Genomic DNA, 127,231 nt, shown 5'->3' with positions numbered 1-127,231 from the left:
GCTCCGTGACCCTACATAGGACAAGCGGCTTTAGAAGATGGATGGATAGATGGATTTATATTGACAGGTATGAATCCTTGCAGTTATCAATGTTTATTAAAAATAAATATCCAGTTACGATATAAAACATTCTGAGATTTAAATGCGGATACATGGAGTATTTGGTTTTCAGAACATCCTGTGCCCCCTACAAGAATAAAACTTTGTGTCTCACCAGACACAGTCAGTGGATGACAACAATTTCTGTCTGTAGGACTGTTACCCACACAAAACTTTCGTATGAATTTAGAAAACATGATACAGTGTATAAATATTTAAGAGTATGCAATGAATATAATTTGTGCATTATTTGTGAATAAACAATGGTCTTATCTGGTTTTGGCCTTATTATTACAAAAACAACAATGGAAGAACTATATGGTAGGCTAAACTTGCATAAGTGCAAGTACAATGTAGAATGAAGGTGTTTATAGTCTGGACTTCCAATTATAATGGACAAACTATGGACAAGATTTCTCCTGTTCTAATGATGTTTATTCAACAAACTGGCCATGTCTGCCCTCAGATATTTCAAGTGATGACTTGAATAAAGAAAGCAAGATTTCAGAATAGAAGGACAATCCCAACTCAGTAAAGTGGTTTACTCATGGTTACAGTAACACTATTATAACTAGCCCTATAGAAATAAGGTGTTATTCAAATTAAATTAGTTTAGCTTGATTTCCCATAGCACCTTGAAGTAAATCATTTTGTCAAATTCTAAAGGTTCTTGGATGATAAAAACTAACTCCAATATATCCAATGTAGGTCTAAACTTAAAATGCAATTATGCATTAAAGTAATGATAATGATTTATTTATTGCAATTATGTAATAAACCAACTTTGAGCATGTGGGTGACCGTGTTCCTCAACCAACACCAAAGATAATTTTTGGACCCAAGACAAACTCTGCTTGTGCCATAGTGTATGTGCATATTTTGAAATTGTGAATGTCAGGTTAATTGGCATAAGTGAGCACAAAAAAACTGATAATTTTTTGCAATGCAGGGTTTGATTAAGTCGTGTTGTGGTGTTACAAATTAAATATAGTACTAGTGTACACACGGGATTGATTCACCCCATGTAATAAAAATTTCACTCCAAGGTTGACAACCCTGAAGTAGGTTTTGCGGGTTTCACATTCGCCCACGCCTTCTTTGCCTGCAGAAATTCGCAGTACAGTGTTCAAGATGACTGTGCCTTTGAATTCACTGTTCACAGAACAACAGGTTAACTTTACTGTGTTTATTTCGAAAGAGCTGGGTTTTTAGGCTGTTGCATGCTCTGTGTGGTGTCCTTCACTGGATAGGAAGTATTTAACACACACACACACACACACACACACACGTGTGTTTGGGCCTGCTATAGGTTTTAAACCATGCAAGAGTTTATTCATTACATGAGCTAAAAATATTGTAACTTTGAGCAAGCCACTTTAACTCAATGGTGGCTCCATGGTGACTGCCCCTGTAATAATTATGTTTTATAATTACATTTTTTCTTTCACTTAAGAATTTATTTGTATGGTTAAATTGTTTATGTAAAGAACTATGTCACTAATTCTGTGAAAGAGCTGGGTGGAAGATTAGGGCAACAATGTAAGAGAAAAACAGGAAAGACATGTGGAAAGATTTGGCTGGTAAAGAAAAAAGATGAAAGAGAAATAAGTGCAGAAATTGACTGGAAAGATACATACAGCCACTGAAGTGTATTGTGTGTATTTACTGCCCTGCAGTAAAATATAGTCAGACCCAACACCCATCAATCTGTTCTGAATTCACTTATCTCGCATACAGAACACTTAGCAATTTTTATGCAAATATGTCCTCACTGCTTTACTTTGCTGCAGCATGGAAGTGATTAGTCATAAGAAACACATTGGTTTATGCCTTAAGATTTTTATTGTTTATTTGGCACACTGTTCTCTTTCTCACACCAGTCTTGTAAATTGATTTGGGGGACTTCCCCAGCTGCAATCCTCCATTATGTTTTCATATTGTTTTTTAAGGCTTTGGACATTGAAGTGAGTGGGTGTGGATGAAGCAGTGTGCTACTCTATTTTGTGTTAACATTTGTGTCATTGCCTGTAAGCAATCATTACTTTAATTTTAAATACTTAAGGCGCAATACAAATGCATCTCTTAGACCATTGATTCTCAACCGGGATACACATACCCCAGGGGGTACAGAAGCAGGTTCCATGGGGTATGCAAAAATAATTGGATTTCGCTTTGTTTAATCTTTAAAACAAAATGTATGACTTAAAATAAAAATAAGAGGTATTATGGCTAGATAAAAAAATAGATTTTATGATTATTCTAGATTATTATTTGAATGATCTTGATTTAGCTTCTTAAAATCCCAAGACCCATCTTTTAATATGTGAGGTTCAGCACCAAGATCGTTTCATTGCATGTTGAAAGTAAAAGTTTAGTTCGACTTGTTCTGTGTAATGTGTGTCCAAAGATGAGATCCACACAATTTGTCATTGATAAAGTCTCTTTTAATACCCTTTCCAGTTCTTTACAGTCAGTTGTTGATATATATATATAAAAAAAGAAACATTTAAAGGGGCTGTAAGCGCCTAGACAGCAAAATCTGCACACACACACACACACACACACACATATATATATATATATATACAGTATATATATATACACACACATATACACACACACATACATACACTGGCGGCCAAAAGTTTGGAATAATGTACAGATTTTGCTGTTTCGGAAGGAAATTGGTACTTTAATTCACCAAATTGGCATTCAACTGATCACAAAGTATAGTCAGGACATTACTGATGTAAAAAACAGCACCATCACTATTCTGTGCACTGTAAAAAACTGTATAGAACAGAACAGTCTTACCCCAAACTACAGGGTACAGCTAAGAGAAAGGGAACATGGTAGCCAGTAGCTTTCAATGTAGAGGCACAGACCGCTGAGGTGGATTTAGTTACAGTTGCAATGTAAGCAGTGATGGATATGTTCTCATGACTGCAGGAACATGTGCAGCTTGATCTAAACAAACTGTGTAAATTTGGCTGGGCAAATCTTGCACTAGAAGGGTTTTTCCACAGGAGTGCATTTGTATTGTGTTTCTGAAAGTAGGTCAGCTGAGTGAGATCTGTACTGCATAAGGCGTGTCATTCACCACTATAGATACACAGGTGACTTTGATATTTACCAAAAGTCTTGCTGCAGATATTGCGCTCATATTTGAATTACCATTCTGTTTCTTAAAACAGTCATGAAACACTAAAACACATCTTTCAAGATATTGTTTAAGCTCTGTATTTGTTGCATGTGGATGAAGGCAGCGATTTCATTGTCCTAATTTTAATTTTATGGTAAAAGTGGTTAATTGTTCCTTTTCGTGAAACTTGTACTTTGAACGGTACTTAAACTCAAACTTCTAAAAGTGTAATTGGTCATTAGGGTAGAGTCTGTAGCGGGAGTTTGGGCTAAAGGACATAGGGCCTGCTGGTGAGTAGCCTAAAGTCCCCGATATACTTTATACAAAATCAAAGAACGATCGGATATTTAAATGCTCCTCTAAATGCCACTCACAGCGATGTGGCTGGTGTCTGAATGTTCGCAAACATTATACCATTGCTCAGCTGTTTAGAACTTCTTTTTACCCATGAATGAAGAATGAAGAAGAACTTCTCTTGAAGTATATCGGGGCCTTAAGGAGAGGCAGTGTTCAAAAACATATCATATGGTATTTCCACCTAGGACCTCTTTCTCTCCACTCTTGAAGATGTGAGGCTTTTCAAAATAAATCATCAGCTAATACACATCAGCTGTTGATAAGGGCTTATTAAAGTGTATAGCTATACTTGCTTAAAAGGATAGTTCACCAAAATATGGAAATGCTCTCATCATTTACTCACACTCATGCCATCCCAGATGACTTTATTTCTTCTACAGAACACAAAGATTTTTAAAAGAACATCTCTAATCTGTAAGTCCTCAAAATGCAAGTGAATAGGTACCAACATTTTGAGGCTCCAAAAAGGATATAAAGTCAGCATAAAAGTGATTCACATGACTCCAGTGGTTAAATCTATGTCTTCAGAAGCAATATGATAGGTGTGGGTGAGAAACAGATAAATCAAGTCTGCCCAGTTGGTGGCGATATGCACGAAGAATGCAAATTGGCAAAAACAAAAGTAGAAGAATGTGAAAGTGAAAATGAAAGTGGAGATTGATAGTAAAAAATGACTTAAATATTTATCTATTCCTCACCCGCACTTATCATATTGCTTCTGAAGATATGGATTTAACCACAAGAGTCTTTAGGATAACTTTTATGCTGCTTTTTAGACCTTCAAAATGTTGGTACCCATTGACTTGCATTGTGAGCACCTACAGAGATGAGATATTCTTCTAAAAATCTACGTTTGTGCTCAGCAGAAGAAAGAAAGTCATAAACATCTGGGATGACCTGAGAGAATATTGTTTTGGGTGAACTATCCCTTTAAAGAAGTACACTTAAAAAAGTGAATTGCCAGATCGTTATCATTAAAAGGCTTGTGCAGCCAACAAAGATACGTTTTTTTTTTTATTATTTACATTATTAATTATCATTTATTGGAGCCAAAACAACAGACAAACTAAGCTTAGTGTGTGTAGCTTTGTGCCAAAACTATTATCGTAATCAAGGCTTATGTTATAGCAGTACAGTCAGATATGAATGAATCAATAACTTTTTTATCACAGAGAACTAAATTAACTCAATAACAGAAAATAAAATACCTGTATTTTATTCATTTACACCTGTAAATGACATTTTTAGATGCAATGGATTAAGAAATTCCTGTTAAAAGCTTGGAATAAAGACTGCTTCATTAAATTTAAGAACTTCCAGTTAATGGGAGACCTCACAGACCTTTTATAATGTCAGATAGACCACATCACTGGTGTGTGGTCTATCCAACACCACATCAAACCACATAAAAACCGCAACCCTTCCAGTGTTCCAATGTGAAGGGTGAGTGAATATCCAACACAAGTTTCTGGTGAGAAAACATTATGAGAGTTCCAAGAAAATGAACACCAGGATAGGCACTGACAGTTATTTCAGCTACATAATTGTAGATACTGTGGAATTTTATAAAATTAGCCAAATCAGCCAGAAGAGAAAGATGTAGTTAGATGGAAGGTGCAGTCTTTCTTGATTTTCAGCATTTCTTCTCAGTAGACATGGCTGGCATCTCATATTGTACCTCAGTAGTTTTACAAAGCAACTTCTACAATACGGCTTCCCGCCTAGGCACAAAGAGGTCATTTGTCTTGACTTGAGGTAAAAGAATCAAACATTGCAAAAGTCACTAATGTGAAAGAGTTAGCTATTTATAAACTCCTAGTCACTAACTAAATTACTGATGACTATTCTACCTAATATACAAGATTGTTATTTAGACTCATTCAGACACACTGTGAGACTATTTAGAAAAGACACCAATGATGCTAGGAGCAAACAAGACTCTTTATTTTACATCAAAATAAAAAGTTTCAAAGAACATACAGCTCATCTCAGATTTAATATCAGCTACAGCAGCATGTTACCATAGTAACCTAAACTGTAACATCAGAACCAACCTTTTCCAGCTATTGGTGCAGCCAATCACAAGCCAGCAAAATCACCTCACTTAATCACCCCATTTGTCTACAACAGGAAGGCATGCAGGAAGGTTACTGTGAACTACAATAACCTCATGTTACACCAGCCACTCACATGCCACCACACCACAAAAAAGCAGCCCACTTTTTAGTTTCTCCTCAAACTACAACAGGAAAAGTCATCAGCATCATCGATAAGCACTCAAGTTCCTGAATGAATTTCCTAGTGACTCAAAAATGACTTCCACCATGAAATAATGAAAACAAGAATCCCTTGTTTGACAAATACATAATGTTTTGGCAAAAGTTAGAGAAAGGCAACGTTCTACTGACATTTTGCTATACATCTCTATTTTTCCAGATGTTATGTCATATCCAGGAATGTTGGTGTGAAGCAAAATCACAGAGAAAGCAACCTGGAATCTTCTAGAAACTGTGGTTAAGGGAGGGGCTGTAAAGGTGTGTTAAACCAGGAGTACATCTCATCTGTGTGAGATGTCCTTGCTGATCATGCACTCCCACTATGAATATAGGAAACTGTTCTGAGTGTTACCTCTGTCCGTGTCTTATTGAGAATCAGAGGGGAAACTTATGATTAAACTAGAAGATATGAAAGTAGTGCTGTCAAACTGAACTGCACATTCAGGATGGCAGGGCGGTTTGAAATATACTTTTAAAGGGCTGGTTTGAAACATTGCCAGGAATACAAGGAATGTGTGGCAGGACCAGTCATAGAATCTGTAATGCGGAACCGATTACATAATGTAACCAACAAAACCAATACAGTGCTGAGAAAGCTAACTGAGAAAAACAGTTGATGTCATCTTCAAAATGTAAATACCAAGACACCACCATTTCTATTGCGACTGATTAACTGACTTCCTTTTGTTTTGTGAAGGTCACCAGTTTGCTGGGAAATGCAGATAGAGATCACGAGATTTTTCATTACTGCTTCACTGTGTTTATAGCAGATAAGTGACAGCTTGGGAATCAAGAGTCCACAAGTTTGGTACTTATACATTTAAATGTAAGTTAATAATTTAGGGTTGATTTCCTACTCTTTATAGAAACTGTTTACAAAAAGATAAAGAAAAACAAAAGTGACCCATTTAGCATTCTTTACCTCCCACAACCTCTCAGGAACAAAAGGGTCCCAAGTGTGTGCTGCACGCAGCCTTAGCACTGGCAATGACACATGTATCTCTGAAGAGAGAAACCTCAACACATTAATCTTTTCTATTTTTAACCACAGCACTTTTTGCTGCAGCTTTTTCTAGGTTCTCTATAACACGTACTGAAATGAATAAAACTCTGTGAAAGTGATAACACGTGATTTTTTTTGTGTGTTTACTTGTTTGAGTGTGATATTTTGTCAAAACAGTGGTAAACTTGATATTTGTTTGTCAATGTGTGATGTTCTGTCAATCGTTTGAATCTATGGCTCTCAGTTTCTTCTAATCATTGTTTCATGGTGACAGAAAGCACATAATATTTACAAACTTTCCTTGGCAAAAAAGGCCCGCTACCCAGATAATCACAAAAATACAGCTTATGTGTATAATTTTTTTATTGTTAAAATACTTTCTTGTATCCCATCGTAATATGCAGAGTTAGTAAATCATTAGGTTGATTTCTCTGAAAGGTGTAAACACTGTGCCTCTGTGGCACTCTCAAACATTGATCAACCAACACAGCAACATTGGCTCAAAAAATGGTATGAGTTTGGGGCGGGATTATCCGTTTGTTCAGCCAATGAAAGACAAAGGGTATATTTGACAATCTGTTTGGAAACTAGGGCTGCTTCCGACCAAAGATTTTCCTAGTCGACTAGTAGTCGTTAGTTTAAGCCATTAGTCGACTAGCTCTCACACGTTTATGATATTAATTTAATTACTTAAATATATATTTTTGGGGGGGCATCAGAAAATGGTTTGAGTTCCAGGGCTGAGAAGGAATGTTATAAGTAACATTGCTAACACTGTTTTACATTACAGAGAAATACTAAACCATAATAATGAGCCTTTAAAATATAAATTTTACAAGCGCACGCATGAAGCGAGCCGCAGCGACACCGGCAAAAGTGGTAATGATTCTGAATGTGTCGTAAAAACCAGCAAGGAGACTGTCTGAACATTTTGTTAATTTATTGAGAGAAATGCACATTAAATTAAACATGCAGTAAGCGAGGTACTAATTTAGCTTCCCCACTCCCCACGAACACTAGGATAAGCCTAATAGCGCATATTTATCGAGTGAGCAGCTATGATAAGTGGCTAACTTTAGCCATATAAATGATCATGTCTGTCCGTCACTGACTGCGTGACTTCACCACTTCCTCTGGAGTTTTTTTTTTTTCTGTGACCAACCGACCAATCAAAACTTGGTCGACCAAGACTCTTCTCATCGAAACAATGCTTTTTATTATAATTTCATTTAGTGATGCTAATATTGCACTTCAGTTTTAAATAGTCTCCCTTGGCATGTCTTTGACAAGTCTGAGATCTGGAAGTAAAAATGTAATGGTGTGATGTGGAGATGAGCAAAAGATTTTGATGGAAATACTGGGTGGACTAAATTCAAACAGTTGAAGGAGGTCATGTGTGTGCTTCACACTCTCAGAGACAGGAACCTCTCCAAGCATAATATTCTACACTGCCTGGCCAAAAAAAAGTTGCATACTCTAATATTTTGCATTCGTCATGGCACTGTTTCGACAACCTTATGCAACATCAGAACATTTATTTCTGTCTAGAGTTGCATACATTTTTTGGCCGAGATCTTGTATTGATGATGATCGTATTCTCCTGCACATTCCAAAGACTTTCAATGGGGTTAAGGTCAGGACTCTGTGGTGGCCAATTCATGTGTGAAAATGATTCCTCATTATCCCTGAACCACTCTTTCACAATTTGAGCCCAAATAATCTTGGCATTGTCATCCTGGAATATGCAGTGGCGGAGCTAGGGGGTGGCCAGGGGTGGCCACAGTGGACCCCACTCGCAATTGCCGTTTTGGCCATTTTTTGTCTTGGGCACAATTTCTACACCAATATCGATATTTATAACATTGGAGAAGATTTCAACATACACATTTTGTAGACTTTCTTAAATTAAAGTAATTTACAGTTGACTGCTTAGTTTACTGTAGGTTTACAAATTTATAATCCTATGGAGCTACAGTATTTAGGTTTAATTGCTTTGGGGAGCAGAGGGCAAGATTGAAACAGGATTTTTTCTTAGGCTTATAGCTGGACCTACAGACCCTTAGCCAATAAACTTAAACAACCAAAGAGAAGTATGAAGAAAGCCAGCTGGGATTTGTAACTATAAAGTTCTCGTACAGAACTGTCAGATTTGTTTTTTGTTGGTTCACTGGCCCTATGCTAAAAACTGGTCAAGGCTTAACTCCCATCTCAAAAGGATTCTGCTATCTATTATCAAGCACACTTGTGCAGTTACTTAGAAGTTGTCCTATCAAGTATATCTGCATTTATTTGAATTTGCTCTCTGAAGGTGATTGTAGATATAATAAAAGACACATGGTCATGCTCAGGCTTTTAATAATTTTTCTTTACCCCTTTTTGTGTTACTCAGCAAACATGTTTTGGAAGGTTAGCAAAAAATATGCTTTATGTACTATAAAATCTATTTGTTTTATTAAAGAAAACTTGTGATTTAGTCGACTGAACCAACCTAATTACATTAGGTTTACACAAACGAAAGTAAATTTTAAGAGTTAGATCATGTAGAAATACATCCTTAAGGTAGCAGTTGCACTTTTTACAGCGTTGTAACAAAAGGTTCGGGTTAGGCAGATAAAGGAGCAAGCGGGAACTGGTTTCCATAGTTCACGTGAGTCCGTTTTATTCACAAATAACCAGCAACCACTGTACAACTTCACTCAAAACACAAGACGGCTTTTCAGCGTCATTCAAATACAGGTGCATCTCAATAAATTAGAATGTCATGGAAAAGTTCATTTATTTCAGTGATTAAACTCAAATTGTGAAACTCGTGTATTAAATAAATTCAATGCGCACAGACTGAAGTAGTTTAAGTCTTTGGTTCTTTTAATTGTGATGATTTTGGCTCATATTTAACAAAAACCCACCAATTCACTATCTCAAAAAATTAGAATATGGTGACATGCCAATCAGCTAATCAACTCAAAACACCTGCAAAGGTTTCCTGAGCCTTCAAAATGGTCTCTCAGTTTGGTTCACTAGGCTACACAATCATGGGGAAGACTGCTGATCTGACAGTTGTCCAGAAGACAATCATTGACACCCTTCACAAGGAGGGTAAGCCACAAACATTCATTGCCAAAGAAGCTGGCTGTTCACAGAGTGCTGTATCCAAGCATGTTAACAGAAAGTTGAGTGGAAGGAAAAAGTGTGGAAGAAAAAGATGCACAACCAACCGAGAGAACCGCAGCCTTATGAGGATTGTCAAGCAAAATTGATTCAAGAATTTGGGTGAACTTCACAAGGAATGGACTGAGGCTGGGGTCAAGGCATCAAGAGCCACCACACACAGACGTGTCAAGGAATTTGGCTACAGTTGTCATATTCCTCTGTTTAAGCCACTCCTGAACCACAGACAACGTCAGAGGCATCTTACCTGGGCTAAGGAGAAGAAGAACTGGACTGTTGCCCAGTGGTCCAAAGTCCTCTTTTCAGATGAGAGCAAGTTTTGTATTTCATTTGGAAACCAAGGTCCTAGAGTCTGGAGGAAGAGTGAAGAAGCTCATAGCCCAAGTTGCTTGAAGTCCAGTGTTAAGTTTCCACAGTCTGTGATGATTTGGGGTACAATGTCATCTGCTGGTGTTGGTCCATTGTGTTTTTTGAAAACCAAAGTCACTGCACCCGTTTACCAAGACATTTTGGAGCACTTCATGCTTCCTTCTGCTGACCAGCTTTTTAAAGATGCTGATTTCATTTTCCAGCAGGATTTGGCACCTGCCCACACTGCCAAAAGCACCAAAAGTTGGTTAAATGACCATGGTGTTGGTGTGCTTGACTGGCCAGCAAACTCACCAGACCTGAACCCCATAGAGAATCTATGGGGTATTGTCAAGAGGAAAATGAGAAACAAGAGACCAAAAAATGCAGATGAGCTGAAAGCCACTGTCAAAGAAACCTGGGCTTCCATACCACCTCAGCAGTGCCACAAACTGATCACCTCCATGCCACGCCGAATTGAGGCAGTAATTCAAGCAAAAGGAGCCCCTACCAAGTATTGAGTACATATACATTAAATGAACATACTTTCCAGAAGGCCAACAATTCACTAAAAATGTTTTTTTTTTATTTTTTTTTTTATTGGTCTTATGATGTATTCTAATTTTTTGAAATAGTTAAGTGGTGGGTTTTTGTTAAATGTGAGCCAAAATCATCACAGTTAAAAGAACCAAAGACTTAAACTACTTCAGTCTGTGTGCATTGAATTTATTTAATACACGAGTTTCACAATTTGAGTTGAATTATTGAAATAAATGAACTTTTCCACGACATTCTAATTTATTGAGATGCACCTGTAAACATACCGCTTTTCAGCTTCACACAACACAAGGCGCTCTCTCTCTCTCTCTCTCTCAGGGGACAGACACGAAGAATCTGGTCTGTCTGTCTCTCTGTGAACTGGCCGTCTTTTTTTTATTTTTATCTCTTCTGACTCTCACTGTGAACATAGCGATGGTAATTAGTCACAGTTCATCTCAGGTGGATGTCCTTACTCAACCCCCAGACGGGCGCTCGACCAAGCCCTCTCTTTCTTAGACCAGTAATATCACTGCTGGACTTCCCCTCCTGCACTCCTGCATTAGCTTCCATCTTTAGGCATTATTAGGAATGCATTGAATGCCATAGCTGTTAACTACACTTTTTGTTTACATGTGTGATTCTGTTGCTAGGGTAACAGTAGGGCTTTATTATTATTTCTACTACCAATTTGCCTGTTAATCCTACAGGGCCAGATTTTGACTATTGGCATAAAGTTAACCACCACTTCCCATTTACTGTTCAATATGTATCCAGTGAGATTTGTCTATTGGCCGTCTGACTTAGTAGGATGGTATATGGGAAAATACACCCCAAAGTAGCTGGCCCACTGACAATGTCACATTACTGGTAGGAGTATGTACAGCTAACTGCAAACTGTTGACAGACATAAAGAGTTAAAGACTTGGCCCATATTAGGGGTAAGTCATCAGTCAGTCATCACAGTGGTGCTGTTTTACAGAAACATCATATCTTAAGTTAAGATCTGATGAGTTAAATAGACGTCATATTGAAATTGCCATGGTTACATACAGATAAGATAGGATTCTAGAGGAGGTAGGATGTTAACAGTAATTCTGGACATCAAACACCATGATAAGCATTTTTGCTACACTTACCATCGACAATATTTGTAATATGATCATAAACATTGCTTAATAAAAGTAATTAAATCTGCTAGAGGAAAACAGCATTTATTAGAATTCCCACAGTTGGTTGTTTCTGACATCTAAACCATCAAGAATGATCTGAAATAATATGTTGGTAAATTCACCATGCTACTGAATTATAAAGGTGAACAGAAATGAAAATGCTGGACATCAAAATTATCTTCTATGATTTTATTCACAGAAATCAATCCAACAAGATTCCTTTTGCACCTGTATAGCAGATGCTTTCAGTGGTAAAAAAAAAATGAAGCCAGAAGTAATTAAAAGAGGTTGTACAGTATTGTTCTAAAATACAAGCTTAGCATTTATTACAAAATATCAATTATGATAGGTATAATGCTTAAATCAAACTGACTTTTTTGTTTTTACAAATTTGATAAAATCTTAACATTGTTCAACTAGCAGTGCTGATTACAATTCACAAGAATGTGGAAGCTGAAAATAAATCAAGATCCAAATGGCATTTAACACTGACCATGCTTATTATAGTATCATACTGTATTACTACACATAATATGAATTTATATTATTTCATATTTAAAATATTACAGTATCACATTATTAAATCATTTGAGTTATTTTATGCAGTATAAACTAGTTGTTACCCTCATCAACATAGTGAGAACTTTACCAACAGAAAACATGGCACATACTGTAGCTACAGTGCACAATCATTTCAATTCATTTTGTTTCTATAGCAAATTTTTACCTATGAGACCAGTTTGCAAGGGTTGCTTTCTTGATTATATCCGTTTCCCCTTTAATTAAGTTTGTTTTAACTTTCATTTATTAGGGGCCATGCACTGAGTGTCTGCAAGTTTGGTGTCTGCTAGCCCAGCAGATGAGAGGACCAGTGGTTAGAGCTATGAAATGACAAACGGAAAGTTCTGGGTTTGATCCTACCCTGAGGCACACTGTGAGTTGGTGTTACTTTGGTGTGCGTGTCATATGAGCTCTTTGGCTTGTGCTTAATGTTGTGCAGTGGTTGCCATGCTGGTCCTTGGCCCTGTAATGGCTGCTTGCGGCTATATTTTATATTTATGGTCTTTCACAAAATTTGTCAATATTTCCAGGTTGGCCTGAAACAGTGGTATACTGAGTGTATTTGACCAATAATGCATAAGATGTGTGTGCTCACTGGCACAGCATTTCATTGCATTCGCTTCCACAGCAGCAATTTAAAATACTTGCCCTGGTTGTACAGTTCGCCTCCACAGTACTTTATGCTATCACTGGCACAGAAGCTGTTGAGCTTCTCTCACTCACAATTTTCCCCCCCCACATTCAGTTCATATAAGCATATATAAGCAATATAAATACATAATAGTATATATTAGTCTATATAAAGTATATATTAGTATGTATAAAGTTATAATTATATAAACATTAGAATACAGAACATGTGCTCCCCCTATAATGAGTGCAATTGAACTTGCATTTATATCATAATTTAGCCATAAAATTCACTTTTACGATAAACATTTTCAAAACAAAATACTTCTGTGAAGTCATACCACATAAAAGTCAACAGAAGTCAGTTTTGATTAATCTCATTTGCATCTCATGCTCTTCTGTATATACAGGTGCATCTCAATAAATTAGAATGTCGTGGAAAAGTTCATTTATTTCAGTAATTCAACTCAAATTGTGAAACTCGTGTATTAAATAAATCCAGTGCACACAGACTGAAGTAGTTTAAGTCTTTGGTTCTTTTAATTATGATGATTTTGGCTCACATTTAACAAAAACCCACCAATTCACTATCTCAAAAAATTAGAATATGGTGACATGCCAATCAGCTAATCAACTCAAAACACCTGCAAAGGTTTCCTGAGCCTTCAAAATGGTCTCTCAGTTTGGTTCACTAGGCTACAACAATCATGGGGAAGACTGCTGATCTGACAGCTGTCCAGAAGACAATCATTGACACCCTTCACAAGGAGGGTAAGCCACAAACATTCATTGCCAAAGAAGCTGGCTGTTCACAGAGTGCTGTATCCAAGCATGTTAACAGAAAGTTGAGTGGAAGGAAAAAGTGTTGAAGAAAAAGATGCACAACCAACCGAGAGAACCGCAGCCTTATGATTGTCCAGCAAAATCGATTCAAGAATTTGGGTGAACTTCACAAGGAATGGACTGAGGCTGGGGTCAATGCATCAAGAGCCACCACACACAGACATGTCAAGGAATTTGGCTACAGTTGTCATATTCCTCTGTTTAAGCCACTCCTGAACCACAGACAACGTCAGAGGCGTCTTACCTGGGCTAAGGAGAAGAAGAACTGGACTGTTGCCCAGTGTTCCAAAGTCCTCTTTTCAGATGAGAGCAAGTTTTGTATTTCATTTGGAAACCAAGGTCCTAGAGTCTGGAGGAAGGGTGGAGAAGCTCATAGCCCAAGTTGCTTGAAGTCCAGTGTTAAGTTTCTACAGTCTGTGATGATTTGGGGTGCAATGTCAGCTGCTGGTGTTGGTCCACTGTGTTTTTTTGAAAAGCAAAGTCACTGCACCCGTTTACCAAGAAATTTTGGAGCACTTCATGCTTCCTTCTGCTGACCAGCTTTTTAAAGATGCTGATTTCATTTTCCAGCAGGATTTGGCACCTGCCCACACTGCCAAAAGCACCAAAAGTTGGTTAAATGACCATGGTGTTGGTGTGCTTGACTGGCCAGCAAACTCACCAGACCTGAACCCCATAGAGAATCTATGGGGTATTGTCAAGAGGAAAATGAGAAACAAGAGACCAAAAAATGCAGATGAGCTGAAGGCCACTGTCAAAGAAACCTGGGCTTCCATACCACCTCAGCAGTGCCACAAACTGATCACCTCCATGCCATGCCGAATTGAGACAGTAATTAAAGCAAAAGGAGCCCCTACCAAGTATTGAGTACATATACAGTAAATGAACATACTTTCCAGAAGGCCAACAATTCACTAAAAATGTTTTTTTTTTATTGGTCTTATGATGTATTCTAATTTTTTGAGATAGTGAATTGGTGGGTTTTTGTTAAATGTGAGCCACAATCATCACAATTAAAAGAACCAAAGACTTAAACTACTTCAGTCTGTGTGCACTGAATTTATTTAATACACGAGTTTCACAATTTGAGTTGAATTACTGAAATAAATGAACTTTTCCACGACATTCTAATTTATTGAGATGCACCTGTACTATGCTAGTATCTCTATTAGATTTCTAAGGTATTTTGTTTTAGGTGTATTAATTTATCCATCATTTGTTGTATTAATCAGTGGGATAATAAATTAAATGTACTAGCATATTTCATGAACCAACTGTGCTCATTATAGAGGAATCCATGTTGTAATTATATTGATAATGCAATTTCATTCTGGTTGATGTACAACTAAGCCATGATCACATTTGGATGTAAAAAAATAACCAAACACAAAGATAAACACAAAACCCTACAAGTTATAAAGTTTTGACATGCTGAGTGCTGCTTAAATACAAAATAATGACAGAAATAATGCTATATAGTGATGAAATGTAAAAAAAAAAAAATGCAATAAATTGACTGAATGGACTGGAGATAAAATGGTCAGGTGCAATGATGACATTTGTCCTGTGGTAAAAAGAAATAATTTCAAAAGTTACTTTTAATAAATATTATGTGGTCTGGCTATTATATTATGCTTGACATTGTAAAGGTTGAATTTAGCAAGAATTATAGTTAGTGGTCCTTAGAATCTTCTTCCATTAAGAAAGATGAAAACATCAATCTTTATGTTGAACCCACACTATAAGATTTACCATTATAGTCCAAAGCTATTTTCTTGTTCATTTCATTTCAGTTTTAAGAGATTAGTGCTTGTCCATTGAGAAAAATGTATTTTGATACTAAGTTTGCTTTTATATAGTTTGTGAATTCTACCTAACGGTAACAGCTTGGGCTTATTGAGACACATATATGTAATTCTTTGCTTTTTTTTACAAAATACCAATGAAGTTACATACCAGGGTCAAACAGTTAAATTTTCTTCATAGCTTGACCTATAAGCAAAAAATTGTTCCAAAGGTTAGCCACTTTAATAAACAAATATTAGAAGACAAATATTAAACAAACCACTATAATTTCAAACAATGCTGGTAATATGCTGTATGTGTTTAGTCTGATCATGCCAGTGCCGGATACAAACATTTTACTGTATGGCTACAACTTTGTTCGAGGAACCCACCTTAATCTATCTTTCAGACAAATCACGATGACCACTAGCACAAGCACAAGCACAATGAAAGTCACTACAGCCACACTACCAATCCTGCGGTTAGTAAAACCCACTGAAATAAACATGCACAAACACACAGAGGAGTGTTGAGAAAATAAAAGCATATCAAGACAAATCTATTAATGTAACAAGACAATCTCAATCAAAGGTAAAATGAACATGATCAAACTTTTTGAAATGTTAAGCAGTTTAGTGGTTACCATCTTTTGTGTCCTCTAGAAAGGTCTCATTTCCTGCCAGGTAGTCAAGTGTAGCTGGATATCCCAGAGCTAAATATTTAGACAAATGCAATACACAACAAGTGTGCCTTTCATTAATTACTTTGCTTGTAAAAATAGAATCTCAGCAATCTCTGTAGAGAACTCAAACTTTAATAAGGATATTCTATTCACAGGATGATATTGCCCTTGTTCCATGTGCAATTTTTTTCCCGTTTGCCAGGCTGAAGTATATTGATAATACAGTATGTCCATTAACATGAAGAAAAAGAAAAAGAAAATAGGTGTATGACCTAACATTTTGGTTTTCTGAAACAGACTACTGAATAGCTTGTTTGCCAAAGCAGATTTGACAATATATTTGCCATTACAGAAAATGTAGCAAAGTGTAATTTAGTGGTCACACTTTATGTGGACTACTATATTAGCAGATGGATACAGTTTAGCATTATATACAGTTTAAAACCTTACTTGTTGCATCTGAAGTAGCACCACTGGTATTGCCTGCAACAGAATGTTATTTTACTCTATTACATTTTTCAGGTCAGGAAAACTGGCATGAACATTTGCAGGTAAAAAGAGCATAAATCATATAGAATTCCTCTCATACAGAATATTTTGTTGCAAATTTCCTTTTAAATTCATGGTTGTAAAACTGCAAAAAAAGGTTAATGAAATACTTCCTTCCTTTGCAACACTACCCCACAACAAAAGCCATGATTCAGATGAATTAGTGCTCAGACATTATTAAGGGAATAATTTACCAAAAAAGTTCTGTGAAAATTTACTCATCCTCATGTCACTCCAAACCTGTATGAATTTCTTTCCTCAGGGGAACACAAAAGTAGTTGTGACTTTTCCACAAAATGAAAGCATACAGTGAGCATACATAGACTGCCAATTTTTTTTTAAATGATGAAAAAGCACCGTAAAAGTGTAATAAAAGTATTCCATACAACACGTGTGGTATATTTCAAGTCTTCTGGAGCCATACGATAAATGTATGAAGGACGAAGTTTAAGTCATTTATGCCAAATCTGATGTGCCACATTTCAATGTACATGGACACAAATGAGATTTGACAACTGCAGTGGAGAGGAAGACTTTTAATGAACAAAAATGTTTATTTCTGTCTGTTCCCCACACAACGCTATTGTATGGCTTGAGAAGACTTCAATTATAACACATGGGCTGTATGGACTACATTTATTGTACTTTAATGGTGCTTGTTTGTTCTTTTTGAAACTTGAGAGTCCTTCATCACTGTATGCATCATTGCATTTAAACGTTTTGTTGTATGGAAGAAAGAGGGTTGTACCAAAAATGAACTTGAATGAACTTGAGGATGAGTAAATGATGACAGAAATTTTTGGTTATTTTTGGTGAACTAACCCTTTATATAACCCTTTTTAATATATACTTGTACTGTAGACTGTGGGTTCTCAGCATAGATAAAAGCATCCTATTATGAAGATTTGGGGTCATCTTTAGACAAATTAGGTAATTAGTAAATCATTAATCAATGCAACTTACAGGAGCACAGCACCTCTTTGTGGACCTGCAATTTATAACAGAAATATACAGTCGATTTTTGAATACAAAGCAATATCAATTTAGCTATGCAAGAAAAATGTATTTGATGGTCAAACTAAAGTGAACAGCAGTATATAAAAGCAATAACATTTACATAAGAGATATAACATTGCTCTCTTACTTTACTTTCGAGGCAGATGACATTGTATTCCAGTTTATCAGGGCACACCTCCATGGTGGCTGTCTTTGCAGTAGCATTTATAATTGGGAACATGAAGCTTGTATCTTCATTGCCATCAGTAAATGCTGTCACTTGTTTCTAATTAGGAGAGGGACAGAGAGCGATTGATGAAGGGTATTAAGAATCGTGGAGTTAAGAACAAACATAATAAATATATACATTTGCTCGTTCACTAAAGCTATGTGCACAAATAATGTTAAAAGAACACTAGAAGCGATTTCAGATTTTTGATTTAGCTACTAACCATAACTTACTCTAACCATAGTCTGACAATCACAGCATATCAGTTTAGGAAAATGGGGAAGGTGTCATCCCAAGAAAAAATGGAGGACAGAAGTCTTGAACATCTTTCAGGCTTATAATATCCGTATAACATATTACATGTATTTACATACAGTACATTGTTATGATGTGTAAAATGTAAAAGCATTAAATAATCATTATTGATATACAGAGTTAAATACTTTTACATAACATTTTAACAGAGCACCTTTAACTTAATTAACAAAGTTAAATCAATAGTTAACAAAAGACAGCCAGTTATGATTTCTTTAGACACAAATATTTACATTGACAAGCCACTGAGAATCGCAGGAACTGCCATGGATGTCTTTTGACAAGCTGAAGTGGACTGTTCCATCCTTCTGTATCTTTCCTGTGCACAGCATGTCAGCTGGTGCTCCTGATGTCTGTATAACAGAAGACTGGAGCCAGGACACAGCTAAGAGGGGACATATGCATAACTATTTATTCATTTGAACGGTTACAATAAAAAAAAACCTGTTTCCAACTGGTATTAAGATGTGTCTCAGGTGATCGGATCACGTGTGGTCAGGTGAGAAACGTCGCTGTTTACACCTGGTCGCTTAAACGCATCTCCTGCGACCTCTTGTGTTCGGATTTGGAGGGGAGTGTATGAAGGTATTTTTGGAGCAAAACAACTGAGCGCCTGTGACAGTGGAATTTGTTGTTGTAGAAATTAGCCACATGTGTACCAGTAAATTTAAAGTCATGCAGAAAAATGTTTGTGAGTTGCAAACTTGTAGATTTTTTTCTCTCCCACAAACACAACACAACAGTTACACCTTCTCAAATTCTTCATTGCAGGTGCACAAATCCTATTCTATGAATCACAAATTAAGAAACTCATACACTCACCTTTTTGCTACAGTTGCTGCAGTGAATATGGTGCAAAACACATTCACACACCCGCATCAAAAGTCACGGACAAATTTTGCTCATCTGCAAATCAGTATGTGAATTCATCCAATGAGAGTTGCACACTTGTAGAATATTTTCTCACAAAAACAAATTTGTTCTTGGATATTTTTCTCACACAAACACAAGTACATAACTACAACTGCTTGAATCTGCTGCTACGAGTCTCAAACACTGTTTTTCACTTGCAAATGACAAGTTTCGCACTCTCTCCCTTTTGTACCACATATCTATGTAAAATATGGAGCAAAAGTGATTTGTGCATCTGTAGAGGCAGCGGTGGGCACTGTTCAGAGATCAGAGAATTTTGGCCAATCAGAAGAGCTAGTTATACCAATAAAGGTATGTTTTTTTTTTCTTTCTTTTTCTGAAATCACTCACCGTAATACATTTGTTTATAGTTTAAATATGCGCGCTGGTCATCTACGCTTGGTAATCAGTGTTTCTTAGTTAGATTAGCCTTTCTTGTTTCACGAAAGGTAAGCTAACGCTAGACTACCTGCACTGTTAAGTTTGCTATTCAGTCGTCTCATATTAAATAATACCCTCATATTAAATGATTTATTCCTTATATTCTCTTCTGCTTTACCTTCTAGAAAAATGACAGAACAGGGTGGGTCTTCGCAGGTGAGTATCATATCGTAAGTATGTACCTAATATAAGATTACCCTTATGAGAATTTACCATGGTCAGAAAACCATGAGTACCATGTTTTTTTTCTTTTTGTTTGTTTTGTTTTGTTTGATTTTGGTGGATAGTAATTTTTATAGGAATACCATAGAAAGGGATGTCAGAGTTTGCACTACAGTAGGCAATTTGCCAAGTAATTATTACTTCCATAGGGAAGCAGTCACGAAATTGGAAGCTGCAGTGAGACACAGAGCGGGTTAATTAACATTTTATAAAGCCTATTGGCGATTTAAAGCATGTTTTTCATCCAACGTCACTGCAAATAGGTGTTCCATATAATATAAAATCAATATTTACATAGTCTAAGAATAGTAAGTTATCTCACTCCCATGTGCTCTGCAGTGTCCCACTAAATCACATCTGCTGACCTGCAACAGAGACTTAATCAGTTGGAAACAGGTGCTTCCAGTCCCCTTAGTTTACTTGGTGAGTTTCGCTCAATTCCTGGATACCTATGGGATCAAGATTATGTTATTTATAGCTTCCAATTTCGGGACTGCTTCCCTATGGGAGTAATAATTACTGGGTAAAATGCCTACTGTAGTGCAAACTCTGACATTCCTTTACTATGGTATTCCTATAAAAACTACTATCCACCAAAAACAAACAAAACAAAACAAAATGAAAATGACCATGGTAAATTCTCATAAGGGTAATCTTATATTAGGTGCATACTTATGATATGATTCTCACCTGCGAAGACCCACCCTGTTCTGTCATTTTTCTAGAAGGTAAAGCAGAAGAGAATACAAGGAATAAATCATTTAATATGAGGGTATCATTTAGTATGAGACGACTGAATAGCAAACTTAACAGTGCAGGTAATCTAGCGTTAGCTTACCTTTTGTGAAACAAGAAAGACTAACCTAACTAAGAAACACTGCTTACTCATTTCGTTCAGCTCCCTCTGGTTTTCAATATTTAGGAATAAACGTTACACCCAATTTGTGTGATTTATTAAAAGTTAATTACACCACATTAATTACCAAAATTAGTCAGGACTTGGTCAAATCTCCCCATTTCGTTTCTGGGCAAGATTAACGTAATAAGGATGAACATCCTTCCCAGGTTGAATTTTTTTATTTCAAAGTTTGCCCTGTTATTTGACTGCTGCTTTCTTTAAAAAGTTAAATTCCATTATATCAAAATTCATCTGGAATAATAAAAAAAAGCCTAGACACAAATTTTCTAATTTACTGAAACCCAGGGAACTAGGAGGGGTCTCACTCCCTAACTTCAAGTTATATTTTTGGTCTGCCCAGATTAAGAACATGATAAATTTGTTTCTTAATAGAATGGATTCACGGAGGGTAGGGATTGAGTCCTTGAGATGTTTCCCAAATTTGTTGTGTACCTTACCATTTATTGACAGTGTACATAAAATTGAATCAGTGTCCAATATTTTTACGGTATCAAACACTCTCCTGGCATGGAAAGATGTTTTGAAGTATCTGAATATTCCATATATCTTATCTTTAAAATCTCCTATTTCATTCAACATTGGTCTTCGGTCATGGAGATTGAGGGGAGTTTTGGAGCTGGACCAAGGGCAAGGGCAGTCTGAAATCATTTCAGTTGCTAAAACAGGAATTTAATTGACCCAATAATGATTTCTACAAATTTTTGCAACTACAACATTTTCTGGAATCACTTCTAAAGGACAATAGAATACGCTTTGTTCTTTCTGACATAGAAAAACAATTGTACTCTTCATTTTCTCTCAAAAGGAAGCTTTCTGTTTTTTATACTACGTTATCTAATGTTGGCCCCTCCTCCTTTGACCCTCTGAAAATGATATGAGAGAAAGACTTCAGAACTAATCTCAGTGATGAGGAGTGGCTATCGGTCTGCTCCAGTGTCTTCTATAGAGGCGCTTCAATATTGAGTCACAAGCAAAACTTCAAGTTCATCTTCAGGACTTATTTAACACCGGTTTGTCTCCATAAGATTTTTCCTAATGTTTCCCGATTGTGTTTCAAATGTAAGTCTAATATTGGCACTGTAATGCACGTATTTTGGGACTGTGATATGATTAAGTCTTACTGGAAAGAGATGCATAAAATTGTTCACATGATCATTGGTAAATCTTTTGCTCTATCCCCGAGTATTTCTCTCTTGAACTGTAAAGCTGAATTACACCTCGACCATGATCTAGAATGTGTTACATCTTTGTACCTATTTGGTGAGAAAATGTATACTTTTGTTGTGGTCCACTCCTCATGTCCCTACCGTTAATATGTGGTTGAATCAAATTGCTATTTTCCTACCTTTAGAAAAACTAACTTGTGATTTACACCGGAGGTCTAATGATTTCTAGCGTATTTGGTCCCCTCTTTGGAATTTTCTTGAGAATGTATGTTGAATGTCTTTGTTTCTTGAATCTTGTTTATTCTGGCACTATTACCCTTCACCCGACCCTTGAACTACCAGTTGATGGATGATTGTATATACTGCCATGAGACACCTGTACCATGGTTTTGTTATTGTAAAACTATAAAAAAAAAAAAAAAAGGAAAAAAAGAAAAAGAAAAAGAAAAAAGAAACACTGATTACCAACCGTAGCTGAACAGTGCGCATATTTAAACTATAAACAAATGTAGAACGGTGAGTGATTTAAAAAAAAAAAAAAAAAAAAAAAAAAACACATACCTTTATTGGTATAACTAGCTCTTCTGATTGGCCAAAATTCTCTGATCTCTGAACAGTGCCCACCGCTGCCTCTACAGATGCACAAATCACTTTTGCTCCATATTTTACATAGATATGTGGTACAAAAGGGAGAGAGTGCGAAACTTGTCATTTGCAAGTGAAAAACAGTGTTTGAGACTCGTAGCAGCAGATTCAAGCAGTTGTAGTTATGTACTTGTGTTTGTGTGAGAAAAATATCCAAGAAAAAAAGAAAATGTTGTGAGACAAGTTCTACAAGTGTGCAACTCTCATTGGATGAATTCACATACTGATTTGTGGATGAGCATAATTTGTCCGTGACTTCACATTTTTGATGCGGGTGTGTGAATGTGTTTTGCGCCATATTCATTGCAGCAACTGTAGCAAAAATATGAGCGTATGATTTTCTTAAATTGTGATTCATAGAATAGGATTTGTGCACGTGCAATGAAGAATTTGAGAAGGTGTAACTGTTGTGTTGTTTTTGTGGGAGAGAAAAAAAATCTACAAATTTTCAACTCACAAACATTTTTCTGTGTGACTTCAAATTTACTGGTACACGTGTGGCTAATCTCTACAACAACAAATTCCACTGTCACAGGCGCTCAGTTGTTTTGCTCCAAAAATACCTTCAAAGGAGTGTCTCTGTTTCATGATGACATACATCAATCACTATGTATTTATGTTACTACATGCAACTACAGCACAACAACGTCAGAAAAGACAAAGCAGAAAAAATGCGTGTTGTTTCTCCCAGATGCGGCACAAATGCAACATGTCAAGCAGAATTATCCGTTATTTTAATGGATTACCAGAATTAAAGGAGCTTCAGGTGTTCGTGCTTCTTGTCTGTGTTTATATCAGACACACTGAAAAAGATCTGTGAAGCTCTCGTAACTATTCATGTATCTTTTTACATTTTCCGATCGGACAGTTATTTCCTTTTAAAGCCAATCGTAATCTGCAAAGTTGAAACTTTTTCTTTTTTTAGCGCAGCGGTTGATTGACAGGGGAGGGGTGGCGCTTCACTGCTGCCGAGATGCATACAGGACGGATTAGCGTTTACACCTCAAATGTAACGGTAATGTGGTCGCATGCATTTTTGACCACTTTCGTATGTGGTTTCAGCAGCGGCGTAGATTCCTTGTAATAAAACAAGCAAGTACAACCCCCCAATATTTACACCATGATCAATGAAACATGTAAACTCTTTACGCTGCAACCCCCCCAATGTTCAAGACAAATCTATGCCCTTGGGTTTCAGTGATTCAATCATAAAACGTATTAGACCCTATATAGACCTGTATTTTGCACTGACCACATGTGATCAGATCACCCGAAATGCATTTTACCAGATGGAAAGCCAAATTATATGCCTGGATTTTGCACATTAGGCATCAGCCTTTCATCTGAAAAGGTACTTAGTGAAATTGTCAAGTTTACCATGAGGGCGGCTAATCACATTTAAACAGTTTAAACACATCTGCTAAATACGGTGTTTACAGTAACAACACAAAGGGGCAAATCCTTTAATCTGAGACCAAGAAAAGGTAGCTAAGGCATGACTAATATTTCATTATTTACTTTTCATTCATCTTTGGTTTTCATTTTCATTTGCCTAAACCCAAACCATATCCAGAAGATGGCAATTCTTTCAAATCATGCCCTAACAAATACATTTCACATTTTGTTGCCGTTTGGGTATATTTCTTTGTATAAAAAGATGTATACGTCTAACAATAAGTCTGTGCTTACTCCTGATTATACCAAATTAGCTCTGGAAAACAAAGAGTTGAGGTTAGACACAAGTAAATGCAGTCGAAAGGGGACAAGAATTAATCTCAGAGCAGAGAATAATGTGCATTATTACAGAGAATAATGAAGCCCAGACAGCTTGAAGTGAAGCTATTTGTTGACCCATGGGGATATTATTATTCATGAAATAAAAACAGTCAAACAGTCAGAGTGATCATGTTTATAAAAGCTAAGAGAGAAAAAAATATTTATGCTGATACTGGAAGATATCCAGGCACTGAATAACGTCCTGGATAAATGAGGTAATGGACTCACATAATAGCAAAAAAAAAAAAAAAAAAAAATAAAATCAGACAAACAAATTGAGTAACACTTTATATTAGTGATCATATTACTGTGTATTTACACGGTGTAAGCAGTGAGAAATACTAGTGAACTGCATCTATTACTATGTAATTATTTAGTGGAGCTGCTTGTAATTACACTTATTACTAATTCATTTTATTACCATGTAATATATGTCACTCTGGCAGTGTAAGAATTTGGTATGATTTATGTAGGACATAGCCCAAAGTATGACTAATCCAAATCAACCACTTCAAATATGCTTTTATTGGGGCAAGTTGATGTAGTGTTTTGTGGGGACAACCCACTTAAACCAAAAAATCTTGTAAAAACAGCAAAGTGGTGGTGACCAATAGAGTATTGATTCCCAAATGGGAATTCAGGTTCCATGGAAACAATATTTTAGTTTTATTTGGTTAAACCTGTAAAACAGAAATTGCAACTTAATTGTGTTTAATTTAGCCTATACATAAATTTATTATTTGGTCTTTCTCGAGAAATTTTCACCATTACTTCCAGAATTGTCAAAACTTGTGATAAGCGCAGGTGTCTCATTAAATGGAAAGCTACTCGGTGAGTGTTTTTCACCCATAGTATCGATTGTTTTTAGTTTAAAAGTCTAATAATTAATGTAATAATGGCCACACCAGTGTAGTGGGTAACCAGAAATTTTTTTTTCTTTGGGGTTCTATATAGAACCATAGGGTTCTTTACTCAGCTCCAAAGAACCCTTTATGTCAAAAAGGTTCTAAATTATTTACAAAGATTTACAGAAAAAAAGAACCCTTCTTCACAGTGGCAACAAAATGATTCTGTATCTGCCCCAGTGCTAAAATGGTTTAACTGCTTTTCATAGGTCATTTGTTTTTATTTATTTTTACTCAGTTTTTTTACTTGTTTATTCATTTTACTTATGGTTATAACGTTAACTCATAATGTTAAATGATTTTTATATAAATATATTACTACTATTTAACTTTAAGCTTATTATTACAAACTTGTGAATTTATTAAGTAAATTCTCATAACTTTTGCATTATGAATTGTGTTAATTATTGCTTGTGCTGTTGTAAATACAAACCTTTAAAAATGCTTTAATAGCTGCACTATGTAAGAGTTTTTGGTTAAAAAAAATGAACAAATTGCCATTATTGGTCGAGTACATGAACAATCAGTGTTCAAAACAATGTCCTTACCTTACCCCGATTCACTACGTTAAGTCTATAAAAATTATTTGTATTTTGAGCTGTCGGGTTCGATTTGGCACGAAATCGCTGGCTTATGATGTATTGCGTCATTATGTCATGTCCGCACACGCAGGAAAGAAGTGCAGCGTGCCTCATGTTCCGACTGGAGAAACTAACTATGCTTTTTAACTCAGTTCAGTAACATTCACACAGTTCAGGACAGCATTGTTGCTGTCTAGATGGATGTCTATCTGTTATCCATTTGGCAAAGTTGTTTACCTGCTATAATGATTGGATATGTTTTCTGGTAGGGTTGTTGAAGCTTATATTGCTTGTCATGCTTTTATTAATCGAACATTGCTCGTGTGTTAACCAATCGTGATGTGTCTACGTTGTCTGGTGAAGTTACTGTGACATGTTTAATATGTATGATTTCTGAAATTGACTTCTTGTAATTGTTATATTGCATATTTAAGCATATTATTTTAACATTTTATAAAGTCTATTTTATACCCATCATTATTGAAATCCTCATCTTATGTTTTTGGTTCACGGTGTTATTGTGTGCATTGCATAGACATGCTATTGTAGTAACTGAGGCTGGACATATATATATATATATATACACACACACACACACACACACACACACACACACACACACACACACACACACACACACACACACACTGTATAAATGCATGTATTGCGAACCCACTAGGTGTCCCTGTTTGACACTTTCAAACTCTGGTCACCCTATAGAAAACGCGCTAGCCGTGTCTGAGACTTCAATTATGATACATTTGAACCTTTATTGGAAGGACTGTTTGTTGTGTTGCCAGTGCATGATGTTAAAACAAAGAGAACAGAAACAATATAATATCCAAGAATTTATTCTGACTCTCTCTCTCTCTCTCTCTCTCTCCAAATATGCATTTCCCCCAGTATGTCTCCTTCACTCTGTCATCAAGCAAAGTCCGAGAGGACAAGAAAACGGTTCTGTTGGTTCTAGGAAATGGGGTGTAACGATCCATCGATCTGGATCAATGCATCAATCCAATGACCAACGATCCAATGTTATCAATACAATGCATAAATATCGATACAGACATTTTTTTAAGATGTACCTTTATTTTAATACTTTCATGTCAGCCATGTCCGTACGCATTTCCGTCAGGCATTTTATTACGTTATTACATTCATTTGACTTTGAGCATTAAATATGCTTTTCATCTACGAGACGTCTCTATGCAGTAAAATGGCGTGTTTGTGGATTGATGCTCTTTACGTAGCAAAGACCCAGTGAATTGCTCCAAAAAGGAGATCCTTACATTCCTTCAAGAGAGGTTGGACACAGGTCTTAACCTGTCAATGCTTAAGGTTTAGGTAGTGACCATCTTGGCATTTCACGCCCCAGAGGCTGGCTCTCTCAAAGACTACACTGCTGTTGGCGCTGTATGTGGAGTGCACCCGCCAGTTTAGACGGTCAGATCTGCTCTTCGTTTGTTATGGAGGACGCACAAAAGGCATGTCCGTCTCCAAGCAAAGGATCTCTCACTGGATTGTTGATGTGATCGCCCTCGCTTATGGCTCACAGGTGTGAGATGCCCTATTAGCGTAAAAGTGCATTCAACTAGAGGCATGGCCTCTTCATGGGCATGGACAAACAGTGTATCCCTACAGAATATATGCTTTGCAGCAGGATGGTCTTCACAGAACACATTCACGTGATTTTATAACCTAGACGTAGCGTCCATCGCTTCGTGAGTCCTCCCTGTCTAGAGAGCTTACACAGCCAGTTCCAACACCCAGCGGGTGAGCCTGAGCTCCTTATTACGTGCGGGCTACCTGTTATAATTTTAATACAGCCGCCTGTGTCGGCTGCTATCCATTTTGCTCCCACTAGATGTCATAAGCACTTCCAATAAGAATAAAACCTCCCTCCCTACCTCTGGTTATGAAGGGGTTAAATTATACTGTGTGTATTATATGACTCATATAGATCATTAGATTAAGATTAACTTCCCATCTGGTTTTTACCATGTGAGGTTATTTATTTTCATACATATGAAGACATATTATAGTAAGTCACTGTCTGACAGGCCCGTGACCTCATATACATATTCTTCTAAGTGTTATACCCTGGTGCCTCTTAGGGTATGACGTTATGCAGTGTGGCGTGATGAAACTCTGTTCCCCAAATCGTTTCACAGCAATGTCGAGTGAACTAAATCAATAGGGAATGTCTCTGGTTACAGATGTAACCTCAGTTCTCTGAGATGAAGGAAACGAGACATTGTTAAACTTGGCCGCACTACTACTTCAGAGTTGAGGTACGAGTGATGCGTTCTTGTCCTTCAGTCAGAAAATTCTGAAGAAATGGTGATTTAGTGCCCACTTATATAGGGCAAATGCATGCCTAAAAGGGCGGGGCTCAAACACCATTGCCAACCATAAGATTGCCGTTATGATACAAGGGCTTCAACTAGGTAGTCGGAGAAGGAATTCCCCAAAGCGTTCACTGCAGTGCCTCATTCCCTTCATCTCAAGGAACTGAGGTTACATGTGTAACCGGAGACGTTTTCCAGTCCACCTCTCCCCTGCCCTGCCATCACCCACACTCATCAGTGAAAACTCGTGAGCCAACCCAACCCAAAGCTTTCTTGATCTGCACTGATGCAGTTTAGCAGGGGGTTTACATCAAATGAGAATATTATGACATCCATATTAGGACTTCCACAGCCATATAGGGGCCAGAAAGAAATCACCTGACTTACTCTTAATCAATGTTCATTCAATAATACTCACATAACTCCATGATTTGTTTGTTGCACTTGTTTTGAAATAATAATAAGGGACATAACAGAGCAGAAAAAATAAATATAATGACATAATGCTAAAGGTAGACTACATCGGTGTCTTAAACATAATATTTCTCAATAGATTTTCCAATAGCAAACATACTACTGCATTTCCTGCAGCCAATCAAATCAGAAAATATCACCCCACACGTTTTTCTTCTAAGATAACATCAGGAAATTACATCATCATAAAATCTCCTCGCCCAATACAAAACACAATGCACAACGGATTTACCACCTTACTGAACAAACTAGTGTGAATTCTATTAGGAAAAGATGATGTCACGTGACATGATCATCTAGTATAATAACAAACACTTTATATCAATTGTGGGAACACGGTGAAAAAGAGTTTTTTTCCTACTGCCATCTTTCGTTATGCAAATGTATTTGTTTGTGTCAGAGACAGACCCCTGGACCTGTAAACGGTTTCTTTAAACGTGTCCTAACCGGTCTCTGCACGGAGCTAAATTAACATGATTTAACAGGATTTTTGACAGGATTCGACACAAAATGTCTTAATAACATGTGCGGTCAGTGATGGACACCTCGGTTAAGCAGTGAAGGTGAAGAGTAACATTAAACGCAAAAACAATGGGCAACAATGTCACTCACACGTGAAAGTGAACGTCGATAAATGATTATGAATTAAAAAGCCGAGCGAAATCCTTTTTTTACAACAACGTAGTGTGAACCCAAAGCGGACGTAGATGCAGATAAATAATTTAGGTTTATTTCAGCGATCAATCGACGCTGTAAAACGGTGCTTGTAAAAACTTGTTCTTACTCCTTCGCCTTGTTGTAGCCACAGTAGGAGTGCAGAAAACAATAATTAGACACAAATAAATTATTTAGTAGTATTAAAAGAGCTTACCAAGAAAGACGGTAAGTGTCAGTGTTGTCATCTAGAAGAATGAAAGGAAAATTACAGCGCAAGTGTTAGCTCTTCCTGATTTCAACGTGAAGTGACAATGAAACGCGCACGGTAGTTTTATTTCAGAAAACCAGTACTGGGCGGGGCCAATGAAGTCGTGACAGATTCCACTAATCTAAACATTTTTGAAGGGAGAACAAAATTTTTCAAGAGACAAAAAAAAATTTTTTTGAAGAGAGGAAAAAAAAAATTAGAAGAGAGAAAAAAAATATTTTTGAAGAGAGAAAAAAAAATTTTGAAGACAAAAAAAAAAACATTTTGAAGAGAGAAAAAAAATTTTGAAGAGAGAAAAAGTGATTGAAGGGAATTTTTTTTTGAAGAGCAAAAAACAATTTTGAAGAGAGAAAAAAACAATTTTTGAAGAGAGAAAAAAAAAAAGATTTAGGCTTACCAAGGAACTGAGACTGTGCCGTGCTGTTCAGAGCCTCCATAATAAACCATAGATTATGTTACAGCCATGTTTTGTTATAGTCGCTGTCATAGTTTACAATTTCCATTTACTGTGCATCAAATGTAATTTCTACTGTAAATAATGTAAAAAATACTGTAAATATTCAGTCTAATTGAGTGTTCATGTGTTGCTTAAAGTGTGCCCATCATGTAATAGAAAACATTTTATGGCACCGACACTGGAGTTATTTATCTGATGACTTTATGACTGATCCTCGATCAATTATCAATCTTGTCTTACTGTAAATTAAAACAAATTTCCCTCTTAAAATAAGAATAACATGAAACCCACATAGGTTTTAGGAGAGACATTCGAGAGAGAGCGTCCGCCTTGGTGTTCTTGGACCGTGGACGATATGTAACATTGAAATGGAACTTTGTGAAGAATAGAGCCCACCAGGCCTGGTGTGGGTTCAACCACTGAGCATCTCTAAGGTACTCCCAATTGCGATGGTCTGTGATAACTTGGAGTGGATGATGGGAACTCTCAATCTAGTGGCGCCACTCCTCAAGTGTCGGCTTGATTGCAAGAAACTTCCAGTTGCCGATGTCGTAGTTTTGCTCTGCCAGGGACATCTTACGGGAGAAGAAAGCACATGGGTGCAGTTTTGTGGGATTCCCCTGCCGCTGAGAGAGAATGGCCCCAACACCAGTGGTGGAGGCACCCACTTCGACCACAAATGGTAGATCAGGGTTAGGATGTACGAGGATGGGAGTGGAGGTGAAAGCATCCTTGAGCCGTTGGAAGGTGATGGCAGTGGTTGTGGGCCAGGACAGAGACTTGGGCTTGGAACGAAGGAGTGAGGTAAAGAGTGAGGCAAGGGTGCTATAATTACGAATGAACTGGCGGTAGAAATTGGCAAATCCAAGGAAATGCTGTAATTCCTTTTCTGTGGTTGGTGGTGGTCAAGACTGATCTGCCTGGACCTTCCCTTGGTCCATCTCCACTCCCTCTGGGCCAATTTTATATCCCAGGAATTGAACAGTGGGTTGATGGAATGTGCACTTTTCTGCTTTGAGGAAAAAGCGGTGTTCACGGAGCTTCTGCATGACTAGTGTTACATGATAAATGTGTTCAGGAACTTTTTGGGAGAAGATGAGGATATCGTCTATGTATATGATTACGAAGTGCTGGAGGTATTCCCTGAAGATCTCATTCATAAGTCCTTGGAAGACGGAAGGGCCGTTGGCCAGGCCATAAGGCATTACCCTATATTCATAATGTCCAGTGGGCGTGACGAAGGCGGTCATCCACTAGTCCACCTTCTGTATTCGGATCAGGTTATACGCACTGTGCAGATCAAGTTTTGTAAACACCGTTGCTCCTCTGAGTAATTCCAGGGCGGCCAGAACCAAGGGAAGGGGATAGCGGTACTTCACTGTGATGTTGTTGAGTGCTCAGTAATCGATGCAGGGTCGTAAGCCTCTGTCCTTCTTGGCCACAAAGAAAAAGCTTGAAGCAGCAGGGGAGGTTGACGGTTGTATATACCCTTGTGTCAAAGCTTCCTCCATATACTCCTCCATGGCTTGCTGTTCTGGAAGTGAGAGGGTGTAAATGCATCCCCATGGCAGTGGGGCACCTGGTAGCAAGTCGATTGCACAGTCCCATGGCTGGTGAGGAGGAAGTTGAGTGGCAAGTTGAGGACTGAAGACATCGTGGAAGTCGCCATAGGCATGTGGAATGTCAAACTGGAGATTAGACAGTGGACTCTCGGTGGAGGTAGAGAATATATGGACAGAAGTTGACTTATTGGAGGGAATGGCGTTCCTTTGCACCCGACGATGGAGGATCAAGCATCTGTGGAAACAGTGTGCGCCCCACGATAGCACCTCTCCTGAAGCCCAGGACACCACAGGTGAATATTGTACCAGCCATGGTCGGTCAAGGATGATATCGAAGTTTGAGCCGTCTAACACGAGGCAGGAGATGTCTTCAAAATGAGTAACACCCACACTCAGGAGAACTGGAGCAGTCTGGTGGGTAATGTGTCCTTTTCCCAATGGCTGGCCTACTATGGAGTGGATCGGTGCGTATTGGGGCGAGCTATCGGCTGGAGGTGCAGCTGTCGGCAGAGTGTCCTTGAGATGAAGTTTGCGGCGGAACCAGAGTCGAGGAGGGCAGAGACTGTGAGGGAGATGGATACCGAGAAAACAGTCACGGTGGTGCATGGATGGTTGGTGAGTTGGTGACAGAACTCACCACGAGTCTGGGTGGTCTGGCTGGGCATTCGGCGATGTGGTGGCCAGCAGCCCCGCAGTACAGGCAGAGGCGGTCTTGAATGCGGTGCTGTCGCTCAGTGGGGTTTAGTTGAGACACATCTACCTGCATATGTTCCTCTGTAGGTCCAGAGTGATGGATTGGAGATATTAACTTGGGAGGTGAAACAGTTGCGGCAGCACTTTCAGCCAGACAGGACTTCATTCGGCTGGCCAGTTATGAATCGTTCTATCCCCATGGTGTCATCATTAGCTGAAAGTTGTAATCTGAGGGCCGGTTCCAGCCCTTGGCAGTATGTGGTGAGGAGAGCCGGCTCATTGGCACTGGCAGCCCCCAGGGTCCGGAACTGGAGGGCGTAATCGGAGACAGACCTTTTCCCCTGGCAGAGACTATACAACTGCATGTGAAACTGTGAGTCACCAATGGGGCGGCCGAATACCTCCTTAAAATGTGCGACGAAAGTACTGTATGACTGGATAACTGGGCCATCTTGTTCCCATACAGACGTTGCCAATGTAAAGCTCGACCAGTATGCAGAGATATATGCCACTTTAGCATGATCTGTGGTGAATCTGCCAGGCTGTATCTCCACAGAAAGTGAACATTGAAATAAAAATCCACTGCAGTCCTCTGCCGTACCAGAGAAGGGCACTGGTGTTGCCATGGGACTGGGAACATACAGTGAAGAAAAGAATGCGGAAGTAGCGGACACCGCGGCTGCAGAGGGATCGTTCTGGTCTTGCTGAGGAATTACCGGGATGTTAACTGTAGCAGCGGCGAGTAATGTCTGTCGCAGTTGATTCACCAGGGTTTCTTTCATGGGAATTCGGAGGATGCATGAGGTGTATCCTTCATGGGCACTCACAACCCACAATTCTTTGCTTCAACGGAAATATCTAAAAAAATTACACCAAATTGCCTGTAAATATGATGTTCAAACACAAGGAACGTTAATTCCCAAGTTGAAGTACCTCAGTAGATGGGAACAGAGTATATAATATGTATAATTTTATTAATATATAATTAAAATAAAGTATTAGACTAAAAGTACACCGTTAAAATCCATTTTCTTTTCTCTTTACATCATTATACAGTTGCAATCAAAATTATTCAACCCCCCCCAAGACAATAAGGATTTACAATGGTAAGCTTTTCTGATGACCCAGAATTTTTAAAGGGGAACTATTATGCAAAATTCACTTTTACATGGTGTTTGAACAAATGTGAGTCGGCAGTGTGTGTACACAACCACCCTACAATGTTAAGTCCACCCACTCCTCTCTTATATTTCTATTAATCAAACACAGTGTCTCAAAATGATCAGTTTTCATTTCTGCTCTAAAGTGATGTCACTTTAGAGCAGGCCTCGCCCACAACTGCTGACGGACTCCACCCTATTATTATAGATCCTCCCCCGAGTGTTCTACACACAGTCTGCCTTTTCTTTCCGCGCTGGAGCAGCTAGAGTGAGAAGAATAATGTCTCGTAAGCGTCATAAGTGTTCTGTTGTTGGCTGTAAAAGTGAACATAAGAGTCTTCATATACTCCCAGCATCAGAGCCACTGAAGACGCAGTGGACAAGTTTTGTTTTTGAAGCAAATGTGCCCCAAAACAAATATTTGTTTATGTTTGTTTAAATCATTTTACACCGGACTGCTTTGTGAATGAGGATCAGTATTGTGAAGGTTGCACGAGAAAGGACGAGTCGGGAAGCTCAGACACAGTCAAAGTAAGGCTTTTATTTTCTGCCCTCTGCACAGCCTGTACACTCTCTCTAATATTTTCCTGGGTTCACTCAGGTAGCTTGACCAATCACAAAAACTCTCCATAAAATTCTAAAAGACATGCAGCTTTTTGACATTCAGGACACACGCCAACACTGGACTGACGTGTCGTTCTCTCTCTGCTTCTGGCGGTGGCGTGGCTGTTTATATGCCACTCTCCCCAGCTCACTGGAATTAGAGACAGGTGTTAGACACAATATAGCATGGATTCTTTCAGGTAAGCGCCCTTACAGCTTTCTCTCTCTCCAGATGGGCGCTCGACCACGGCTCCGCTGCCACAAATATAAAGCAGGATTTTCCAAATATTTGATTCTTAAGTATGGATCAGTACCAACTGTTCGTGTTCCAGCTTTAGTATCGCACTTTATATTTTGTTAATGTTTGCAAATCGCTTTTCCGAATGTGCTTGTTAGCTGATTCCACGGCTAATGCAGCTAAAGTTGCCATTGTCTCTGACTGTATTCACGGAGAACAGAGCTATGTCGTTATTTTTAATTTTTAACCCGAAAACGCTTTGTCAGTTACCATGGTCTCTGATTGTATTCACGGAGACCAGAGCTATGTCGTTATTTTTACGCTTACTGTCTGTATAATAATGGGGGCGGGGAGCAGCAGCTCATTTGCATTTAAAGAGACACGCGTAAACAGCGCATTTTTAATTCCACCTAAAAAGAGGCATTTACAACATGGTATAATAAATGATCTGTGGGGTATTTTGAGCTGAAACTCACAGACACATTCTGGGGACACCTGAGACTTATATTACATCTTGTAAAAAGGGCAATAATAGGTCTTCTTTAAACTTTACATCTATATCAGTTGAGTGACACATTCAAAGTCATAGTGTGAATATATAACCTAATATTTCTAAATAGCTAAAAATACAGCCATGTCATAATTATTCAACCCCTATTGCATGTAGCTGTTTCTTAAATATGTAAGGCTACACAAGTAATTGTTTTAAAACAAAATTAAGTCATCAATCTGCAATGGCACTTAAGTTTTAAAATTTAAGTTTAGCATTGTAAGCAAAAATGTATTTCTATGCAAAAAATGCAATTAAAAATAAGTGGTTTCAAAAGCTAATAGAGGAGATTATTTCATTACACAAGAAAGGTCATGGCTAAAAGTACATTTCCAAGGCACTTCAATTTCCAATAGACAAAGTTGGCAGCACCATTCATAAATTTTTTAAATATGGTACAACAGCAACCTTCTTGGGGTGTGGAAGAAAGCAAAACTTCACCAAGGGAAATGTTGACTCCAGTTGACTGAATATTCAAGAAGTAATTAGGAAAGACCTGTGGAGTCTTTTATAGACATATGACACTAAACTGAAAATGAGTCTTAGACCCATGGGTCAGCAGTACGTCTGGAGTAAGATGACAAGAACGACACCATCCCCACAGTCAAGCATGGAGGTGGGTCAGTCCTGTTATGGGGGTGTTGTGCAGCTGCAGGAAATGGCTATCCTGACTATGTGACAGATTCCATGGTGTCATTCAGGTATCAGGCCATTTTGGCATGAAAAATGTGATGCCTTCAGTGTGTAAATTGAAGTTCGGTGATCACTGGACTTTCCAGCAAGACAATAACACTAAGGATACATCCAAGCTGTCCAAAATCTGGTTCAGGGATAGGTCGTGGAATGTCCTTAAATGGCCCTTTCAGTCCATCATTAAAATCCCATTGCAAACCTTTGTTGGGATTTCAAGGAAGCAGTGGCAGCACAGAAACCAAAGAACGTCAATGAGTTGGAAGCTTGTGCTCATGAGAAATGTGTAAAAATTCTAATAGAGAGGTGTCCGAAGCCTGAGAACACTTACCGGAAACATTTATTTGCTGTTATTAAGGATAAAGGATGCTCCACAAATGATAGACTTTGGGGGTTGAATATTTTTGACATGACATTTGTGGAGAGAATTAGTTATTTTTTTATTTTAAAGTTTGGGTAAACTGAACTCTTTGTTCTCAAAATCACTCAAATGTGTATTAAAAATGTACTTTGACTGTTTACTGAGGTTTTAGTTGATGTGTTTTAATTCACATCACCAGAATGTATTGCTGGTCAACGGGGTTGAATAATTTTGATTGCAACTGTAACTCTCCTAAAACGTACCTCATACAATCCCTTCCAGAGTGACTTTGTTCCCTTCTCACTCAAAGCACTCATGCTTGTTAAAGAGTGGTGTGCTGTCATAGCAACCATTTTAGGTTCCGGTTCCGTTTGTCCTACAAAGGCCATCTCGTTTAAATGAGGCTTGTTTAAAGGAGGACACGCGGTATACTGCAGCCTTCAAAGGACACGTCCTACCTAGCACGCAGCCTTCCAAACGAGACACAGCCCAAGTGTTCCTTGCAGTGAATACACAATGACTGAATGGCAGGGGTGAGTATTTATAGGGAGAATGTGATTGCATGTGAGATTAAGTTCAGGTGTGTGTGATTAATAGAGAGAAAGGTGTGTGGAATGAGTGGGGGAGTCCGGTGTAGATGTGACAATAGCGTCGAAACACGGAATTTCGCATACAGCCGTCAACGCGAGGACTCGTTGTGGGTAGACACGTAACGCCAAGAATTCCGTTGTCAAAATAAAAGTCTCATCCACTATCAATGCAAACCCTGCAATTTTATGTGTATATTCATTTATATTACTTAATATGGATAATATATAATATATTGTATCTTTTGTTAAAATGTTGTGTATTTTTCATATGTATAATATTTAATAAAAAGTGGCAACAGGCTATTGTTCACTTACGGAAATATATCTACCATATGCAATCTTTAAAAATTCTGTTTGTTGGTAAATTCAAATATAGTCAGGATAAAACTGGTTAATTTAAATGTTACGACACGAACCACGTTTTATGGGCTACTTGCCAAAAAATTTTTTTTACGTTGTGTGCACAGTGATGGTCAGAGAGGAATAAGAGAAGGCTGTAAAAGGTGTGGGAAGACGTTCTGACAAACTAACACGGCAACCACTCATTGATATAGACTATAATCTCTCCACTCCCTCAGAAGTTCATTTGCACAGTTGTCTGCAGCTATCATGACAACACTTTGCTTGTACCAGCTAGGTATAAGTATAATGTAGGCTACTGTCTTTATGTATTTTCTATTATTTATATATTCATTCATTTGATATTTTTCCATGTATTTCATATTATTTAATACTTATAATTAGATTTTAATTAAATTATTAGATTAGATATAAATTATTTGATATTATTTTGTGATATTGATTAATTCAATATGATATATATTAATTTATAAATATTTAGATTATAAATTCAATAATATATTGCATATAACTAAAAATAAAATAAAATATAAAGATTAATTTCATTAAAGTCGCACATACCTGTAGGTGTAAGCATTGTAACTGTATTATGTATAGGTGTAATTTTGTTGTTGTCCAGCAGGTGTCCTGCAGGAGTCCGTCAATTTACGGTACATCTGGCAATACCATTACTCCAGTCCAGAGCGCTTGTAGATCTATAATGATTTTCAAGAGCTAAGTTAAGATGCTTTGTGAAACGCACCCAGAGCTGAACTGTATTAAAAGATTCATTAAAAAGAGTAGACTCAAAAGAATGACTATTTCATAAATCTGACAACGTGTCTAGTCTCGTAAAGATTCCATGATTTTTAGTTAATAATAATAAGAAAACTTGGAATTAAAGGAATAGTTCACCCAAAAATGAACATTTGCTGATAATTTAATCACCCTCAGGCCATCCAAGATCTGTCTGAATTTCTTTCTTCATCAAAACAGAATTTAAGATTTTTAAGATTTCATTTCAGGCCTCCTCCTCTAAACAATGCAAATGAATGCCTGAAATGAAATCCTAAAAGTCTTAAATTCCGATGAAACTACATCTTGGATGGCCTGAGGGTGAGTAGATTATCAGCAAATTTTCATTTTTGGGTGAACTATTCCTTTTAGTCATATGACCTACAATGATACCTGCACTATGTTTGTTTGATTGTTTGTTTTGTTTTGATTTTAGACCTTGACAGCACTAGCAGGCCTACTTATTCACTTGAGTTGTATGTAAGTCAGACGATAATGAACAGGGTGAGTAAATTAATATTATTATATTTTATTATATTATATAAAATATAAAGCTAAATAGCTTCAATTTAAAATACATTTTGTATGTATAATTTGTAAATTAATGAAATTAAATATCCACACTATGGATGATTCACTAACCCTCACTGATGTGTACTTAGCTCTGTCAGTAAATGATTTGTTGTTCACCAAAATGCTTTGGAATGTGATGTTTATTGTTTAAAAATAATTTGCTTTTTTTCTGAATAGCCAACTGATGACAAAAAAGTGGTGAAAGGGATGAATTTATTATCACTCTTGGTGGTTACAGAAGGGAATCCTGCAAACCATCTCCTAAAGCAGATCACTGATGTGACATTGGTTTTCAAAGAGATATTTCTGAGTGATTTGAAGGATGTCACATATTCTTTTGCTGTACTTATGGGGCTTTTTATGCCCCAAACATCAGTTACCCAAGACGTTGAAATACACATGATTTGAGGTAATCCATTAAATTGTCATAAAGATTGCTGTTGTATAGCAATCTCAAATGTTTTGACGTTTCACTATATTTGTGGGGACATTTTCAAACATTTGGCTCTCACAAAACAAAGCCAATAGGCAATACATATATGCTTTGTGTCTTAGCCAGAGAATGCAGTAACTTATTCTGTTGTAAACTTAAAATAAACTTGAATGTTAATGTGCTCTTTTATTGTTATGATGGTTTATTTGTGTCACACCAGTCATGCAAGAATAGCTAGATAGAGGGCTTTGTCATGTTAGACGTTGACGTCACATCAGGTCGTTACATGACGTCGTCACGTAGGTCACCTACTGTGTAAGACGCTCAAAAAGCACAATACGTTCGGTCAGACGTTCGGTCAGACGTTTGGTCTGTCAGATGCTTGGGTTTTGGCACGGCGTTCCCGCCATATGTAGATAGGTACTCACCACTGCTGAACGGGAGCACCCCACAAGCCTTGCAGTTTCAGAGATGCTCTGACACAGTTGTCTGGCCATAACAATTTAGGTCTTGTCAAAGTCGCTCAGTTCTTTACTCCTGCCCATTTCTCCTGCATTCAACACGTTGACTACGAGAACTGATCGCTTACCATCTAATCTACCCAGACCTTGACATGTGGCCTTATTAGGAGATGATCAATGTTATTCTCTTCACCTGTGAGTGATCATAATATTTTGGCAAATTGGTGTAAACATTGGTGTAAACATCTGGATCTGTGTATAACAGAACATCTCCTTATGGTTCAACACGTGTCTACAAACCACATAGAATGGCAGTGACAACTAGCCAGAATGCTTTCATCTACTTTCATTCATTTCTGGCTTTTTTTCATTCATGTTCCAGGCATGGGTGAATTACTGACCGGGCCAATGGGGCCAGTACCTAGGGGCCCTTAGCTGCAAGGTCTCGCGGCCCATCAACTTTGAAAACAAATGTTTGTATATGCTTAAATACAGGTATGTGGTTCCCACATCTTATACAAGGCCCCCTCAACAGGGCCCTATGACTATGAGGGCCCTTAGCCCTCTTATGGGACCGTTTTGCCTTCCTGATTGTAATTAAATTTTTTGGGTCACTCTTTAATCTTATAACGCCACCTGGTGAAAGTTTCCATGCTTTCAATAGCAACTTTCATATTTTGTTACACTCATCTTTTTTATGTGAAATCAAATTAACAATAACGTTCATATTTTTACTGATATTTCAAAATGAGTATTTATTGAATTCAAGCAACACATGCTTTAAATTTCATTATTTTATAGAAAAATAGGTTTAAACAGGTTTAAAAATATAATTTTCTGACTATTATTTCATATGTTAGGCTTTATAGGGATAAGCTTTATTCTTTGTATAAAAGGGCTGTCAAACAAAAATGGTTATTATACTATTCATTGCTACAATTGAATGTTTTCCCTGCATTACAAAAAAATAACTTGGCTTAGGTGGTTGGGAAAAAGAAAATATTTATATTTTACTTTGTGTGTTTCAAAAGTACTGATTAAACTAGATACGTAAAGTTTGAGACAATCTATAATGTTGGTCTGATGAAAGAAAGAAATAGAGTATCTTAAAGCAGATTAAAGATATTTATTATTATAATGTTATGCAGTATATAGCTGATCCTAGACAAAAGACTGTCAGCGTCCAAAATTGGACTTCTACTGATGTCTACATTGCATTGCTTTAACAAGACTGCCAAGCTGTGTCAACAAGACTTAATTACCACATTAGGACACAAAGTAGAAAGACTTCACCATTTGAAATGGGTAGAAGTAAAAAGCTTTACTGATCTTTTTTTTATTTATTTATTTATTTTTTTTAAATTTTTTTTTTGCTATTCAAGAAATAGGCCACACAGTTGCTTATATAAGTATAGTTCTTTGGCTCTATCTGCTGGCCATTCACAACCACCCTGATTTACAGCTATATTTTGCAAACCAACTGCTGTGTAAAAATGTTAAAGCTTCAGATCAGTATGCCAAGTGAACTAAATGAGTTAAGACTGATCCAACTTGCAATAGTTTTTAATTATCACTTTGCAAAGGTCGCATTCCAAACATATGTGATATTTGTCAACACATTGTGGCCTGTTTACCTGTTGTGGATGTTTTCGTATAGCCTACTATTGCTGGTAATGTGTACTTAAGGGTTGTTTAGTAGCCTACCTGTTCCATCTGCAAATGGGAATGCCCTGAATTAAAAGTCTCACAGACTGAGTGTTTACAATTATTTGACTGACAAGGCCCCTTCTGTGAAGAGCTGGCTAAAGTGAGTTAGTACCAATGAAATATATTACATGTACTGTATATTTCACTCTAAAACATTTTTACTCATTTTTATAAAGTATGTAAACCATTTTAAAACTATTTAGAACTTTGGTATTAAAGGTATTATGTTGCATGTATTTAAATGACTGGGACTATACACACCGTCACACTGGAACCAAGTAAGATTTGGCATATCGTGTTTCTAAGAAAATGTGTGCAGTTGCTTTACAGGATATAAGAAAAAAATCTTCTGATAAACTAAAAATCCTTTAGAACTACTTTTAAAAACTTTGCTGTTCAATTAAACATAGTACGTTATTTGAAATCTATTATTTCTGGCATCTTTTGAATTTCTCACCTAAAAATTGGAATGACATGTTATCAGTACTGTGTATATTGTGTAAAAATGTGTATTGTGTATAAAATTAATTTAACTCAAAAGTTGTTGAGATACTGCTCCCATCATGCCCATGACATGTTAAAACTCACTGTGCTGAACAATGCAATTCATCTTCTCCCAGACTCTGAACTTGGAATTGTCATGATGTTTGGCCACTAATCAATAATAATCAATCAAAGATCATAGAACTTCTTTTGGATCCTTTTTTGTGCACTTGACTCTGGAATAATGCTCAAGAATCAGTCTTTAGTTTCATATACAACAGAGGAAAGTAAAGAGCTTTCCAGTGTGTGATTGAAGTTCTAAAAAGAGGCAGGTAAAGGAAAGTAAAAAAATGAAATTAAAAACTGAATTAATGTCTCTGACAGTTTTACACTAATGTATATCATCAGCATGCATCTGTGACTGACTGTGTCACACCTGTTGTGTCATAAATAGCTGAAATCTCTCTGCTTATCTCTTCACTCATCTTCTTCATCATCTCACTTTTCTGCCTCTCTTCCTCTCTCAGGGCAGCTATCCTGACTTCCTCTTCATCTACAAAAACTTGTGAAGTCTATCTAGTTTCTTCTTAATCTGCCTCTCTGTGTCTTGGGTCTGAAAGTGGAATTACAGGCGATTCACATGAATATTACTTACACAATTTGTTATATTCTAGTGTAAAAAAAATAAATAAAAAAAATGGTGCATTACAAATGTAACAGATCTGACTCACCTTAATCTGCTCTATGGTTTCTGGTATGAATGGTGGGTTTAGTTTTTTTAAAGACTAATAAAACACAGCTTATAAGCAACACCTGTTTACAAATAGGATGGTTGTAATTTACTCTTTGAGAGCTTTCCAACAACACATGGCACATGGCTATTTGATCAGTTTTGATGTTTTTACCAATTACAATAATACTGCAAAATTATTAATAAATGATGAAAATGGAACACTGCTGATTTGTCAGCGAATTTCAAAGCACTCAGTTTTGGTCATAATGCTTACATGCACTGCAAAGTACAGCTTTTAAGCTTCAAAACGATACCAATTTTGTGTTGAGCAAGACTGTAGTTATTAAAATTTTGACAATTGTTTTTTCTCAAATCCAAGCTTAAAGGGTTAATGTCTGTCCAGTGTCAGCAACTGCCAAGTCAAATTCCTTTAAATATCAATCTTACTATTAAATATCAAAAACTATTTTGATTCTGATTCAAACCAAATGTGTGTGTGTGTGTGTATATATATATATATATATATATATATATATATATATATATATATATATATATATTAATTACTGTTATTATAAATATTTTGTAGCAAGATTAAATAATGGCCAATTTGGGAAATTATATGTATGTATGTGTGAATATGTTCAAATTTGTTTAAATGCGCCAGCCAGAGGAGTATTAGCCTTCATTCTGCCTAACCATCTTGAGGAGATTTACCTTGCCATTGTCACCTTTGGCTGGTTCAGTTTGGTTTATAAGTCACTATTTCTTATACAGCTGCTTTGGAACAATATTTATTGTGAAAAGCACTGTGGAAATAAACTGAAATTGGAATAAGATACATGCATACAAGCTCTGTAGCATCTTCTGCTGGTCATACATACCACTCCCAGACATATTCATATACAAACATATTCTACAAAAAAAGCAAATATATGTTTGTCCTCCAGATAGAAAAGTTTCAATTTCTCATTGTGTATACTGCAGAACACTTCCGGTCCAACTGAAGCTTTTTAGTTCTTGTCTTTTAAGACAGACTCGCTCAGGTTCTTCAGCTCAAAGTTACAAAGGAGGTTCAGATTTAGAGGATCTTTTCTTAAAAATAGGAGACTCCTGAAATTCTTTGGTGGAACCAAATATCATTACAAAAATATTCTAAAAACAAACAATATAAACAGCAAAGCATTGTACATCATACAATGTTCAATATAATTGTACTTTTTTTAAATAAAAAGCACTAGCAGAACACTGGTACTGTCTCCCTGGAATTGAGTGGTACATTGTTACAGTGACACACATAATGATGAAAGGGATCTCAGTTATTCTCAAGTTAATGGTCACCTCTACGAAGTTGTGCACAAGGCAACTACTTCTCCCAATAGGTGATTTCCATTGTAGGTAGAATTGTCCAGGCATGTTTGCAAAAGCTTATTTACATGTAAGGCATTTTTTTAAAAGACACTCTTATTCAGAAGAACTTTGAAAAAGTGCTTTAGCTTCACATATGAGGCTGCCATTAGCAACAGAATCAAACATTATGTAGAAATTGTTATGATAGCAGTCAAAAAATATCAACAACACAACAGATCATTGTTGGCTATGATAGTTGCTTCAATAACGCTCAGCATTCTTTTTTTTCTTCTTTTCTTTTCATAAAGTAAAAGAGCAAAAGACTGAGATCCTACTTAGTCCTTGTTACTGAATCAAAGTGTATTCACTACAGAGAGGCTTTGCTTGTTTACTCGTGTCTCTTGTGTAGAAGAGCCAACAGTCCATGGCACACCCTCAGCCCCTTGAGACAGGAAATAGTCCATATTATGCAGGTGAATGCCCTCCTCTTCCTCTTGCTGAACAGGAAGAAAGTAATGCTGGCTGTGCTCGGGAGGAGACATCAGAGATTTTCCCTCCTCTGGAATTTGTTCGGAGAGTGCAGGGGGAGGATGAGGGGGAGAGGATCGAGAGATGAAAGAAAAGGGAAAAATCAGTTTTCCTTTTCTATACACGAAATGTAGCCTATGCCTGTGAAAGAGAAACAACAATGGAAAGAAAACATGGGTGCAGATGAGGGTTTTGCATGGAGGGGCAAATAATCAAAAAGAAAGAGAAAAGTTAATTGCAGATCTCAAACTTTTTAAAGCTGAAGTGTGTAACTTTGTGTGTAGTGTGTAATGATTGTTTTCAACCGGTTTTCCGAACGAACACTACTCCTGCTATTGGTCAGTTAGTCCTGCCCAAACTCACACCATTGATTGAGCCACTGTTGCTGTGCTCCAATGCCACAATGTTTACACTTTTAGGGGAACCAACCTATAACAGCTTACTTTTAGTTGTATTTGCATATTTTGCTTATTTTTAAAGGATTAGTTCACCCAACAATGAAAATTCAGTCATTGTTTACTCACCCCTGTGTTGTTATAAACCCATATGACTTTCTTTCTTTTTCTAAACACAAAGGAAGAAGTTGTGAAAATAGTTGTCATACATGATGTCATACAATGGCAGTTTATGGTGACCACCTCTTCAAGCTTCAAAAGGACACAGAAGTATAATTCAGGAGTCTAATAAATGATTGTATGTGACTCATGTCTTGTTCTCAAGGAATACGATAAGTTTTGGTGAGAAACAAACCGAAATCTAATGTGTTGTTTAGTGAAAATCTGCAACGGCTGTTGAAATCCTGTGCGCATTCATGAGACAGCGTGCATGCAAGCTTTAGAGCTCCCTGCGCGAGAGCAAAGCACTGTAGCCGCTCGTGAGCTGGGGTGTATATGCAAAAACTCATTTTGTTTCGCTTCGACAGGACCACCAGCGATATTAATAACAGAAAAACACAACATGGGTGCACACAAACCAGCGAACAGAACTTACAAACATGTCTGAACAGTTTGTAGTCGAAAAATGGATGCATTTCTATGCCCATAACAGGAGAGAATGGTGGAGGGAGCAGAAATATCTGTCACCTCTTCTCTGTTCTGAACCTGTTTGTGTGTGTGTGTGACAGACGCCTGAAGAGACCTCCACAAAAACAGTCAGTAGGTGTAACTTTCTTGGCCAAAACAAGTAGTTTTAACCAGCAAGTGAGTTGCTGGCTTCAATATAATGCTATCAGATGGATTTTGGCCAGTACATAGAGGACAGGACTCAAGGCGCGATGCCAAATATAGAAACTAAGTGATTGACGGAAATGTCCCGTCACTCGTCACAGCTGCTTAGGACAAAAACTCTGATTAACATGGAAAAGATAACTTTTATTGCTTGTCGTTTGGCGTCTGGTTAGGATACGGTATGACTATAGCTACCTTTAGCCCCATCTCTCTAGTTGATTGAGGACTCTAATTCAAACAAATAAGGCTGGTCATAGAAATGCATCGATTTTTCGACTACAAACTCTTCATTCATGTTTTGTTAGTTCTGTTCTCTGGTTTGTGTGCAGCCATGTTGTGTTTTTCTGTTGATAATATCGCTGGTGTTCCTGTCGATTGAAACAAAACGAATTTTCACTTGAACGGCCCACCTCGCAAGCAGCTGCAGCGCTCTGCCCTTGTACAAAATAGTTCTAAAGCTTACGTGCAGGCTGTCTCATGAACGCGCACAGGAGTTCAACGGTCATTGAAGATTTTCACAAAATAATACATTAAATTTCGGTTTTGTTTCTTACCAAAACTTATCGTATTCCTTCAGAACAAGACATGAGTCAAATACAATCATTTATTAGACTCCTGAATTGTACTTTGTGTCCTTTTTGAAGCTTGAAGAGGTGGTCACCATAAACTGCCATTGTATGACATCAGTGAGCACAATGTTTTTTTCACAATTTCTCTCTTTGTTTTAAGAAAAAGAAAGAAAGTCATATGGAGTTAAAACAAATCAGGGGTGAGTAAACAAGGACTTCAATTTCATTTTTGGGTGAACTATCCCTTTAAGTATTTTAACAATGAAAAAAAATACACACCTCAACTTTAAGTGCTGTATGTTTGAGACAACCGAAATCTGTAAGCTAAATGGCTAGCATTAATTACACAGCCTGCATACATCACATGCCCTCAAGTAGGTAGTTTAAAAAAATCAGAGCTAAGCAATCACTATTCACTGTACATACTGTAATAAGTTATGGAACATAAAATGAAGAGATTTACCTGAAGAAATAGACTGTGAGCATGGTGAGGGCTACAAGAAAACACAGCCCAAAAAGCCATGACACATACAGCCACACTGGAGCATATTCATCAGCAGCTCCAACAATTAACACTGTACCTTAGAGAAAGCAAGCACGTGAGGACAGAGGTGAAATGTCAGAGAAGGCACATTGTTAAGCTTCAGCAATGTTAATACCCAAGTTTCCTGTTTTGACTCTCCAATAAAGAATTTTTTCCATCTTGTTTCATTATAGAAATAACAGATGTGTAGCCTACAATACCTAAAGTAGAACAATGAGACATGGTAAGCTCATACCCACCTTATTCACTCTTACATAGACTCACCTATATCAGGGTCAACTCCATATCCACCTGAGCCTTCAGGAAACATCTCGAATGGTTCCTGAAGGAGAATTAATTTTGTTTGAACCGATAAATATGTTAAATGTGTGTTTGGATCTCTGTGCATTTGTGTAAGTGTATGGATACTGTACAGTATATATGTCAGTGTATGTTGTATTGTGTTGATATTGTATTGGCTTTACTCACCAAAGTGCTGCTTTCAGAGGCAGTCATAGTTTTAGGAGCTACAGAGAAACACAACAAATAAACTGTTTTAGGGTTAAAATTAAATAGTTTATAGACCCATTAACCTGTTGTTTTGCCTTCTACAGGGATATTGTATAAGATATTAACACTTGTTGTCAGAGATTCTATCTTGAATACAAATGTATTTTGTGTTGTTCATTTGGCAGATTTTTTTCTAAACTAAAATTTAGCTTAAAACAAAAAATATTATCTTTTATACTTAACATTATTTTCAGAACAGCTGTATACCAAGACAATTAAGTGTGTGTGTGTGTGTGTGTGTGTTCACAATTGAATTTAAGACTGAAGGGCGTTGTTAGGCTTGACATGAAGTAGAGTGACTATATTCACAATATGGCACAGCCTTGAGTGCCTTATTCCTTTTTTAAAACCACAATTATGCTGCCTTTATGTGCTTTTTGGACCTTCAAAATTTTGGTACCCATTTACTTGCATTGTTTGGACATACAGAGTAGAACTATTCTCCTAAAAATCATCATTCGTGTTCAGCAGAAGAACACATCTGAGATGGCATGTGGGTGAGAAAATGATAAGAGAATTTAAATTTTTGGGTGAACTATCCTTTAAGGGCACAAATGTTCATTAAAATTTAATTTTTTAGTACAATCATTAAATGCCATCCTTCCATTAGAAGATTATAGTCTATGACAGAACTTTGTTATGCAACAAAAATACCGGTCAGCTATGGGTGCTGTACAGTGATATATAACTTTGCGAAGAGATCATAGTTGTGCTTTATTGTGAAGAAAGCACAGCTATTGACCAGTCAGCATCCAGGACTGAAGCTATCTATTTTATAATAAAGAGTTAAACAATGATGTGTATACAAATGCGTTTATTGTTACCTGTCCAGGTGAAGGCAAAAACAGGGTCAGTCCAATCACTCCAGATGCCGTCATACTCATCCTTGGCACAAAGCTGTACCTCATACTGAGTATCTGGCAGAGTATAGAAAATCATCCAGGACAGCTGTTTTTTCAAACTTTTATCCACCAACACTGACTTGTACTAGATACAGACACACATACAAGCACAAATAAATAAAGCAGAAAACTCAAACTCAAAACCTAGAAATTTTATTGCTCGGAGATTGCTCTTTTACAAATTAGGAAACTTGAAGGTTAAAACATTATCTACGCAAGTACGTGAACGCAGACGGTTTTAGCTACACAAGCTCAATTTAGTGCGTCGCTGTGTTCCGAAATGAGTCAAACCGCAACTAATAAAACAATGCAAGTGTTGCCACAAGGGGCACTACTGCAAGATTAGTGTGAAATGTCCATTTCTATGGTGAGTTCTCTTTCAAGTTAATTAGTGTCATGGCAGAGCAGCAGTCTATGGAAGGATTTGATGGGTCCATATTTAAATCTTTGACTCTTTAAAGACATATTTAATGACTTTGTTATCTTGGCAAATCTGAACACAGTTTGAAACATTGTTTTTTGTTTTGTTTTTTTCTCCCATTTTCTCCCCAATTTGGAATGCCCAATTCCCAATGTGCTCTAAGTCCTCGTGGAGGACGAATCTCAGTTGCCTCTGCATCTGAGACCGTCAATCCGCGCATCTTATCACGTGGCTTGTTAAGTGTGTTACCGTGGAGACCTAGCATTTGTGGAGGCTCACGCTATTCTCCGCAGCATCCATGCACAACTCACCACGCGCCCCACCGAGAGCGAGAACCACATTATAGCGACCATGAGGAGGTTACCCTATATGTCTCTAGCATCAGCATCAATTCTCCCGAGCTACCCAGGCCCCCCAGTTTGAAACATTGTTGAGATCTCCTCTAAACCCTAAAGAGACACATGTGAGTCTATTTCTCAGGAAATGACACTTGGACTAAAGTCTCAGTTTTAGTCTCCATTAAATCTCATTGCTGCTTAGGAGAAACAACTGAGATATTAAAGAGTTCTCATTTATGATTTTTCTTATGGGAAGATACACCTGTGTATAAAACGCCTCGGTAACGTACGTAACCTCGGTTCCCTGAGACGAAGGGAACGAGACATTGCATTTTGCTAACGCATATTGGGAGTGTCCTTCCTCATGACTTATTTGAAACCTCTCTACAATAACGCCAATATTCTAATATTGGCTTTAGTGTTTGAGTCCTGCCCTTTTAGGTGCGAAGCTGTCTGCTATAAAAGTAGACGCGCAAACACCATTCCTCAGAATTTTCTGACTGAGGGACAAAGATCCGTTTTACGTCTAGGTTGTAAAACCTTGCGAATGTGTTTTGAGAAGACCATCCTGTTACAAAACCTATGTTTTGTAAAGACACACCTTTCGTCCATGAGCATGAGGAAGCTATGCCTCTAGTTGAGTGTGCTTTAAAACCAATTAGGCAAATCTTACCCTGCGACTCATAAGCCAGTGCAATCGCATCAATGATCCAGTGAGAAAGTCTTTGCTTGGAGACGGACGTTCCTTTCGGGAGTCCTCCATAGCACACAAAGAGCTGATCAGAGAGTCTGAACTGGTGGGCGCGCTCAACGTATATGTGTAGCGCTCACACAGGGCATAACAAATGCAAGGATTGTTCCTCATCCGAATTAAATGGAGGAGGGAAGAAGGCTTGAAGGTGAATCACCTGCACTCTGAAGGGTGTGGTTAGAACCTTTCTGGGTTTGACAGTGGCTTTTGAAAGACTGGGGCCAAACTTCAGACATGAACTGTCAGTTGATAATGCATGTAAGTCAGGCCAGAGCCAGCAGTAGTGCGGACTTATTACAGAGCATGCGCAAATCAATGAGTCCATAGGCTCGAAGGGGGGTCCTGCGAGCACTTCTAGGACCAAAGTTAGGTCCCAAGTCAGTACTGTAGCCAGCCGAGGTGGATTTAATCGTCTTGCTCCTCTAAGGAATTTTATGATTAAATAATTTTTGCCTATAGTGGTGCCGGCTTCAAGTGCATTATATGCAGATATAGTCACCACATAAACTTGAGTGACTGAGTGAGTCCTGCGTCTAATCGCTCTTGAAGAAATATGACAATTTCATGTATCAGAATCAGAATGGGGCAGTTTACTGGGTATTTGCCATGTAAAAGACACCAATCAGTGAACACATTCCATTTTAGTGAGTAGAGGCGTCTCGTGGATGGTGCTCTGGCCTGTAAAATGGTGTTCATGAATGAATGCGTCAGTTCTGGTGTGTTTAGAGTGCTCTGTTCAAAGGCCACACATGTAGGCTTTGCAGCACTGGCTGGGGATGCCAAAATGTGCCTTGTGTTTGAGAGAGAAGATTTCTTCAGCGGTATTTCCCATGGAGGCCCGTCCAGTATTTCTACCATCTCCAAAAACCAGGATTGATTGGGCCATTTCAGCACAATTAACAGAACTGTTTCCATGTCCAGTCGGACTTTGCTGATGATAGAATGAAGTAGGACACCGGGGGAAGCGCATACTTGCGTTTCACGGCCATACGTGGGCCAGTGCGTCATGGCGACATATATACGCCACTACTGTTGTGTTGTTTGAACAAATCAGAATGTGGTGACACACAATATCAGAATAAAAAGTTCTCAAAGCTAGAAAGACAGCTAGTAGCTCTAATCAGTTGACATGTCACGGCCGTTTTGCACCTGTTTCCAGGTTTCGAAAGTCAGGTGCCCATTACACACCGCGCCCCAACCTGTGTTGGATGAATTTGTGGTTAGCACTTTCTTTCTGAAAATTTGACCCAGCATAACACCCTGTTGGTAGAAGACTGGTGCTGTCCATGGTGCTAGAGCAGCCAGACAGTGGCGAGTTACCGTGATGCACATGAAAATGAAATGACTTCAGTGGTAATGTTTTTTCAGTTTGAACTGAAACAGACACCGAAGAATGGTCTGTATGCGCTCGTTCATGAGGTGCACATGCATGAACTCCTAAAAAGGAGATTTACTGGCTGGAGAAAAGTGTGCTTTTTGCCCAGTTGACATCAGACCAGTTTTTCCACATGGCAAAGCAGCAAGTCTCTGTGTTCGCTCAGTAGTGTCTCTGATTGGCTTGTAATAACCAATCACCAAGGTAATTCAAAACACACACACACCTTTCATTTTCAGTGGAGCGAGCGGCACATTGATATATTTCGTGAACGTGCAGGGAGCCAGAGACAGACTGAAATGAAGGACTTTAAATTGATACGCAGTTCCCTCGAACACAAATCTAAAAAGCCGCCTGTAACGCAGTGCAATTGGTACATGAAGTACGCGTCCTTCAGATCTATTGACGCAAATCAGTCCTGAGGACGGATGTGCGATAAGATCTGTTTCTGAGTTAACATTTTGAATGGACGTGTCGTGAGCACGCAATTCAAGTGTCTCAGAACTAGAATTGGCCAAAGCCCGCTGTCATTCTCCAAAACGAGGAAATAATGGCTGTAAATCCTGCTGTGTGTGTCGCAGTCTGTGCAGGCAACACCAACATATCGTGTGGTTGGACCACAGATTGTGCCCAATCGTTTGTAAACACTAGCTCTGACACACTCGTGAGGACTTGCCACGCATTCGCCCATCGGGACAGCAGGCTTATTAATTCATATGAAACAACCTCTATCACGTTCTTTGCTAGAAGATTGTGTATCTCGGCTTGTAACACTGGCGCGTCTTTGGACAGAACCATGGAAGACAGAACACCATTGAAACAGGGTGGCCAACGTGCAAACTGGATAATATAACCATGTTCGATCGTTTTTTAGCACCCAGTCGGAATGCCAGTAAGAGCTCGCCACACGTCCATGTAATGGGACAGAGGGCAATTTGGTATGTTCAGAACATGATATAATGCGCCATTCACCAGTGGGACATAATGTGAGGCTTTGAAGAGGGAAAGCTCTTTATTGAAAAAAGTGAGCGTCTCGTACATGTGCAACGAGTGCTGTAATCTTTTTGCAGTCTTTTTAATTCATTACAACATACAATGCACTGCTCACCATTGGGAAGCAGTTGTACAAAAATGTGGGCTTTGAAGTGGGAAAGCCCTTTATTGAAAAAGTGTGAGCATCTTGTCCGAGTGCTGTACTCTTTTTACAATCTATGTATGTTCATACATGATATAATGCACCGCTCACCATTGGGAAGCAGTTGTGCATAATGTGTGGGCTTTGGAGTTGGAAAGCTCTTATTAATAAAAGTGTGAGTGTCTCGTGCAAGCGCTGTACTCTTTTTGCAATGTTCATACATGATATAATGGGCCGCTCACCATTGGGAAGCGGTTGTGCATAATGTGCAAACTTTATTGCGTGTGATTAATGTGAGACACATAAAACAACATATTGAACAACATTTTGAACAACAATATTCCTTTCCCGACAAACAGCAGTGGGGAAGAGGGGAACAGTATTGTGTGCCAGGAGCGCTTTGGGCCACGGCTTGCGTGGCTTTACCAGCTGCTCTGCGGCGAAAATTGGTGGCGTTGAGGCAGCTGGTGTGGGGTTTTTAGCCAGGCGCTGGACCGAGACAGAGCTGGAGCAAGCCGGTTGTGATGAAGTACTGCTCTGTTTTGGCATAAAATGACTCATAGCCTGTGATTGTTGCTGAGTCGTGACATAGTTGGGCATAACCATTTTCTTCCCAATGATCCACATTAGAAAGGGTGTAGTTGCTTCGTGGCCGAGCTGAATAGGGCGCTCGCCAGGATTTTTACAGTTCGTTATGAACTTCAGGGAAGAACAGGGTAGATGTACGGGACGCGGTCGCTTGACGGCATCCGGACTGCGGGAACCATTCATCAAGGCGAGATTGTGTAGGTTCCTCTGGAGGAGACCACTCAATATTGAGCTCTTCGACCACCCTTTAAAGGACGCAAAGCGTCTCCTTGTCAGTGGTGTGTACACGCTCCTCACCCTCGCTGGAGGAAGGGGCGGTAGCGTCATCCACTGACCACTCGCCTGATGCAGCGAGAGACATGACATCATCATTATCCCCAACGTCAGAACCGCCGAGCGAGACGAGGCCATCACGCACATAATGTATCGGCATAGACGCGTTACATGGAGATTGAGGGGCTCTCATGCTGATATGAAGGCAGGATGTGCCTCTTGCACAAGGAACACCTACGGAACGACATCTTTAAAAAGACACGTACACGTAAGCAACTCTTTTATATATATATATATATATATATATATATATATATATATATATATATATATATATATATATATATATACACGCACACACAATATAACAATATACAATTGCTTGTAAGGATACACAACTCCTGGCGAAGTGCTGCGGGTAATCAGGATGCTGAAGCGGCCCGTTCACCAGCGAAGCGTCAAGCGGTGAGGTGGAGTGATGTTTGTCGGAGCACTGCAGGGGAGCGGAAAGTCTTCTCGTTGCCGTGAAGATCCCGCCCGCTGACTTGTGTAGTCGACTGCGAAGCAGTAGAGGGCTTCTAGATGAAATATGAATCGCTGTCTTGAAGGAAGAAAATTCTGAGGAATGGTGTTTGCGCACCTGCTTTTATAGTGGACAGCTTCGTGCCTAAAAGGGCGGGGCTCAAACACCTTAGCCAATATTAGAATATTGCCATTATTGTAGAGAGGTTTCAACAAGGTTGTTTGGAAGGACACTCCCCATTTGCATTAGCAGAACCCAATGTCAAGTGTACTGAGTCATAAGGGAACTATGTTTTTTGAGGCCACCGTTTCATCTAGGTATGAAAAGTCCCCACAGTTTACCTCTTGCGCCTGTTGGGGTCGATATCGCAGCTGGAATCGCAGGTAATAGAAGCCTTGCTTCCATGTACTGGGATAAGACCAGGACACTTTAAGTGTGTCCTGGCCCTCAACAGCTCTCACCACAACGTTGGTTGGGCGATCTGGCTTAACTACAGAGAAAAATAAGGTATTATTTTTACAATAAAATAGGTGGCAAGCTTTTTAAATCCTCTTATTAAATACATGAGTGCTTGTCAGATAGCCAGCTCATTGTGCCTGTCTTTGAATGATCTCATTAGATAATCAACAGCAAAAATTGATTTTAAAACGCTTCATAGCAACTGGCACAGAGAAACACAAGCACTTACTGATGTCCTGTAGCTTAAAGCTGATTGCACGGCTGGCGGTATTGCCTGCTATGTTCGTCACACACAGTTGTGCCAAATGGAGAGTTCTGTCACCTTCCTCCACAGGAAAAGCACACCAACACCGTGAATGGGAGAATGAACAAGGCACATGGGTGGCATTACCAAAAATTCTTTGGAGGTAAAGAGACAGAGGAAGAGAAGGATCAATTTAAGACAGCTGAAAAAGAACAGACTCAGAAACTGACCAGGGCTCAAGGCAGAAAATCCACTGAAAGTGACAAAAATTACCCACATATTTCGAATGTGGGGGCAAAAACTTTTCATACTTTTCAGAGTACTGTTTCCTTAAGATGAATCGCTTATGTTGTTTTATTCCTCTTTTGTAAGTCGTTTCGGATAAAAACATCTACCAAATGAATAAATGTAAATGTAAAAACATCTGTACTCTGCAATTTTATGGATTTTATAGTATCATACATACTGTGGTAATAGAAGAAATAGTATTTAGTAGAATAGGTAGATCAAATTTGCCCTCAAAAAGGTAAAAAAATGCCCCTGAAAATCAATTACACTGAGGAAATATTGCAACTTTATATGATAACTTTTGTTATCGCGTTCGCAAAGTCAATTGTGCACTTGTGCATGCGAGAACAAGGAAACACTGTGAGCATTTATGAACGTGCAACGCAGCAAGTTTACCACACAGTAACAAGCACGCAACTCTTTCCTCATGTAAATTAGATTTAATTACGGTTAAGTTTATAATAGATTTCAATACCCCACTCTTGATAAACATCTTATTATTTATGTACGTTATCCCAGGAAAGAATTATCTGTAGTAATCCAGAAATCACTTTATTTTCTGTATAGTCACACAGTACAGATGTGATGAAAAGTCAAAGCGTTTCTCCTATTGAAGTCACGCAGCAGCTCTGCTCACCCCTCGCACACACATAATATGTGAAACAGCTGATACTCTTTAGATATTTTGTTGGTTTTATGTTATTTCTGGTAAGGGAATTGGAAAATTAGTGCAATCCTCTGAGTAGCAAGCTAGCAGCTACAAGTTTGTTTACTCATGGTGGCTGCCGACTTGCGTTTCTCATTGCTTTGTGCATCATACGTGAGTGACCAATCACAGGTTGCAGCACCTTCCACAGTCCCTCTTCTCCCAAAATGTACCTACCATGCCATAGGAGCAAAAAAAGTTTCTCTAAACAGCTAAGAGGGACTATAGTTCCTCATTTGCAAAAGTGATGAAAAGTAGTCGTTCCTGTAGTGGGAAAGGGCCTCTCCAAAAAGTACCATAAAAGTAATCCAAGCGATTTGTGCACTATATTTCAAGTCCTCTGATGACATACAATAGCTTTCAAATTTGGTGTTTTTAAATATGCTGAAGCACGTTTATGATACAGGCAAAAAAACTTTGTTGGTTCTTGTATGTATGACCAATGCAGTAAAATTGAATGTGTGAGATTTGAATATCATAAGGTTTCAGACAGAGGACTTGAAATATAGCACTACATGCCATACATGGTATTTTTTTGTTGTTGACAATCCCAGTTCACATCACTTATATGTGAAAATAATAGCAAAATAACATTTGTGTTCAACGGAAGAAAACACACGAGTTTGAAACAGCACAAGGGAACCGTATTACTTATAAGTTTCTGACTCTAATCAGTCATTTGTCATGAATAAATAAATATGGAATGTTTAACCAAATTTGTTCACCGACATTGCCTTTCTTAAAATAAAGTATAGGATAGGAGGCCCCCTCAAATTTAATGCCTGTATTGTGTTGAATCAACTTCCATTGTACAGTATCAATTTCCATTTTATTGAAAAAACTTAAGACAATAAAAATTATCTTTTTATGTTCCACATAAGAAAGAGTCGAATAGATTTGGAATGACATAAGGATGAGTACATTATGACACAATTTCTATTACTTTAAGAAGTACTCTGATTACTTTTAAAAGCTTTTCAAAATAAGTGCCTAACTTTGTCATTTTTACACACTCACCCTCTTCTAAGTAGTAGGTAACACAGAGGACGTGGGATTACTGGTTGTTTGGATGTCCAAACACAGCGAACCTGGCTGGTGTGAGACTTCCTTTTGCACGAGATTGTAGGTTTTTCTGGAGGCACTGTGAAAATAACACAAGAATGTGCATTTCTTGTTTCTGTGTTGATCTGTAAATAATTCATTTATGTGGGTGGGTGTGATAGAGATTCCTCACCACCAACGCTGATTTTGATAGTTGAAATCAGTCTCTCTTCCCTGTAGCAGCTGTAATTACCACCATTTGCCAAGCTGAGATTAGGAAGTTTTAAAATCCCTCCGCTTTCCACTCCCACACGTACTTGTCGACCATTCAGAGTCCAGCGTGTTCCCTTTTTGATGCCTCTTGTCACTCTTGACCCTTCCTCTTCATAATAATCCTCATATTCATCATCCTCAGAAATGTTTTCCGGCCCCATGGTGACAGCAAATGCCTCTTTTTCCGGTCTGGCTCCATCTGATCTCTCTGACTGGGTGGGTTGATTGACAGCATGTGAAACACGCCTTGAAGTGGTTTGCTCGTTCTTTATGGATATAGGGGTTTTTACAGTGAGCTTCATGTCTTCTTTAGCTTTAGTATATTTTCTAGAATCAAATATATTTTGGTATGTTCCAGTTGTTGCAATTCTCTTGATATTGGTCTGATGTGTACTATTAACATCAGCGTATACTGTTTCTCTTTGAGTTGTCCAGCTGACAGGTATGTCTGCTTTCCACCTGTTTCTGTCTCTTTTATTCATTACAGTGGCCGAAGCCAATGGCACATCATCCACAGTGACATCACCCCTGCAGCCAAGCACAACATTGCTTCCCAACTTCAATACCAAAACTCCAGGAGGGGGCTCTGAAGAAGACAGTTCAAACAAATTCACAATAGCTCCTTGCATAACATGCTCATACAATGTCAGCCTCAGTCATTATTCACTTTCATTGCATCTTTTTTCTCTCCATACATTGACAGTTAATGGAGACTGAAACTGTCATTCTGCCTAACATCTCCTTTTGTGTTTGACAGAAGAAACAAATCCGCAAATGTTTGGAACAGGGCGAGAAAATAATGACAAAACTGAAATGTTTTTCTTTACTAAATGTTTTGTGTACAGTTGTCTTTGTATATGCCACATCTATTGGCTGAATACATGATACTCCAACATGGGCGAGTATATACATTTCATAGTTCACTGGCTTGGTTTAATATGGAACAAAATTATGCAATAAAGAGCTACTTTTGCTTTCAGTTCCTTTTTTTTTAAAAAACCCCCCAGATTCTTCCCTAACCTCTTTCTTTCTCTGTCTCTCATTTCAAGTTGAACTAAAATGACATTACACAAAAGCAATACAATGTCAGAGTCCTTATAAATAGATTAAAAGTATAAATCACTATATGTAGAAGAAATATAATATGTAATATAATAAATCTTTATTGTTGAGACCTATCAAATGTTACAATTTATTACCACGCATGTCTTATGCCAGCACCTGCTTTAACTAGGGAAATCCATGTTAAATCATCTTTGATGGCACTGATTCCTTCTATGTAACACGTAAGGGGCCGTTCAGACCTAACTCGTTCTTGCGCTAAAAAAAAAGCTAGTCAGCGCAAAGAATGGAACAGAACTGTCTCGAGACTCTCTTTTTAAAGGAATATTCCAGGTTCAATAAAAGTAAAGCTCAATAGACAGCATTTGTGGAATAATGTTGCTTGCCACAAAAATTAATTTAGACTTGTCCTTCCTTCTGAAAAAGCACAAATCTGGGCTCCAGTGAGACAATTATAATGGAAGTGAATGGGGCCAATCCGTAAACATTAAAATACTCAGTTTCAAAAGTATAGCCACAAGACGTAAACAATATGCATATTAACATCAGTTTAGTGTGATAATTGCTTACTAATCTTTTCAGTGTAAAGTTATAGCCAGTTTTACCACTTCGTTGCAGTGAGGATGTAACGCCGTAAACCCTAAACCCCTAAAGTGACCATAAAAACAATTACGTTTTAACAGAAGGATTAAAATAAGCACCTTTATAAAATGTTATATATATATATATATATATATATATATATATATATATATATATATATATATATATACATATATAAAGGCCTATTCACTTCCACTGTAGCCTAAGTGCCTCACTAGAACCTTGATTTTATATATATATCTATATCTATATATATATATATATATATATATACTATATATATCTATATATATATATATATATATATATATTTATTATTATTATTATTATTTTTAAGAAAAGGAGGGACAAGTCGTAATTATTTTTTGTGGCGTTCAACATTATGCCACAAATGCTGTTGATTAAGCTTAACCTGTAGTGAACCCGGAATATTCCTTTAGCTTGACCCGGCGTCAAAAAAAGCGGCGCTCCTGCGCGCGACGCTGAAAACACAGTGAGACGGGCCAGAGACGTCCGTCTAGACTAGAAAATCAATTGAAAAACAGTGCGGACGGAGGCAAAAACGTGTTCGCTGTGAACGGCTCCTAACTTTTCCCAATAATCCCTTCCAACGGATTTACGTTTTTTTCCATTTTCTGCTTATGGCAAACCTAAACCACATAACTGAGATGAGAACAGAAGAATCAAATTCTGACTCAAATATCAAAATTGTAATATCATATGACCATGTCAGAGAAAAAAAAGAAATAAAAAAAAAAAAAGAGAGAAATAAATAATAAAAAAAAACAGTAGGTTGCTCAGCTAAAAAGTCAAAATATAGATAAGCAACAAGTATTTGGTTCCATCACACAAAATAAATCATTATCTTGGTTCTATTGTGAAATAAAAAATAAATTGAAAGATGAATTACCTTTTCGACTACACAGCTCATCTTGCACAGCAGAGTGAACTCTGAACGCAGCTAATAAACCGATTAACTTGAGCGCAGACCCGGTCCACATTATTATTATAAGAATCAAGCTCAAAAAATCACAGTATAACCGGACATAATGTCGTACATGCAAGTTTAACGAGGAAAATTCTTACATTTTCAGCCAAGTCAACATTTTAGGCAGCCCCAATTGGCAGAAACACTAAAGATTATACGAAAGAACAATTCATTTAAAACGGTCATTTAATTCAATCTGAGATATTTTACAGTTCAAAAATATTTTCAGTTCCTTAAGAAATCATCTCTTCAGAAAACTGCAGCCCCTTCCGCCTCATAATGAACTATCTACTTGAACAAATCCGCTCTTGCGCAACTGTTGAACCACAAAGACAAAGTTCCTATTTGACTAGACGAAGACCGAGAAACAAAGTATTTCTGTTTGCGGTCAGGTTTATAAAACTTACTTTTAGGCAAATACGGTGCATATCCCAACATCTACTAAAATCTCAGGTACCACAACAAAGTCAATTTATGGACTAAAAATGTGAGGTGAGAATTTCATTAGTTAATGATTTATTGGCCTATTTAAAATAGGCATTCAAAGATTTGTAAACCTCTACTTACATTCATTCGTGAAGGCCTACACAATGAAGACACAGTTTGATTAAAATCATTTAATTATATATTTCCATTTTCATTTGGCCCAGTCACAACAGCAGGGTCACCCACTGTTTACAACACAGGACTTTACCATTAATTTGGCTGACAGAAACTGTAAGAGACACCCATAACATTTTGAGATGACTTTAAATCTCTTATTGCAATATACTTTTATGCGGTGAATGGAAATATGTACACATTTAAAAAAATAACACTGAGACATTTTAAGGCATATAATTGTTACCGCTTTTGCACAGTATAAGAGCTAGGTCTAACTATTAGAGCGCATGGCAAGTAACAATGAGTTAATTAGCTTTTCAAATGTCTTCATTGGCTCTCTTGGTCAGTCTCTCTCATTCACAATAAAATACACGCAAAATAAATTAAAATACTGGTGAAGGCCACATTAAAATGAAGACAGTCAAGGTGGAATCCATTTGGTAACTTATGTAAAAAAAATTTCAACTTCACAAAAAGTCCAAACACACTCATTTCTCTGTTCATTGGATCACTGCACCACTGCAGACCAAATGTCTAGTCCCTCTAAGATTCAGCTGAGCAGTTTCAGGTTTGAACTCATTGGACTTCCAGTCAACCAGCTTGTAATCAAGACAAACGGTCAAGCGGAGCACCAATATGGTGAAAAGAGAGGGATGACGAAAGAAGGGTTTCATCCAGTTGGGTAGAGTCATGTTCTCACTGAGAACGATAGTGTTTTTCTTTAGTGCTATTCTCAACAGTGGGAAGAACAGCGAATCTGCTAAGGAGCCTGAAGTTGGAGTTTACACGTAATATACTGGGTTCGATATCAAACAGGCCCACAGCACATGGGAATATTCACTTCTTGGCTGACCATTCCATATATTATCATCATGTATCAGCACGAAGAGAGATTATCATTAAAGAAAAAGTCAACAGGCTAAACAACTGCTGAGCATCAAACAGATAAAAAGAAGTATTTTGACTCAATATGCAGAATATGCTGAAAAAGATCTTAACATCATTAGAGAAAGGGTGACATAGAGATTAAAAAAATAATAAAAATGCTTGTCATATGTACTGTAGATAAAGAAATCCATTGACCTGACTGAGATTTCAAAAGAAGAATATAAAATACACACACACAAAAAAATTTGTTTTAACTTAAAAAAGTGTTTGTTCTGCTTTACAATTTTAAGTTGTGTCAACTTAAGAAAGTTATATAAACAATATAAAGTTGACTTAAATCAATATAACTTGTTAAATGGGCTTAATGTCCTTTTAAGTAAAACAGACTTGACTGTCTAAGTTCAATCCACTTCATTCAAATTCATTCAAACCAAATACAGAATTCAATTAGCTTTTAATATTATTGATATCTGTAGAAGTAGTTAGGGCTTTCCAATTCTCAATAAACTGCCATTTGATGGTAAATGACCAGCTCATAATCAGAGACCAACATCTGATCCCTCTATCATATTTAAACTTAAGCTTGTCAAGGAGACATGCATGAGGCTCAACACTTTACATGCAAATCACAATGATGGTGATCAATCATCAAACACATTGAGCAAAAAGATGAGCTTTGAATGACAAATTATTGAAAGTGACAACAAACACAAAAACCAACAGCAAAAATAAAAGCTGGAAACAGTAAAAATGTAAATAAAATTATGACAGTAATGATGTTATTTGCATAATTTATTCATGCCGCAGTGCATGCTGGGAATCCAGATATCTGAGCGTGATGTACGTAGTTCTCTTGACTTATATTTTTAATTCAGCTAAATTGTTTTTCTAAGTTCAATAACTTATCACAAGTTTGTCCAACAAAAACTTGGATAATTGAGTTAACACAACAAGATAATCCAGGGCAGTTATTCTAACTCTACATTTTAAGTTAAGAATACTAAATATTGACTGAGTATGATACTGTAGGGCATTTTAAGGGCAAATTTAAGGAAAAATATGAGGCAAAAAAGGCTATAATTTTATGTACTGTAATGAATTTGGGATCTTTGTTTTCTTTTTTCTTGCTTTCTATTCAAAATAAAAAATAAATGAGTATAAATGTACACATATAAATGAAAAAAATGTAAATTTAACCGAAAATATCATTTTGCATATGAGGTCAATTAACATCAGCTACATGGACAGGGAGGTATGTGGTATTATCACCCCTGTCATGTTTAGTAGTTTGTTGTTTGAACAAGTTGGCTAGAACAGAAAATTCTCTTTCAGCCATAAATAGCTCAAATAACCTCAGATAATTCTCCTTACTGACAAGATATGAGAGAATGTATACAATACAGGGGAATGTGACAACAAACAACCCTCTTTGTATTGCCTGTATGCACAGTTTGTCCACTGAATCGGGATTTTTTTTTATTTTTGTATGTATTTTAATTTGAGCATGTCTTTACTCCCAAGCATTTAGGTGCCGTCTTCACTGGTCATCTTCTCACACAGAAACATGACCAAACAAACACCAGAAGGTGGAAGCATCCACATAAAGGATTCCATTTGGTTGATCCACCTTTAGTCACCTTTTCTCAATCGCCACTAGACGTTTCCTCTGCAATGGGGGGCGGTACAGGGCTGCTGGTCCCACTTATTCGGGATCCAGGTCCCCTCCACACAAACAAAGTTTCCTAGAAGAAAGATTCAGTTTTCAGTGAAAGAGCTGCAAAACAAGGAAAGTTCCATATGATTATAATATCAAGATAAAATGCGCTAGCATATGCACGCCTCTACCTAACCCAAAGTCTGTTTCATTTTACTATTATTATCACATTACTATTAATTACATTAATTAACTGAGACTAGATAGTTTTCAATGCCCATTTTTCTTGAATAGGCCTATAAACTGCATTAACTTACACTGTCAAACTTCTTAAATTGACAAACTGAGAGTTCAGAAAAATAGAGAGCCCTAATTAATCGTAATTGTCCATCACACAAGATAATTTCTTGTAACACTTGATATGTAGGGAGACCACAACGACTCACAGGTCACAAAAAGACAATAAGTGCAATACACCAATGAGCATTTAGTCTTGGCAGAGGCAATAATGAACTAAAGATTTTTGTTTGTGTTCATAAGAACAGCTTTAAAGGAATAGTTTTATAAATTGATTTATAATTTATAAATAGATTAATAGTGAAAAAGGATTTTAATTTTGGCCTGTTTCTCAGCGATTGTTTCACTTCAGAAGACATGGATTAAACCACCCCATATGGATTACTTTTATGCTGTCTTTATGTCCTTTTGAAACTTGAAGGTTTTGGACCACATTGACATTGCATGGACAAAAACACATCATACATCCTTCAAAATATCTTCATTTGTGCTCCACAGAAGAAAGAAAGTCATATGAGTTGGCAAGAGTTGATGAGAGTATTTTCATTTTTGGGTGGACTGTCCCTTTGATCAATTAATGTTTTCTCCAATTAAATAAGTAACACTGAGCAAATTTACTTGCTCTAGAATCTACCTTTTTTACAACTGCAACCATGAAACTTGATCAGCTGATTTATATGCTTTTCCTGACCAACAAATTATCAACAGCTGTTTGGCTCCATCTTTTATGCAAGCCTAACATGCTTAGATGAGAATGTAAAGACAAAAAAACATTAAAAAAATTCAACTAATTCTATGCAAATTAGTAAGATATAGCCCCCCCCAAAAAGTAAAAAACAAAAAAGCGGAAAATCCACAGGGACCATAATAGGCCACTATTGGCAAATTTGCCATATAAGTCCATAGGTCAAACTGGTCAGTACTGCTGAACTTTCAGATTTTAAACATTTGCATAGTCATTGCAAGGCAATCACAGCACTAATTCTATGATGAATAAATTTAACCACAGTTAAAACAGAAAGATTAAGTACAGTATTTGTTTAAAAAAAATATTATGAAAATTAATAACCCTTATGAAAATGTATAGGATTCCCCTTAATACCAGGAAGTCTTTGACAACTTCAACTGAGACCACTTCTTCCAAAAAGTGAGAAATGAGAGTGTTTTAATAGCGCTGCTTCCTGCCGTTTTCTCCTTAGTGGAAATTATCTATTCTTGTCAATTCACAAAATTAGTTCTCAGAAACCAAAAAAAAACAAGATTCTATTCAACGTTTCCAAACATCCAACATTTGTGTATGATGGCCTGTATGTCATGTGTCTGTATATAATCTGTGCTTATGTTTATAAACGTATTTACCTGCACAGTTCCAGCACTACATCCTCCAGCCTCTCTTTCTGTACACCTAACCATATTGAGAGAAATGTCATCAAGGCTGCAAGTGAGGCCAGTTTCATTACATGGTTGTCGTGTCTCCCATGGGGTTGTGCCCTGAGGACCAATCACTGAGGAGGAATTGGAAACAAGTGTGGTTTGAGAGGAGACATTACTGCCATCTTCAGTTGTCAGGGTATTCTGTGCACCACTACTGCTTGCATGTTTTTTCTTGCGAAGACTGTCAATCCAGCTACTGCTGTGGCGGGAGGCAAACGTGGCGAGAGCCAATGAGCTCAGGCGCATATTCTTTCCCGACGTGATCAGCTCGCCAAAGCCTTCCTGATGTGCAAACGCATAACCAGAGCGTCGAGAGCCGCCTCTCCCCAGACGACCCAGAGCACTGCCACCAGCTGCTCCAGCCCCACCCACTCCATGGCCTGCACGTCCACCGGGCTTCCTCTTCTTCTGCCGCACCAGTTGAGTGTAGCGCACCTGCAGAAAGACAATGAGAAAATGAGTGTGAGGGGATAACCAAAAAAAGTACCAATGAATCAAACCTACTGGTGTAAATAAAGTCAGATCTACTGGTATGAATCAGACCATGCAGTGCTCAGGGTTAACATAGTATACTCCTCAACCAACCACAACTTTTCAAACAATAATTTCAAAGATCAATACATGGGAGCAATTTCTGAAATAAAGTTTATTTATTTTTTTATATATATTTATATATAAAAATGTATGTTATTTATATAAAATAAAATAATATAACATAAATGTATATTATATTTACTGTATTTAGAGTTACCACTCTGGTAAATATGTGCAGTATATGGCCACAAAAAATATTTTGTAGCGATATTATGCTACAACAAATGCTTTGCCTTTATGTAAAAAATTATTTTTACATGACCTAATCCAAATTCAAATCTTTTTAAGACATAAAAAATACAGTTTTATATACTTTCTTTACATACCCATCCACTTTTCTACATGTTAATTTGTGTCATTTGTTTTTTATTCTGTTTATTCCTTTTGTTTGTGAGCATTCTTGATGAATTAAAGCTATTCCTAATTCTTATTTTAAATCTGGAGCCGGATTCACAAAACATTCTTAAGAATAAAATTCTTCTTAACAACTATTTCCTTCTTATTTTCTAAATTATTAAAATGTTCTTTTTCTTTCTTTCTTTCTATTTTTCACTTGGGAACATTCTTACAAACTTCTTATAATTTCCTGTCTATGATTGATCAATGGGAACCTTAAAGGGATAGTTCACCCTAAAATGAAAACTCAGTCCTTGTTTACTCACCCATGTGTTGTTCTAACCTTATATGACTTTCCTTCTTTTTCTTAACACATAGGGATAAATTGTGAAAAAAATTTTGTTTGCAGTGATGTCATAGAATGGCAGTTTATGGTGACCACTTCTTCAAGCTTCAAAAGAACACAAAAGTATAATTCAGGAGTCTAATAAATAAATTATTCCATGAGACTTATGATTGCTATGAAAGCATATGATAAGGTTTGGTGAGAAACAACCCAAAATCTAATGTATGATTTAGTGAAATTGTTGGCCGACCGTTGATCTCCTGTGCGTGTTTATGATAGGGCACGAGAGCAACAGTTCACGCATCCCCCTTGCGATATTGGGCGTTCAAGCCAAAACTAATTTGATCTAAAAACAGGTCCGCCACAGTGATAGTGACTACAGAACTCAACACAGCTGCACACAAAACATTTCTATGCCTAGCCTTATTTTTCCTCAATCAAACAGAAACATAAAGGAGGCTAAAGGCAGCCACAGTCACACTGTGTCCTAACCTGACGGCAAAAGACACGCGATAAAATGTACATTTTCTATGTTAATCAGAGTTTTTTTCCTAACCAGCCGTGACAAGCGACGGTGCATTCATCGCTTGTTTTCTATTTTCGGCATTGCACCGGGTAACTCTGTCCGCTGTAAAATGATATGGGTCCAAAAACTTTCTCATAACAGCATGTTCAAGTCAGCATCTCATGAGCCATTTAAAAACTACTTGATATTGGCCGAGAATGTTACACCTACCGAATGTTTTTGTGGAGGTCTCACTCTTCTCATGTCTGTCACAAATATTTACCGGTTCGGAATGGAGAAGAGGTGACAGACATTCCCGCCTACTCCATCTCTCTCTTTGAAAAATAAGGCTGGGCATAGAAATGCATCTATTCTTTGACTACAAACCTTTCAGACATGTTTAGCAAGTTCTGTTCTCTGTTTTTTGTGTGCAGCTGTGTTGAGTTCTGTTGTCACATTCAATGTGGCGGACCTGTTTTCAGATAAACAAAACAAGTTTTCACTTGAAATGCCCATGTCAAGTGGGGGCTGTGTGAACTGTTGCTCTCATGCCCTATCATGAACGTGCACAGGAGATCATTGGTCGGTCAAGTTTCACTAAATAATACATTAGATTTCGGTTTGTTTCTCACCAAACATTATTGTATGCTTTCACGGGTCTCATGGAATAATGTATTAAACTTCTGAATTATTATTTTGCATTCTTTTGAAGCTTGAAGATGTGGTCACCATAAACTGCCATTGTATGGCATCACTGAGCACAAATCTTTTTCTTTTGTGTTAAGAAAAAGAAAGAAAGTCAAATAGGGTTATAACAACACAGGGGTTAGTAAACAGTGACTCAATTATTATAAAACAAAATTGTGAACTAATCCTTTAAAGCAGGGTGTTCTCACTCACACTAACACACATGCAAATAAAATACACCCACACTCAATAAAACGGAGAGAATTTTTTATTCTTTTTATTTTTTTTTTTAATATAAGCCATATAACTATTGTGTAAGTACTTTATATTTGCTCTGCTGTATACTGATAATGAATGTATGGTTTAACGTAAACATAAGATGTCGAAAAAGTAAAACAAATAATGGTCTGAGAATTAGGACAGACAAACAAAGGTCACTACACGCATTCACACACACTTACAGTATCTGAAAGCTGTGGTTTTAGGTCCAGTTTGAGGAAGCGGAAGGCGAGGACTGGAGCAATACAGATGATCGTAGCCAGAGCAATAGTTAACCACACCACCGGCTGCCCTAGTGTGTTGTGTGCACTCCCTGTGGTCACAATTAACATATGTCACGCACATCAGAACAAAATAGACCACACACATTCACACAAAATGCATTACACAATAAAAGGCAATTAAGAAATAATTTATATCCCAAACAAAACAGTATCAAAACTTAGTTTAATAGAAGGCTGTACTGTAGTGATTTTAAGAGTTTTAAAGATTTAAAGCTTATTTGCATCTTTAAATGTAAAATCTTTAACGCATGTAAAGCAAATTTATTTATCTACATATACATTAACAATTAGTTTGTTTATTGAGTAGGTTGTATTTTAATAACCTAAAAAAAAGAGTAAAAGGTAACACTTTACAATAAGGTTCCATTCGTGAACATTAGTTAATGCATTATGTATCATGAACAAACAATAAATAACATATTTTTTTGTTTTTACAGCATTTATTAATCTTTATTAATGTTAGTTAATAAAAATACAATTGTTCATTGTTGTATCATGTTGGTTCATAGAGCATTAACTAATATTAACATATAAATGTAAAAGGATTGTTCATTGTTTGTTCATGTTAACTAATGTTAACAAACTGAACCTTATTGTAAAGTGCTAACAAGTAATGCTATATGAATTTCCAGATGTCATAAGGTATGGCTTATAAGCTGTGCTTGTGACACAATATATATGTTATCAAATGTTTGTTTCTGTTCAACTGCCCAGATAGTTGGGCCACAGTGCCGACTCACCAAGGAAATGGAACTGCTTGGGGAAGATGTTGAACAGGATGCTGGAGTGCATAGCAAAAAGGATAGTGAAATAGGTACCCAAAGAGCCCCATATAAAGAAGTGATTTATAGCTGTCCAATAACCCGTGTCCAGAGCAATCTATAAACAAGTAACAAAAAGGCTGAGCTAATCAGAACACTAAACAACAAACCAGCTATACAATTTCACTATATAAAATGTTAAAACAATTTATAAAATGGAGTGCCTAAGCAATTTGCATGACTGAAAAGTGGCCTAGAAATTTGAGCACATTCATTGGTATTTTTGTGCAGACAACCAGAGTTCGAATCCAGCTTGTAACATTTTGTGATCCCACGATGTGTGTGCTATTGTACTATATGCTATCATATTTCAAATTATTTTATAAAAGTACATATTACTAGACAAAATACTATTAATGTATTTTTGTGTTAACACCAGGGTGATAAGAGTATCTACCACTTTTTACTCTACTTTGTGTGAATACTATGACTGTCAATCAATAAAAAATGAAGCAAATTAATTACATGATATGCGATTAATTAATCAAATTAATTGCAATTAATCGCAAATTTAAATATTTGCTGAGAAGTTCCCTAAATAAAGCTCATTTAAATGTAGAATATTAATGATACATACATACATACATATATACATACATATATATATATATATATATATATATATATATATATACACACACACACACACACACACACACACACTACCGGTCAAAAGTTTTGAAACACTTGACTGAAATGTTTCTCATGATCTTAAAAATCTTTTGATCTGATCTACTTAAATGTTTGAAATTAGTTTTGTAGACAAAAATATAATTGTGCCACCATATTAATTTATTTCATTATAAAACTAAAATGTAATTAAAAAAAAAGGTTTTTGAAATAGATGACTTGGATTAAATAATAAAGAAAAGAAGCCAATAAGTGCCCAACATAGATGGGAACTCCTTCAATACTGTTTAAAAATCATCCCAGGGTGATACCTCAAGAAGTTGGTTGAGAAAATGTCAAGAGTACATTTCTGCAAATTCTAGGCAAAGGGTGACTACTTTGAAGATACTAAAATATAACACAGTTTTGATTTATTTTGGATTTTTTTAGTAACAACATAATTCCCATATTTCCATTTCTATTATTCCATAGTTTTGATGACTTTACTATTATTCTAAAATGTGAAAAAAAAATTATAATAAACAATGAGTGTTTCAAAACTTTTGACCGGTAGTGTATATACACATACATACACACACTGGCAGCCAAAAGTTTGGAATAATGTACAGATTTTGCTGTTTTGGAAGGAAATTGGTACTTTAATTCACCAAAGTGGCATTCAACTGATCACAAAGTATGGTCATGTAAAAAACAGCACCATCACTATTTGAAAAAAGTCATTTTTGATCAAATCTAGACAGGCCCCATTTCCAGAAGCCATCACTCCAATACCTTATCCTTGAGTAATCATGCTAAATTGCTAATTTGGTACTAGAAAAATTTAATTAAATGAAGCTTAACATTGTCTGCGTTTGTTTTTGAGTTGCCACAGTATGTAATAGACTGGCATGTCTTAAGGTCAATATCAGGTCAAAAATGGCAAAAAAGAAACAGCTTTCTCTAGAAACTCGTCACTCAATCATTGTTTTGAGGAATGAAGGCTATACAATGCTTGAAATTGCCAAAAAACTGACGATTTCATACAAAGGTGTACACTACAGTCTTCAAAGTCAAAGAACAACTGGCTCTAACAAGGACAGAAAGAGATGTGGAAGGCCAGATGTACAACTAAGGGTACGTTTACATGACATCGATGTACTAAAAACAGAAAAGTTTTTCCTTTGCGTTTTTGAAAAGTTTCGTGTACAGACGACAACGTTGTCAAAAAGATCCCCGTTCACACGGATCCGTGAAAATCACTAAAAAGCTGTATTATGTATGCCAGACCAGTAGTTGGCGAGGTCACTTTGTAAAGAAACACTACGCACCTGTGCACATAAGATTCTTCCACAGAGCGGTGAAAACAAACAATGAAGATGGCGATCGCTGGTCGTAGTAGTGATACAGTAAATCTACACTTTGCTGGAGAAGCGTCAACAAACTCAATTTTGAGCAGCACAAACACAGTCCTGTAGTCCGCCACTGAAGTTTTGAATGTCTCGCCCGTTGTTTTGAAGTACTCGCGCGCATGCCTATAGGCTGAACACGTAATACACGTGCGCTTGACGTCATCGTTTTCACAAATTCGCATTTTTGTGTGTTTACACGGAGACGATAACGGCATCGTTTTCAAAAACTTGCACTTTGAAACCCGTTTTCAAAAGTTTGCGTTTTCAGGCCCCAAAATGGCGTTGTCATGTAAACGAACAGCCAAAACACATAAAAAGTTTTCCGTTTTTAGTTGAAAACGTTGTCGTGTAAACGGCCCGTAAACAAGAGGATAAGTACATCAGAGACTCTAGTTTGAGAAACAGATGCCTCACATGTCCTCAGCTGACAGCTTCATTGAATTCTACCTGCTCAACACCAGTTTAATGTACAACAGTAAAGAAAAGACTCAGGGGTGCAGGCCATATGGGAAGAATTGCAAAGAAAAAGCCACTTTTGAAACAGAAAAACAAAAAGAAAAGGTTAGATTGGGCAAAGAAACACAGACATTGGACAACAGATAACTGGAAAAGAGTGTTATGGATCTTAAACCCATTAAGCATTTGTGGGATCAGCTAGACTGTAAGGTGCATGAGAAGTGCCCGACAAGACAGCCACATCTATGGCAAGTGCTACAGGAAGCGTGGGGTGAAATGTCTCCTGAGTATTTGGACAAACTGACAGCTAGAATGTCAAGGATCTGCAAAGTTGTCACTACTGCATGTGGAGGATTTTTTGATGAGAACTCTTTGAAGTAGTTTAAGAAGTTCTATTTTTTATTTTTGTTTTTCATGTTATTAATGTCCTGACTATACATTGTGATCAGATGAATGCCACCTTGGTGAATAAAAGTTCCAATTTCTTGTCATTAGAGCAAAATCTGTTAATTATTCCAAACTTTTGGCTGGCAGTATATATATATATATATATATATATATATATATACAGTTGTGCTCAAAAGTTTGCATACCCTGGCAGAAATTGTGAAATTTTGGCATTGATTTTGAAAATATGACTGATCATGCAAAAAAGTGTCTTTTATTTAAGAATAGTGATCATATGAAGCCATTTATTATCACATAGTTTTTTGGCTCCTTTTTAAATCATAATGATAACAGAAATCACCCAAATGGCCCTGATCAAAAGTTTACATACCCTTGAATGTTTGGCCTTGTTACAGACACACAAGGTGACACACACAGGTTTAAATGGCAATTAAAGGTTAATTTCCCACACCTGTGGCTTTATAAATTGCAATTAGTGTCTGTGTATAAATAGTCAATGGGTTTGTTAGCTCTCACATGGGTGCACTGAGCAGGCTACATACTGAGCCATGGGGAACAGAAAAGAACTGTCAAAAGACCTACGTAACAAGGTAATGGAACTTTATAAAGATGGAAAAGGATATAAAAAGATCTCCAAAGCCTTGAAAATGCCATTCAGTACTGTTCAATCTCTTATTAATAAGTAGAAAATTCAGGGATCTCTTGATACCAAGCCAAGGTCAGGTAGACCAAGAAAGATTTCAGCCACAACTGCCAGAAGAATTGTTTGGGATACAAAGAAAAACCCACAGGTAACCTCAGGAGAAATACAGGCTGCTCTGGAAAAAGACTGAGTGGTTGTAACAAGGAAAACAATACGACGATACTTTAACAAAAATGAGCTGCATATTTTAGTTGCCAGAGAGAAGCCTTTACCAGTGCCACAAAAAAGCCCATTTACAATATGCCCAACAACGCCTTGACACGTCTCACAGATTCTGGCACACTGTAATTTGGAGTGACGAGACCAAAATAGAGCATTATGGTCACAACCATAAGCGCTATGTTTGGAGAGGGGTCAACAAGGCCTATAGTGAAAAGAATACCATCCCCACTGTGAAGCATGGTGGTGGCTCACTGATGTTTTGGGGATATGTGAGCTCTAAAGGTACAGGGAATCTTGTGAAAATTGATGGCAAGATGAATGCAGCATGTTATCAGAAAATACTGGCAGACAATTTGCATTCTTCTGCATGAAAGCTGCGCATGGGATGCTCTTGGACTTTCCAGCACAACAATGACCCTAAATTGACCCTCCAGTGGTTACAGCAGAAAAAGTTGAAGGTTCTGGAGTGGCCATCACAGTCTCCTGACCTTAATATCATCGAGCCAGTCTAGGGAGATCTCAAACGTGCGGTTCATGCAAGACGACCAAAGACTTTGCATGACCTGGAGGCATTTTGCCAAGACAAATGGGCAGCTGTACCACCTGCAGGAATTTGGGGCCTCATAGACAACTATTACAAAAGACTGCACGCTGTCATTGATGCTAAAGGGGGCAAAACAAAGAATTAAGAACTAAGGGTATGCAGACTTTTGAACAGGGGTCATTTAATTTTTTTCTTTGTTGCCATGTTTTGTTTTATGATTGTGCCATTCTGTTATAACCAAAAGTAGAATATGAATCCCATAAGAAATAAAAGAAATGTGTTTTGACTGCTCACTCGTGTTTTCTTTAAAAATGGTACATATATTACCAATTCTCCAAGGGTATGCAAACTTTTGAGCACAACTGTATATATATACACACACACACACACACAGTTGTGGTCAAAAATATTGGCACCCTTGGTAAATATGAGCAAAGAAGGCTGTGAAAAAAAATCTGCATTGTTTATCCTTTTGATCTTTCATTAAAAAAAAATCACAAAAACCTTTAATTGAAGTAAAACAATTGAAAAAGGGGAAATATCTCAATATTAAAGAAATATTTTTCTCCAAAACACATTGGCCACAATTATTGACACCCCTAGAAATTCTTATGAGTAAAATATATCTGAAGTATATTCCCATACATATTTTACATTTTTTAGTGCACCTGGGTGACTAGGAACATGAAATTGTTCAGCCATGACTTCCTGTTTCACAGGGGTAAACACACAAGCCAAATTCCCTTCATCAAATCCAATCAAATCCCTTTATTGTCACTCAACTATATACACAAGTGCAACAGTGGGTGAAAGTCTTGGGTGCAGTTCCAAGCAACATAGCAGTATGACAATTACAATAAACTTCTGATTTACATATAACACAGTTTACACATAATCATCAATCACAGTGGGTTAGATTAAGAATATAGTTCTGATGTGTGGCAAAATGTTGTTGAGCTTCACAAAATGGGAAGTGGCTATAAGAAAATAGCCAAAGCATTGAAAATGCCTATTTCCACCATCAGGGCAATAATTAACAAGTTCCAATCAACTAAAGAACCAGCCTGGAGAAGAAGGAGGTGTGACTATATTGTCTCCATGTACAGTGAGGAGGATTGTTCAAGTGGCCAAAGAATCTCCAAGGATCACAGCTGGAGAATTGCAGAAATTAGCTGGGTCTTGGTCAGTCGGTGATTGGTTCCTGGGCTCGCGGCACTGCTCAAAGCCACGCCACGCCCCCGTTCCTTTCTTCCCGGAAGTGCATGAAGAGCTGGCAAGGTCGCGGGAGGCACTTTTACTGCCCGGTCCCGATCTTTTCATCTTCCCCGCCCTCACTACCCTCGATGGTGGGGTGGCCAAGGGCTATTCGGCAATCCCCCGGTGGATAAAGGCGCTCGCGGTGCACCTATGCCCGCAGAGCACCGCCACCTGGCGCGGGTGCCCAAAGCCCCCGTCCAAGGCCTGTAGGTTTATGTCGTCTCTGACAGCCAAGGCCTACGGTGCCGCTGGACAAGCCGCCTCCGCTCTGCACGCCATGGCTCTCCTGCAAGTCCGCCAAGGCACTAAAGGAACTGCACGAGGGTAGCTTTGCCCCAGGATTGATGCAGGAACTGCGCTCAGCGACCGACCTCGCTCTCCGAGCGACGGAGGTCACGGCGCGGTCTCTCGGGCGGACAATGGCCACACTAGTGCTCCAGGAGCGCCACCTTTGGCTCAACCTGGTCGAGATGGGTGAGCCCGACAAGACACGATTCCTTGCTGCCCCCATTTCCCAGGCGGGCCTATTCGGCAACACCGTCGAGGACTCTGGAGCTGGTAAGCAGATCTCCATCTTTTTGTTACCTTTTGCATTTAATTGCGCTGCATGCCCAAGTGGCTGCAGTACTCAAGAGCTCAGCAACAGCAGTTTGCTTGTTCCCTGGGTCACGTATCCGGTGTGTACAGCCGTCATCATGACCACCGTCCACCACTCTATTTGGCAGGTTTGGCGCTCCAGCGGCAGTCTCCCGCCCAGCTGTGGCACAAATCCGCCCCGATGTGACAGTCTCCACGGGTCACGAGGACAGGCCTCTTCCTCCCCATCCCAGGCTGTTCCGTGGGTGGTCACAAGGAGCCAGGTAAGTGCTTCGATGTCCTTAGACTCAGCATGGCCACGACGTGGTGTGGCACCTCGAGCTCCGCCCCGCCACGAGGCCCCACCTGCCGGTACGTCCGATGACGTTGTCCCTTTGGTCCCCCTTGCGTGGAACTTGGATGCATGGCTTGCACTTTCCAATCCATCACGAGGGCTGGTCCGGACCATCCGACTCGGCTGCGTGATTCACTTCGCCGGGCATCCGCCCAGGTTCAGCGGTGTCCACTTCACCTTGGTGAAAGACGAAAACGCTGCTACCTTGTGCGGAGATCGCTACCCTCCTATGGAAGGGCGCGATAGAACCTGCCCCTCCAGCCGAGATGAAGAAGGGGTTTTTCAGCCCCTACTTCATCGTACCAAAAAAAGGCGGTGGGTTGAGGCCAATCTTGGACCTGTGAGTTCTGAACTAGGCTTTACACAGACTCCCGTTCAAGATGCTGACGCAAAAACGCATTCTGGCGAGCGTCCGACATCAAGATTGGTTCGCGGCGGTAGACCTGAAGGATGCGTACTTCCACGCATCGATCCTTCCTCGACACAGACCCTTCCTGCGGTTCGTGTTCGAGGGTCAGGCGTATCGGTACAAAGTCCTCCCTTTCGGCCTGTCCCTGTCTCCTCGCGTCTTTACTAAGGTCGCAGAGGCTGCCCTTGCCCCGCTAAGGAAGGTGGGCATTCGCGTTCTCAACTATCTCGACGACTGGCTAATCCTACCTCACTCTCGAGACGTGTTGTGCGCACACAGGGACCTGGTGCTCTCACACCTCAGCCGACTAGGGCTTCGGGTCAATTGGGAAAAGAGCAAGCTCCTCCCAGTTCAGAGCATCTCTTTTCTCGGTTTGGAGTTGGACTCAGTCTCCTTGACGGCGTGCCTTACAAACGAGCGTGCCCAGTCGGTGCTGGCCTGTTTGAAGGCATTCAAACAGGGAACAGCGGTTCCACTGAAACTTTTTCAGAGGCTCCTGGGGCATATGGCATCCTCGGCGGTGGCCACCCCGCTTGGGTTGATGCATATGAGGCCGCTTCAGCACTGGCTCCAGACTCGAGTCCTGAGATGGCCATGGCACCACGGGACACACCGCGTGGCCATTACGTTGGTCTGTCACCATCTTTTCAGCCCTTGGACCGACCTCTCGTTCCTTTGGGCAGGTGTTCCTCTAGAACTGGTCCCCAGGCGCGTCGTGGTCACGACAGACGCCTACAAAACGGGCTGGGGCGCTGTTTGCAACGGGCACGCAGCCGCCGGCCTCTGGACGGGTCCGCAACAGCATTGGCACATCAACTGCCTTGAGTTGTTGGCAATTCTGCTCGCCCTGCGGAGGTTTCGGCCGTTGATCCAGGGCAAGCATGTGTTAGTTCAGACAGACAACACGACAACGGTAGCATATGTCAACCGCCAAGGTGGTTTGCGCTCTCGTTGTATGTCACAACTCGCCCGCCGTCTCCTCCTCTGGAGTCAGCAGCACTTCAAGTTGCTGGAAGCCACTCACATCCCGGGCAACCTCAACACTACAGCGGATGCGCTGTCACAACAGGTTACCCTCAGGGGAGAATGGAGACTCCACCTTCAGGTGGTCTAGCTGATTTGGAGTCGATTCGACAGGCACAGGTGCACCTGTTCGCCTCCCAAGAATCCTCCCCACTGCCCGCTCTGGTACGCCCTGACCGAGGCCCCCCTCGGAATAGACGCGCTGGCACTCAGCTGGCCCCCTGGCATTCGCAAATATGCGTTTTCCCCAGTGAGCCTGCTTGCACAGACCCGGTGCAAGGTCAGGGAGGACAAGGAGCAGGTCGTCCTGGTAGCACCCTACTGGCCCGCCCAGACGTGGTGCTCGGACCTCACGCTCCTCGCGACAGCTCCTCCTGGCAAATTCCCCTGAGGAAGGACCTTCTTTCTCAGGGAAGGGGCACCATCTGGCACCCGCACCCAGACCTCTGGAATCTCCATGTCTGGCACCTGGACGGGACGCGGAAGACCTAAGCTGTCTCCCACCTGCGGTGGTAGACATGATTACTCAGGCTAGGGCTCCCTCTACGAGGCAACTACGAGGCCTTTAAGTGGCATCTGTTCGCTAAGTGGTGTTCTTCCTGTCGGGAAGGCCCCCAGAGATGCGCATTTGGATCAGTGCTTTCCTTCCTGCAAGAGAGGTTAGAAGGGAGGCTGTCCCCTTCCACCTTGAAGGTGTACGTTGCTGCCATAGCAGCACACCACGACGCAGTCGACGGTAAGTCCTTAGGGAAGCACGACCTGATCATCAGGTTCCTAAGAGGCGCCAGGAGGCTGAATCCCTCCAGGCCGCGCCTCGTTCCCTCATCGGACCTCTGTAGTTCTTCAGGGTCTACAGAGAGCCCCCTTTGAGCCTTTGCAGTCAGCCGAGCTTAAGGCACTCTCCTTGAATACTGCCCTCCTGACTGCGCTCACTTCCATCAAGAGGGTAGGTGACCTGCAAGCGTTCTCTGTCAGCGAAATGTGCCTGGAGTTCGGTCCAGGTTACTCTCACGTGATCCTGAGACCCTGACCGGGCTATGTGCCCAAGGTTCCCACCACCCCTTTAGGGACTAGGTGGTAAACCTGCAAGCGCTGCCCCAGGAGGAGGCAAACCCAGCCCTGTCATTACTGTGTCCGGTGCGCGCTTTGCACATCTATTTGGATTGCACGCAGAGCTTTAGAGTCTCTGAGCAGCTCTTTGTCTGCTTTGGTCCACAGCGGAAGGAAGCGCTGTCTCCAAGCAGAGGACCACCCACTAGCTCGTTGACGCCATAACTATGGCATATCTCGCCCAAAACATGCCGCCCCCGGTAGGGCTACGAGCCCATTCTACCCGTGGTGTAGCGGCTTCTTGGGCCCTGGCCTGAGGTGCCTCTCTAACAGACATTTTCAGAGCAGCGGGCTGGGCAACACCCAACACCTTTGCAAGGTTCTACAACCTCCGGGTGGAACTGGTTTCATCCCAGGTAGTGGCACGCAACACAAGCGGATAAGCCCAGGATAGCCGGCCGGGTGTATCGCTTGCACATAGCGCCTTCCACCACCTTTTGAGCTGAAGACGTGCGCCGTTAATTCCCAGTAGTGTTCACAAAATTTGTTCCCTGGTTGACTTCCTCCGAGCCCTGTGGCAGTCGAGTTTTTGGAGAGACACTGCCAGCCCAGTACACGCGCTAAGAGCCCTGTTCTGGGTTAGGTGCTCTGCATGTGGTGGTTCCCTGTAAGGCTAAACCCCATGCGATCTATATCCTCCGCTAGTTCGTTTCCCTGCTGGCAAACTGCGTCTTCCTTGGGCAGAGCCCCTCTGCCCCAGTCTCCATGTTTGTAGTAACTCCTCCCCCATTGGGCAGGATCTACCTTGAAGGCTCTCCACATGGTTGGAAAGACCATGTGACGTATTTTTCCACATAAATATCCCCCCCTCTCTTTGGGCGAGGTGTGGTCTCCGCGGTGTCTTCCCCTTGGGAGGGACACCCCCCGACTAGACCTGGCGGCCCAGTCGGATAATCCCCCTTCTTTTTTAGGGAGTGGAAAAAGAAAAGGGGAAAAGAGGCCACGACTGGGTTAAGCCTGTCTCTATCTTTGGATAGTCGACTTGTCCCCAAAAAAGGGCCGTTCGACACTCATAACTGTGTCAGGGGAGGTTACACGTTGACCTGGTGTGCTGGCTATGAGGCACACAGCATGTCTGCCCACCACACACCGCCAGTTCACGTAACACAGTTCAGCCTTGTGGCGTTTTGTATAGGGATCCCTAGTGTCACTACATCGACACCAACATCGAGTGAGTGACAGATAGGGAACGTCATGGTTACTGGTGTAACCTCCGTTCCCTGATGGAGGGAACGAGACGTTGGTCCCTCCTGCCACAACGCTGAACTACCCGCTGAAATGGCCGGACCTTATATTGGCTCCTCAGCATAAAACCTGAATGAGTGGTTGCATACCAGCTCCTTTTATATCCGTATGTCCGGGGGAGTGGCATGCAAATACCACTCACCAATTTTCATTGGCCTTTTATCAAAGACCAGAGGTGTCTCGGGCTCCCAAGAGTGACCCCTAGTGTCACTACATCGACATCAATGTCTCGTTCCCTCCATCAGGGAACGGAGGTTACACCAGTAACCATGACGAAATCTCGCCTCGTCCAGCATGATGGAGATTGTATGGCCGAAGTTTAGGTACATACATTACTTCCCTGGGCAGTGAGACAACACCTGGGAGCAGCAGGGCTGCAACTAGACATGGAGAATACTGTCGCTGGAACAAAGCTTAGGAGGAATTTCCGGGGTTTTATACACTCTATGACATCATGGTTGCGGGACGCATTCTGTCGTGCATTTCATCCAATAGGAGTTGAGAGTTCAATCCTTCAGAAATTCACACTTAGGTGTAAAGTGAGCAAGGCTTGATGGGATCTGTAGTCTGTTTTGGACTCCCTTTGTTTGATTTTGGTGCCGATGTTGTAGCTTTCAGTGTTCCTATAGGCCTCAGTCAGGCTTTATGACTTATAACTGTGTAGGCCTGCCTTTGTCTCCTATCTGAGCACACAAGGCCTAACATGGCCAGTGAATTTTGGAGAAAAATATTTATTTAATAATGAGATATTTTCCCCGTTTCAACTGTTTCACTTCAATTAAAGGTTAGCTTTTTGGTAATTTTTTGAATGAAAGATCAAAAGGATACACAATGCAGATTTATTTTTTCACAGCCTTCTTTGCTCATATTTACCAAGGGTGCCAATATTTTTGGCCACTACTGTATATATATATATATATATATATATATATATATATATATATATATATATATATAAAAATTAAATACTATCTACCTTCCTTTATACTACTGCAATATGAATAGTGTAAACAAGATGTGTGAAAAAGATTCTAATTTAACACTGGGATTGTTACGAACCATGCATAGTACATTCACAAGTGCTAATGAAGAGCTAAAATTTGTCTTTTACTTGGTGATACAGCTATCAGCCATTTTACAAGGACTTACTTGTACGCTGACGACTATGACAAGGGCTGTTGCTGTAGTTACAGCAAAGGTCTGGTAGTCTGCCAAGGGAACACCATTACTCTGTGTGGCATGAGAGAGAACGCCATATGGAATGAAGAACAGAACAACTGAGGTGTAGATTCCTTGTGCGATGCAGATGAAGAACTCTCGTTTGTTAAACAGCAGGTTCAGCTGGCCTGGCTCATACAGCTTTGGATACTCTAGACTTCTCTGTTCCGGAACATCCTGACAGAGACAGAGGTGGGGTGAATTACTTCTAAAAGTTTAAGAAACATTTAGTATTTGTTTAAGATTTAGTGCGTAAATATATATGCTTTCTTTACCTGATCAAAGATGCCCATTGCTAACACAGGCAGGGATGTGTACACAATATTGTAGAGAGTGATGAAATACTGGTCATAGACAGTCTAAGTAAAAGATAGGAGAGAAAAGACTTGACCAAAGGGAAAAAAAACAAAAAACTTTTTAACAACTTTGTAGTAAATAATTACATTAATAATGATTGCATCACATTAGCATAGCACATGTTAGTGTAATGGTACAGCTCTCAATTTGCATGTAAGGGGACCCGGGTTTAAATCCCGACCTAATAAACACATGTTATTTATAAAGCAAACAAAATTGCAACTGAACTTTACAGTCAGTGACCATAAGATATTTTCATTGATGGAAAAGAGCAAATTTGATATTTTGATAATAAATTATTTTGTGTTCCAGTTTACAGCAAATAATCTGCGGAAGGAGTGACTCAGTTGCACTTTAGACATGTGAATGGATGATTTTTGCCATAGGGTTTAAGACAAACACTTTTGTTCACTAACAATAATCATGTACAATTATCAAAGATACAAATAATTATTTTGTGAAAGCTGCATTCAAAATCCACTTAGTTAAAACATCTGAGGGGGCATGTGCCTCAGTTTGACTGGGCAAGAGAAGACGCTGCATTCCGATTAAAAAAACCCACACAGTCCATGTGCATGATGACAAAAGAAACAATCAGTATGATCACTGTTCATCTAAAACACTGCATTCCAAAACTATTCTCACCTGTGCTGAGAATCCACAGAAGAATCCGAACCAAAAGTGCACCATAGTGAAGGCAAAGTTCTTGTAGAAGAAGTAACAGAGAAAACGGCACATGCGAAGGTAGGACCAACGTCCATGCACCAGCAAAAGTCGCTGCAGGAAGCGGAACTGGGAAAAAGAGTAATCTGATGACAGCACGGCCTGGATCCCCTCCTGACCGCTGATGCCCACACCAATATGAGCCGCTGGAAATGGAGAGACAAACAGAAGATCAGCTGATGCAGCTTGATTGATCTAAAGTTTGATCTACAGTAACTTGAGGGGTTGGTGTTAGCTGGTCATTCTAAAGAGATTAATTTAAGTTAAAGGGATAGTTCACCCAAAAATTTAAATTCTGTCATGCACCTTAATATTGTTAATATTCCAAAACCAGACCTGTATGACTTTCTTTAATGGAACACAAAAAGAGTTGTTAGGCAGAATGACAGCCACAGTTACTATTTACTTTCATTTTATGGAAAAAGATGCAATGAAAGTGAACAGTGACTGATGTTCCTTCCTTTTGTGTTCCATGGAGGAAAGAAATGTATGCAAGTTTGCAACAACAAGAGATAGTATGAACAGTAAAGTATATCTGTTTATAATGTATAAACTAATTTACCTTCACCTACAAAAACCTGAGAAAAAAAAAAAAGAAAATTAAATCTGAAACTATGAAACAGGAAGAATAAGTTTACACCTGGGTCTGTCCAAAGTTATATGAATCAGTGAAAATGGTTTGTTTTATAGAGCAGTATGATTATAAGTCAGCATTTTGATGACTGCACTGTACACTTATTGACCTCTACATTTGACTCCTAAACACCAACAAAACAGACATCATCTGCAGATAGCAACAGCATCAAAAAAACAGGTGCAACATTGCTTATTACAAGGGTAAGTATGTGTGTGTGTGTGTGTGTGTGTGTGTGTGTTTGTAGGTGTTTCTGTGCTTTCTTTCCCACTTTTAACTTGTGTGCCCCAGAGAAATTTTTTAAAATCTAGCATTTGTGATTTTTTTTTTGTTGTGGTTTTTTGTTGTTGTTATGTGGTTGTGTCACTTCCCTCGGTTCAGAGGTCCCACCATGAGCTCTCACAGTGTCAAATCTATATTTCAAAACCTTGCTGTGAACATGGATAAGAACAAGATATGACGGATGTGATTTATGTCTAAATCTCTACTCATACTCGAGAAAAAAAAAATGCTTCTCTCAAAGTCACCAGAATTTAATGTTGTTTATGCAAAAAAATTCTCCCATGGGAAGGAGCATGCCCCCGGACCCCCATATACATAGGTTGTACAAGGCAACTTTCTGTGCGCGTACCCTCAGATGAAATCCTGCAGGCGCCCAAGGGTCCTAGTGCCTGCTATATTTAACCTCTGTCAGTGCGACTCATCCACCTTTTTCACAGACATCGAAACCCATTATGCTTAGCGCGTTCTTTCAATGCAGATGCTACAGATTTCTGCTTTGCAGTCAAAATCCCTTTCTCACTAAAGGCTGCGTGTGGATATTCGGTTTCGATGGAAATCCTAGAATGGATAAGTACACATTCATACACATTTATATGGTATATTTAATTTACTGGGCTCTAGCCCTCTCTTCACGCACCTGTATGTGTGTGTGTGTGTGTGTGTGTGTGAAAGAGAGGGAGAGAGAGAGACACACACACAGACATACAGCAAGCGAGAGAGAGAGAGAGAGAGAGAGAGAGAGAGAGAGAGAGAGAGAGAGAGAGAGAGAATCCACGTATATGATGCGCTAGATTTCATCAGGTTTCTTGTTGAACTCCTCAATATGAAAACAGCCAAATCTCGGACAATTAGGGAACCTAGAAATCCCGACCAGATGCTTTTTAAGACATGTCTGTGAAAAGAGGACGTATGGTCATAACTACCTTTTTAAAATCTTCAGATTTGAGAGATGTAAATTTGCATTATTTCTGCATTAACAAATGCCGACTTCTCACGAAGACAGCTAATAAAACACTGTCACATACACTCACAGCGCAACATGCGATACAAACTTTTTTTTTTGAAAAAAATGTTTTTCATCTCTGTTATCTGCTAAAATGACAGACAGCATTTGGAAATATCTGTAAATGTTTTAAAAATAGGCAAGTGACGGAGAACCTATGATGGTTTTTAAACGTGCCTAAATTTGTTTTAAAGGTCTCATACAATATATTTACACGCATCCAAGGTCAAAAAACACTTTAATTTGCTCATAATTTAAATTGCAGCATTACCTTTTTTTCCCAGTGTCAAAAACAACTCGTTCAATGATCCGTTCTAAAGGATTCAATCTAAACTCCTCCTTTCAGAGAGCCTACTATGCTCTGATTGGTCAGATGTCCCAGTCTGTTGTGATTGGTCTACATCTTAGTGTATTGTTTGAGGGCGGGTCAAAGCTGTTCGCGAGCAGCCAATGAAGACCAGAGGCGGGTAATTTGTTACCAAATTATGTAGGTTAGTACAGGAAGTAAGTCTGGAATTACTAACGATTCGTTTCAGGTGTTCAGAATCGGTTCTTTCTTTTGGGAGTCAGCGGCTGTCTCGTTTGGAAGGATGCGTCCTCTGAAGGTCGCATTTGTCGGCCGCATACGCCATCGAGGCTGTCTCCTTTTATTTTTATTTTTATTTTTTGTCTTTCTTTTTCTTCTTTTTTTATCTATTGTCAATGCCTTTTATGTATATGCACTTACATTTATACAATTGTTAACGTTTTTTGCGTTCCCAATAAAACGAGACAGCCTCGATGACGTATGCGGCAGACAAATGTGACCTCCAGAGGACGCATCCTTCCAAACGAGACACAGCCAATAACTCCATTTGTCGTGCACTTTGATTTTTGAATCTTTGCAGACTTTTTTACATTCACAAACAGCTATAACACACTACATGAAAGGTAATATTGGAAAAACCATAATAGGTGCTCTTTAATACAACCTCTTATTATTACATCTGGTTCCACTCTAAATGCTCCTCCAGAGTCTCTGCTGCTCGCCATCACCAGTAACGTTAGTCTATCTGATAACAACAACAGCCGTAATGATGCTGCCCATGGACAAGTCAGGAAAAAGGTGGATACAAAGATGCATCTTTTTTTTTCTCTCTCTGAACAACGTGATTTTGACCAGGTGCAACTTATTTTCAGGTGTGACTTTATTTCCGGAAAATACGGTGATTTTTGTAATCTGATTACATACTCCAAATTGCATTTAATCTGTTACTACCCAGCACTGAACACCACTGATATAAAGTATAAATGGTAATTTAATGGTTGGTGTTTATGCAGTAAGCAATAATCAAAATGTATTGTTTCTACAGTTTAGAGTTTGATTCTGAGATTGTTAGTGCAATTAACTTTTCTTCTTTCATCAAGAGTTTGAATAAAGATCCCGATATACAGTTCTGTGCAAAAGTCTGAGGCACTTATGAAAAATGTTGCATAGTGCGGATGTCTTCAAAAATAATGCCATAAAACATAAATAGTTTTCATTTATCACTTAATGTCATTCAAAGTCCAGTAAACATAAAAAAGCTAAATCAATATTCAGTGTGACCACCTTTGCCTTTAAAACAACACCAATTCTCCTAGGTACACCTGGACACAGTTTTTTTTTGGTTGTTGGCAGATAGGATGTTCCAAGCTTCTTGGAGAATTCACCACAGTTCTTCTATCTATTTAGGCTGTCTCAATTGCTTCTGTCTCTATATGTAATCTCAGACAGACACAATGTTTTGTGGGGGGCTCTGTGGGGACCATGACATCTGTTGCAGGGCTCCCTGTTCTTCTATTCTATTCTATTCTATTTGCAAAAGAAATGGTTGTGAGTCTAAAATGTATATTTCCTGTTGACACACTAAAGCTGAAAATATAAATAACCATCTTAAGACAAATGTTTTTGTGAAGCATCTTATGTGCCTAAGACTTTTGCACAGTACTGTAGTTTTTTTTATAGCTCTGTAAAGTGTAAATTGATTGTGTGTGTTCACATTGCTCTTTATAGCCTAAACCAATCCAAGTAAAAATGAACTCTTAGCACTTAAACATTAACAACAAAACAAATCATCAGCCAAAAAGCATATGTCATTCTCCAGGCAATGGGTGCTGAACAGGACTGTGTGTCTCTCTCATATTATCTCTTTTTCTCTTACTCTTTATCATGCTGACATCATTGGCTCCATCTCCGATGGCAAGTGTGACGGCCTTCTTACGGCGTTTAACCAGCTCTACCACCAGAGCTTTCTGAAGAGGAGTCACTCTGCAGCAAATTACTGCTCGACAAGCACAAGCAGTCTCCAAAAATTCACGCTCCATATCCGCTTCCAATGCATGAGCCTGCCGCATGAAGAGAGAGAGAGAGACAGAGAAGGAGAAAGAGTAAGAAAGAGAAAGAGGGCAAAGGAATTGGATTTTATTTGTTCGTCACAGTACAGTCTTGAAATTTTACAATGTTCTTCACTTACTGCAGAATATCAATTATGTTCTGAAATACACAGGTTTTTATTCAACTATGGGCACTTTGGCTCTGTGGACTTTAAAAAAAAAAAAAACTAACTATTTTATTTAACATGTTTGGTATTTAAACTCTACTAATAATGTCCAACAGTGGACATACAGTACTGTGTAAAAGTACATTCTCCAAGAAGCTTGGAACATCCTTTCTACTAACAACAAAGAAAAACTGGAAAAAATTTTTTTAATGTTTACTGGACTTTGTATGATGACATTAATTGATAAATGAAAAATATTTATGGCATTATTTTTGAAAAAAATCTATTCAAATCTATTCAACATTTCTCACAAGTGCCTAAAACTTTTGTACAGTACTGTACATGCACATGCATCACAGGATAATTTTTTTCTGAATTTTTTTTAAACATTTCCACCACATTTCAAATTATGTATTGTGTTGGATAGCATTGTGTGATGGAAATGATGGAAATTTGGAAGGAAATTTTAAACATGTTCAGAACAAAATGCAAGCTAAAATTGTATGCACCCTAAATACATACATTTGAATATATTTGGTCATTTTTTGTATCTTTTATGAAATGAGAAATTTTCCATTCTAAGAAAATTAGTTTCCAGCATGCAGCTGCAACCCACCAAGCTGTGTCCACTGATGATGAGGGCAAACTCTCCATTGATTGACTCCAGCAAGGAGGAAGGCGGGGCCTGAGGAGGGGGACATTTGGCCTCGTCAGGCATACAGTTAGCAGCACCACCACCTCCAAAGCCATTTCCAAGAGCACACGCACCACCCCACCCCTGAGCTTCAGCCTCCTTCCCTTCGTCTCTGGTGCGTGCTGACTCCAACATTCGCTCTCTTGCTTTTCTACAGCGATGCACAGAAAAGAGGATAGCGCAGATGAAAAAGCTTCTCCCGAAAAGCCTTTCCTATTTCAGTGGATTGGTGGATGGTAGGATGTGACAGATGGCTGCATTGTACCTCAGTTCCTCCCGCACACTTTGTACAGTGTGTCCATTAACAATAAAGATCTCTGTCATATCTTCTGTCAGCATTTTACAGGAATAACCAATATTCACTGCAGTCTCTGTCACAGTGGAAGAGAAAGACTAGAGTAAGCAATAAAACTATTGCTTACTTATGCAATTACTCCTGCAATAAAACCTAGAGCAATAGCAGGCGTGCATAGAGCTTTCACACTGACAGCATGCGTAGAGTACTGCAGCTCTATACTGAAAGTAAATTTATTTGTGGGTCACTACAATAAGAATCTTTCTGTATTGAGTATTATAACATAATATTATATCATAAATGATAAAATAGTTAATGGGAGTGGACCATTGAAAACTTTTACAAACTTGATAATCAGGTAATCTAATTTACAAAGAAAAAAGGGATCACGTTTACATACAAATTGTAATTAATTAGCCTAATAAACAGACCGCAACCCAAACCCCAAACTGTAGCTATAAACTGGATTCAGTCTGATTTACTGATTAGAAAGTGCTGTTTGTGTGCCTGTCAACTTGTATCAAGCCAGACAGATGTATTTTTTTTAATTAATGGTAGTAGTAGTAGTTAGTTTGCTGAATTATATTTTGGTTGCTTCATAAAAGGCAATATTGCAGAAGACTGTGTTTACAAATAGGTTTATAGTGCATTTTCTGCTGTTCTCGCAGCTGAAACTATACTAGAATGTACGCTTTTGCTTTGCTGAGCCGTACGGCTTATGCACAGTATGAAAGAGGCATTAGGTTTAGCAAACTTAGCTAGAGCAAATGTGCTTCAAAATAGTCTGTGATATTCTTCAAAAAGCACTGTGCTGACTATAAACAACCTGAGAGTTGGTTAAGATGCCGTTCTTACCCTGCTTGTCTCCAGTCAGCACCCAGATCTTAATATTAGCCAATGAGAGAATGGCAATGGTCTCAGGAACCCCCTCCTGCAGTTTATCTTCTATAGCTGTGGCCCCTAGCAACTGCAAAAGATAACATGCAAACTTTAAATATTATCTAAACTACAGAAACAAAGCAAGCATATTGACACATGTTGTTCAGGATTTACAAACACACCATCATGTCCTGTTCGATCTCCTCATAGGCAGCAGCCAGCCGGTCCTCCCGGCAGTCTGTGGATTTATCAGCGCCACGGTAATGCTCCGCCCACTCCTCCCACTGCTCCTCAGACAGATCCCGATATGCCACAGCAAGTGTCCGCAACCCGTCAACCGCATACTCCTACATAAACACACATACATATTCCCAAAATCAGCTCATGGCAATTATATTGTCAATTCTATTTTCCACACTGTTGTCAGGTACAAAGACAGTAAACAAATACAAATAAGACTATTAAGTTAGCTTTTCATAATGAGCTGTAAATCAGCGAAGTCAGACATGTGGCTGTAACAGTCCTAAAAGACTAACAGCACTAAAAAGACCCACAAGAGGGCTCTGTTGTTTAACTTATAAAGACTGCAGCAGACTATGGCATTCCCCCCTTTAGAGTAATTAGGCATTAATTTTCTAGCAAATAAACAGTCAAGGTGACATCAGCCAATAGCAAACATAAAATTATAAATATTGAAAAACAGATTTGCATTTCCTGCAGAAAATAGCAGTATTTCCAAGACAAGAAAATAATTTGGTTCTGTGTACTGTAAATGAAATTCTTCATCAGAGCCACATTGCCATTTTCACTACACTACTTGCTAACAATACACTATGCAAACATTACAATGAGATCATCTCTTTTCGAACATTCAAATTATCTCCAAAACAAAGTGTAAATTAAGCAGTTCGGGCTGAATTAATTGCAGAAGTTTAATACTTAGGGTCAGCTATTTACAAAAACCTTAACCAATATGTTTGAGGAATATAAATACAGCTCTGCCTTGCAAGCACTGTCACAAGTGCAAACACACTCACATTAAGATGATCTGAAGTGATATTTGTCAGCTCCTGGTTGCAAGAGTGAAGCCTCTCGAAAAGCACAGTGTCTGCCCCTTTACAGTACAGACGGATGCGACCCACTGGATTCCTCACTGACACACACACAAACATACACACATTACACACATAATTTTCATTACATTACAGATCTTGTGCATTCTGTTATTATTACAATAAAAAAAATCTCGTACTTTTCAATGTAAACAAAGACCATATTGACATAAATCAATATAAACAAACGCTTACTGTAAATGAAACACCTGCTACACTGTTAGCGCGAATGACTCAAATAAGAGGCCCATAATTCAACAAAATGAAAGTATGAATGGCACACATAACACTTTCTATATTAGCATGTGGCAGGGCAGAGGGCGAGGCCCGGCCGTGATTCCGCACACCTGGCCCCTAATTAGGCTGATTAAGCCCGAGAGGAATAAAGGCGACCGGAGACGGCGGTGTGACAGAGAGAGAGAGTTACGAGCAGCTGCCCGACACCTGTGTGTGTTGTCTTTTTGATCATTAAATTATTATTTATGTTGTTAAGCCGGTTCTCGCCTCCTCCTTTCCACTGAACTGTGTTGCACTGGTGCTGAAACCCAGGAAGGAGGAGGGATGCACTGTTGTAGTGTCCTCGCCACTACCATCCACCCCAATGGAGCAGCCGCGGCCATCCGCCGGGGGATGGAGGAGCCCGGCCGCCTGAGAGCGCAGGAACGGCCGCCGACCACGAGGGGAGGAGGGGCTCCTAGCCGACCGCCTGGTGTGGTCAGGGCCGCTGCCAGGAGAGGAGGAGACTCCTACCAGCCGCTAAAACACGGCGGGGTCAGAGAACCGCCGACCGCGAGCGGGGAGGGGCTCCTGGCCGACTGCCTGGAGTGGGAGGACCGCTGCCAGGGGCGGGGGAGACCCCTTCCATAAACCGAAAACGCGGCGGGGCGTTCTGTCCGCCAGGAGCCGGAGGACTGCCTCTGATCCGTCCGGGGAGGTGCGGCTGTCGTCCACTAGAGGGTGGAGGAGTGGCCGAGGACCAGGCTATGGCGTATTGGAGAACCGGCGAGTAAATGTTTTTTTTTTCTCTATCCTCTCTCTCTCCCGCTGCCGCTCCACATTGACCTTTCCCTCTCTTTTTAAATATTGTGTTTTTGGTTGGTATTATCTCTGTTACAGTGTGTAAGTTTTTAAAAAAAAAATTTATTATTGTTGTTTCCCTCCCCTTGTCCCCTCCCAGATCCAGGAAGACGGGGATGACCTGCCGGCAGACGGGGCCGGAAGGGCACGCCCCCCCGGAAAAAGGGGGGGGGGGTTATGTACATCATGCTGGGGGCTCCCCGGCCTGTGAGAACGAGGGAGGAATGTGGCAGGGCGGAGGGCGGGGCCGGGCCGTGATTCCGCACACCCGGCCCCTAATTAGGCTGATTAAGCCCGAGAGGGATAAAGGCGATCGGAGACGGCAGTGCGACGAACACACACAGGTGTCAGGCAGCTGCCCGTAACTCTCTCTCTCTGTCGCACTGCCGTCTCTTGTCGCCTTTATCCCTCTCGGGCTTAATCAGCCTAATTAGGGGCCGGGTGTGCGGAATCATGGCCCGGCCCCACACTCAGCCCTGCCACATAGCACAAATGTTCCACTTAATTATGATGCATAGCAGGGCAGTATTTGTGCTGTATCCAGATTTCTCTGACCCATGGGAATGTTACTGGCTATTTCGCTTTCTCACAGTACCAAACCATCTGGCATTGCAGCCAACTAAAACAATGTTTAAAATCTGTACAATATGGAGTTTCCCCACAGGGAACTGACTTAAGTGTGAATATTATACAATTTCAATATGCAAGACGCTGGAATGATTGTATACATATATGAATACCTATGACAGACATTCTTTTTCGGATGTTATTGAAGTCCAGGATGGCGAGGAGTGTGTATGTGACCTCTTTGCCGAGCTCTTGTGTGGTGACTGTCCCCGGTGTGCGAGAGCGAAACACAAAGCCAAAGTTACGTGCAGCCATTACCAGTGCCCCCTCATCTGGAGACTGAGCCTTATACAATAGCTCTCCTTTAGGAAGTGAAAGAAAAGGAGGGAGGTAGGGAGGGAGAGAATAAGAAAGGAAGACATGCAGTAATGAGAAATGACACATAATGAGTAATAATAAAATTACAATTCAAAATTGGACCATCATTTCATTTTAACAGTACTACAGGCAACAGCTTCCTTATTTAAGCTTCTGTCTCCACTCATATTAGGCTTCTATTGGATGAAAAGGGCTTAATGAGTCTGCCAGATAATCAATCCTGATCCAAACCCTTACCCTCGCTCTTTTCCTCACTCATGACCGTGTGGCAGAGAGACAGCACTCGGAAGAATTCATGCACTGCTGGTTCTCCCACCATTACTGCTTCGAGCAGAGACTGGTCATAGAAACAGAAGTCCCGGTCTGCTAAGGGGTTCCACGCACTGAAGTCCAGGGGCTGTGATCTCTGAAAATAACAGATTACGTTTTTTTCTGTACAACAACATTCCAAATATAATTGAGAGATTTGTGACACAAAGACACTAGATTTACACTCTATTTAGTCCTTAAAAACAGGATGGTTCACCCAAAAATTAAAATTCTGTCATCATTTATTCACCATCATGTCATTCTAAACCCATATGCATTTCTTTTTTATATATATTTTAAAATACAGTCTAAAAGGATATGTTCAGCAGAATATTCTCACAACTCTTTTCCATATAATGAAATTTAGAGGTGAAAGATGCTGTTGAGCTCCAAAAATGACACTAAAGCACCATAACCTAACCCTAACAAAACCAATGTTGTTGTTTTTTCCACACAAAAAGCTATCATATGGCTTTAGAAGACTTGGATATAGTGCACAAGTCGAATGGACTAATTTAATGGTGCTTTTATTTCTTTTTCATTTTTGGAACAGCATCCGTCCATATTAACTTTCTTTGTATGGAAGAATTTCTCTTTTATATGGATTTGGAACAACACAAGGGTGAGTAAATGATGACAGATTTTAATTTTTGGGTGAACTATCCCTTTCGCTCCATACAATTAATTTTCTCTGTGCTCACCTTTTGTTGAGATCCTAGGATATCTATTACTTCACCTGTGAAAAGAAAGACAAGTAAATATTTGCAACACTACAAAATACAATGCAACATATTTATCTTGGCATTATATGTTCTACCTATATGTTACATGATTTATTGGCTACATATGGTTTGATATGTTTCATGTTCCTCTCAGTTAAAGGAGTAGTTCACCTAAAAATTACAATTCAGCATCATTTACTCATGCTCATGTTTTTCCAAACCCATATTACTTTCTTTTCCCCATCAAACACAAAAGGTGAACTTTGGAACAACATGAAGGTAAGTAAATGGTGCCAGAATTTACATTTTTTGCTCAACTATCGCTTTAATAGTGGTGAGTTTTTCATGAAAATATGAAAAACACTGGGTCAGGCTGTTCCCAGAAAACATCTCACGATTGGTGATGATGTGTGTTTATTTGATAGAATTGCTAATACAGAAATTGTGTATGTCTCACCATATGCATGGCCGTTGATGGAGCACTTGTTGAAGGTCATAATGTTCTGCGTGAGGGTTCCTGTCTTGTCACTGAAGATGTACTCCACCTGTCCCAGCTCTTCATTTAGTGTGGTTGTTCTGGCCTCTGCTGCAGTGTTACTATGGCTACAGAACATCCGCCGGTCCCAATTAATGAAGTAACTGTGACCTAAACGAATCACCTCCACACTAAGAGATTTACACAGATGGAGAGAGAAATAAAGAGTTATTGATTATGACAACACAAATGTGATCAGATTTGTTAAGGAAGCACACAAAATTACTACAGACCCATAACCAAACATCCACCAAATTGCCACACACACACACACTGATACTCCTATCATTACGAGGACTCTTCACAGACATAATGATTTTTATACTGTACAAACTATATATTCTATCCCCTAATCCTACACCTACCCCTAAACCTAACCCTCGTAGAAACCTTTTGGCATTTTTACATTTTCAAAAATAAAACAACAACAACAAAAAAACATTGTTTTTATGCTTTTTAAGCCGTCTGAATTACAGGGACACTATGGGTGTCCTCATAAACCACATTTATAGCATAATACCCTTGTAATTACTAGTGTGTAACCTAAAAAATGTCCTCGTAAACCACAAAAACCAAAACAAACACACACACATACACACACACACAGATATTTCTATTCTACTGACACCAAGATTATTTTAGTGTGCAACAGAGACAATGGTAGAGCAGTCTGTCAGCCTGTTAAAAGAAGGCACTTTAAAAAAGGAATAGTTCACCCAACATTTTAAGTTCTGTGATCATTTTCTCACCTTCTTGTCTTTTAAAACCTGTATGACGTTTTTTCGTCCATGGAACACAAAATACGTTATTTATAGCAGACTGTCCAAGCTACTTTTTCTGCTAAATTTCTCCACCGAAGACAGAAAGTCTTACACGTTTAGAACGACATAAGGGTGAGTACTGTATTTGATGACAAAATTTACATTTTTTGGTGAACTAACTTAAATTATGTGTCAGTAATGTTAATTCGAAGCAATTTAAAAATGCCTGGAAAACAATTCCATCTAGTACAAAAACAGCAGTTTCAGTCTGGGAGTGTACATGCCGTGCCATGTGGTGCTGCTCAGTGTGGTGCAACGGTTCCTCCTGTACGAGTCCGGTTCCTGTACCTCAACTGGTAGAGCATAGTGGTAATAACACCAAGATCATGGGTTTGATTCCCAGGGAACACACAAATAACATATATACATTTAATGCACTGTAAGTGCATTGTATGCATAAATGAAATAAATGAGTCTGCACAGGTCAGAGGATGGCTGCATTGGCTGGATCACATGGCAGAGTTAAAGCTCAGTCAGAGCACTGGTTCAGTAAGGCCAAGTTGGGTTCAGGACTTTACTGATGTTAATATGGATAATGTCATATTGGTGCTGTTGTTATTTCCGAGAGAAAGAAGGGAGAGGGGGTCATAGGGAACTGGGGCATGGGAATCTCTTACCTGATAGGGAAAGTCTGAGAAAACATGAAAACAACAAAACAAATCAAAATAAGATGAGATAAATAAAAAGCATAAAGCAGTGGTTCTCAAGTAGTGGTTCGTGGCCCACAAATTAAACACAGATCTGTTCAGATAGGGTTCACAGACAGCAGGGAAAAACAATAAATGCTGCTGTAACTCAGCATAAAATTGTGTATAATTGTGTAAGGATAGCAAAATAAATCTGCTTATCAACTTTTAAAAGGGAGGAGAAAACTCTTCCCATATCTTGTGCTGTTGACATCAATGGACCTGCATCCAATCAAGCGCTACAAATTATGGTGCAAATTCATCTGTCAGAAGCTAGCTAAATTAGCCAGCATGGACAAAACTAAGTCTTCATTAACCTCGTGTGACCAGACATACACATGTGTGGACCTTGCTTTTTGGCTTTGCTATGCAACGCATAATTTAAAATTATTTAAACCGACTCATCTCAGTTCAGAAGGCTCTGGACTGTCAGTAAAGGGTAAAACATTCGACACAAGGAGTCATGTCACAAAATAACATGGCGCAGATCACAGCAGAGTTTGTCTCTGGGAGAAACACCATCAAAAATACATCTGGTAAGAAACCTAATTAAGTTACGTTTTTACATTGAATCCTGTTTGATTCAAAAGATGAGTCTCTAGTTTCATATGATATGCTATTTTCTTTATTTTAGCGATTTATCACGAAACGCCACTCTGCTAAACACAACGCACACTAATGTGTACTTAAGAGCATTTTTTCCTTAGAAATCATATATTTACTGTGCATTATCACATTGAGAATCAATGGGTTCTACCAAAAGCTGAAAATGTTTGCTTTCAGAAGCTTTATATGGAGTTAGAATGAAAATAAGGTGCATTTCAGTTACAAATCAAAAAGGGAAATGTAAAATGCACACAGCGGTCATGCTCGGGTCTCAGGAGGTTAAATACAAGTTCACTTGCAGCAAGGATAAACTTGGTTTGTGGTCACTATAATGTGTTTTATACAGTGAATTATTGGTGTCATAAAAAGATAAAAAAACAAAATGTGATTTTTTTTTATGTTGGATTTTAAGAACATTTTTGTTTACTTTTGTAAGATAAATTTTTTTAGCACTGTGCCAGACTCGCTACTTTACTGTATGTCCAATGTAAAATCTGGGTCCTGAAGCAAAACCAGTTAAGAACCACTGGTATAAAGGATGTATTAAACATAAAATAACATCAAAACCATAGATATTTAAAAATAAAAAAGCATCAAGATCAAAAATAAAGATGGATATTACATGAATGATTTACATTGACTCACTCACTCACTGCTTTCACTTTCCACCTCTATCTACACCTTGCTCTCACCTGACGTAGAGGGAGATGGGCACAACTGTGTTGAGGATGATGACATAGGACCAGAACGAGAGGAACGCAGAGAACAGGAAGTTGTCCACGGGAGGGTCCCAGGGGAGGAAACTCTGAAAAAGAGAGCCCACCTCCTTTTCCCAGACCGCATTCCCTATGGCCAAGATCACTCCCATACACACTAGGAACCCAAAAATCTGACAAAGGAAAGAGGTAGAAATGGGGTAATGAGGAAAGGGAGAGAAACTGGAATGTTCAAGAAGGGGAAATACTGGGGAAAGAGAATTATGTAAGTGAAAAATCTGATACCTTTTTTAAGTATTAAAAGGGGTCATATCATACTTTTTTTATTATTATTTATTATTAAATTTGTTTTCCCCCTGAGGTCCATTTATAATTTCATATTTTAGTTTTTAATGACAATTTCCCACCTACTGACGATTTATATTGTAGCAGCATTGCAATGTTTTTTAAAGAAAGTAAATAAAACATAGTTTTTAATACAAAATAAATAAATAAATAATAATAATTTTAAAAAAACTACACATGACAGTAGCTGACACTCTGAACTGTATTACAACAATAGTTACTCTATGGTGGAAACTTAAACAGGCAGGGGCACTTATTCAACATGGCCTTAACATTGCTTATCAGTAAAACAGGGTAGGATATATGCAAGTTAATACTCAAGACATGTTTTCCACATACACAGTATATCACATTAAATTTGTTTTATGTACCATTATATAAATAAATACAAATTAGAGGTCAACCGATATTGGATTTTGCTGATACATTAATGTGTTGAAAGAAAGGCAATTAACCTGCCAATCTTTTTTTATATTAATATTAAATTACCAATATTAAATTGCTAGCCTATATTAAATGTTCTTAGTCTTTCCTTCCTGTGATGGGGAGGGCCAGACAGAGGCCTCAAGAGTCCAAATTGAATTAATTCCAGATGCAGTTTATGGTGCAACCAAAATACCAATAACCTGGTGAAAAATATATTTTATTCATAGCACGGAACTTTTAACTTTAAAGGCTGAAATACACCGGGGACTCATATTTTGAAATGTATGCGCTTCACTGCTTCCAGCTGCTCATTCAAACAGATAAGGGAAATAAAATGTGCTCTCCTACAATAATCTACAACGTATTACAATGTAAACAATTAAAAGTAAAACATTGTCATATTTCATCAACAGTACACCATCATCATTAACAGCTGATCATTAGTGATAGCTTGTCATAAATTTCCGATATGGCTTAATGATTGTGAACTGCTCTGCAACAGCTGAAAACACTCACAAGCCCCGCGTGCTTGGAGAAAATACAACAGTGCCACATTGTCACTTTGAAGGATGTAGCACATGCATTTGTTTAATTAAATCGTATTCTTTTGAAGTTTGATAATCACACTAGGTCATATCACGATTCCTGTCTTTCTGCCCCCCAATTTAAAACCTGATTAAATTATAATTAAGACTTCTGATAATTGTGACTTTTTAAGGATCTGCGGGAACCATGTATTGGGTCCCTGAGGGTTAAATAGAACCCTCTTTGCATTTAATGAAATAAGCAATAGGTGTTACTGGCCTCGTTTACATGGACACCAGAAAGCCGTTTTTTGCTAGAAAGCTGCATAAGGGGCCTTCACACTAGGCTTTGAACATACAAAACATTTTCGGACAACGCAATGGACACGATATGATGTCACGTGGAAGGACTTCTGGTTTTAGTAAATAACACTTCTCAAATAATAAATAATATAATAAAAATGCAAAACAAATACCGTCTACTCACTTTCCAGCTGCGATAAAAACACGTCACTTTGAAATATGTATCCTTTGATTTGAGCCAAAAGTTCAGTGTGTGACATTTCACTTTTCTATTGGTCACGCATCCTCTTGCCATCCAGATTCGCATTTTAGAGTTCACTAAACTTGAACTTTGGTACGCAGCATCATGCTTTTCCAGTCTCCTGCATTCAGATGTGTTTGAATGGGAGTGAATGGAGCATGAAGTGTAGTGTGACCGCAGACCACCCCTTAAGGCTGGAAAGTGCTGTTCCCATTTATATGCACTGTGTTCCCGGCTTTCTCTTTACTCCCGCATACATGCGACTAGATCAGTAAGCAGCTTTCTCCACAGCATTGTAATTTCCCCGCGACACTTGTGTCTAACAGCATCGGAGGAACACTTTGCTTCGCTTTATTTCCAGACATTCCAGAGTTGTTGCTGTGTTTGTTTCCTTAACTGTTCATCGTGACTAGCAACAGGATTATGCTGCCATAGTGGGTTTTACCTCTTACTTCAAACTCTGGGATTCCCCCAATGTACTTGAGCACATATACTTGGACATGAGGGACAGTAGTCGATATTTTAAATTGGTGTCTATAATTGGGAATATTGTAGTTTATGTGGCCTTTTCCCACTGTACTCCCAGAAATGTTGAATTATTTCCACTGAGTTGACTTGATACATGAAATGATGTATGGCTCCATCCTATGATGCTAGGTATCCTGTCTGTTCCAAACATATGCGCACTCTTCAAAAACCTGTAAGAACGCTGCTAAAGTGTTTACATGGCCACATAAACCGCATTCTCTGTGAGGAACCTTGGTGTGTTAAAATGCCTTCTCTTAATCCCTTAAACGAAGAAAATGCCATTCTCGTTTACATGACGTTTCAGAATGCCGCTTTCTGCAAAAACCCTGGAATAAAACGTTTTCTTAAGTGCATGAAAATGTGGTCATTGATGTGTAAACATGGACAATCATGTGTTAATACACTCATTTTCTGTATGTGACATCACAGAGTTGTTTGAAGTTCAAAAATAAGTTGTTTTTGCAGTTTTGTTTCAATAAATTACCATTTTCGCATTGGGGAGAAAGTTTTGAGTTACAATATGTTTTTATAGTACATGAAGCTCTGTTACCTCAGAAGATCAAGGGAAATTTGATTTCTCATGATCTGACCCTTTTAAACTGTTTACAGGCACATATTAATTACTCTATGCAGCATATGTGTTGCAGACATTCAGCAGAGGTTTGTAGGAGAGTTTTTTTTTTCTAAACAGTTTCTCACCCATAGCACCAGTGTGTTCATCAGCCGGTCTATACTGGTCCGCTTGAACTTGGTGCAGCCACTATTTTGCATCAGCTTGGTGTCGGGACCTGAACAGATGACATCAACATCATCATTATAACAATCAAGTTAAGAAAATTATGAACTCACACATACACTCTAACACCCACCTGCGAATATAACTAGGCCGTAGCAGCTCTCTGTGTTGCGCAGTACGCAGCCGCGGAGCAGCATGTTTTGGTTGCTAAGGGGGTATTTACAGTCTTTCCAATACAAAGTCCCACAGAAACGATCTAGCTTGTTGTTGGGAGGCTCACACACCACTTCTCCTGCATGTACACATACATGACAAGAGAGAAAGAAAAAACATTCACACTGTCAGTTACACCTAAAAACATTGAAAAGTTAATCTTAAATGTGACGTGTAATGATTAGGCTTATGATTTGTCTTTTGACTAATGAACTATCATGACATTTCAAGTTGTTTGTGATTACTGGATAAGCATGCTAAAAATAATTTTATATTGAGCACTCATAAAGTGCAATTTATAGCTGATAAAATACTTTAAGCATAGCTAGAAAAATTCATTTCCACTATAGAAATTCCCATGACTTTCAATTACTTTTTTATATTTGATCAATTTCCATGAATTTTCCAGGCCTAGAAATAACAATTTTATAATTCTCTTATATTTCCATGACCGTGAAAGCATTCTATACAGTTTGTGATCTTTGGAATTTTTTGTTGTTGTTTAAAAACAGGAAGCGTGGGTGGTCTTTGCTGATGTTGTGAAAGTGCTGATGTATGTGTATGTGGCAGCACATTATGCTGGGTGTGAAAGAAATAATGTTAAGAAAATGTAAATTACACTCATAAACTCTCGCTCTTTGTGTTTTTTCATTCTCTTCAGTGTATTGTACACACTGAAAATTAATCAGTGCTTATTAATTGTCTTTTATTTTTAATTCCATGTGCTTTCTCTTTTACTTCACTTTTTTTCTAATCTCTCTTTGTCTGTTACTAATTCACACACTCATTCCCAATCTCACCAACACAACACACACAGGGCTTGGCAGGTTTGTACCATCAAACTGTGCCAGATTATTAGGATCTCCCAGCTCTGAGGTAACAGACAGAGACTGACGCACCTTCATGTTTGTCTCGCTGTGGGAGAGAAACAAAGAAATAAGCAAACAAAGCTACCCACCCAAGTATTAAGCTGAAATGGAAACATTAAATCCCACTAAGCCAATTTACAGGACAAACTCAGGAAACAAAGTCTTACCCATCCAGTTCTGCAGTCTCAATGTAACACAGACCATGAGGTTCACTACTGGACAACAGCAGCAGGTCAGCCTGAAACACATATGGGTAACTGACATGAAACAGCATGTTGCAAATTCTTTTATAATTATTTATGCATGAGGTAATATATATATTTATTATTAATGCATATTTATACTTATATATACCACAGGACTATTTCAAATTAACTAGTGAAGGCAAAAAGGTGATTTAAAATGGATAAAAACCAAATATTTGAACAGTTAGGTTACACTTGAATGAATGTCTTTGCATTATATAACTTTTCAGGCAAAATATTTCACAAAAAGATGTTTGTTTAGGTTTCAAATTAAAAATTATATATATTTTGTTCATAAGAAAAAGCATTTGTACACTTTCTGGTTGTGAAACTTAGTGGAAGATGTAGAACATGTCCATTGTTAAATACCCATATACAGCGTACAATTTTTAATACGTACACGGTAATTATCTCTCAACTGTGAACTACTCAGTTTATTAATCAAGACTTTTGAGTTGCTGGCTGTCCTCAGGAGACACAATTAGTACATTTAACAGACATTTTAAGTGTGAATACATGGCCATGAATTTCTGAAAGTAGTGTCTAGGAGTCTTGAGCTAGTACAAAAGTACAAAGATTTTATTTAAGAGTGTGTTTATGAATGGCCTTAGGCAAATCTGTTACAGCTACATGGGTGATCAGGATGAGAGTGATGCCATAAACAGAGGAAGACTCACTGCCACAAATTGATTGTTCTCCAGTTTGATGATGTCACCCACTCTGACATTCATCCATTTCTCCTTCTGAAGACTGAGAGAGTAAAAGACAAGATTAAAGAAAACTCATTAGTGCTTTGTAAATACAAATACAAAAAAGAGTTGTTATTAAATAGTCATAAATAAAATAGTACTGTAATATTAAAATTATCATTTACCATGATCAATATTTAATTTCTATTTCATTTTCTATCTTGGCATATGCATTCCTGTCAATACAATAAAAAAGGAAGACTTACATGCCACTGATAAGGACCTGAGACTGACGGTTATTCACCTGGTTGTCACTCTTGTGACGAAACTGTTAGAGAAATAAAGAAATGTGTATGTCCGACGTGTGGTTCTTGTGGTGTGTTAAGTGGATGTTATGACTATATGTGACACTGGTGTGTGAGGGGGTTTTAGGAGTTACAGTAAGTTACAGTATATGTGTGTGTGTGTTTGTTTGTATGTTCTTTGTGGATATGTACTTAGCAATAGATTGGGACAAAATTGCCCCAACTGAACAAAAACTCCCTTTGTGGACATCTGGAGACCTATTTTATACATACAATAAGTAATGTTCTTTTCCATTTTCAAATTGCAAGAAGTCTTTTTTGGGGGAAGGGTTAGAATTAGTTATAGTAAGTACACTCACTGAGCACTTTATTAGGAACACCTGTACATCTACTTATTAATGCGAATTAATAATCTTTATTAACAATTATAACAGTTATTATAACAATCATGTGGCAGCAGTGCAATGCAAATCTGCCGATATGGGTCAGGAGCTTTAGTTAATGTTCACATCAACCATCAGAATGGGGGAAAAATTTACTCAGAATTGTGCTAAAAACATCCAGTGAGCGGCAGTTCTGTGGACAGAAGCGCCTTGTTGATGAGAGAGGTCAACAGAGAATGACCAGACTAGTTCAAGGTGACAGAAAGGCTACGGTAACTCAGATAACCACTCTGTACAATTGTGGTGAGAAGAATAGCATCTCAGAATACACAACATGTCGTACCTTGAGGCGGATGGGCTACAACAGCAGAAGACCACGTCAAACTCTTTATTAGGACCAAAGAGTTCCTAATTAAGTGCTCAGTGAGTGTACATTTAGCTTCATATGCAAACAGTAGAAGTCTACGATGGTACTGTATGTCCTCATTTAGACAGCTAAACGTGTGTTTATATGTATGTTTATGTGTTCGTAAGTCTGAGACTTACATAGTCATCAGTGGCATCTTTGACTGCAGTGATGCTCAACACCAGCACTAAAGGCACAATGGTGGTGAACCAGGACAACGAGGAAATCTGTGGAATCAACTGAGACAAAGACATAAACACATTTACCCTTCAGCCATTTTTATTACATACTTACAAATTCTCACCACACATATCTGTAGATGCAGTTGGAATGTATGGAGGAGAAATTCAGACTTGGAAATAAGAAACACTACATAATGGAAATCATAGTCCAAATGGTAATCATATAGAGAATAAATAAATCCATGCACAGTCTTAAAAAAAGTCTCTTCCTTGCTCAAAAAATGTTTATATGATATTGCAGCTTAACTATTCTCAGCTGCTGGTGTCTCAGCACTCATACTAACTTTCTTTTGAACATGCACATTTATAAATGTACAGTGGTTATTCCAAATAAGGTGCTTACATGTCACAGAATTCTGATTAATGCAGGCAAACGCCAGCTGTCTTATTCAGATTTCTAGAAACTGGAATACTGACCCCCTCATGGTGAGGAATGTAATACATGTCTGCCTGTTAAATCAGACTATGTTTGAGTCCCTTTCTCTTCCAAAAAAGAACACAACAACTGTACAGTAGAGTTTATACCTGCAGTATGAGGAGAAACAGGAAGTAGGTGTTGGCAACTTCTTGGAACTGCTCAAACAGGTTGACTGGTAGGAAGGTGATGATGTTGTACTTTGAGGTCATGATGCAATTGCTCTGCGGACAGAGAAACAGAGGGACAGGTAAATTATGACAATGAAATCAGGGTCCATTGATGTGGGAGAATAAAATTAGGCTAGTAAGATGCAAAGCATCTTTAAATTGTGTGTGTGTTTCACTTACAGCATACTGAAACTTCTCATTGTACTCTCTATCATTGGCTCGGACTCTCCTTTCCTCCTCTGTTAAAAAAAGAATAACACACACTGACAGGTGAGGCTGAAGCCAAGGAAAGTAACTGAGACTTAAAAAGGTCACTATATTAATTCTAAGTAGTAATGGCTGGCAATGTTCTCAATATTTAAGGGAAGGTAACTGCTGTACTTACAAATAGACACACATACTACACACACACTATCTAGTGACAAACTATCAGGCAAGAAACCGCCAGTTCCCTATGAGACAGAAACTATGTGATCTGATGCTCATGTTAATGGCACACATGAACTTTTATCAGGTTGGACAGGGCTGTGACTGCTAAGAGAAACACAACAATCCTGAGGAGATGGAGGCAACAGCTGATTGTGGTGCGTCTGATTAATTTCTGCTTTATGAGGCTGAAAGGGGCTAAGTGTGAAAGACAATAGACTGTGGTTACCATATATTCATAAACCTGCTGTTTTCACTTCTGCTGAAAGTGAGTAAACACAGTTTCACATGCTCACACAAAGCTCTTTTCATTTTAAACTCTTTCCAGCCTAACTGATACATACAATACTCAAACACACAAACAAACAAACATAGAGGACTGTCAATTTAATGCATTCATTTAGAATGATACAAGATTAAACTAAGGAATTTTCCTACCATCAGACCAATTTTACACACAAATGAAAAGCAAGAACATGTTCTGCATAAACGGATCCTAAACAGGCTACCTCAGGCAAAGTGACAAACTTAAGTGTAAAATGGATTTCTGTGGGCTGTAGGCGAGAGATAGGCTTATGTTCAATGACATAAAAAACAAAAACAAAAAATTAATTGGCTTTTAAAGCCACTTTTTGTCATGTCTATTCAATGCTTTAAAGGAATATTTCAGCCAATGTGAGAACTTGCATTGTGTTGCACTAAAAACAACTCAAGTGCACTCATGAACGTGCAACAGATGTCATTTTCCCCGTGAATGACTTAAATTTCAGGTTGTTTCTCACCAAATCCAATTATAGGCCTTCAAAAGACTTGGAATATGATGCATGAGCCACATGGACTACTTTTATGATACTTTTGGGTGTTTTTTGAGCTTTAAAGTGAGGCACTATCTACTACCATTGTGTTGAAAGTACTAGCTGTGATATTCATGAACACATCTCTTTTTGAGTTCTGCATAGTAAGAAAGATACGGGTTTGGAACAACATGAGGATGAGTAAATTATGACAGAATTTTCTTTTTTTAGGTGAACTATTCCTTTAAATCAATGTCTGAATAATCTAGGGGCATTTACTCAGCAAATATTGATATATGTGATGAATTTGAATAATTAATCAGCCGATTGGCCGATTAATATAAACACAATTGACCCCTAATATAAATACACACCTGAGAAAAGCTATTTTCCTTTGGTACACTTCACTCTCAATAGAGATTTCTGAAAATGGCTCTGTCGGGTTTGTTTTGCTATGCATTCCTCACAGCCTGTGTTCACAGCTGCACCGTTCACTTCTACTGGATAAGGGACAATCTGTCTGACAGACTGTCTGTGTACGTGTGAGTTTGTGTCATCAGACCATATTACCCATGGGGGACTTGCTGTATCTTAGTAAGGAGACACTTTCCTTAGCCCTAGTAGTCATCAACCTCTCTTTTAATTTGATGTTACAGCTACAGTACTTGCTAAAGAGCAAGAACCCTCTCCACCAAACCTCTAAAGAGACTGAAACTCACTCTTATCTTCCATCTGTACGCCATAAGCTTACTCAGATAAACACATGACAAATACTACAGTATGTGTACAAAGAGATAGAGAGATTATGGTATATTTGCTTGTGCTGAAGGGTTTGGTTAGCCTGATTTAAGGCTGTGCAGCTGTAATACATGATGAGAATATATTGATGAGAATTTTAAAAAGAAAAGAAAAAAGACTGACCTGATTACTCTTCACACAAGCAAGAGAGAGACCTACTCTTCTTTTAGATGCATACAGTACACATGTATTTACATAGACATACAGACACAAAACCATCTTAACACTCATTACATTAAAGAGAGACAGACCTGCTCTTCTCTTAGATGCACACATTTGCATGAACATACAGACCCAAAACCATTACCTTAACATTCATTACTATGGATGGGAATAGTAAGGTATTTAATTATTCCAGTTCCGATTTCGTGCTTCACAGTTCTGTTAATGGAACCAAAAGTCATGAAAATAATTAGGTTCCGGGATAAAAAAATAAATGGAACCGGTTCCACAAAATACTTTTGTGTTTTTTTTTATCAAGCTAATTATAAAAACTACACTAACCCTAATCCTACCTCTACCCCTAAAAGAAAGTCTTTTGTATTTTTTATTTTATTGTTTTTTTCTTAATGAGGATGTCCTAAAATATCCTTAGCTCACTTCTGGGGAAGTCTATACACACACACACACACACACACACACACACACAGACATAAAATCATACTTTAACATTCATTAAACCCAAAAAGAGAGATAGAGAGGTCTGATGAATGGCCGAGTGCTGCATCTGCACCATTTGTGTGTGCATCATAAAGGTCAAACCCTTGCATGCAAACAGACATAGCAGGTCTATGGCCTGTTTCCTTCTGTACTGAGCTCCTCACACCTGCTCTGGTTCTCTCAGTGACTGAGACTCACACTCTCTGTGGTTTCCTGTGTAAAGACAGCTCGACTCACTCATGTTTCTCCTTTATACTGGTCAGAGCTGCTGGTTCACAAACACTGCCCACATATAGCCAACAGACAGCAACACACATTTGAATGCTTTATTTGGATTCACAAGTGAAATCACATAATTATAACATGACCCAAGTACACTCACTGAGCACCTTATTAGGAACACCTGTACATCTACTTATTCATGCGATTATCTAATCAGCAGTACAATGCATAAAAACAGGTCAGGAGCTTCAGTTAATGTTCACATCAACCATCAGAATGGGGGAAAAATGTGTTCTCAGTTATTTAGACCATGGCATGATTGTTGGTTCCAGAAGGGCTTGGTTTGAGTATTTCTGAAACTGCTGATCACCTGGGATTTTCACACACAACAGTCTCTAGAGTTTACTCAGAATGGTGTCAAAAACAAAACACATCCAGTGAGCGGCAGTTCTGCGGACGGAAACATCTTGTTGATGAGAGAGATCAACGGAGAATAGCCTGACAGGTTCAGGCTGACAGAAAGGCTATAGTAACTCAGATAACCACTACAAATGTAGTGAGCAGAATAGCATCTCAGAATGCACATGTCGAACCTTGAGGCTGATGGGCTACAACAGCAGAAGACCACATCTGGCACTTTATTAGCACCATAGTGTTCCTAATAAAGTCCTCAGTGAGTGTATTTTAAGAGACATTATCCTGCAAGAGAATTAACACTTGTTGATCCCAATTTCTTTAATAAATGATAATCACAACAAAGAAACTATGGATAAAGGTAACAGCACCTTGTCCAAATGGCTAGACTACCTATAATAGCTGACAGAGAGCAATAATTTACGAGTTGTTTAGCCCTTCTCTTTCCCAAACTAGAAATCTGCTGGCCCCAAAGACATAATGTGTGGACATGTCCAAGGCAACCAAAAATTAGGGCAACAATTGTACGTTTATAGCCACATGCACCCTTTTCAATAACCCTTACAATATCTGGAGTATTAGGCATGTCGTAAAACATACAGTGCTTAAATGAAGTAAAACTGCCTGCTTTAACCCTTTGGTTACTGTACACTTTCATTGATAGTGGTGAAATGGTACACGGTTCTTTGACCGTAAGATCTACTATTCGGTCATATCCTGCGGTGTATAATCCCAGGGGTGGACTGGCCATTGGGAGCATCGGGCGTTTTTCCAGTGAGCTGATGGGTAATTTGGGCTGGCCTGCTGCTGCGCAAGTACCGGTCCATCCTACAGGCGATACAGATGGCCACCCTGGGCTCCAACATGGCAGCGCGGAACCCGTAACAGAGCAAGAATTCAATAAACTTAATAAGGTCATAACAATACGATGGCTTTTATTTTGATATCATGTAATGACTTTTATTTTTAAATTGCTTACACAGTGACACGGTTTCCAAATGAGCGTTTACTCTGTAACTCACATGGACTTCATTATTTGACATACAAATCACAATAATGGTGACAACCCAAAACAACATATTAAGTATAAAATGAGCCCTGAATAATCACAAAATGACGAATAACTGCAAGTTACAACAAATACAATAACAGCAGCGTAAATAAAATTGGTAAACAGTAAAGCTATGAGCAGTACATAGTCATTTGAATAATTTATTCATACCGCAAAGCATTTCTGGGAGATGAAGCGCAGCTTGCTAAATAATGCTAATGTCTGATAAAAATGCAGAAAATAAGTCAAAAATGTTTTACTTTTTTTGCTATTAGAGTCTTTATGGCTTACTTTGTTTAAAGGATAGCAGAAACAGCGCTTGTCAAAGCATAGGGCTTTTCAATTTTTCTCAATAATAATCTGGGGAAGGAATTAAAAACTGCAGATATAAAGATGCAACAAACTCATATAGAGTGAAAATATGAGCAATTCATCTGCAAAATATCTGCAAAGATCTACACTTTAAGAGGTATGTTTATTTACAATCCCAATTCCTAAAAAGTTAGGACAGTATGAAAAATGCTAATAAAACAAAAATGAGTGATTTGTAAATTATAATCACCTTTTGCTATATTGAAAGCACCACAACTAAACATTATATGATGTTTTACCTTGTGAATTTCATTGGGGTTTTTTTATGTACAGTAATTTAAAATCAGATGATTGCAACACGCTCCAAAAAAAGTTGGGACATTCGAGTGTTTCCCACTGTGAAAAATCACCATTTCTTCTAATAACACTTATTAAGCATTTGGGCACTGAAGACACAAGTTTGTTAAGTTTAGCAAGTGGAATTTTCCCCCATTCATCCATTATGTAGGGCTTCAGCTGCACAATTGTACGGGGTCTTTGTTGCCGGATGGTGTGCTTAATAATGTGTCACACATTCTCAATTAGAGATTGTCAGGACTGCAGGCAGGCCAATCTAGCACCCGCACTCTCTGTTTATACAGCCATGCACTTGTAATCCAGGCAGTATGTGGTTTGAAGTTGCCATGCTGGAAATTCTGGGACGTTCCTGGAAAAGATGGTGCTGGATGGCAGTAAATGCTGCACCAAAATTTGTACATATCGGTCTGCGTGCATGGTGTTCTCACAGATGTTCTCACCCATGCCATGCGCACTGACACACCCCTGGCTTTTGACATTGGCTTTTGGACCTGATGCTAATAACAGCTTGGATGGTCCTTTTCCTCTTTGGCCCGGAGAACATGACAGCTGTGTTTTACAAAAACTATTTGAAATGTGGACACTTCAGACCAAAAAACACAGTTCCACTGTTCTACTTTCCATCTAAGATGAGGCCGAGCCCAGAGAAGTCGGCAGCGCTTCTGGACAGTGTTGATGTATGGCTTCTCCTTTGCATAGTAAAGTCTTAACTTGCATCTGTGGATGCAGCGGTGAGTGGTGTTGACTAACAAAGGTTTACTAAAGTAATCCCAAGCCCATGTTCATGATATCCATTACAGATGAATGATGATTTTTAAGACAGTGATGTCTGAGAGATCAGAGATGATTTCCTTGAAACTTTTAACTATATTGTGCACTGTAGAGGGTGAAATGTCCAAAATCCTTCCAATTTGTCTTTGGAGAACATTGTTCTCAAAGTGCTGGATTATTTGCTGAAGCATCTGTTGGTAAATTGACAAGTCTCGAAAGACCCTTGCTCTTGAAGGACTAGGCTGTTTTTGGAGGATCTTTATATACTATGACACGATTGCCACACCTGTTTAACATCTTCTGTTTCACATCTCCTTATTTCAACTCATCAGATTGTAATTAGTATTAAATTGCCCGTCTCAACATTTTTTGGAGCGTGTTGCAATCATCTGATTTGAAATTACTGTACATTTTCAAAAAACAATGAAATTCACAAGGTAAAACATCATATAATGTGTAGTTGTAGTGCTTTCAATATAGCAAAGGGTGAATATAATTTACAAATCACTCCATTTTGTTTTTATCAGCATTTTTCATACTGTCCCAACTTTTTCAGAATTGGGGTTGTATTTTTTACTTTTTTCATATATTTATATTTGTTTACAGTACTGTGCAAACATTTTAGGCCCGTGTGAAAATGTTGCATAGTGAGGATGTCTTCAAAAATAATGACATAAATGAAAACTATTTATCACTTAATGTCATACAAGAAGCTAAATCAATATTCAGTGTGACCACCTTTGCTTTTAAAACAGCACCAATTCTCCTAGGTACACCTGGACACAGTTTTTCTTGGTTGTTGGCAGATAGGATGTTCCAAGCTTCTTGGAGAATTCGCCTCAGTTCTTCTATCTACAGTGCATCCAGAAAGTATTCACAGCGCTTCACTTTTTCCACATTTTGTTATGTTACAGCCTTATTCCAAAATGGATTAAATTCATTATTTTCGTCAAAATTCTACAAACAATACCCCATAATGACAATGTGAAAGTAGTTTGTTTGAAATCTTTGCAAATTTATAAAAAATAAAAAATGAAGAAAATCACATGTACATAAGTATTCACAGCCTTTGCTCAATACTTTGTTGAAGCACCTTTGGCACCAATTACAGCCTCAAGTCTTTTTTGGGTATGATGCTACAAGCTTGGCACACCTATTTTTGGGCAGTTTCTCCCATTCTTCTTTGCAGGACCTCTCAAGCTCCATCAGGTTGGATGGGGAGCGTTGGTGCACAGCCATTTTCAATTGGGTTCAAGTCTGGGCTCTGGCTGGGCCACTCAAGGACATTCACAGAGTTGTCCCGTAGCCACTCCTTTGTTATCTTGGCTGTGTGCTTAGGGTCGTTGTCCTGTTGGAAGATGAACCTTCGCCCCAGTCTGAGGTCCAGAGCACTCTGGAGCAGGTTTTCATCAAGGATGTTTCTGTACATTGCTGCATTCATCTTTCCCTCGATCCTGACTAGTCTCCCAGTTCCTGCTGCTGAAAAACATCCCCACAGCATGATGCTGCCACCACCATGCTTCACTGTAGGGATGGTATTGGCCAGGTGATGAGCGGTGCCTGGTTTCCTTCAGACATGACGCTTGCCATTCAGGCCAAAGAGTTCAATCTTTGTTTCTCATGGTCTGAGGGTCCTTCAGGTACCTTTTGGCAAACTCCAGGTGGGCTGTCATGTGCCTTTTACTGAGGAGTGGCTTCCGTCTGGCCACTCTACCATACAGGCCTGATTGGTGGAGTGCTGCAGAGATGGTTGTTCTTCTGGAAGTTTCTCCTCTCTCCACAGAGAAATGCTGGAGCTCTGACAGAGTGACCATCAGGTTCTTGGTCACCTCCCTGACTAAGGCCCTTCTCCCCCGATCGCTCAGTTTGGCCAGGCGGCCAGCTCTAGGAAGAGTCCTGGTGGTTCCAAACTTCTTCCATTTATGGATGATGGAGGCCACTGTGCTCATTGGGACCTTCAATGCTGCAGAAATTTTTCTGTACCCTTCCCCAGATCTGTGCCTCGATACAATCCTGTCTCGGAGGTCTACAGGCAATTCCTTGGACTTCATGGCTTGGTTTGTGCTCTGACATGCACTGTTAACTGTGGGACCTTATATAGACAGGTGTGTGCCTTTCCAAATCATGTCCAATCAACTGAATTTACCACAGGTGGACTCCAATCAAGTTGTAGAAACATCTCAAGGATGATCAGTGGAAACAGGATGCACCTGAGCTAAATTTTGAGTGTCATGGCAAAGGCTGTGAATACTTATGTACATGTGATTTTTTTCGTTTTTTATTTTTAATAAATTTGCAAAGATTTCAAACAAACTTCTTTCACGTTGTCATTATGGGATATTGTTTGTAGAATTTTGAGGAAAATAATGAATTTAATCAATTTTGGAATAAGGCTGTAACATAACAAAATGTGGAAAAAGTGAAGTGCTGTGAATACTTTCTGGATGCACTGTATTTAGGCTGTCTCAACGGCTTCTGTCTCTTTATGTAATCTCAGACTGACACGATGTTTAGTGGGGGGCTTTATGGGGGGCCATGACATCTGTTGCAGGGCTCCCTGTTCTTCTATTCTAATCTTTTCTTTTTGCAAAAGTAATGTTTGTGAGTCTAACATTTATATTTCCTATTGACACACTAAAGCTGAAGATATAAATAACCACCTTAAGACAAATGCTTTTGTGAAACATCTTATGTGCCTAAGACTTTTGCACAGTACTGTATATTTATACACTGGCAGCCAAAAGTTTGGAATAATGTACAGATTTTGCTGTTTCGGAAGGAAATTGGTACTTTAATTCACCAAAGTGGCATTCAACTGATCACAAAGTATAGTCAGGACATTACTGATGTAAAAAAAAAAAACAGCACCACTATTTGAAAAAAGTCATTTTTGATCAAATCTAGATAGGCCCCATTTCCAGCAGCCATCACTCCAACACCTTATCCTTGAGTAATCATACTAAATTGCTAATTTGGTACTAGAAAATCACATGCCATTATGTCAAACACAGTTGAAAGCTATTTGGTTCATTAAATGAAGCTTAACATGGTCTTTGTGTTTGTTTTTGAGTTGCCACAGTATGCAATTGACTGGTATGTCTTAAGGTCAATATTAGGTCAAAAATGGCAAAAAAGAAACAGCTTTCTTTAGAAACTCGTCAGTCAATCGTTGTTTTGAGGAATGAAGGCTATACAATACTTGAAATTGCCAAAAAAAAAAAAAAAACTGAAGATTTCATACAAAGGTGTACACTACAGTCTTCAAAGACAAAGGACAATTGGCTCTAAAAAGGACAGAAAGAGATGTGGAAGGCCCAAATGTAAAACTAAACAAGAAGATAAGTACATCAGAGTCTCTAGTTTGAGAAACAGACGCCTCACATGTCCTCAGCTGACAGCTTCATTGAATTCTACCCGCTCAACACCAGTTTAATTTACAACAGTAAAGTAAGTCTAATGTTAGAGTTGGTAAAGAAACACAGACATTGGACAACAGATAATCAGAAAAGAATGTTATGGATCTTAACCCCATTGAGCTTGTGTGGGATCAGCTAGACTGTAAAATGCGTGAGATGTGCCCGACAAGACAGCCACATCTATGGCAAGTGCTACAAGAAGCGTGGGATGAAATGTCTCCTGAGTATCTGGACAAACTGACAGCTAGAATGCCAAGAATCTACAAAGCTGTCATTGCTGCACATGGAGGATTTTTTGATGAGAACTCTTGAAGTAGTTTAAGAAGTTCTGAACAATATTTTCAAATTGAAATAGTAATTTTTCACATTATCACTGACTATACATTGTGATCAGTTGAATGCCACTTTGGTGAATAACAGTACCAACTTCTTTCCATAAGTACAAAATCTGTACATTATTCCAAACTTTTGGCCACCAGTGTATATGTACACAGGTGATTTTTAAAAACTTTGAAGAAATGCTGACTTGTTACAGCACCTAAAATACACACTTTCCCTGGTACTTTCATGTATATTTTAACCTAACATCTGTATGTTGGGAAAAAAGTTTTCGGACATGTTATTTACAGTGCTTATTTTTAGTGCTTTCTTTAAAAAATCCGCTCATCACATTTACAGTGGTTTCATATGTTTTAAAGTTACGACAATTTTTGCACTAGTGGGGCCCGCTGTCATGACTAGCAGTCAAAAGAAATGTATTTTTTTTCAACACAAAAATTTGAAATTGAGCTGGAAAATGAAATCAATGAGCCAGTGTTTTATGGTGTGGCGTGTTGCGGGCCGGGTTTGGTGGGCCACTCTGAGCCAGAAAGTCCAGGGCCACTTTTTAGTCCCAGTATAATCCTTTAAAAGCAGGACATCCATTTCATATATGAGCCATTGTTTCCCCCTCTTTATCATCATGCAAAAGGCAATATGGATTGTGTTGCATAGGATACCATTTAGACAAATTATATTTTGCTCATCTAATGCTGGATTCTGAAAAACGACAAGAAATGCTGATTGATCCGTGAACGGTAGACAGCCTAATTTCCCTTGCAATTGCAGGTTAGTCCTATGGTGGTGCAGCCGTGCTTATAGGTGCTACAAAATTGCATGTCTGCAACTCTGAACATTCAATTTCTGTGACGTTGTCAACAATGATTACTTAAACCACAATATTTGTGTCCTTGATCAATGTCTAATTTTCTTCCACTGATTCATCATCTGTAGCTTTCCAGCTTCACTGGATATGCAAACTGTTACAGAGGTCATTCAGATTTGGCTAACCGGAGCACATGCCATGTAAGTTTCCCATTCAACTTTTTTTTTTTTAAATCCCAGAAAATTACTCTAATGTAATCCAGAACATGGGACTTCATGCTTTGTCATATCTAAGATCAGCAAAGCTCTAGCAAGCTCACGAACTGCAGCATCATCACTGTATAACATCCAGAGCAGATGATTTGTTCTGGTTGCTATATAAAGTCATTCGATGTTAGGAATCCTCAGTCCTCAATGCTTTCTATTAGAATAACAATGTCTTGTTCTGAATGTGTGTTCAGACTAAACCAGTTTGGCACTAATCTTACTGTTGTTCATCTCAGTGAGGTTATATTTTGGGATAACAACATTTAAGAGTAGATGCTGAATTTTAGCGAACACAATTTCCAGAACGGCCTAAAGTTTCATGACCGTGGGTAATAATAAGTCTCCTGTCTCACGTGGACTTTTATCTTTTGTCCAGATATTGAAAATTCAGGAAGCCTTTGGCTTTATACCATCTGTTGCCCCCAATGAAACATTCACAGAAAACAGTGCATTTGGTGTACTTTACCTAAAGTTCTGATCACTGCACATGCACAGAGACTAAAACATGCACTTTAGGCTGCCACAGAAAAAATAATCTCTAGTTATCATTTAAGTTCACCCAAAAATCTAAATTCAGTCATAATTTTTTCACACACATATCATTCCAAACCTTTATGAATTTCTTTCTTCTGTGGAACCCGAATGACAGCCTCAGTCACCATTCACTTTCATTTCATTATGAAAAAAGTTGCAATGAAAGTTAATGGTGATGGAGGCTAACATTATGTCTAATGTCTCCTTTTGAGTTTTATAGAAGAAAGAAAGTCATACAGATTTGAAACAATATGAGGGTGATTAAAATGAAGACAGAATTTTCATTTCTGGGTCATAACTACTGTAATGTTTTGGTCTTGTAGCTCAACAGGTGCTAGCAACACTTAAGACCATAAGTCTAATTCCCGTAATGCACATACTGAGAAAATGTATAGTTATAAATGTAAATGGAACCATCATAGACACTGAAGGGGACATGTTCCCAGCAAATATTCAGATTAGTGGTCGACTGATGGGTTATTCACTGGTTCTTAAATAATTACATTTTGCACCCCACTCCCCCCAATCCTGAATATGTAGTAACATCCTTGATTGTGAGAGAGACCGATTGTTAGTGTTAAAGCCTGTGATGCACTAATGACTGATTTCTGATCTCATAGATGATACGTATCTCCATTTGTCAAAAATGAAAACATAAAACCATTTTTTTCTTATAATGTAGCATTTTGATATCTTGTAAGCCTACTCATTTACTGAGAATATGGTCTATAGCATGATCATTTACAAACACAAATGACCATAAAGAGTATTTCATCTACTCCCTCTACCATCCCTTCACTTTATTTTGAGAAAAATTGTACTATCTATTCTCTCATCCATCCTTGCACCACCACCTCCTTGCCCCATCATTCTGTTACTCCATACTATATTTATCCACTGCTCTTTCACTTTCTCATCTCTTCCTCAAGGTCACATTATTTTGTTGCCTTTCCCTGTGGCTATCTCTTGTCCTTTCTCCCTCTCTGTTATCAATCCTGATGGAAAACCACACTGCTGTTGCCACACTCTGGGAGAGCATTACCAGCCTATTGGCTGCCGATGACATAATGATTCTTCCCGTCAAAGGCTCTGGTTCCAGCCGGCAAGAACCTCAGTTAACTTGACCAATAAGCACTTTTTAACACAGTGCCCTTACTGACACAGCCAAGGACAGCACCATAAGAGCTGCAGTGGGTAAAACGCTGCTTGTGTGACATTTCTCAAAAAACAGCCATTGACAGAGATGCAGCCATTATTGCTGTGATTCAGCACTACTGTCAAGGACATCAGTAATGCCAGCTCACAAATCTGTGCAAATTCAAACAGACCAGCATGTTATGGGTGGCAGTTGCCACATACATTATACACATACATGTCTTATAAGCTAGTGCTGCATAGAGACACTATTCAGAAAGTCATAGGCAGATTCAAAGTGATTGACATACGCAGCAAAATTGCTTCCGAAGATGACAATAATGCACCAGATATTTCAAACATGGGGGCAAAATATTCTTTTCTTTTTTTTTTTTTTTTTATTATTTCATTTTTAAAATAACATTAGAAACCTTTACATTTAATTATTTTTATAATATTCTATTCTAGGCCTGATTATTTTCAGCAGCTTTTATATTTGATGTTGATTTGATTTTATGAGCAATAGTCATATTTGTTCAGACTGAGAAATCAATTCATTTAATTGATTCAACTGAAAAAAAGTGACCTTGTTTATAAAAACAAACAAAAAAATCACGGTTACAGTAAGGCACTACGCATAACGTTCATTACCACAAAAAAACTTGTTTATTTTTCGACCCTTGTTTATTTAAAAGAAAAGAAGCACAAAATACAGTTACAATAAGGTGCTTACAATCAAAGTGAATGGGACCAGTCCATAAACCTTAAAATAAACACTTTTTCAAAAGTATAGCCACAAGACATAAACATTATGCGTGTTAACATGATTTTATGTTAACATGATTGTAGTGTGTAAAATCTCTGTTCTACATGATTAAAATGTAATAAAATGGCTTACAGGGTTTGTCACTATTGTGTCTTTACACCGAAAAGGTTAGTAGGCGATTTTATCACACTCAAATTATGTTAACACTTATAATGTTTACGTCTTGTGGCCATACTTTTGAAACTGTGTGTATTTTAACTGGCCTCATTCACTTCCATTATAAGTGCCTTAATGTAATCATATTTTTGGCTTCTTTTTATATATATATATATATAAACGAGGAATGAGTTCTAAACATTTTGTGGTAATCAACGATATGCCACAAATGCTGTAGATGGAGCTGTATTGAACCCGGAAATTTTCTTTAATAAAAAAGATCATTTCTGACACTATCCAACTTATGTGTAAACAGAAGGGTATAGTGCAGATACTTAAGGTGAAAGGAATTAAAGTTGAAGTTAATACCATCATTACCCACTTATGATATAAAAGAACATGATACATTTCTGCCAAAAGAAGTCTTTAAATCAGGCCTCAACAACAGTACTTATTTAATTGAAGTGTCCTAGTACTGTACTACTGATGTGCTTGTTGTCTCCACCATTTTAAACCATTTGTCTCAGTTAATGCCGAAAAGAGACAAGACACAGGCTCAAATTAGCCGCTGCTTAGGAGATGAGCTAATTGCTACAGTGCATCAAACTTTTTTTCACACAGCAAAGCATTGAGGTGAGCCAATGAATGAAGTGACTAATGTCTTCATGTATAATGGTTTGCGTTTGCCTTTGGCCAAAGAGTTGTTTATATTCTCCTAATTTAATTTTTTAAGGAAGAGTAGGAGCAGTAAACATATAGATGGATATTTTATTGATCCTGTGTGTGAAAAAAAAAAAAAGAAAGTTTACAGCAGAAGGTGGGTCATGTCATTTTAGATTCTGGCAGTGGACATGTTTTTGATGGACTGATCTGACTTTACCAGTTCCAATCAAAGATTGTTTCTGAATTTTAGTATGACTAAACTTTTGCATCGAGACAGATGATACATCTTTTCAGCACTACTAAATCTGACAATTGTCAGGGTCATGCTGTTAATAAAAAAAAAAAAAGTTAATAAAAAAAAACTGTCCTTCACATTGCCCTTTTCTTCATGGTATCTCAAGCTCTCTGCACCATTTGCTTTCACTCTTGAAGTCTGCTCTCATTTACCCATCCCTTTTTCTCTCTCTTGTGCCCAGTTGCCTGACTATTGCATGTTTTGCCACTTTAGAGCTGTGTGTAAAAGTATAGAGAGGAGTATCTCTGAGTAAATGAGGTATATTGGTTATATGAGGATAGCCTTCTGAGTCTCCTGACACCCACAGACTTCAACCCAGAACATTCCACTCTAGATAAAAATATCTAGGTGCATTCAGTATAAACAGAGGATAAAACATGTTGCATAATGACTATGTTAGCTAAATGTGTGTGTGCCTTTCAAAAGCAGAATATGAATAGCACAATTCCTGAGATCCAAGGTACTGAGAACATGTTCCTTTGCATAAAAGCAAAACCAGAGAATCTAACACTCAAACTTAATGGAGATGACACAAAAATGTATATTCCTAATATGAATAAAGACAAACAAAAATATCTTAAAATAATAAAAAAAAAAAGATACATAAAACTAAGCTTCTGAATCTAAAATGTGTGTATTAAAGTACACTGGTGGCCAAAAGTCTGGAATAATGTACAGATTTTGCTCTTATGGGAAGAAATTAGTACTTTTATTCACCAAAGTGGCATTCAGCTGATCACAATATATAGTCAGGACATTAATAACATAAAAAATTACTATTACAATTTGAAAAAAATGTTCAGAACTTCTTAAACTACTTCAAAGATTTCTCATCAAAAAAATCCTCCGCGTGCAGCAATTGTCAGTTTGTCCAGATACTCGGGTGACATTTCACCTCACGCTTCCATAGATGTGGCTGTCTTGTCAGGCACTTCTCACGCATCTTACAGTCTAGCTGATCCCACAAAAGCTCAATGGGGTTAAGATCCATAACACTCTTTTCCAATTATCTGTTGTCCAGTGTCTGTTTTTCTGTTTCAAAAGTGGCTTTTTCTTTGCACCCCTGAGTCTTCTCTTTATGGTTGTACACGAAACTGGTGTTGAGCGGGTAGAATTCAGTGAAGCTGTCAGCTGAGGACATGTGAGGTGTCTATTTCTCAAACTAGAGACTCTGATGTACTTGTCCTCTTGTTTAGTTGTACATCTGGCCTTCCACATCTCTTTCTGTCCTTGTTAGAGCCAGTTGTCCTTTGTCTTTGAAGACTGTAGTGTACATCTTTGTGTGAAATCTTCAGTTTTTTGGCAATTTCAAGCATTGTATAGCCTTCATTCCTCAAAACAATGATTGAGTGACGAGTTTCTAGAGAAAGTTTCGTTTCTTTTTTTGCCATTTTTGACCTAATATTGACCTTAAGACATGCCAGTCTATTGCATACTGTGTCAACTCAAAAACAAACTCAAAGACCATGTTAAGCTACATTTAACGAACCAAACTGCTTTCAACTGCGTTTGATATAATGGCAAGTGATTTTCTAGTACCAAATTAGCAATTTAGCATGAATACTCAAGGATAAGGTGTTGGAGTGATGGCTGCTGGAAATGGGGCCTGTCTAAAATTTGATCAAAAATTACTTTTTTCAAATAGCAATGGTGCTGTTTTTTACATCAGTAATGTCTTGACTATACATTGTGATCAGCTGAATGCCACTTTGTTGAATGAAAGTACCAATTTCCTTCCGAAACAGCAAAATCTGTACATTATTCCAAACTACAGTGTATGTACTGCTATCAGTATTTATTTTTGACAACAAATATAGTACACTGTAAACCCTAATGTTTTCATTACTGAAAAATCAAGTTGTCTTAATAAAACATTACATTAAATGTCAGGTTTTGGGATCATAACTCAAATATCTACTGTATGTTCCTTGAGATTATTTTTCTTAAAAATCCATTAACTTAATATTTTAAGTTAATAACTCAAAATATTGATTACAAAACTGAGGCTATGGTGAATACCCAAAATGCCTTATTTATTTATGTTTCCTTGGTCAAAGGGAACATATGGGGGAATTTAAATAGTTGTTATTAAGAACTCAGAGGTTTAGCTCTTTTGTAGTATTATTTATGTTGTTTTTTTTTTTTGTTTTTTTTTTGGCATATATTTTTCAACATTATGGTGATTTGTGTCCCCTTTAGACAGGTTGGACCGTTACTATCTCAGTTCTCTTTGTGCATGTACAACTAAGGTACACGTGTCTTTGCATTTCTGTGGAGAAATAAGTTTATTTAATGATTGACCTAGAATCAGTTATAATCTTTTTTATTTTAAGCTGTTTCATTGTATGAACTAAATTTTAATTAAAATAATTAAGTAGAATCAACAACACTTAAATAGCAAGTCTGAGTTAAGTCTACTTGCATCTAGTTACCTTAATTTAAATATTTAAGTTCATTCTATATGATCACCAAGTTAAGTGAACCTAACTACACACACTTTGGAGACACATTACTCAATTCAACTGAAGGTATGAGTTTTCAATTGAGTAATGTCAACTTATTAGGGTTTTCAGTGTACTGCAAAATAAATATGATTTTTTGAAATATTTCTCATATTAGCCTCAAACTAAATTGAAGACATTAAAGTGTTGTTCAGTTGACATAATATTTTACATAAAAGCAACACAGAGTCACTTACACCTATCACTGCAATGACTAGTCATTTTGATGGCATGGATGATCCACAGCGATGACAATGAGTAATCACTAATCTCCCTCAAATCATTCTATTCTAACTGATTCTAATCGGGAAAAAAATTATGATTATGGCAACTATAAAGGCACTACAGACCAGGGGTTCCGTTAGCTGGTAAATACCATTTTTGACGGTTAAAACGTCTGACAATTCAAATATGGTTGGACACAATGTCTGGTAAAAATATTAACACGAAGCATCAGCTGCTACTTTAGTTGATGCCACAAATGCACAGTGTGATACCATCCCAGTGATTACAGCGCTTCGCTGCCACGGAGGCTTAAACTTTCCTGAAGCTTGCAGAGTTCTAATCCGCGACTACAACGCGTTTTATACCGCACACTGGCAAAAGCAGCCTACGTTATTCCCGTCTCACATGCCCACTTTATTTGGAACTTGACAATAATCAAAGTTAAAAAAAAGAAAAAACATTCAACTTGGTTTTAAATCATTACCATAATGCTAAATTTCACATTATGCCACATATAGTCTGATATGTTGTTGGCCTTATTATTATTAAAAACTTTCAAGATCTTCCCAAAGCAATGGAACAAAGAAAATAATAGGCTACAAACATATACACAGGCCTATAAAAAACAAAAATAAACACTTCTTGCAGAAAATAACCAAAATTATGTACACACTTTTAGAAAATAAATATAAAATAATTAAAAACCCTTCTTGCAAAAACATAAATGACTGAAATAACGCGGAGCGCATCTTTTGCCTTTATAATATTCTTTTGCGTGCTTCATTTTGAAGAGGTAAAATAGATTGAACCCACATCAGATGTCACACCTGTTTTAATAGCAAGCTCCTCTTCATTTTCTTGGCTTGTTTGGGAGTCGTCCCTTTCTGTGGAGATTTTTTCTCTTCAGAGTTTACCCTGGGTCAAAAGTGAATAAGTAGCACGAGTGATCCTGCTCTGGCTTTCCTGTAAATTTCGGGAAGCCTTCTAGACTCGCCTGCACTTAGTGCTCCTGAGAAAGCTCATGCAACACTCACATGAAACACAGCTGCATTTGTCAGATAGAACCATATTATTCATATCGCACAGCCCTAGACATGACCTAACGATTTTTGTTATTTTAATATTGCTTTGTAAACGAAAGGACATGTGGCAAATTTAGTTTTGTTTTTTTTGCTTTGCCCACTTTTGCTCCCTGGTGAATGTTTTTATTATTTTTTATTAGACACTTATTCCATACCAGCCGTTTTTTTGTTTGTTTTTTTTTAAATAGAAAAGCAGCTATATAGAACAAACATTTGCCGTTTTGTGTCATTATTATATCACATTATTATGCATAGTTCAAAGCATTATGGCACAAAATAAACACCAAAATGAAATGACCGGATTTTTTCCAATTTGACGTTATCATTCCTGGACATGTTGTCCGGCACCAAAATTTCTTGGCGGAAACTCAGACATATGATAGTTATGCAGGTTAACAATATATCTTTATAAATACTAAGTGGTCACTGCTGTTTCAGATTAGACTGCTGGGAGACATTCACATAAAAGAACAACAAGAAATCAATATCTGAAAAAGGATACCCAAGGTGATTATTGGAAAGGTCCATTCAAAGATATTTCTTGACATAACTGTGGCTTGTTCCACTGGCTATTTCTTGGCCTTCCATGTCAATGGAAGCGATTACAATGATGTAAGCGATTTTAGCCGTTCAGAAATTTCCACAAGCTGAGCCGATTATCCACGCCCCCTCTTTCCAAAACCCTGCACACCAAAGATACCAAATCAGCTTTATTGAGACTGATATCAACCAGAAACGGTTGTCAGAAAACAACAGCAGAAAAACAGGGCCCTCAACTGACAACTGTTATGAGCAACATGGCAATAAAATGGTTTTAAGATTCAATAATTCGCTGCAACAACAACACTATTGAGAACACGAAAAATTACTGACAGGCAGAAAGCGTCAGAGACCGCGGCCTGTGGACACATTTTTGTTTGCTGCTAAGAGTCTAGTTCTGTCACAGAGACAGGTGAGATATCTCATGGCATTTATTTCATTAATATCTTTCAGGGAGTAGTACATTTTTTTGCATACCTTTCCATGAAAAAAATCGCTTACAGCACCTTTAAGGTCAGTTCATTTATAACTCAATAAGGAAACACAATTACTAATCACTTTTGAAATGTTTGAGGGCTAATAACAGTACAGCTAAGACAGCAAGGGTACTGTGTGGGCCTCCACTATACTTAAAACAAAACTGCTGATGTTTTCTTGTTTACCTGTACACAAAGCACCCCTTCTGATGAGTCATACTGGACACTTTTAGATGGCACTAACTGTCCGATGACTGTTAGCATTCGTGATGTTGTCGACACTGTCCTTAACATATTGTTATAAGGAATGTGAGACATAAATAAACCAGTCAGACGGATGAAGAATCATATTCAGATTTAAAATCTTCCACAGATTATTCCAAGTGTAAATGGTAACATATACAGTACAAGCAGACCAAAGAGTGTTAGAAATCCTCCAGACCTTTAAATGAGCAAATAACGTCTAACTCAATCTGCAGTGGTGACAAATTTAAATAACAAAAAGCACTGTCTTGAAATATGTGGTTCTGCAGAGTGGTTGGCTGTCCAGCTCAACTACTCACCAAACCAAATCAAAACAAAAGCTAAACACATTTAATCATTCACTCACTAAATTTCACTAACATTGGTAACAATAACATTCCTAGTGCTAACTTCCTTGAATATAAACTCAAACCAATGTGGGATGCAATGCAACATAACAATATACACAGTGCAAAATGTTGCAGTATATGCACATCACATTACTGACATTTGACAGTGAGCCAGTTTTATCTAATCTTATGCTGATCAGCAGTTCACTTGGTGATAACAGATCTTCATGTTGTAAAACAAACATATACAGTAACAGGCATGGGAAGAAAACTGCATATGAGAAAATGGTCTGAAAAATTAAATCTAGCTATATCCTCCAGACTTTAGAGACAACTAATGTGCAAATACCCTTTCTCTCCATGTAAAGTTAATAGTTATGCAATCATTGCTACAAGATCAATAACAAGACTTTCTTACCGTACAGAATGATATATAATTGAAGTAAATGGTACGCAGGACAAATGACTGAAGATGTAATGTGCAGTGTGAAGGACTAGTTATTACTGAGTGTTGAATGGGGTAAACATGATGTAGGTTTTCATCTCGTCATCACACACAAGGTGATAGAAAAATGGGAAATACAAGCACACACTCACTTACACAGAGGGACAGAAGTTATCATTTGACATTGGGGTGATGTTGGGAAACATGAAGGTGAAATAGTGAATGAATAAACACACCAATGAAAGAGCACAATGTCTTTATTTACAGGAAGGTGTGTTCAAGGAGGATGAAAACAGTGCTGCAACAATTATAAAAAAAATATATATATATATTTTTTTTAAATATTTAATAGTGTTCAAATGACCTATATTCCACTAGGAATGAATACACGTTATATACTTTACAATAATACAAATAATCAGCTAGTCCTGCATTCACCATGGCAAGACGAAGATACACATTTTAGAAAATGGCAAATTTATTGACAACAAATTGTATATGTACCTGCTCCTTTTCTTATTATTGTAGAGCTGGATAATCCCTCTTTCTTCCTTTTCAGAGGGAGAATGATTGGAAACCACTTCTCCGGGATGTCTTTCGGGATAGTCATGTTGTCCCACCGCTGTTTCGTTTACATTACTCTGCGTACACAGCCATCGGCACGCGCGGAGCGACGGAGTCACTTGCGCAGCAGCTTCAGACCAGAGCCAAATGACATAAAGTGAGAGGAAGAGATACAATTACTGACGCGAGCGTTAAATTAGAGTGTATTCACTACGAAACCTCCCACATTTAATTTGCCGCATAGCCGTTGAGGTCATTTGGGGTGAGCAAGACCAGTCTAATATCACTGCCACAGAACTGTTTAAACACTACTAATCTGAACTAGTGATAAATATGACTGTGATCCCACAACCAGTCAGGGCATCAATCAACATAAGTAACTTTCTACATTTCAGATCCTCGCTTGACAACTGCGTTTTCTCTCAACCTTGCGTAAGGGGCCGTTCACATCAAACTCGTTTTTGCATCCGTCGTATGCGCTAAACGGACGTTTCTAAACGGTGCGCATAGTCTCGTGCTGGAGTGCCGCGGTTTTTAGACACCGTGTCACTTTAAAAAAAAACGCGTCTCGAGACACCTGCGTTCTGTCATATTCGTTGCGCTGCGTCTTTTTTTTTTTTTAGCGCAAGAACGCGTTCGGTCTGAACGGCCCCTAATGCGTGTTTCTGAGTTAAATGTTAAATTAAATTAATACGGCCTCTAAACTACTTTGACCAACATTAATTGACTGATATTAATTAACTGAATACCTCTAAAATCGCCTCGATTTTTGAGAGGACTGACGACGACATTATATCAAACACTCACTGGACTCTCTTTTAAAAACACTGAACAACGCCACTGAAACCACGATGTTGTTTTTACATTACATAATCAGAAAGACTTTCTATTGGCCAAGGATGTGCCCAATAGGATCCCACTGATGAGGTTGCCGGGGCAACTTGACACTGCAGAGCTGTGAAAGATGCATGAGCCACCAACCACCATGCTGGCTCCATTGGCAATGAAACATCCATAGACTAATAAGATTCAGAGCCTAAATGGCTCCAGATGGATAGGCAGTTTCATACCTTTTATCACAGGATGGGTTAGGAGGGGTAAGAAGGGGTGGCACACTGAAAGAGATCTGGACTAGTCAGGTGCCTGTACACGTGCAATGTTTGTATGTATCTCAAGGCGTGTGGACAGGATGGGCAGTCTCGTGTCAAGGAAACCTCCTTACTGCTGAACACTATGCTCCAGCATATACAAACTCACGTGCATGTGCAGCAGGGCCGTTCTGACCATTTTGGCGCCCTATGGGCTCCCTATTTGTCTATGCTAAAAAAACGACCCTGGTGTGCAGCAGTATTTGTTTAAATAACTTTTGATGTGTTGCTGCACCACAGTGAAAACACACACACATGCACACACACACACACACACACACACGATCCAAGCTTTGGATCGATATAACACCCATGGCCACTCATTTACAAACAGAACAATTTTATTACCTCTTTGTGGATGCTAATATCTGTATGAGGTAGCCTATTAATTGCTAACCATACTCTCTTGTTCAAATCATATTGCACCACATAACACAATATAACAAAATTAAATCAGACAGTAGAGGTCAGAGAGGTCATGAAAAAGTCTCTCAAACTAAAAGGAACTTAATTGGTCATGTCCACGTAAACCAATTTTGGACTGATTAAAGTACAATGAATGACACATGGAATAAATGTTTCAAGAGAACAATACATTATGAATTTTCATTTATTTAAGCATGAAAAGGATATATCATATCTTACATTAGTTCTGGGCAATAAAGAGGCTAACCTTCATATCAATCATTGCACAAGTTAGGAAAATGAGTCATGGCCGCTTTTCCACCATCGGGCCGAACGGTTCTGAGCACTGTGAGGAACGGTTCCAGTTGCATTTTCACTTGAGCACTGTTCTGCACGGCGCGATTACAAACCATTCTCAGCACGGATTTCTCGACATGGTTAGCTATTGTATCTAGGTACATTCAAGCACCATAGTGGAAAAAGAAACCACAACCGTGCCAACTGGCATGTAATGGCACGGTTTCGAAATGAGAACCGTTCGGCCCTATGGTGGAAAAATGGATATAGATGAGGTTTGAGGGCCCTTTGAAATTAGAATTGAGCAAATATTTGCTGATGCACACATGAAGGCTAAAGTTTTTTTTTATAAATTTAGAGCACAAAATGGCAATTAAATGAAAAGGTGTATGCTCAGGGAGAGTAACCAATTGTTTACCTGGAGGAGGTCTTTTTCTGAACATTTCCACACCTCTGAATTTCTGCTGCTCCGTCCCATGGGAAAATCTACACCAACATGCAAACACACACACACACACACACACAACAAGAGAAAGAGAGTGAGAGAGCAAGAGAGACATTGTCAACGGGATCTCAAGGGTAAACCAGGGGACATACCAACAGTTTACGCTCACTCAGGAAATTCAGTGACATTTAATCCTTTGCAACGACAGTGTACAGGTCACTCAGCCAAAACTAAGCCACTGGTAATGAACCCGCTGCCGTAATCTCAATGCCTGAATGTTGTGAAACATAGAACAAATTGTGTTTATCTTTATTTTTTCTTTAATTAGACCTGTCAGTTTTGTAACTCCAGAAATATACTAATGTAAAGGCGCCTTATCGTTTGGTAAGCATTTGAAATAACATGTTTGAGGTGGTTAAATATACCTATTATTTATAGGGCAAGCTGGAAGCAGTAATGTGATTATTAAGACTACAGTAAATTCATAGAAGTCATAGAAATAGTCTGCTTAGGTCTGCTCCAGCATAGCTCACATTGATGTTTATCGTCTGATTAACAATAATTCACTCTTTGAAGACGCCACACACTGTCTGCTTTCTGTCTCACAGGGAATATAGAGGCAGACAGCAGAGCAGGGGCCTTATGTTTAAAGACTTGCATAGGTTTTACACTATTATATGGCATATGCCTAAATCAGGAAAAATGCATAGGCACAAAAGTTGTCAGATTTATAAAACCGTATGTATGGCAGAACCTGCGCAAACTTCCTAAATCACATAATTTATGTGATACCTGATACTTTATATCAATTAATCAATCAATATTTATTTATATAGCACATTTAAAAACAACCAAGGTTGACCAAAGTGCTGTACAGTCAAAAGTATACAAACCAAACAAGCAAACATTAAGATGCACTCACAGGGAACAGAGAAGATTCAAGGAAGGTTAAAAGCCAAAGAAAATAGATGAGTTTTAAGTTGAGTTTTAAAAACCGAAATAGAAGTGGCAGTTCTAACATGAGTCAGGAGACTGTTCCAGAGCTTGGGACCGGCGACTGCAAATGCACGGTCTCTCTGTTTTAAAGTCTGGATCTAGGGATAGTAAGCAGGTCAAGAACACTAGATCTAAGAGATCTAGATGGTCTGTGAGGGTGCAACAACTCAGAAAGATATTGTGGGGCCAGATTGTTTAGGGATTTGAACACAAATAATAACATTTTAACATACACGTGTGTCAGCCATAATTAGGGTCTATTTTACCATGCATCTGACTGGACCACACTAGCAGGTCAAAACCAGTGACTCACAACACAGACACACACATGCATAAACACGCAAGCACACACGCACACACTACTCATGGACAGACCCAGTAAACAGACTGCTTTGACACTAAATAATTCAAATCTGGAAGCCATTTCGAATATAAACACAAGACAGATAAATTTAGGCTACATGTTCAATCTGACAACAGACTGCAGTGGTGTAAAACAGGTCATTTGACTCAGCATCTCTAATTAGCAACATGCACTGTAACAGTGAGTACGCACACAAACATATTCTCTCACATATGCTACATGCATGTAAAATGCACTCAAAGTCTGTTACACAAGGCAAACCAGTCTAAATGTGGCTCTGAGGAAAGAAAGGGCATGCTATTTATTTGTGGTCAGCTTTTGAGTTTTATGATCTATGTGTTTAAATAAGTGTGACCACTGAACATTTGAACTCTGAATGAAAAAAAAAAAACCTGTCTAGAGAATCTGAAGGTGACAGATAACCTCAGATCAACAGAAAAGGGCGGAGGTCCTTTAACATCCTTTACCCATGTATTGTTTCTCCAGTCATATCTTAAATCTACATTATTTTTCAATGATATTTCTTTTACATCATTTCATCATCCATCTGTTTATGCTTATTGTCTTTAAAGGTCAAACAGGAAACCAACATCAAACCAAGACCACAATATTGACTACAGGAAATTAAGATTAACTGTTCTCCCTTCCTATATATATATTTTCTTCTATTGGGTCATGCCCCTCCTGTTGATATGCCCTTTTTCTCTCTAGGGAATTATTACATTGCTGGTTCTCTAAGCACATTTCTTGGCTGTCAGTCAGAATTTTACTCTAAAAGGAATTTTAAGAACAAGCTTAAATCCATGCTTCAATTAAGTTTACAAGTGACTTGCAAATACCTAAACCCAATTCTGAACCCAAATCCAGCACCAAAAAAATGCAGTTCATGGGTATTACAAGGCTGGATTTCTAATGAACATTCTTCATACATTCTTATAATCGTGTACACAAAATATTCTTAATCTGCATAATCATTATTACGTCTTAACATTTACATTAACATTAAAGAATATTTTCAGGTGAAGATAAACGGACAGCAACATTAAAACATTAGTCAACTTTATTTTAATTTTCAGTTGAAGCAGTATGTTACACTAAGTTTAGACAGTCTTTAAAAGGTGGAAACCATAGAGTGACGTGACATTTATAACGACAGATCACAGCGGCACTGATAGCATGTAGAACCTTATTGAACTGATGATAAAGCGGATAAACAGGGACCACGGTTACCTTTATCAACTCCTCCTGTATGCAACGAAGACTTCCGACATTTCTCTGTTATCTATAAGAACTTCTTCCCTGCCTTCAGGTATCCCTTCGGGTTTAAGGCAACAACATCATGTTGGATGCATGCGTTCCTTCACGATCAAAAACATCCTTGAAAGGTGAAAGTGTATCGGACTCAGTAGGCCAGCAGCTGCTCATTGTGAGATGAGGGAGGCGGGGGTGGAGGGGCGGTATTTCCATCTGCATCTACTTTTTTCGACATTCAGCCTTGACACTGTTCCGAGTAATGTTTTACATTTACTGAAAGGCGGAAAAAAAGTTTGATCCAAACATCATGTTCACGTTGAACAATGCTTATTTTATAAAAAAAAAAAAAAAAAAAAAAAAAAAAATGTTCCAAATAG

At 38.4% G+C, this 127,231-nt stretch overlaps 2 protein-coding genes across 8 annotated transcripts; both read right to left on the bottom strand.

The window, feature by feature from the left end:
* Window positions 1-43,208: 43,208 nt before the first annotated feature.
* On the bottom strand, window positions 43,209-59,477 carry LOC127453836 (interleukin-6 receptor subunit alpha-like). Of its 4 annotated transcripts, none has more exons than XM_051720556.1 (10): window positions 59,093-59,477; window positions 56,438-57,103; window positions 56,221-56,344; window positions 54,195-54,364; window positions 53,848-53,996; window positions 48,025-48,187; window positions 47,120-47,157; window positions 46,916-46,973; window positions 46,571-46,682; window positions 43,209-44,343 (listed from the first exon to the last, which is right to left on the bottom strand). In XM_051720556.1, exons 1-10 carry the CDS (start codon window positions 59,181-59,183, stop codon window positions 44,250-44,252), a joined length of 1,665 nt encoding a protein of 554 aa, XP_051576516.1. In that variant the 5' UTR covers window positions 59,184-59,477; the 3' UTR covers window positions 43,209-44,249. The 4 variants fall into 4 exon arrangements, with proteins under 4 accessions (XP_051576516.1, XP_051576515.1, XP_051576514.1 ...); XM_051720555.1 differs by having other exon boundaries at window positions 46,571-46,688; window positions 59,093-59,476; XM_051720554.1 differs by having other exon boundaries at window positions 43,209-44,453; window positions 59,093-59,476.
* A 257-nt stretch (window positions 59,478-59,734) lies between these two features.
* On the bottom strand, window positions 59,735-126,992 carry LOC127453828 (phospholipid-transporting ATPase ID-like). Of its 4 annotated transcripts, XM_051720532.1 has the most exons (30): window positions 126,831-126,992; window positions 124,214-124,281; window positions 121,886-122,075; window positions 101,521-101,579; window positions 101,281-101,394; window positions 100,654-100,752; window positions 99,686-99,747; window positions 99,408-99,480; window positions 98,653-98,723; window positions 98,452-98,531; window positions 97,537-97,695; window positions 97,367-97,455; window positions 94,277-94,473; window positions 91,394-91,602; window positions 90,916-90,950; window positions 90,143-90,311; window positions 89,701-89,889; window positions 87,809-87,924; window positions 86,954-87,118; window positions 86,748-86,859; window positions 85,863-85,968; window positions 85,520-85,748; window positions 84,565-84,748; window positions 80,385-80,608; window positions 79,658-79,741; window positions 79,314-79,559; window positions 67,818-67,956; window positions 66,976-67,106; window positions 63,972-64,481; window positions 59,735-62,403 (listed from the first exon to the last, which is right to left on the bottom strand). In XM_051720532.1, the coding sequence occupies exons 3-30, from the start codon at window positions 121,989-121,991 to the stop codon at window positions 62,305-62,307; spliced, it is 4,056 nt and encodes a 1,351-aa protein (XP_051576492.1). In that variant the 5' UTR covers window positions 121,992-122,075; window positions 124,214-124,281; window positions 126,831-126,992; the 3' UTR covers window positions 59,735-62,304. The 4 variants fall into 4 exon arrangements, with proteins under 4 accessions (XP_051576492.1, XP_051576496.1, XP_051576493.1 ...); XM_051720536.1 differs by lacking the exon at window positions 121,886-122,075; XM_051720533.1 differs by lacking the exons at window positions 124,214-124,281; window positions 126,831-126,992 and adding an exon at window positions 122,695-123,168.
* Window positions 126,993-127,231: the final 239 nt, after the last annotated feature.

This window comes from Myxocyprinus asiaticus, chromosome 16 (assembly GCF_019703515.2).
Source record: "Myxocyprinus asiaticus isolate MX2 ecotype Aquarium Trade chromosome 16, UBuf_Myxa_2, whole genome shotgun sequence".
Classification (NCBI taxonomy): domain Eukaryota; kingdom Metazoa; phylum Chordata; class Actinopteri; order Cypriniformes; family Catostomidae; genus Myxocyprinus; species Myxocyprinus asiaticus.
The sequence above is the reverse complement of the archived record's forward strand: the minus strand, read 5'-3'. Positions and strand labels throughout refer to the sequence as shown.

Bases quoted from the DNA above. Each gene is read 5' to 3' on its own strand.
- LOC127453828 (XM_051720532.1), bottom strand. From the start codon at position 121,991: ATGACTATCCCGAAAGACATCCCGGAGAAGTGGTTTCCAATCATTCTC. The intron at 98,532-98,652 runs GTAAGACTTTGT...TCTCTCCCACAG, and splicing joins GAGACTGCAGAACTGGATGG to CGAGACAAACATGAAGGTGC. The intron at 67,107-67,817 runs GTGAGTCGGCAC...TTGTGACCACAG, and splicing joins CAAGCAGTTCCATTTCCTTG to GGAGTGCACACAACACACTA.
- LOC127453836 (XM_051720553.1), bottom strand. From the start codon at position 59,183: ATGTGGACCGGGTCTGCGCTCAAGTTAATCGGTTTATTAGCTGCGTTC. The intron at 56,345-56,437 runs GTGAGGAATCTC...TTATTTTCACAG, and splicing joins TATCAAAATCAGCGTTGGTG to TGCCTCCAGAAAAACCTACA. The intron at 48,188-53,847 runs GTAAACTGTGGG...GTCTGTATCTAG, and splicing joins GACCCCAACAGGCGCAAGAG to TACAAGTCAGTGTTGGTGGA.